Genomic DNA, 139,098 nt, shown 5'->3' on the forward strand with positions numbered 1-139,098 from the left:
TTCGTTGTATTGTTACTCTTTTTCTGATGTTGTAATGCCAATATACCATTTTTACAAGTGTCTATCTTTTTAAGATGAAAACAAGATTTAAGATAAATAACTTCACCAATGTTCATATAAATAGCAAAGATAATCAATAGCAATTGACCAATCAAATGATAAGAATCTTTGTATGAGGTATATAACTTAAGGAAACTTGTCCCGTTTCCTTAAGAAATAATTTCGGCAGGAAAGGTCACCCGCCAACAGCACGTGCTATTTTATTACTAGTCAGGTATATTTAACACTTATCTGTGGTGACAAAAACACTCCATTTCACAGACGGTGTATTGAATTCATCAATTAGTGTAGTGTGTAATGATTAACATCTAAAGTTACATCTCTTTACCATCTCAGTGACAGGGTTTCTGTGTCTTGTGGTGGTATTGTTTCGATTGAAGAATACATTGCATGCTGTGGTGATCCTTGTGACCTTAATTGTTTTGTATTCTTGGAAAACCTAGACTTAGACTTTTAAGTCTAAGTCTAGGTTTTATGTTTGTTTATTTTTAGCTTATTTACAGTATAAAGTTGGCTGGGGAGATGCTACGATACTAGTTAATATAAGGCATCTAGAAAAACCCACAATACATCCGAGAGAAAACGACATGACTTTTTTAGTTTCCTTTCCTTGTTATATATAAGTTAAACACGGCAGGCTTCTGGTCTCAGAAAGGTCTTTGATGTGATTGAACCTATGGGGCTGATTGCAAAGTTCTTCTGTGAATATTGGCATTGTTTCAGCAACCAGATGATACTGTATTGTCTCATATTGCAGATCACATAACCGTATTGAACTTGGCCCTGTTTTCACCGCGATGGAAACAATACTCTTAATTTGCATATACCCTATAAGCCGCGGAGAAGTTCATTTTGAATATCCGTATTATTTTATCTAAAAGATCACATAACAACATGGGTGTTTGTCGCCAACTGTGACTTCAGTTACCTATAGTAACCACAATAATAAGACATGTTTTCAATGTATCAAAGATGCAAGCTGCATACATTGAATATAAGCATTGTTTCTGCAATATCCCATTCATGTAATCAAAACCCCCGGGTCAAAATCGATCTCATTCTTGATTCTATTACTAATAACATATAGCCTATATAATACCAGTGATGTGTTCTATCACCACTACACGGATATGTTTGAGGGTTCTGCGCAATTTATTTTGTCTCTGATGAAATACAAACAGATTTTGCTGTATTACCAGGACTAATAATTTCTGCGCTGACCATCACATTTTTTGATTACCTGGGATACAACAGGTTGATCACGCCACGCTGGCCAGATAATATAGCATGTTTCGGTCATTATGAGAACTCTACTGTGGTTTTGCCAGAGAAGCTCGAGTTTGGACAAATGAATGTTGAATGTTTGCGTTGTTTCAAGATTTTATTCGTCTCGAGACTTGGATGTTAAAGCGGTAGGATAAATCACTTTAAAATATGACGATCTTAGACAAAAACTTAACATTTGTCTTGCATTGATCGCATGCTCATGTTGGCAGTTATTTTTCTATTTTCATCGTGCAGTTCAAAAAGTTACGATCAACATAAAAAAAACTAAAACAGTTTGCGCCAGCATTGTTCGCAATATTAAATCAAGTTCGCTCTTTTCTTCTCCAGTAACTCATTATACCAATATCATGTGCAGACAATATAATTATAATCTGAGCTACAGAATGCGTGAAGTTTGACCTGGTTGTATTGATTTACCTGTCCGTTGCAATTTCTCTAGACGAAATTAACTTGAAAGCTTTAGTGATTAAGATGATTGAACATTTCTCGCGCGAACCCGTCGCATCATGTATTGATGTTAAAATAGATCTGATTTAGTTTTGCACGTATCTACCAAGTATTTCATTTCTACCAAGTGACATGGCGATAGATATCAAATACATAACTGAAACAGTTACAGAACTTTACACGTTAATCTACACAGAACCAACGGACTACGTAGATAATATTACCGTTATTTTGAATGCATCTAACGGCGGACCGTTATTCCCGTGGCCGGATTTTAGTTTTGCTCCATGGCCGTTATATATTCAAATCATAGTTGCCTGTATTTGTTGTGTTATTATTGCAATCACAATAATCGGGAATGTACTGGTGATCTACTCTTATTTCACAACAAAGCGACTACAGATTTACGCTAACTATTACATATGTGGATTAGCATTTACCGATCTCCTCGACGCTTGCATCGTCATGCCCTTATTCTGTATTTTCTGGATAACAGGTTACTGGCCGTTTTCGGATAAACTCTGCGAAACTTACAAATATTTAAGTCACGTAATGCTTCATACACCTGCGATGTTCACATTAATCATTTGTATAGATCGTTACCGCGCTTTGGCGCACCCTTTGAGCCATCTTAGAGAACGCACTCTGCGTCACGCAATCTTCATGATGCTCATAGCGTGGGTTATACCAATCCTATCATGGACTGGACCTCTTATCATCTGGCCGATGGTAGCTGATCTTCCACCGCAAAGGTACACCTTCTTATGTTACCCAGACTATGGCAAAAGTAACGCGTTCAGTTTATTTGTATTTTTCTATGTGTCCTGGCTCCCTATTGTTATAATCGGTACTTTGTATTTAAGAGTCTACGTCATCATCAAACGATCGGGAGTGATGAGAGCAAAGCAAAGAGAAGGAACGGAAAGTGTGTTCGACAGCGAAAAGAATCTGGTGACTAAGAATATAAGCAGGATTTTTAGCATGAACGGGCGATCAAAAACGCTAGATCTCATCAACAGGAGATTCTCGCAAGATGATCAAACCGCAGGATCGGTTTATGTTAAGGATGGGAACGGTTTTGTTAACGAAGGTTACAAACGTGAACCTGATGAGCCTGAAAGCATCAATGAGAATTTGGCGACACAGGGTGAAGTTAACAAGGGTTACGAACATGAAAATGAAAGTAGAGGTGAGAGTTTGGTGACGCCAGGTGATGTCAATGCGTCAGCGTCGAAAGTCTTTAGCATATCAGGGTGCGTAGGAAATGATCTGGCAGAGGACTCTTGTCTTTCCATTGAAATGCAATGTATCCAAGGTAACGATACTGACCAAGGTATTGATACTGAGGGACAAAATATCATAACTCCATCGCGTTCTACTGTTGATGTTATTCCTGACAATGATAACAATGCTTACGAACATGAAACTGATAAAACGACTAATAAGAAAGTTTCTCAAACGGAGACACAACTTGTTCACCTTAGATTTGAGGAGCCTTCAGAACATCATCAGAAAACAGATTCTTCAAGGAAGAGTACTATAGCAGGAACTAATGTGAATACATTGAAACGTGGTGACACTATTATCACAAACTGTTCCTGCAGAGAAGGGAATACAATTGACATTGAAACGAATACAAAAAATGACAAGAATGCAGCCCTGGGACAGCAACAGCCAAAAAGCTATAGAGACACAATCTTGAACCATTTTTATTTTCCAAGTAATCGCAAGCGTAGTTCAACATCGGTAGAATACACTTGCTCTGAAAGTCTGGAGACATCACTAACATCAAGCAAAGGTCAAAGGTCGAGTAAATGTGAAAGCCTTGAAACGTCACTAAGGTCAAACGAAGGTCGTGACACGTCGACTGTCCAATCAGATGCCCCAAAGGGAATAACAAAAGTACCCAGAGACAGAGTAACGCATAGTGTATCCCGAATACAGAGACATAATGTTCGCGCCACACGAATTCTGACGCTTATTTTCGTGATGGTGTTGATCACAAGAATTCCTTGGTCAATCGTGGGGATGATTGTCCGTCTGTGTGGAGGCACGTGTCTGCCACCCAATTTTTATCAGGTATGTAGACAATGCAGATGATTACGTATTAACAATTACTACATACAGCCGAATAAGAAATTTTTCTATAATGTAAATTTTCTTGAATAGCTTGAATATTGTTTACTTAAATATCTTTTGAGCATGAATCATAGGCATCCTAATATATTTCATTGACAGCAAAATTAAAGGAATATTTCAACGTTATTGATAACATGATAAATTACTTCTTCTTACCATTAAGCGAATGTATCAGAAAAGCGAACTTTAAATTAACAAATATAATTTGCAAGATAGAAATTGTGGGGGTAAAGTAGATATTGCTCATGATGGTATCGCTCCGCGGTCAATTGAGCTAAAAATGGTGGCAATACCTATGTTTATGATATTGTCGGTTGCAAAATCACCATCCCATAAGCTGTAACAATGGTCCTTTTGCTGCCACTATTAATTTTAAATGACAGCCCGAGTGAGAGCCATTTCAAATACAATGTACCAGTTGTTTAATGTCCTACACATCTTTGAATTACATACAGAGGGGTGGTGATTTTGAAATCTCCAATATCATAAACATGGGTATTTCCACCATTTTTAGCCTTCTATGTTGCTCACAAGCCGAGATATAGAGCAAAATATTGTAAAAATGGCGGCCATTTTGAAGTCCAAGATGGCCGCCCTCTGCAGCATCTCCAAATTTGGCAACAAAGATTTTCCTGTTCCTAGACGTGTGTATAACATATCTAGATAGGTGGCATGTTCTAGTCATCAAAATACTACGGATTTTCACTTGCCCCCTCACTATTTAAGCTATAAGTCCGAGACGCGAGTTGTTTTGAACGAAGAAAAACAACAACTTTAAATTGGGCGCTTTGAACAAATCGCTATTTATTATTGAAAGCCAGAGTGATCGCACTATTTCTTGATACACTGGCCTAGTTAACTTGGACCTTAGTGCGGTTAGTGAATCAATACAGTTTAACAGAAATGCGTATAGAAATGTGTCGTTTGTGAGTGATTAATAAAATCATTCCTGTATACTTACATTAAATACACGTTTACAAGATGTGAAATATTTTAATGATTATCGTTTTTGAAAGAATCCTTAATACGATTGCACTATTGCAACTTTTTTATCATCACTAAGTTCTTTCGTCTGAGCAAATAAATTGTATTTGCCATTACTTGAATGCTGTAGTTATTAAGAATTTAATGATAATATTCCGGCAACTGGTTTTAATTAAATATTTATACACATTAATATTTGAAATGGAATACGGTAGATTGAGAACAATCGTAAATAGTTGTGACGAGTGCTAAGTGCCGACTCGGTTTTTATCACGATTTACGATTTAATGGGAGGTTCGCCATCCCACATCCCATTCTTTCTAACAGATGTCACTAAATGAATATGCACCAATATTATTGTTATAATATTTTGCGCCCAAATATACGTGGTATCAAATAGGATGTTGGCTATTCTGTCCTTTGAAACATTGCATCCCGTGTAAGTGTAAACAATGCTGGATATTCCTAAATACGGGAAGATACTCCATCATGTATCTAATCTAATACATTGCTAATATGTTGCGGTTTTTGCAGAATGTCGAATAATAGTTTACTATACACCGTCCCTATATATAACCCATAACTAAGTGCCGTACACTGCAAAAACTCCGGTGTTGAATATGCAACACCGAGCTGGTGTTGAAGCTTCTGGTGTTAATTTACGGTGTTAGATTGTTAGATTAACACCACGTTGGTGTTAATACAAAATCTTAAATGTGCACTGCATGGATTATTTTGCAGATCTAAGTGATCTATTATTTAGGTGGAAAACAACAGAAGCAACAGAAACAATTCACACTCATTGATTAAGATGTTAACAATGATTAAAGATGACAAATTCAACACCTGTACCAGTGTCAATTCTACACCAAAGAGTGTGGACCTCTCAGAACACCGCCGCAGTGTTAAATATGTTCCATCAACACCCAGTGGTGTTAAATTTAACCACAGTCATGACAGTGGTGTTGAATATAGGAAATTCAGGCAAAAGGATCAAATCAACACCCAGCGGTGTTGAATAGGAAATTAACACTTGAAAAAGGATCAAATTAACACCAGAATACAGTGTCAAAATAACACTTCGTAGTGTCAAAATAACACTTAGCAGTGTTTCATTAACACCGAAAAGTGTGGACCTCTCAGAACACCACCCCGGTGTTAAAATCAACACCCTTGGTGTTACTTTTAACACCGACGTTTTTGCAGTGTAATAGACATAACTTTTGTTACCAGTGTGTAGTTTTTTTTTGTAAAAAATGCAAAATTAGTCACAAAATTTATCAGGGGGTGTAGTACCGCCTTAAAGTTTCCGACGATACAGTTCTTTCACCCTGTATGACTTACATTTCGGTTTGGTTATTGTTACGTTATTATAAGATTTTTAAAAATCTCAGATGAACCACCTTTCATTAAATATTTTTTTCCTTTTCTTGATTTTGCAGATCACCGTGTTTTTATGTCATTTGACCAGTACTGCTGATCCATTTTGCTATGCTATTGCTAATCCCGCATTCAGAGCTGCATTTCGACGAATCTTGTGTTTTCATAGGTGTAGGCGAGTGCCTTCATACGCTTCAAGGGCGTCTACTACGCAGAGAAAATCAAGATATAGCTAAGCCTGGGACAAATGTAGTAAAAGGATATGAAACCTGACGATCCTCTGATTTCATGGCGTACAAGAGCATCTACGACGCAAAGATCAAATTATACCTATAGTGTTTAGCAAATCGGAAGCCTTGTTCCATTAGAAGATTTTCAACTTCTTATGCTAAGCGTGCCTTCTCAGTTGCCGCTCCAACACTATGGAATAAGTTACCAATTCACATTCGTCAAGCACATTCTCTGAACTCATTCAAATCGCAACTCAAAAGTCACTTATTTATTTCAAATGTCATTTAATTTGTATTTATCGTTTGTAGTGTAAGTTTGTATTTTAAGATAGTATTTATTATGTTTGTAAAGGGCATAGAGACATGTTTTGTTTATGCACTTAAAAGCGCCTCCATATTATTATAATATTGTTATTACCATGGCAACCAGAGCGTAAAAGTATACATTTCTCAAAACTAGGCATTAAGGAATATAATACCGTAGAATATGCTTTGTTCCTTTGATGCCGATTAGATTTTCCGACAGGCTATTCATAAAAGTGGTACCATTGTTTCGAACAAAGGGCTTCCGCCATTAAATTGGTCATTGATCCGGCATCATATTAACGCTCTACTCAACAGGCGAGTATCAATAAGTGACTACAATACAGTCATGTGTAAGGGCAGTCATGTGTATAGTGGTACCATTGTTCTCACACAGCCCAAGAGTGTGTTGACTTGTCCCAATTTTGGCGCAAGCACACAAACCTTCTATATGTTATTTCAAGGCGGCGACCAAAGTGGTCTGTGCGGTTAATTTGAATAAAATGAATAGCTATGAATGGACAAGCTTTGAATTGATGATTCGCTCCCGGGCAGCTCAGCAGTCATGGGGAGACATGCGTTTTGTGTGGTTCATACTGCAGTTACTGTCCATTTTCCTATACATAATACACAGTACTCTCACCATTGACGCGTGACCTCTACAAACAGTGCATGTTATAGCCTATGGGCATTGCCTAGATAACGTCACTGTGTGAAAAATAACCGGCCAATATTTAAAGTATTCTCTGAAATTCTAGAAAATATAGTTTTGTAACATATATCCTAAATTTTTAGCTAATTTAGGTGTTTGGAAATATTCGCACTTTGGTGTTTTAGTGTATGTTATAGGTAATAGGGCATTGCCTAGTTAACGTCACTGTGTGAAAAATAACCGGCCAATATTTAAATAGTATTCTCTGAAATTCTAGAAAATATAGTTTTGTAACATGTCGTAACTTTTTCGCTAATTTAGGTGTTTGGAAATATTCGCACTTTGGTGTTTTAGGAAGGATATGTAAATGACAGATAACACCAAAAATATGAAGAAATTATTTCCAAACCGTTTTAAATCTGCAACCATTATGTTTCTCATTTTCAGGAATGCTGGTTAACAATAAGCAGACTATTGTCTCCTTTCGTAAACAAAGGCCCACACAGTATTGTTACCTTTCTTTTGCTTTATAATCGTTCACCCAACTGAAACTATAATACCAGCTCATTGCTCATTGCACAGGTAAAACAGAAACATGTGTAGTGTGGATTTAACCAGAGAAGATCTGATTTAACATAGTTGAGCTGTCTTCAATGAGTGTTATCTTGGTTTAATACCTTTTACTGGGGTTTAAGTCCTGCAAAGGTCGTGGTGAATTCTACTGTAGACATGACTGCATCATGTATACTGTATAATGGTAATCACTATACGTATAATACAGGCTGTATCAAAATTATTGGTACCCGTCGGCTTCCAGTGATTCTGGACAAGACTACCACATCAAAATATAACATAGGGGCTACCTTTTCTTTTCATAGATGAATGTTATATACGTTCAATGATGCAGTCATGTCTACAGTAGAATTCACCTCGACCTTTGCAGGACTTAAACCCCATTAAAAGCTATTAAACCAAGATAACACTCATTGAAAACAGCTCAACTGATTAAATCAGATCTTCTCTGGTTAAATCCACACTACATTTGTTTCTGCTTTACACGTACAATGGAGCAATGCGCTGGGATTATAGTTTCAGTTGGGTGAACGATTATAAAGCGAGCGCTAGAGAACAATTCTGTGTGGTCTTTGTATACGAAATGAGACAATACGTGCTTATTGTTAACCAGCGTTCTTGAAAATGAGAAGCATGGTGGTTTGCAGACTTAACACGGTTTGGAAATAATTTCTTCATATTTTTGGTGTTATCTGTCGTTTACATATCCTTCCTAAAACACCAAAGAACGCATATTTCCAAACATCTAAATTAGCTAAAAATTTAGGACATGTTACAAAACTATATTTTCTAGAATTTTAGAAGAGTACTTTTAATATTGGCCGGTTATTTTACACACAGCGACGTTAACTAGGCAATGTACTATTACCTATAACATACACTAAAACACCAAAGTACGCATATTTCCAAACATCTAAATTAGCTAAAAATTTAGGACATGTTACAAAACTATATTTTCTAGAACTTTAGAAGAGCACTTTTAATATTGGCCGGTTATTTTTCACACAGCGACGTTAACTAGGCAAATCCCCATACTTTTAACGTAGGCTATTTGTAGAGGTCACGCGTCAATGGTAAGAGCACTGTGTATTGTGTATAGGAAAACGGACAGTAACTGCAGTATGCATAGTACTATAAATCCTATGCATTTCAAGAGGATGCAATGTTGCATATGGAAGAAACATGCTTTTCAATAAACACCAAACACCAATCATTTTGATACAGCTTGTACATGTAACATGTATAGACCACTTGGCGTACAAATAAAACGCCCAGTCAGATGTACTTCACACCTCGCTTTCACGCCTGTGCCTCATTGCCCAAATTTAGCGTTGCCCATCCGGCACCACGTGGAGGTCTGGGTTGAGTCCCGGGGGTTGAGTGACAATTACTATAAACCAGTTCTACAGACCCTGCCGGACTTGTATGTAATTCACGTGTTGAATCATAGGCTATACATTATGTGCTGTTAAAGTCCTGGTTATGGTATTTTTGTAGTCGCAGAATGGACTTATAAATAACATTGTCATTAAATTGACTTATAAATAACATTGTCATTAAATTATGTTTAATGAACCCAAATAAATCGAAATTACACTAGGAACAATCGAACCTCTGTTAATTAACAAATTTCAAAATATAGCAGGGGTAGCCATACTTATTTGCAAATCACAAGACAATACAAAATATTAATCCTTTTACAAGTCAAAATTACTATTTTTTTTAATCTATCTGTATAAAACCTCATAATTTATGTTCATTTCACCCATTGGCGGCAACATTTGTGATTAATTGTGAAAATTATTATTAAAAAGTTGCCATTTGGTCCCCATAACATGTTTTTTTACTAGTGATGTTACCCTAGAAATCGTCATAAGGCCAACAAAGTATTGTTGTGCTGCCCTTGTGTGAAAACTTTGCATAGGTTGGATTTGTGTACTTTTTTCCCTATTCGTATACCAACTCAACCATTTTGAACATACAATGGGAGGACAATATGCTTAAAGGGGAAGATTGGAATGTCATCTTTCTCAGGGAAACATCGGGCCAGACCATTGCCAGACGGTATTAAGGCAATGATAGTCTTGCATATACAGAATAGGCCATCCAATATGCCATGAATTATATAAGTAGGATAACAACTGGTATCTACTGGTCAGTTTATTACTTCCACATCTGTTATTTTTATGTGTGGTATCTAAGAGAGCAAAATACACGGCTAACTGTATTATTTTCAACAAGCGGGTGAATATTTTTCCAAAAGTAACTGCCAGGTTGCGTCGGGTCATGATGCAGTCATGTCTACAGTAGAATTCAACTCGACCTTTGCAGAACTTAAACTCCATTAAAAGCTATTAAACCAAGATAACACTCATTGAAAACAGCTCAACTGATTAAATCATATCTTCTCTGGTTAAATACACACAACATATGTGTCTGCTTTACACGTACAATGGAGCAATGAGCTGTGATTATACTTTCAGTTGGGTGAACGATTATAAAGCGAGCGCTAGAGAACAATTCTCTGTGGTGTTTGTTTACGAAATGAGACATTACGTGCTTATTGTTAACCAGCGTTCTTGAAAATGAGAAACATGGTGGTTTGCAGACTTAACACGGTTTAGGAGTGTTATCTGTCGTTTACATATCCTTCCTAAAACACCAAAGTACGCATATTTCCAAACATCTAAATTAGCTAAAAATTTAAGACATGTTACAAAACTATATTGTCTAGAATTTTAGAAGAGTACTTTTAATATTGGCCGGTTATTTTTCACACAGCGACGTTAACTATGGCAATGTACTATCACCTATAACATTAACTAAAACACCAAAGTACGCATATTTCCAAACATCTAAATTAGCTACAAATTTAGGACATGTTACAAAACTATATTTTCTAGAACTTTAGAAGAGTACTTTTAATATTGGCCAGTTATTTTTCACACAGCGACGTTAACTAGGCATATCCCCATACTTTTAACGTAGGCTATTTGTAGAGGTCACGCGTCAATGGGAAAGAGCACTGTGTATTGTGTATAGGAAAACGGACAGTAACTGCAGTATGCAAGGGCAACACAACAACTTTTTGGGCCTAATAGTACATGGCGCTGTGTGTTTGGGATATTATTTTGCTACATTGGTGGAAGCAATGTTTTTGGCATCCTTGCACCCAAAATATTACAACTTGAATTGGTTCCATTTTCTGTATGCTCCATATGCTTCCCACGAGAGGTCAAAGGTCATAATGGGGCCAAAACGTTTTATGGTCTTTTTACGTTGTGATACATCTCAAATTCACAAATTGTTCCTCTCATCGTTAAGAATTTTTTTAAAGTCAATTGTCAGATTGTACTGCGGTGCTTAGTTCATGAGTTATACCATCGAATAGGTCATAGGCCTAGATGTCAACAATTTCATACACAACGTTCAAATTTTAGAAATGGTCCGATTTTATCAAACCTGGTCTCAAATTACTACAGAGCGCCATGTACTATGATGATCTAAGCTACGTTTAAAATATACACTGGAAGGTGTTCATCATCACTTATGAAGAAAGATATGACTTCCTTGGTCCATTTTGTGCACTTGCCAGTATCCACTAAAGCTTGTAGATTTGCCTCAATAGTTTCCTGTTTAAAATCAGGATCGTTTTTCACAACTTCTTCGTGGCAATCGACGCCAAATATGACGGCTCCTCCTGTGGGAAATAATTAGTAACTTGATTATAAAAAAATGAATCATCCCTTGGTCCTTGCCAATGCACCGCAAAGCCAGAAGGCAAACTTAATTGCGGCTGGAGGCTGTGGACATCGTTCGCAGTGGCGTAGCTGGTCTTTTTGTCGAGGGGGACAAAGTTCGGCCCTATTTTACCGAGATATCTGCGCGCGTAGCGAGCAAAAATGTTCAGTGTCATGCAATTTTAAAATAAAGCTGATACACATTGGGTTCATCCATACGAAGCACGCGAAAGTGAGCAATTTTAAACTATTTTATATCCAAATCAATTTTATATCCAAATCAAATGTTCAGTGTCATGCAATTTTAAAATAAAGCTGATACACATTGGGTTCATCCATACGAAGCACGCGAAAGTGAGCAATTTTAAACTATTTTATATCCAAATCAATTTAGGTGTTCCCCGAATGTGTGCGTATCTAAGCAGTACTAAGACAAAGCAGTTTTTTCTTCTTGAGGGCAATCGCTCCACCCTCTGTCAGGCTTTCCATTATGTGTTCTATGTTTTATTTTGTTTGCTTGCTATGGTTGGTTCGTACACATGCTAACAGCTTGTAATCTCATCTGAGGTAAAACACACTGATGTACACCACGCACAAAAAGAAACTCGTTATAGTCATCCTTGCTCTTCAAAAATCTGATAATTTTGTATTATTCTGAAATATACATTTTGTTAAATGGACTTTGCTTTCTCATTTGACAGTGACACCCTGTTCGTGAAAATCAAACAAGAATTGAGCAAGATATGCGCCTCCAAATCCTCAAACCCCAAAATCCAAAGTTGCAATTTCAACGATTTTCAATGGGAACGCACCGTTGTATTGCACACAAGCACCACGAGAAAAATAAATAAATCAAGCACACTACTAACAGGCACAATTTCAATCAAGAATCGTTAAAATTGCAACTTATGATTTTGGGTTTGGAGGAGCATACCGTATGTTGGTTAATTCTTGCTTGATTGTTACTTTGACTTATCTGCACAGGCCGGTGTGGCCCTTTGCGCTCTGCCGAGTAAGCCTCCTCCATTTAGTTCTGCCTGTTGATTGTGTCTTTGCTTCATGTGGGGTCATTCCCAAGTCCCTCTGAATTTGGTCCTTCCATCTGGTTGGTGGACGACCTGGTGGTCTTTTCTTGCTGAAGTCATTAATGTAGGCTTGGTAGGGAAGCCGATGTAGAGGCATCCTGAAGATATGCCCAGCCCATTTCAAACGTCTCCGGTAGATAACATCATTGATGGAACTAGTGATGTTGAGACTCTGTCTGATGGAATTGTTGCGGATTTTGTCAAGTAGTGAAACTCCAAGCATTGCCCTAAGGCATCGCATTTCAAAAACATCCAGTCTGTGTCGATCGGATTCACGTAACGCCCAGGATTCTGACCCATAGGTGGCAATAGGGAGGATGAGCGACTGGTAGATCCTTACTTTCAGCGATCTGGTGATGTCATGGTTAGACCAGATGGTATTTTTCAATCTACCAAATGCCCAGGCTGCCAACTTTGTGCGACGTTTAATATCCTCTTCTACTGAGGGCACACTACTACCCAGAAAGACAAAGTTATTTACTTTGTCAATGGGCATTTGGTTCAGCATGATATCTCTTGGATCGTCGGACATGATCTTGCATTTTGTTGGGTTAGTTTTCATTCCCCAGCTGCTGCATGCTTTTTCCAATTCATTAGTGGAGATTTGCAGGTTCTCAAAGTCCATATCCATGAGTGTGGTGTCATCTGCATATCGGATGTTGTTAATGCACATGTCACCCATCTGCACACCTGAGCCTAGATTTTGGATGTCCTTCATGACAAACTCCATATATAGATTGAAGAGGCATGGTGAGAGAAGACATCCTTGTCTAACACCAACTAGGACTTCAAACCAATCGGTGACCTTTCCATTTACCACAACTGAGCATTTGGTTTGCTCATACATTTTTGCAATGAGGCTCACCAGTTTGGCGTCACGAACAGGATGTCAAATGAGAATGCAAAGTCCAATTGCCAAATTGTATATTTCAGAATAATCGAAATTATCAGGTTGCTGAACAGCAAGAATGACTACAGGGTGTATCAAAATGATTGGTACCGGCCTATGTGACATTTTCAAAAATATATCAAAAATATAAAATTGTTAATTAATATAGTTTTTGTACTATAAATAGAAAGGGGCATATGTTAACTTATTGATCTATTAATCTGAAGTTGATAGGTTGATGCATCTGGGAGCTATTGTCATTTAAACGAAGATCGACGTAATCATGGTTTGACTTACACAACACATCACTGCTTCAATATCTCACCTCAGTATACATAACATAAAATTGCTTTACATGTGCTTTTAGAAAGATAGTTCCTGAAGTCCCTGCCTTAAGATTCTGGCATTGTGAGGTGAAGCCCTATCTTGAAAGGACTTTACAACTGGGATGGGTCCATTCTGTAACTGCCCATATCAAATTTTGAAGCATTGCAAGTAATAGCATGTTTGCATGGGATACGCCTTGCTCTTAGAAACTGTCTGCTAAATCTTCTCTGTACATCTCCATAGCTTCGTGTCGACCAGTGATTCTTAACTATGAATGCACACTGAAGTGTGGAATACTGTGGAGCCATTCCAATAACTTTTACCAGGTCTAAACCAACCTACACTGTCTACAGTCTATAGCCATTCTGCCACACCGCACCATCTACTTAGTAATCTCAAAAAGACAATTTAAATTACCGCCCTGGATGGTGTTGATACACAAACTTCTTTCACCCCACCTAAATTATTCAAGTCAATAATATTACTCTCAAGCAATAAATATTGATTATTACATTAATATATATTATGAATGAAGAAATAGGCAAAGAAAATATTAAACATTTCCATGATTTTCAACATATCATCCTCACAAGGTATTTGCAGTAAAATAGAGCTTTGAAAATGGTGCGCTACTGATCCAGCGTTACGACGAAAAGTGTAAAAACACCTACTTTGCTATAGAATAATGTAACTTCTGAATAGAATGTGCTATCTTTATGATCTAAAATTCTTAGAGAAGATAAAACTACTATAATTACAAATATTTAAACAATTAACCCCAAACTGGTACAAAAAATAGTGAAAAAAATCGGCAAAAAATGAGAAGTCTTCGGTACCAATCATTTTGATACACCCTGTATAACTGACGAGTTTCTTTTTGTGCGTGGTGTACATCAGTGTGTTTTACCTCAGATGAGATTACAAGCTGTTAGTGTGTGTACGAACCAACCATAGTTAAATAAACAAACAAAATAAAACAAAGAACAAGGTTGGTGAACAGCAAGGATCACTCTAACTGATGAGTTTCTTTTTGTGCCTGATGTATATATTATTATAGGTTAAATACCACTAATTATGTATTACACGGGTTTCAATGGGAAAATGGCTAATTTCGGGAGGAATTTTCTCATATTCAGAACTCTCACAGTTAAATGCCACTAATTTCAGGTAAAACTATATGATTTAGATGCCAAATGATCAAAAACTCAACATAGGTTGACCTGAGACTGTTCTTGTTTTAGCGCACTGAACCGTAAACACCTTAAAATGGCAGTGCGCCCTCGAAACTGAAAGTTACACTATGGTAGGGCGAATATTTACTAAAAACCAAAGCCGTGCGTATGAATTTTTGGTAACAAAATGTCATATAATGAGAGAAAATATACCATTTTGAAGCATCAAACCCTAAAAAGTACTTTTTGGCTATATAACTTGATCAATGTCAGCGATTTTAATGTAGTCTTTTCTCTTTGCCATGCAAACAAATAGTTACTCGTCGTATTTCCATGTATCGCCCAGGCCTATTAGTGGTATGTAACCAAGAGGCTTTACTTTGCCTCCAACCAGCTCCCACATAAGATTCTGTGCACGCTTTTTCATGGAAGAAATTGTTACTGATGCGAACATGATAAATTGTCCTTACCGCTAGTTGCCATTCTTATTAATTCTGGAACGGCTTTTGGTGATATGTGTCCCAAAGTAACACCGGCACAAACACAAACCACATCGTAGGCATCTGTATGAACGGAAAAGAAATTGATTTGGTAATTTAAAGGATAGCCAGAGAAAGGCCGCCACTGCATGCTGTGAGAATGATATTACTGAAAACAAAATATATCCGCCTGAGAATGGCTGGGGCTTGAACCCGGGGCGGGAAATCAGTGATGGGAAATATGTGAGGACAGGACCGCTATGCTATCCGACTCCTCTTAATTATTAAGCGTATTACCAGCTGTATTACATAGACCTACAGTAATGAAGGAAAAAACGGGAGAAAGACCCATGCAGAGCTAATGCAGTAAGCTTATATTCGTGAGCTTATACTTACTATCTGGTACTTGTGTTTTCTGATCAGGCAACACCATACTGCAGATGTAGCTTTTGTAAATACCTCCAGATCGGGCACGATCCAGCATTCCTTGAGATGCATCAAGGGCATCAATAGCACTGTAGCCAAGTTCTTTGAGCTGAAAGCACAATTAAGACAGATAATTTAATTTTTTTACTGGTGAAAACTACAGTACTGGTGCAGCCTTAGCGACTGGTGCAGCCAGTCACTGTGTGAAAGGCTGCACGAGTACTGGAGTTTTCACCAGTACTGGACTTTTCTCACATTGACCGGCTGCACCGATATTAATGTGATATCCGACGGCGCATCCGTATACAAAATTCAGTTGTTATGGAATCTAATCGCGAAAGCCCATCTAGATAATATGTGACGTATCATGTCAAAAGGAGACACTTTTGGGCAGGTTATCAATTTTGAGGTTTTACTTATCTTAAATATAGAGATATTTTGCTGCACGACGCCGTTTTCCCCCAATGGAATCGGACATTCCTAAGCGAAGATGTGGAGTTCGAAAGTTATGGTATTATAAAATTGGAAATTGAGATATCGGCCTTTAAAAATATTATTGACAATGTTGAGAGTAGGAAATACCTTGACAAATGTCTCAAAAAATACAAGATGCCAGTTATATTCCGGTCTGAAACTATCAGACAATAGTTTAAACATTACTAACATCACAAATTTGCAACAAACCCAAATTATGGAAAAATCACACCCGGGCAGATTTTTGGCTGTTTCTCCATTTACGATCCTGCCCAAAAGTATCTCCTTTTGACATGACACGTCACATATTAAAAAAAAAAAAAAACTAGAGAGAAAATTGTAAAATGGTCACAAATTTTAATTTGATCAAACATGGTTGCTCAATTTTTATTTTTAAAGCAATAATGTGTGATTTGCATTTTAAAAAAATAGATTCCTATTTAAATGTTTGTTTTCACTGATCACATTATCCCCTTTTAATTTCGAGCCAAACAAATCGGGTATAACGAAGAAAATTGAAATTTGGGGGCAAAATGAATTTGGGGGTCAAAATCACGGAATTTCCGCAAAATTGCCACGATTGTTTTTCTTACGGCTACGGGGATCTCTGACGGGGGATTTTCCCACGACCCCCGCCCCCATCCCACCCCTCGCGGCGGCGCTACTGCTCTTTCAGTTTCATAATTTTTAGCAACTCACCTTTTTGCCAAATAATCCGGTACCAGCCGCTACATCAAGTATCCGAGCCTCCTTGTTTGGTTGAACACGTTCAACAATCCTGGCAAACGATTGAATACCACTGTAGCCTAAATTATCGCAAAACTTTAAAAGAAACAGTAAATAAATTAATGTCATGTGTGGACTTATCTCCAGTCTTCAAAAGTGGGTCATATAGTCACGTATATGACCCACTTTTAGTCCTTCAACAACCACTAGATCTTCAATAGCCACGCATAGCGACATTGTTCGAGATAGGCCGAACGACTAAGGCTAAGCACCATTCATCATATGAAATTACTTATCTTTCCCATCTGCGTATGCTCATTATCCTCTTTATTTTATCCTCTTTATCTATTTTTGTTTTCACAGCGCCGACATGATATTTCCATATTCTTTCAACACATAATTATATTCAACTGCAAGTCAAGCAATATGTTTTAATCTAGACCAACAATAACGGGATATATTCTTTGATTTGAGATTAAAATCACACATTGACATATCAAAGGAAAATGCACCACCATCACCATACGTGTAGTCTTTTTCATTAGGCCTATATAGCTAGGAATAAATACCAGAAATGGTTTAACGCTGCAACATGCTTTTCTTTTTCCAATATTATATCTTTGAATAAAATCTCAAGTGGCGGTCTTTTCAAATCATAAGCTCTTGCATGTATTGTATGAATATAACTATACTGCGCCAAAAAGGTATCCTTACACTTGGAAGAAAAATCTTATAAACTAAACCATAATTAGGCAAATTTATTTGTTTAATAGATATACTATCTAAGCCGGCACATATATGACACCCAATTTGACTTTAAAAAGCAAAGTTACAAGTATTTGATTAGGCCTAAAAAATTGTTTGATGCATGGTGTAACATAAAAAAATTAGAATAGGTCGGTCGGCACACACACATTTTAAGCTGTAAATCGGGAATGATAAATGCTTTGGAACTTCTTCTTTTTTTTATTTATTTAACTTTTGTTAATTTTTTATTTTTTATTTTTGGCCAAAAAAAAATAAGAAAAAAGTTTCCACATGATTCTCTACAGGATATATTTCTATCGGTTCGTTTTCGTTTTTACAAATCTAGTTATTGACCTGACGTTGACGATGTGTATTGTTGATTCACGGCATTTGTGTGTTTCGAAAAAGGACCTTAAACATGATTCTATACTTTCAGCCGAACAAAGGTTAAAACATCCATTTTAAATGTGCAAACAGTGGAAAGGAAGAATTCGTTTTATTTGGCTGGTCCTATTATAAACCATTCTACCTAGAATGTCACTGAACCTCAGCGAGGAAAAAACAAGAAAACTTCGCCGCCTTCGACGCGAAAAAAGCCTCAACTTCCAGCCCCCTAACACTATAAGAATTATTTAATTATTTAATTAATGGATAGGCCTTCAGGTTGATATAAGTATATATTCAAGCATCCCAAAATACCATCAAATAAACAAAATGCAGTTTGTACATGAAAGACAAATGAAAAATCAACAGAAAATAGAACTACTGCGGGCTTTATTATTAAACATGAGCAAAACAAACAATTAAATAAACAAATAAATAGGCCTAAATGGCCTGATACAGAATGTGTATTATGTAGCAAAGTTTCCCAAATAAAAAATACGTAAGCGACTGAAAAGAAAAGAAAAGAAAAGTAAAAAAGATTATCACTTTATTTAGAAACACCCGAAATTCTATTCGATAAACTGTCGATTACATGTTTTGTAGGAATCCACACTTCTCTTTACGAATCCACACTTAACTGTAGATTCGTGCAAAAAAAGTGTTGATTCGTAGAAAATAATCTACAGAATTGAATAGACTGACGTTACACAATGGTTTAAGTACATGTGTAGTGAACAATGACAGGAAAAACTAGAAACTACAGTTGTGTTTGAGCAAACACGAATATCTATGCCCGTGACCACACCTAACCCCCCTTCCGCTATTCACAAACGAAAACTTGGTGAGCACCATGTGAAAGCCCTTGTTGGAAGCTTTCATACATGTAATGCTCATAACACCAGACTGGCTCACACTCTCTCTAATACCCTACCAAGAGCATTTTTATGCTAATTAACTAATTAGCATATAACTCAAAACAGAAGCGTCCAATGAAAAAATAAAGCGCCTGTGTGTTGTTGCCAATGAAATTTGCCACATTTTGGTACCAATGACGAAACACTTCGGACAATATTTGAGCATTTTTATGCTAATTAGCTAATTTGCATATAACTCAAAACAAAAGCGTCCAATGAAAAAATAATTCGCCTACGGGTTGTTGCTCATGAAATTTGCCACATTTTGGTACCAATGACGATACACTTCGGACAATATTTGAGCATTTTTATGCTAATTAGTTAATTTGTATATAACTCAAAACAGAAGCGTCCAATGAAAAAATAAAGCGCCTATGTGTTGTTGCCAATGAAATTTGCCACATTTTGGTACCAATCACGATACACTTTGGACAAGATTTGAGTATTTGTATGCTAATTAGCTAAATTTTTCACATATTGCTCTTGACCTTTGACCTCAGGAGTCGATGCTACCACAGGAGTATCTAAGGGTCATCATTGTACCAAGTATGAATCCTGTGGGTGCTGTATTTCTTGAGCTAGAGCTGTTTGAAATTTTACACATATTGTCCCCTGTAGCCCATGACCTTTGACCTCTGGGGTCGAGGATACCCTAGGATATTTCTAGGGATCATGGGCCATCATTGTACCAAGTATGGGCCCCGAGGCTACTTAAGTTCTTGAGCTAGAGGAGAGCAAAGGACTGATCTTGAGAAGGAGAAGAAGGAGGAGCCGATGACTAAACACAACAAATACAATATCTATGCCCCGTTGCACGGGCATAGATAACAAAGAAAACATTCTGGCACAGACAGTAAGAAAGTCGAGGGAAACGCTTGTTGACACATCTGTGTTTTTCAGTCACATATTAAGTAAAAAAAATTGTTATTTAGTTCGACCAAATTTGTACATTTTAAAACTAAAAATTGTCGCTTTTAAAATACAATGAAAGTGCAGTTTTTTCACTCTTTCTCAAAATTAAACTAACAGAGAGCAGTATTGGACTTTATTCTATCCAAAAACCATGTGAAATGACATTTTTATGCAAGTATTCACAAGATTCGAAGATATTCCCAGACCCGTAATGTGTTTACATTGCGTAGTCGGTGCCGGTCTCGGGGTTGATAATCTATGGTGGAACTCAGAAAATGAACGCTGCGTGCGGACGGTGACCTGCCGGCTGACTGAGACTACAGATATTGCTGAGACGTGCAATTCTACATTATTTAAGGGGGTACTACTGTAACACCCCTGGCAAATTTGGTGCCAATTTTTGCATTTTTCTCAAAAATTAAAGCGCATTGGTGACAGGTAAGATATGTATATTATAGGGGCAAAGACTACAACTACTGCACTGAAAATTCAGCGACTCAAGGCAAGTAGTTATTGATTTATTGATCAAATATTGGTTTTCCCTCATTTTTGACTGTAACGCCACAACTGTTGTCTGTGCAGTAGTTGTAGTCCTTGCCCCTATAATATACATATCTTACTTGTCACCAATGCGCTATAATTTTTGAGAAATATGCAAAAATAGGTACAAAATTGGGCAGAGGTGTAGTACCCCCTTAACTCTATTGATTATTATTTATAGTGCCAGGTTGATATTATATTTACCATCAAATATTAAGACTGAGATATTAAAAGCGAGGATAAAAGCTGATAATGTACTTTCTCGACCATTCTTATCTTATTCTTACCTCTTCATAATTGTCCGCAGTCTTGCTGTAATATTCGGCCAACTTTTTAACATCTCCTCCGATACCGACTTCATAGACACCCTCTCGTGTGAAAAGACCCTCATTCATGTCATCATTCGCGTTACGCTCTTTACCAGCCTGCGCCATTGTAAGATATCAAACACCGTACTTATGTTGTATTCATTAATATTAATTATTTAAAGCTGTTGTTTTAAATACCACAGTCCTATAGTACGTTCAAGGCACTATGTTCTATGGTTTGATAAGAGCCCGGGATAAGAGGTAGGCCTAAATATTTAGTCACGTTTACACTATGTTGATTTTATGTATGCCAGCACAACTCAAATCTTGCCAGTTCCAGTTGACAATGTATCAGGTCACTGCATAACGCCGCGGGGTTGTTTGGTTTGTAATACTGTTTGACAGCTAAAATGGGTGAGTGCTGACGCTTCAAGTTCTCTTGTATGAGGCTAAATAAAAAAAAACCTTTAAAAAGGGATGTACCGGAACAGGAATGATTTCATGTGAAGATTAAATAATCCTTCTGAAAGATGCTTGTAATGTGTAATATTTGACAGGCGAGACATGGTTTTGAAATGACAATTGTGATTCAAGGCACAGGTTTTTCCCTGTAATACGCTCTATAGGATTAATCTTTTCGCTCTTTAAACATCGCCATCTATCGGTATAAACGATTTACGTCTAATTGCCTTCAATCTATAGTTAGTGGTCGTTCATGATTATAACCGCGTAGAACCTTTTGTTACTTAAGGAAAGTGCTCTATAGGCCTATGTGATTGATTGCAAATCGATAATTCGCGGCTTGGCGACTGATTGTAGATCACTATGAATTGGAGGAGCCTTTTGTAAGCTATTTGACCCCGATCTTATTGTTAGAATACAATAGCTACCTTCTGATTACGTTTCCATATCAGACCAAAAGGATGTATGCTTTGTGTCAGATGTATATACTGTACTTCTTTTGTCGTGGTATGAAATTAGAGACCAAAAGTCCCGAAGCTTTATTATAAAAAGTACAGATAAAACGCACTCTTCTTTTGGATTTTTGAGACAAGAACTATTTTGTGTGCAAGATAACACGGATAGATTTTCTTTTGAGACTTTAAATTCCTTGTAAATCGTCAGTTTTACGGGTAATTTTTCCGGGAATTTTTCGTTTCCATGAAAGTGGTCAAGAAAAAGTTCAAAAATATCACATTTTTGGCCGGCAAATTAAAATTTTATTCAGGCTATCTTGCAGCTTCGACTTTAAAGTAAAGATATATGTGGGACATTTCATATTTCTTTGAGGAGTTTTCATAATGTTTATGTCAAAAGATCATGGTTCAATACAAAACAATCACCAAAAATATTCACTTGCCAACTTGATATCATTTATTTTGAAGACGGTCCCTGCATGCATGCATACATGGGTGCAGGCAGCTAGTCTCTGTCCGAGACGATAAGTATGTATTAAAGTTGCTTTATTTATGTTCATACAAATGGGATACAAACAGGGCAAGAAAGTTGTTCTTCGGATTCCTTCTTACTATATATTTTATTTCAAGGTGTTTAGTAAACATATGTTATTCTTAGCGGGCTTATTTTCAAATAGTCAAGTTTTATGTGGCAGTTTTGCAAACATTTCACATTAAATCTTTTCAAAAACGAAGAGAGACTTGTTTCAGTCTATAATTTTATTTTTGTCAATGCATTAGGGACGCACCATTTGATATCAAGGTGGGGGGGGGGCTAGGTCGTGACAATTTTTTTAGAAGGCCTACCTCGGTGAAGCAATTTTAGCACCTCGATAAAACAAATATAGTTTTACATTTTGTAGCGCCTAAATTTCGCGTAGCACGAAAAAAAAACGTTCTTCTTATGTTAAAATGAGTTCATATCATATCAGGGGCGTAGTCAGCTTTCGTGGTCAGAGGTGAAAAATAAAGGTTTTTTGGGAAAAGACAAAAATAATCATCAATTTGAACCGGTATTATTGATGGGATATGTACATATACCGATATGTACATATACCGATTTTTTTTAGCGACCCCGATCTTATTGTTAGAATACAATAGCTACCTTCTGATTACGTTTCCATATCAGACCAAAAGGATGTATGCTTTGTGTCAGATGTATATACTGTACTTCTTTTGTCGTGGTATGAAATTAGAGACCAAAAGTCCCGAAGCTTTATTATAAAAAGTACAGATAAAACGCACTCTTCTTTTGGATTTTTGAGACAAGAACTATTTTGTGTGCAAGATAACACGGATAGATTTTCTTTTGAGACTTTAAATTCCTTGTAAATCGTCAGTTTACGGGTAATTTTTCCGGGAATTTTTCGTTTCCATGAAAGTGGTCAAGAAAAAGTTCAAAAATATCACATTTTTGGCCGGCAAATTAAAATTTTATTCAGGCTATCTTGCAGCTTCGACTTTAAAGTAAAGATATATGTGGGACATTTCATATTTCTTTGAGGAGTTTTCATAATGTTTATGTCAAAAAGATCATGGTTCAATACAAAACAATCACCAAAAATATTCACTTGCCAACTTGATATCATTTATTTTGAAGACGGTCCCTGCATGCATGCATACATGGGTGCAGGCAGCTAGTCTCTGTCCGAGACGATAAGTATGTATTAAAGTTGCTTTATTTATGTTCATACAAATGGGATACAAACAGGGCAAGAAAGTTGTTCTTCGGATTCCTTCTTACTATATATTTTATTTCAAGGTGTTTAGTAAACATATGTTATTCTTAGCGGGCTTATTTTCAAATAGTCAAGTTTTATGTGGCAGTTTTGCAAACATTTCACATTAAATCTTTTCAAAAACGAAGAGAGACTTGTTTCAGTCTATAATTTTATTTTTGTCAATGCATTAGGGACGCACCATTTGATATCAAGGTGGGGGGGCTAGGTCGTGACAATTTTTTAGAAGGCCTACCTCGGTGAAGCAATTTTTAGCACCTCGATAAAACAAATATAGTTTTACATTTTGTAGCGCCTAAATTTCGCGTAGCACGAAAAAAAACGTTCTTCTTATGTTAAAATGAGTTCATATCATATCAGGGGCGTAGTCAGCTTTCGTGGTCAGAGGTGAAAAATAAAGGTTTTTTGGGAAAAGACAAAAATAATCATCAATTTGAACCGGTATTATTGATGGGATATGTACATATACCGATTTTTTTAGCGAGACTGTAGGGCCTCCAAAAACCGGGCCAAAACGTTTTTATTGAGACAATGCGCGCGCAAAAATTTGGTATTTTACATTCCTTTGGTTGGTGCATGATCGGGGTAATTTTGGTGGGAAACAGACTCCTTGCCCCCTTTCTTTTCCTATGCGATATGCCTTCCCGATTTCTTTCATTTTTTGATATGCGGGCACTCTTTTCAGGGAGCACTCTGCCCCCGCTGGTTAGTACGCTTCTGGTTCAAATGGTGAGTTTTAGCATGTTTTTTTTCATGAATTTTTTCAAAGGATTATTTTCTTCAAAATAATAGATTCATGTGAGGATATCTCACCAAAACCATACTCGGATCCATCCCCACATATGGCTCCCATCATCACGTGGCATAGATTTCTTTTTGACTTTGGGGTGGGTGAATTTTCGCTCACAGAATAACTTTTCACAAACAAATGCGAACAAAATTAAAAATGGAGCACCCTTGCCACTAAATCTTTTTTCTGGTCCGAGGTGGAGCAATTTTTTTTGGGGGGGGGGGTCTGAGGTGAAGCAAGTTTTTTTTTATCAGATGGCGCGGCGTGACAATTTTTTTTTTTTCCAAAAACTATCCAGCCCCCCCACCTTGGTATCTAATGGTGCGTCCCTTATATAGGTTTATACAAGACATGTAGTGTTGTATTTTTTTTTATTCGACATCGAATTGATTACATAACTTGGGTCACGGCCGGGCGTTCGTTGCATCAGAGAAGATGAGAAAAGAGGAGATCGCTCGAACATATAATCCGATTACCCACAGTTAACCTCCATTCACTTTTCTTTGTTATGGGTACTTAAAATACCACTTGAAGCTTCCTTTGTGGTAATCTGTTCATCCGACACACGCTCGACTGATTCGGTAGTTCTCTTAGTGGAGAAAATATTCCACACACGGAAGTACATCGTTAAATTCCCAATTTCGCAGTCAAATCATGCTTTTTTTCTTTAAAAACAAATAATACTAACCAGGGTGACCATGATTTTTAAACAAGTGAAAAAGCATCATATATAACGCAACGTTAAGTTCTGGAAAGTCAAGCATAATTAATTTTCCAGTAAAATTAATATAAGGTCAAAGGAAAAGAAATTTAAATGATAAGCATTTGAATATTTGCGGCAGTTTACGGAAACTTAAAACTAGTGCAATCAGTAATTCAAACTCGTGTCAGTTTCTCCATATACTCCCGTTTTGTGTCCAAACGTGTCCAAAAATGCTATTTGGATCCAAAATGAGGGTCTTCTTCACAGGGATCTCGGGGCAACCTTAGCAGTCGGTCATGCCAAACAATACAGAAATTATATTTCGCGGTCAACTGACGTAACAAATTGATATCCGGGCATGCGCTGTTTAGAGCTAGACAGTCGTGACTCGCAAAGCCACTTATCGTATGAGTTGATCAATCGGATTAGATCATTGTTTCCATCAATAGGCGGATGCACACATTATTTATTTGATGTGGGCAGCGAGCGACCTCCTCTTTTATCATCTTCTCTGGTTGCATCAATCAAAGAAGTTTAGTCAGACTAATTCCGGGGGGGACCACTCCCACTTTGGAGGTGACGCGTACTAGTATATGTAGGGCTGTTAAGACCCCCCCCCCTTTTCAGCATCCCTGTCACCCAAAGACCCTATATTTTTTACGAGCACATGCTCTGTCACCCGAAGACACCCTATTGTTCCATTCGATCTGTCACCCAAAGACCAGTGCCGCACCGGGATGAGGTGCAGGGGAGGGGTGATGTGATGCAATACTTATCCCAGGGTGTTAAATTATAGGGCGAGCCTTTTTGGCGGGACAAGGGGGAACAAATATTGGCACAGGTATAGGTACTATTTGCACCGTTTCGATATTGCGACCTAAAATGTGATGTAGAAACATGTCAGGATAGGCCTAAATTCAAATGGTATAAGGGGGAATATTTTTGGCATGTCAAAATATTTTGATGCATAGGCCTAATAGTAGCCATGAATGATCTTTACCTATTAAAACCAAAAGGAACTGTTTTTGGGTCATTATGTGTGAAAAAATCATTTTGATTAACGATAGTTGTAGCTTCGGAAATACTAAAAAATGCCATGTTGCCGAATTTAATAATTGCGAACCGGGCTGGAACAAGTAAAATGGGGACTTTTGGAGTTGCGAACAGTCAAAATCAAGGGTCTTTCTTGGCTTTTTGGTTGAAAGTCCCAGAAATATGAGGAATGAGCAATTTTGAGGTCTTTTAGAGCTAACTTTATCAAAATCAAGGGTCTTTCGGAGTTCTATTTTGGTAAAATATGGAAGGTCTTTCGGAGCTGCGAAATCCTAAAAGGAGGGTCTTTCCGGGGGAGCATACCCGTATGGTCATTTGTGTTAAGTGCCCTTCCCCCCGTGATTACAATGCATTTGCCACTTCCGAAAGGAACTGCATAGTAAGAGGCAAGGTTCATTATTGATTGGAGATTCAGTAGGCCCTATAAAGAGACAAGTACGGTAATAGCATTACGGTGCATGCGCTTTTAAAATTCTGTAATCAATAAGAGCTAATAAGTATAATGAACAAAATCATTTCCGACAGAACGACGGATAGCACAGTAGTATATTAAGCGCTCGACTGTGAAACCGGAGGTTGAGGGTTCGAACCCCGGCAGAATTTTAATTCAGAAAATTTTCTTTTTCTTTCGTGAAGAATAATAATAATTGAATCCGTCTTATAAAATTTAACATAGTGTAGTAGAATCATGGATAGGCCTATGTGTTATCAGATAAGATCTTCTGTAGATTATCATATCAAAAGAATTTCGTAGTTTTATCAAGCAAGTTTCTAAGTGTGCCCCTAATCGTGGTTTGTATAGAATTGAGGCTATAGCTTTATTTGCTAGTAACCAATGACAGAGCCGCTACGATATTAATTGAAAACAGGTCACCGCTAGAGGCGCTGCATTTAAGACGCAGCCTAAAAAGTTTATTACGGGACAAAACAGATGTGAAGGATATACATCTAATTGATTAGCTTTGGTTGGAGCCTGGTTGGATGCTTGCAATTAAACATACAGGGTAATCTCTGATAATTATGTGATATTGTTGGCTGGCAAAATAGGAGATTCTGAATGGTGGGAAGTACTGGTTGATTGGTGGTAATCATGGTGAAAAGGATTATTCCTAGTTGACGCTAATAGGCCTACACATGGAATGAGGTTACAGACAAGCATTGCTTGGTTTGAAGTTTTTCCAGCCATGGCTTAATTCTGAATTGTCACCTAATTTGGGTGTACTTTGTCTTGGGTCCAATCTCTATCATGGAAAGTTTGCTATATCTTTCTAAATATAATGATTGTTTGTTCTAGATTTGTGTTTTAGCGTTTCATATTTGAAAGAACTAATGTTTAATTGCAACATTTCAAAACTACAAACCCAAACTGGGTGCTATGATGTACAAGATTGGGCTACGAGTATGCATTTTACCAAGTTAGCAATAGGTATTTCCTTCATGTTGCCAATGCATGACTTTCTTTATTATACTCAAAAACGGATTTTATTATACATGTACTAGAAAGTTGTTTACGTGCATATAGGCTCCTTCACAGTCGGTTTCTGTTGTGTATGTTTACAACTGACCCACATACAGACTGGGTTGCCGGGACTACCAGACAAAGAATCTGTTTTTTGACTATAATTTGGCCTCCTATCAGTTTTACTGATAAGATGGCTAATTGAAAATAAACACTTATTTTGTAAACAGATAATGCTCTGTGGTTATTTATGGATGGAAACTTAGAAAATTGCTATTAATGAAATAATTAATATATTAAACATACATTTTGCTTTGTTAACGGTATAAATCCGTTCACAAATAAGGTTTTTAGGAACTATTCGACAATAAACATTTTGAACAATTTTGCTCTATGAAAAAGGATACAATTGCACCCCTGCTGATCCGACTACTGATAAGCTGTCAACAAGCATTGACAAGTAAAGTGTGACGACTAATTAAACAATAATAATGAGCATTATCTGACCATTCCCTGATCTGACCAGAGCTGGGTATAAATAGTGCAGGTGCCTACTACCAACACTAATTGATGTTGGGAGTGACACTAGTCGTCGAGGGGGGGATACCAGTAATTGGGGTAGATAGTGGCTTTGGTTTTATACATTTTTGGTACATGTAGAGCAACCGGGAATCCCTGGGATTGAGTCCCCGGGGATTGAGTAATCAGTTTTTTGATTAGGCCAATGAAAGTCGATTTTGAGTTTCCCGTCACCGCCCTCACTTCATTTTCTGACCCTCACTGAATTCATTATTGTGACTATTTTTAATATACTTTTGAATCTCATTAGGGCTAAACATCCATCTTCAAGTGAGTGAGTGGCAAATAACAACACATTTTACATACGTGTTGGTCATATAATGAAAGGCAGAAAAATAATGAATAATGAAAAAGTTACCTCACTTGTTTTCAGAAATTATGTGACGGGAACTCAAAATTGACTGTTAGTGGCCTTATAATGTGATTGCAACTACCAGTAAACTATACATTGCGAATTAATATATCTGAAATTAATTACCATGCTTTTAATGGATTTTATACTAAATATTGGTAAATAGTAAACCACAGAAAAGGTAAAAGGACAGAAATTTGGAGTTTATATGATTAAAAGATTTGAGAGGAATTCGAAGGAGTTAGATTGTTATGGACATGGTGGGTTAGTAAGCGGAAAATGTTGAAGGTCAGGTCAAGGTCATCCGAGGTGAATTGAGTATAGATTGTCAGATTGTGGATAACAATTCTGCCCAAAATTGTTAAAGGTCATTTGAGGTCAACCAAGTATATATTGTTGTTGGATTGTCAGAATGTTCAAAGTGGTGTCGAGCGCATTTGATGTCAACAGAGCATCGATAGTCTGATTTTCATAAAACGTGGTGCATGTAATCACAATTAGTAAAAATTACTGATAATAGATAGTTGGATTGTCATGAAATTTGGTTGATATGAAATCCCTTAATTAAGCAGCAAACATTCTTAAGGTTATCTGAATATAGATTGTTGGATTGTTGTAAAACTCAGAGGATGTGATTTCAATTGAGCCGTTTGTTACAAGTATGAGTATGAATTAAATGTAGACCAATTTAGCACACATTTTCCAATTCAGCTTTCGACATGAAAATTTTGAGTATTTCCTAGTATGTCATTGGTGGTATTTACCAATAAATGCCAATATTTCGCACCCAGTTATAGTTAGTTGTGCCAAACATTCAAATTTACTAGCTTTCCAAGTACTTGCAATGCAAAATTATGAAACATGATCTTCATCCATGGCGTTGTCTTTTTAAAGACATTTCTTGTTATTGATAACATGATATTTATTAATATGACACATATAGATGGCACTTGGCACATATAAAGTGATGAAAGGTTTGTTTGTTTTAACATCTGATAATTGTCACTTCTTTTATAATGCGTGTAATTATTTCTATATGTTGATATTTGTTTACAAATATAATTATGCATACAATTCAATTACTTAATTTTACACCATAAATAACTGAACATGGTCATTTTTTTGGTAAAAATTCATTACGTAATGTCGATACCTTCGGGTGGGGTGAATGTATTGACCCCCCCCCCCAAAAAAAAAATCAGCCAATCAAGTAACTGTCGCTGTGGATGTTACGTAAGCGTAGCAAGGAAAGTATCTCAAGATGTCAGACATGGAAAATATTAGGGACGCATCATTAGACTTCAAAGGAGGGGTTAGGGAATTGGAGTCGGGGAAAAGTTTCAGCGGCAAGCTTTTTGTTAATTTCATGCATTTATACACAATTAAGGGGAGACGAAGTGTTGTTGGTCGAAGCAACCAAAAAAATCGATTTTCATTCTCTAGATCAATAAATTATTGACAAATAACACCTTGATGTTTTGCAAAAGTTCATTCTACAAATTATATAATTTAAAAACTTGCTTAATTTATTGTTGTTAATGAGTTATGTACATTTTACAAAAGTGTTGTTGTTTCAGCCCTCTTTACAACATAACTCAAGAACCACAGGACCTATAAAATTATTTCTGTGATATTTGAATTCTTCTACATGCTCGCAAGGAAATGAGCAATGCAACTTTTGCCAAAGCTCATTACCATTCGCAAGATGTTGTGAACTACCAAATCGCAACACTTTAAAATAGTGTATTACCTTAAGTGGTGAAATTTTGTTTACATGTAGGCCTAACAATTGTATTAACAAACATAAAAGATCATTCATACAATTTGGGTTAGGGAATTGGAGTCGGGGAAAAGTTTCAGCGGCAAGTTTTTTGTTAATTTCATGCATTTATACACAATTAAGTGGGGAAAGTTTTTGTTTTGTTTTTAGTGTTGGTGGGGAAATTTTTTTGCTCATGGAGTGGGGGAAGGTCTTTTTTTTTTTCCTAAACCCCCACCTTGAAGTCTAATGGTGCGTCCCTAATGACCAACAAATCAGCCAATGAAAGATAGATGTTGCTGTGCAAGATTCAGAAACACACCGCTATCTTGGTGTTCCATGTGGCATTGTTTCTAGATTTATTATTACCATCATCTTGCACTATGATACGCAATTCGAATTATACATGGCCGGTATAGGCCTACTACGCAAATCGAACTATTTTAATAGGTTATTAACAATTCTCACAAAATCTCCTCCCAAATGTCACTTCAACAATTCCCGCCAGACGATTCTGCTCAATCTGCTGAATCAATATGAGCTAATGATTCCCAGTATAAGTTCGGCATATAAACTATTTCTGCATGAGAAATTTGACGGATATTTCGCTTCAGTGGTGTGATATCTCATCGCTATCATGACAAAGTGGGGTCCGCGTCACAGTACCGTAGCGTAAAGGGATCCCAACTATAGTGACCTTTGACTTTATGACAGTCTCTTACCTAGGTAAGCCTACATGCAGCTGAACTACACATGAAACAGCACTTAAGGTCAACGCTGTAACCGAAAAAGCGACTGACTTGTAATAATTCCATCACCTTCCATCAACGTTTAATTTGATTCCTAAAAAAGTGACAAAAACCTGTACTTTATCCTTCATGGTATCAACACAAAAATTCCGTTCAACCACAAGTTATATGTTTACACATTACAAGCATAAATCATCATTAAAACAACTTGATTCAGGTACGTGCTTTCTTTATGAATTTCTGTTTCATACATAGCCTAGAAACGACATTTTTTTATATCCAACTAATAAGTACCGCCCCGGTACAAAAAGTTAACTTGCCCTTATCGACCGACCCAAAAATCTGAAAAAAAACCACGGTCATTTGCCCGGGGGGGTTCTTCGAAAAATTTTGTACGGGGGTGTGCCACGCAGACTTTCGGATGCTGACTTTCTCTATACCTACTTTTTGCTGTTTTTGCTACCCATCAGTATACCAATTTTCAAGAAAAAGCACCCAAAAAGCACCCAAATTTGCCATAATTGGGCGTTTTAAAGGCAGGGCGCATTGGTCTCCACTGAAAACCCACCCATCGATATACCAAAATCGCTGAAAAGGTACCCCAAAACCGTGGCACATCCCCGTATACCTTCAACCAGGAAGAACCCCCCCCCCCCCCCCGGGGTCATTTGACTATAAGGAAATGTCATATTTTGGTTATAATATTCAAAATATGTGTTTTATTTATGTTAAATTACAGTATAAACCCATAAAAGCATCAATTTCTTGCAAATTCTGACTAAATTACTGCATTTGTTTCGTTAATTTTAGCAGCGTAAACAAATGTGGGATGGAAATTGTGTTCAGTCGCGTTTCCTACATTGATTTGAATCACATTTTCCGTAGTATTTTTGATAAATTCTCTTTGCAAAGTTTTAGGCGTCACGTCGTATTTTGCAGAAAAATGAAAAAAAATCGACCGACCGACCCAGGTGTTGGTACCTAAAATGCAAGTCAGCATTTGTTTAGCCTGATGTAAATATTTCCTTGAATATTTATTTTCATAACCGTTCTGTACAACCCATATAGTAGAGAAGCCACTTTTGATATAAAAATCGATTGAGCCCATATTTATTGGTCGAGCTATGAGTTCAATATTTTAAAATTCGTAGCGAGAGTAGAGACCAATTGGGCGTAAAGCATCCAATTTTATCATTATTCATTATTATGTTTTGGATCCAATATTTTTACACACTTGGATTCAACAAAACATAATAATAGGTTACATAGGTTCCCGTGCAACATAATTGGAAAAAGGTGCCAGCCGGGTTAGTATTAATCTTCAGAGTCTATTTGTTTAACCCTACCTATCTGTTTAACCCGGCTGCCAATTCTGAAAAGTGACGTGGACTGGGATATTTTGGTTATAAATGTGTTGTTTTTTTGTAACTTTTTCCTCATTTTTACCCAAAAATGTCAAATCTAAAAGTAGCCATAACTTCAAAAGAAAATTGATTGTGATCTGTGATAAAAAATATTCTATCATACCATATTGAGGCGAAAATCGAGTTAAAACATGCTTTTGTCATGATTTTTATCATTTTTTACCAAAAATGCCAATTTTTAGGCTTTTTTTGGAGTGAAAATTTATTTATTGACAAGAAATGTATGTCAATGCATTGAGCTGGATCTTGGAATTTAAAAAGTTCACAGTGACTTATTGTTGTGATCCACAGTTTTTGATTTATGCCTTAGGTCATTTTAGCATGAAATACATATTATTTGGATTTGTCCACTTTTATACATGTAAATGTATTGTATAGGCATATAACAAGTCCTATGATTTAAGATTTAGAGAGGCCACATACTGATTTTGAAGTTGTCGTCCAATATTTGTGGACAAAGTTTCTTATGGTGCTAAAATGTATCTACACACTCTGATCTTTTCATTTTACCTGGCTGGCATTTCTGAAAAGTGACGTCACGTGGGATAAGATATTAGGGTTTAAAATTGCAGTTTTTGTGACTTTTTTTTAAACCAAAAATCCCAGCTATTAAAACCGCTTTAACTTTGAAAGTAAATAAAGTGTGAACTTCATTATACAGGGGAAAGAAGAACTACGCATCGCACACTAGCACAATTAAGCATGAATTAAAAAAATGGAAACATAACATGCATAGGCAGATATACCAGAGTAAAAACTCCGGACATACCTGCCTGTGTGGGGACTTGAACCCCAGACCTCTCACTATGATAGGTCTTCCAAATTCTACTAGGTGGACAATTCCAAACCCGGGCAAACTCTGTATATGGCCATTTTTTCAAAATGACTGCCAAAATGAACCAGGTAAAATGACAATAACTCTGAAACTATTTAATAATAATAATAATTTTAATCTTATATAGCGCATTACATCAAAGACCACAAGGCGCTTTACAATTCAAACATGAGTACATAAAAATGCCCATTGAATTATAAATATAAATTTACATCATTAAGAAATAAGAAAAAAATGAAATAGGCACATGATGAACATTGCACAAAAAGGATTGCACGGAAAAAATACATGCAAAATGAGCAAAGAAACAACTAAGTGAAATGTTGAAAGTGACGGCATAAGCAATAAAGCAAAATAAACAACAATTTTGTATAAACAATGTCAATATACTGCAAACAAATATCAAATATGAAATTAGGATCATAAAACACATTTTTTAAGCCAAGCTGTACACTACATAGATAACACGTGAGTAGAAAACAATAAATGAAAAGTCATGATTCCAAAGTGGTATAATATCTCTATGACCTAAATTGACGTAGGTTAGGGGCTATCATTTTCTTCGGAGGTGGGGTGGGTGTCATGAATATACGAATGGGGAGGGGGTCAAAGAATTTTTAGACCAAAATAGGGGGGTAATAAGTTTTGATATTGCATTGAATTGATCATGTGTTTCATGCTTCGCTGTATATACAACGTATACTTCATTTTTAACACCCAAACTAGGAGGAGGGTTATAGAATTATTAAGGGCTGGTGACTCAAAATTCTTTACGCTTACAATCAAAATTTTAACGCGGTCCGCACACTTTCTTTGCTCTAATGTTTTGGCGCACTCCGCGCCTAAGTTCCGGCAATGAATAGTATGTCTCGAGTCTCTGTAGGCGGAAGGGGGGTCATAAACATGTTCGACCCAAGATAGAGGGGTCTTAAAAATATTAAGCCGCGATAGGGGGTCTTAAAAATATTAAGCCGCGATTGGGGGTCATAAAAAAATTGACTCCGGTCATTGATATATTCATGACCCCCCTTCAAAGAAAATGACAGCCCCCCTAGTTCTTCCAGGCATGTTTCAAGAAGTAGGTGCCATTTTGCTTTCTACATGATATTATTCACGTGTTGTAATACACGATAGTAGAGAGCTTGCGATTTTCAAACGTACGTATATACGCCCGTGCATTTATTCAAAATCATTCTTATGTGACGGGACGTTTCATAGAGTATGAAACGTACGTTTGGAAATCGCAAGCTCTATAATATAGGCGCTGGGCGCTGAAATGAAATAGCATTTTCATTATTTCACCTCATTTGTTCGGCACGCAATAAAAAAAGAGGACATAGCCTATATGATAGTGAAACTAATATTCTATTTTTGATGCCAATTGCACATTATTCCTTTAATGTGAGGAGGTACACTGGTGCTATTTCCCCGTTGCTTGAGAGCATAGTAACGTCCTGCTTGCTCCATTTTGTACAACTTCCATTATCGACGAATGAGTGGAGTACCGTCTCAAGTGAATCTTTGTGAAATTCTGGGTCCGTTTCCATAACATTTTGGAAAACACTGAAAGCAATTACACCACCTGCATAATTAACAAACAATGATATCACAAATAAGTTACACCATTATAAATGACACTATCAGACCTGCATAAAATTGCATTATATACTAGACGAAAACCCAATATAAATAAGCTATGGCTATTTTAGCTGTGAAAAAATATAGACCATCGAAATATTTGCATTCGAAATTACAAAAGGGGCGACTCAGGTGATATAATCAAAATTACCATTTTCTATGATTTATTTATTTTTTCAAGCACGTATAATAGAGCTGCTTGTGTTGCTTGACATTATTTTATCTCTCTGTTGTTTTCATTATTTGCTTCGTGGCTTTTACTTAGCGTAGCGTCGGTTGGGATGTTCAGTCCAATCCTGACAAGGGGAAAAGAAGATTTTACAATATTAGCGATTACATTAGCAAAACATGACGAAAATTCGAGCGAAAAATACGGTACTGTCGAATATAATTCCGTGTTTTAGACCGAGGTTTAGACTTTTACCGGGCTTAGTTATTCTCATTAATTCAGGTAATGACTTTGTTGTTACGTGACCAGTACCAACAACTCCAAGCAAACACAAAGCATCGTAAGTATCTGTAAGCAAAACAATTAAAACCGTAAAATAAGGAGGAATATGATTAGGGATTGTTTAAGGGGGTACTACACCCCTGTCCAATTTTGTGCCTATTTTTGCATTTTTCTCAAAAATTATAGCGCATTGGTGACAAGTAAGATATGTATATTATAGGGGCAAGGACTACAACTACTGCACTGGAAATTTTTATTTCGGCACAGACAGCAGTTGTGGAGTTGCAGTCAAAAATGAGGGAAAACCAGTATTTGATCAATAAATCAATAACTACTTGCCTTGAGTTGCTGAATTTTCAGAGCAATAGTTGTAGTCCTTGCCCCTACAAAATTGGCCAGGGGTGTAGTACCCCCTTAAGGGTGCAAAATTACATCTCATTACATTGATCACGGTTCAATCATCTTTAAATTCCATCCTAAATTCTTTCAAACTCCCCATGGAAAAAGTTAAGAAGGATGTATCCCCACCACACCCGCCTCGCCCCTACTTCCGCCGCTTATGGTTGCGTGGATGGTTATGTGTGATAACATACTTACTGTCAGCTACGTTAACTTTCTTCCCAGGTGTTATAGCTTCATGTATGTACTCTTTGTAAACACCCTTTGACTGCGCAAACTGCAACATTTCCTCGACTGCATCTAATGCATCAACATTTGTGTATCCTACTTCCTTAAGCTGATTGAAAAACGAAAGAGAGAATAATATCCCAATTATAGCCGGTATAATTAAATACAGTATTATCAATGCATCGTTTACAGATAAGAAATGGTAGCTGTCAAAAATAAAGTATTAATCATGTACCTAATCAAAATAAAGCTAAAATGCCTTGTAATTTAAATTGCTTTCTGTGTACCTCCCTTTTTCCTGGACGTGTCGTCTTCCTTTTCTGGTCCTCTGCTTCTTCCGCCTTTGCTTTTTGAGTTTTTGGATGAAAGAGACTCAAGGCAGACACCCACCACTTAAACATTTTTTGGAGCTTGCGAAACTATATCATAGTGCTGATAAAAGCGACTGTCGTTTTTTGTAGAGAGCGTCTGCCTTTCATCTCTTTCGTCAAAATACCCCACTTAGTTAGAGTTAGAAACATATGCTTGTAGACTGAATTTTATAGTCCAATATTAGGGACTGATCGTTATTTACGGCAGGGGGGGGAATGGGTGTTTTGGCAAAAATATCGACAAAAAATTTCGCGTTCCCCCCTCGCGTCTGCTCAAATTTTTCGCGTTCCCCCTTGTTTTCCCAATTTTCTCCATTCAAAATTTAACAATCCCCCCTCCTGCTTCAACTAAAAATTTCAGGTTCCCCCCTCAAGACCACAAAAAAATTCGTGTTCCCCCCTAAATTTACCCATTCCCCCCTGCCATAAATAACGATCGCTCCCTTATATGTGAGTTTGTGGTTGCCATGGTTGCGGCAGCGTTCAGTGGTGGCGCCGTTGGGGAGGGGGCAGAAGAGAAAACACAGATTTGTTCTAATTTGTGTACAATAATTGATACATTTTTCACATCCTAAAGGGGGACAAGAGGAAGAAAGACTTTTCACAGGGTGGAGCTGCTCTCCATTCTCCCGTTGGCTACGGCACTGCAGAAGGAAACGTACCGAAAAGAAGTTGGAATACAGGTTGTATCAACATTATTGATACCCACCAACTTTGATGTTTATTGAAAAGCCCGCCTCTTCAAAATACAACATTAGATACTCTCACAAATTCCAGAATGTATATAGTTTATAACTTGTCATACAATTATTGTTCTTATGTTGACTTTTGATGTGTCAGAATCGTACATTATCAATGGAAACTGAACGGTACCAATCATTTTGTCTCAGCTTGAATATGTTAGTTAGTGGGGTAGCCATGCTTTCTGAAGGCAGAGGGGGCAAGGCATGGGCTTGGATGAAAATGGGCAAAAAAAGCCTAAATATTTAAAATATCACGACCTCCAGCATCACAGAGGGTAGATGGCCAGATCTCTCAGAGGTTACACCACTGATATTAGTAGTTACCTTTTCTCCCATGATCCCGGTCCCAGCGCCTACGTCTAAGATGCGAGAATCCTTACTTGGATGTATACTCTCTAATATCTTCGCCACCGCCAGCGCTCCGGCAGGCTTGCCCATATTAATTGAATACTTGAAACAAGGAAAAAGTAAAAGTGAAATGATTAAAAAGGTAATTTTTCTACATTAATTAGGAAAATTGGCTAACGATATAGGTTTGGAAAACGTCACTATCTTATGTAGACCATCAGTGGCCTGATACTTTGTTTGGTATGAACACTAAAATTTCCTACACCGCAAATCAATGGAAAATACTGTATTGCCGAATAGACTGCGGAACTCAGCGTGTTTATAGTGGAAGCAGATGTACGGTACATTGGCGTATAAATTCTACCCGGTCAGAAATTATCCGGAAACTTGCCCACTATAAACACTATGAGCCGTAATGGGTATGTACCGCATATGGTACCCCTCTCCATCGAAGGATATGCAGCCTCTTCATGGTGCGTTGGATGCGCGCAGGACATTCAAAACTCTTCTCGCCCCAACAGTCAGAATTAATAGGTAAATTTTCACGGGAAAATTTTCTGGACACGTGACACCCATGGGCGCAGACATATTAGCATTATGGAATGTGACCCCGAGCACAGCGGGTGTTCTTCCAATGTATTTGAATAGGAAGAATTCTTCCTTTGAGGCAAAATAAGTTACTTGTCGCAAGTTAATGATGTAATAGTAAGAGTTTCCGTAGATAGATATTTTTTCCGTAGATAGATATTTTTGAAATTACGTTTTGATGATATTGTGAAAAAATTAAGATAACATAATATTCAATAAATTTGCAATGCACAAATTTCTATCAAAATTGCGGTCAAAAATACTATTCCAATTCAAAATTACTAAGACTTGAATAGCGAGGTCACCGCCGGGGGTCAGAGATCAGGCTCGAGGTTACACTTACATTGATACGCATTGGTCACGTGTCCAGAAAATTTTCCCGTGAAAATTTACCTATTAATGTTGACTGCCCAAGAAGAGTTTCAAATCTCTCGCCGTATCAAATCTCATAAAAAGGCCAAGACTGGCGAGTATGTTTTTATGTTTCCCGCACGAAAGCTTGCGTCTATCTCTATACTCTACTTCTTTTGGAAACGTTGACCTTTGACCATTCTTTGTATAATGCCCTGCTATGACCTTGATAATGTACACTTGATTGGGTACTGTTATAGCATTCACTTTAGCACCTAGTCAGTAGATAATCCTACAGGGATACAGTATAGTTTAACTATTGAGTGAACATGTTGAAAGACCCATTATTGATTAGGCGCGGATATTAAAAGCACAGGTCTTTTGCGTGTATAATAGAAAATATGACTAATAGAATGTGTACCTAAAATACTAACTGCATTCTGCATTACACAGTGTCATCGCCCCGATATCTTCATGGCAGAAATCGCCATGGTAGGTTGAATCCACAGCCACGCATGGCCATTTTGTTCCGACCTGTTTAATAGTTTTGAGACGCATAATGGGCCGAGGGACATCCGACTTAGGCTATTGACAATAGCCAGGTAACTGACCTCTGTGTGTGTGAATGAACATGGTATACGCCATGAGGTCATCTGCTTTTAGACTGCCTCCACGAGTGGCCTACGCTGCGCTATAGTTAATCAGCACATATAAAATCAGAATTTTTGTCAGTTTGTGAGCTCAATACGCACGGTTCTTTCTCAATACGCAAGCTAACGACTTTCATATCCTTTCAACCCATATATTCAAGTGCAAGGGAAAAATATAGCTTCTTTAGAATAAAAAAATTACGGGAGATATTCATCATTTTCTACCCCAGTATCCAAAGATTTATCGTCTGAATATCAAATCGTGCATAGCACATTCACGTGTATTGATCCCGGGTATTGATTTTAGTGTCTATGCTGTACAAAGTAATTATTAACCAGGCGATGTCGGTGTGCATTATGGATTTATTTATTTAGGCTTATGCCTATTTATTTATTTGTTATTTACTGACTTAGATTAGTAAGTAATTAATAATATTCCCTGATTCATCGGTTTATTATTGATTGTTGATAACTTGAAAACTTGATTGATTGATCGATTGATAGCCATATTATTCCCCTAGTTTATAGGCCCCTATGGAACGTCTATTAATTTTGAATTGCATCGTACATGATGCACTGACGAAATACGCTGTTTTCATTGATGATCAGACCGCCCATTTGCTGCCAATCTTGCGGTCGGAGAAGGTTGTTGTTTTTCCAATACGAAACAGCTGTGCCGCACTTACGTGCATTGTGTGTGCGCGAGTTTCAAACAATAAATGACAAACAAGATCTCGGTACATGATTGGATGGCTAAAGTCATGAATATTCAGCGGCATCTCATTATTTTCTATATTTGGTAGTCTACATAAAATCCGGAATCTTGGAGATTTAATACAGATTGATCAAGACCGTATATTTGAGCACCCCGGGTGGATACGGGCTTGAATCAAGACTACAGAAAATAGACAAAATATTAATCAATGATTTCTGGACTCACCAACGATTTGTTTTCAATAACGTTGCGACCCATTCGTCGGGTCTTCAGACTGTGCAGAGAATTGACTGATGGTTTGGTCACGTGATGGTATCGGCAAGGAAGTTCAAACAACTGCTGAATACGTCACTGCCACTGAATCAGCCATTAAACAAGCTAACCTTGACATTTTAAAAGCTGAGGAACTTAGACAACCATCCGTAACTCTAAGCAGGGGGATGACACTCTATTCACGTGGTTTCTTTTCCAACGCTAAAAGATTACGAATTTTGGTGGTTTGTAAATGAAAAGTGTCCGCACTAACGATTGATTACGTAACTGTTATGAATAATTTATTAGTTTTTCAATGCAATCGCCTCGACCCATTAATACATAATCTGTATTTATCAAAGTACTTGGAATAGCAATCTGGTGAGTTCACTGAACTACGCCCAAATACTGATGGAGTTTTAATGGCGCTAATCCTCTCCATACACAGATGAACAAATACAATAGGAGAAGGTCAACACATATGACCTCCTATATGACATGTTATATGAGATGTACAACAACCTGAATATCATAAAGATCAGTGTTCGTTTGTGCATATGAACTGCATATTTACAATACTAAATATTACTCGTTATATATTATGTCAAATATTGGTATTATGACAACACGGTATATACATTGTATATAAAACGACTAATAGATCCTACTATCATGGCGTCAGGTCATTGGTTCATCATATCCCGTATGTTTCTTAAAATTCATTCATATTTGAGACAAATTTCTGTGCCCATTTTATAGGCGTACAGGTGGATCCGGTTTTTTTTGTCATTTTCATTTCTTTTGATGAAAGAATTAAGGTTTTCCACTGCACGGAGGCCACTATGTGATACTAATTTAATGCTATTTGTAAATGAATGCGGATTCCCGGTTGTTGTTTTTCCACAGTGTGACAACTGTCCACCCATCCAGACAACATCATCACATAATAAAACGTCTGTATTTTTACGATGAGTAAATATTAAACTGAACTTTGCCTTGGAACATTGTGTAAGACGGTGTAAGATTTTGTGGGCGCCCTCAACATTATTATCCTCTTTGTATCCGTAAATTGGTTGTCCGGTTGCCCGGGACAACTAAAAAAGTCGCCGGACAACCAAAAATACTGATTCGGTTGTCCGCCGGACAACCATAAATCTAGCCAAAAGTCACATTTGTAGGCCTACAGACAACCAAAAACTTAGACGGACAACCAGAAATTGTAATCTGGTTGTCCGTGGGACAACCATTTATTTTTCCTAAATTCGAACACTGCATGGCATAGACTGTGTGAATTCTATGAAGACTAGGGGCCTACTTATACATGGGGTCATATCCATGGACACAAGTAACGATAATTGACAACACGATACGCGACTGTATTTAGGAGGCTAACCACTAATAATTAATAATGCCGGGTAGGGCCTACTCCTGGGCGACTCGTGTGGGCAAGGACGCTTAGGACGGTGACCAAATGAGTCTCAAATTTCACCGGGAGGGGCACTCAAGTATGATAATGTAGGCCTATACGCATGTGTGGCCAACTTTTTAAACACCCCCTAAAACGAGTTTTACCCTACCAGCAAATTTAGGATCAATAGGCCTAAGCTAACTTAATACACTAAAGGAAGTTTTGGATGAGAAACGGCCAAAATGGTGAGAATTTAAATTTTCTCATTCTTTTGGATGAGAAACTTCCTGGTGTGTGTGTCAATCATTATTGTCTTATTAAAATCCGGGACTTTGGTTGACCTGTGCTAGACTCCAGCACATGTTAATGACGCAAAGACAGTTGTGGTAACACCATCATGACCATGGTCGCAGACCTGCAAAAAAGCTCAAAAACAGATAGTAATGAAACCAGTTTTTATTTTCCTTGCTCTAGCGAGTTCACAGAGAAGGTGTTTCTAGTACAATGCAGCGTCGGACTCTAGCTGAGAGCGTAGCCTGAGTCCAAACGGACTCCAAGAAGGGCTCTCCATACACAAATGAACAAACACAAAGGAAAGTAGTCTCCTCCGTGACCAGCTTAATTTCGATGGAGCGAAACCAATTTGGCTGCAGAGGAGACGGGTAATTTTGCCATGCAAATGAGGTGAGTGCCCTCTCAAGAATAACTACTCTCTGCTCTAAGCCTCCTCTATCAAACATACTGAAAGAGGAGAATAAAGCGCTTATCGACCTCGGTAAGAACAAGACCATTACTATAGTTCCCAGCGACAAGGGCCGTTGTGCAGTGGTCCTTAACACCGCGGATTACGATTCCAAGTGCCAAGATTTATTGAACGATCAGCAAACCTACAACAATTGTAATCCCAAAGTGGATATAAAAAGAAGGTCACTGAGCTTCCTGACAAACTATGGACTACGGGAGCGATCACTAATGTTGAAAAACATAATTTGAATCCCCCAGCAGAGCCAACTGTACCCGCTTTTTATGGCTTACCAAAGATCCACAAGCCCGATCAGATCCCAGTACGACCGATAGTCAGCAGTATCGGTTCTGTTACCTGAAATTTGGCCAAATATGCGGCTAAGATACTTGCTCCATTAGTTGGAAAAACCCCCACCACATTAACAAAAGTCAAACGTTCGTGGACATAGTCAAGGACATTCGGTTAGAGCAAAACGAAATCATAACATCTTACGATGTTAGTGCATTGTTTACATCGATTCCCTCAGATGATGTTCTAAAAGCCACTATCAAGTCCCTTGAAAATGATTCTATCCTCAGCGAGCGCACAAATCTGAATGTTGAACAATTGTCCGAGTTGGTATCTATTTGTCTGAACACTGCGTATTTTTCGTACAAAGGCCAATACTATAAGCAGGTCCATATGGTTGTGTTATGGGATCCCCCTTTCACCAATTGGTATTGACTTACGTGTGGAATAATTTGAGCAATTATATCCTGAAGAATTTTCCAGGCAAACCTCACAGACTCTGGCTCAGATACATGGACGACACATTCGTTGTTATAGATCAAAACGAACAAGACAACTTTTTCAAGTACTAGTATATCAATCAGAATGATTCCAACATTAGGTTAGTTCGAGTTAACCCTGACAACACCCTAAGTAACTACTATTTTTGGGAAACCGACCCATACTGACCAATACCTTCGTACCGTGCAGATACTATCACTTCTGAAGAAAGTTAAATTCAGAAGGAGAACGATCACATCCGCAGTCCCCTTCAACAGTGCGGCTACCCAGACTGGGCCTTTGAAAAAGTCATCAAAACCAGAGATACCACACAACAGAACAATACGGGAAGTGCCACAGCTAACAAAACCGGAGTCACAATACCTTATTCAACAGGCCTTTCAGAAAGAATAAAAAACGCTTCAAGTCGTTCGGCATTGCTACCTCCTTAGTACTAAGCCCTCCAACAATTTACGGAGCAAACTAGTTCACGTGATGGACAAAACCCCAAAAGACAAACAATCTAACGTTGTGTATGGTCTAACTTGCTCTGAAACCAGCTGCGCCCAGTCTTACGTATGAGACAAAACAGTCTAATAAAGCTCGCTTTAACCAGCACCAGAGAGGAAGCTCCAACGAAAACCAGGACTCTGCAGTCTTCACCCACTCAAAACTCTCTGGCCACCAATTTAAACCCAACGACATCATCATCTTCGATAACCATCTCGTGACCAAATCATCAGCCAATTCTCTGCACAGTCTGACGAAGACCCGACGGAAAAAATCGCTGGTGCATGTGTCTAATTATATTAGGCTTTATATAATGTATCATTCCTATAATTGACACTTTCCTACCATTGATGGGGTGAACATGGATGTAATGGCCTTTTTGCCCGGGCTTCCGTTATTTATAATCACGTGGTACCCTTCTTGTCCTACCTTATAATAGTCAGTAATATCAATATCCACGCCATCAACGGCAGGAAAATGTCGTAGGAATGTTCCGTACATTGCTCCCAACCACTTACTTGTTCATATCCTTTAGCATTCTTATAGTATTCTAACAATTTTTCAGTGTTTCCTTCAATGGCCAGTTGTTCCATCTCTTTTCTTACACACGGTGGTTCTTCTATTGCATCTGTAGTGGTAGCCATCTTTCTTTATTAACCTTTATTAAAGAAATATTAGTCAGTGGGTTAAATTACAAAAACCAAGTTAACTATTTTTGAACCAGCTCACTCGTCCACCAATAAGTGTTTTGGCCAAAATAGGTCTTTTTCTTGTGTAACCGTGGTCAAGTACCCCCCCCCCCCTTTACTTTTGGTTTCATTTCAAATTATGTTTTATCCATCATTTATGGCAATTTATTATTTCCATCTTAAAACTATGTAAAATTATGGTTTTATATGCATTTGTTTTATTTTTATATTTCCCCCTCCAATGTGTTTTTATTCTGTTCAGTCAAAATTGCTTTGTTTACATCATCATGATAGTATAAACACACACCACATTTCGCCAAAATACATTCTAGAAACGCTTGCTGTTAGAATAAGAAAAATTTTAATGCTAATTTATTGCACATTCTAGGGAAGCGTGGTTACCTTTTTAAAATAACCGAGTGAGAGGGTTTTCAAGAAAATATTTTTCCTGTCAAAACTGAAGCATCCTCTGCATAAAAGAAAATATGAATATTAACTGCACATCATATATAACGATTCGTGATACCCAATTGTGGCACATTTGATGTCGTTTAAGAAGCAGAGAATTTTATTTCAATTTTATATACGCCAAAATATTTTTTTAATTGAGCAAAAATAAGGATAGAAAAAACGTTGAAAATCCTATGTGAATATTACATTAGACCCGGCAAAAGATTACTGTTTCGTTTTTATGGTAATCTAATCTTTTATTTCCTGAAAAAACATTTGGGGTCTAAAATGGAATTTTTATGTAATTGATAAAAACATCGAACGTGATACAAGAAAATGGTAGGTTTTCCTCTATAGTATTTTACTGACCATGGAAATGTACTGAGACACAAGCACGTGTCAAAATCGATATAATGTATTGTCCATACAGACGCCCAGTTATCACTGTTTATTATTGGATTTTTTTGTATAAAACACGCAGTTAACTTAATTGAGCGCTAATAATACACATAAATGTTTTTAGGCAAATAAAATTCCAAAATATGGTACGTTTTCTGCCTTTGCCTGTCACGTGGTAGGCCTATGTTGAAGTTGCGATTATACCTTCAAATAAGTTTCAAATGAATTCCAAGAAGACAAATGGCCGAGTGGTCTAAGGCGCTGGGTTCATAGTGTATCCAAAGCAGTCCGCCGCCGCCGTGAGTTCGAACCCCGCCTCCGCCAAACTTTAATGAAGTAAAATTAAAATTGAAATTTTACTTTTAAAAAATTTCATATTGGGGAAATGTGACTGGCAGAATTTATGTATGGCGTGGAGTGGTGTGGTATAAACATGTACGTGCTAGGCCATGTGACTTCTTCCCCCAGTAACAGGAATGTTTGCCCTCATTTGCATATTATGCTCCTCCCACTCTCCCCATCTCTTAAACAAGGTCAACATCACACAGGGCCTATATTAACATGTATGTTTTGGCAATATTGAAATTTGTGGCAGAGGTCATTATTTTTAGCCCATGTGCTCTCTGCCTGTCCCCCAGCTCACTCGTCCACCAGCTTCCATCAGCTAAACACCTATCTTGTTCAACCTGTTAAATTGCATTACTGTATTACACATGAGTTCCATCAAAATATATTAAAGCTATCCAACTCAACTATAATTTTTGTGTCTTCGTGTCGTGTTTTCCGTCTTATATTATTTTCCCCCACGATTGATTGTCGATTCCCCGAAATAAATCCCGTTACAAGTGTATAAATGTCATTGCAAGATTATAATAGGCCCTACGCTAGTGAAAATGAGGGTATGGGGATCAATAATGAACCCTAACCCTAAGACCCTAACCCTAACTCTAATACCCTAACCCTAACCTTAAGACCGTAACTCTAACCCTAAACCTAACCCCAACCCTAAACCTAACCCTAACCATACAAGGTTGCTTAAATGGGCTTTTTCAAATGTTAACTACGGTAAAATAGTCCCCCCACCCCCGACCCCGTATGAGCCGCCTGGACCCATGGAGGAATATCTGGAAAGGGCTTTAAAAATTAGCATGAGGCGCATTGATATGTAAATAGCGTATTGGTATTAAAATTGAAATTACAGCGGGCGGTATTCAAGATTATGCAGAAGGAGCTTGCAGGCCCTGCAGTTATTGTTAACTACATGTATGCACACAACACAGGGGCACTCACAATAAACTCACAATAGGCAATAGAACCCTACTGGTAGCGCTGTGTTGTAGCTATAGGGGATGAACTAGTTAGCATCATATATCAAAAAGCATAAAAGCTATGATTTTAGTACTTGCTCATGTTTCAATTACTTATTCTTTTCCAAATATTTGAATTTTTAACCCGGTACAAGCTTTAATAACGGGGAACATACATTTTATTAAAATAAACCTCCTACCATCTATCCAAACTCGCCGTGTTATTCCAATGCACATTTTGCTTCACCGGGCAGCCCTGGCCTGGTCGTATTTGGAAGATTGGTGTCATAAAACCGTCATAGGTACAAATTTAGTACTTTCTGTCAATCAAGTATGGCTTATTCTCTACATGTCAATCTTTAAATAATTGGCATAGTCCTTATAATAACGGTGGTCCGCCTTGATGAGTAAATGACAGCAAATAGCTGCAAACCAGTGAAAAATACCCCAAAACTCGGTCAGTGGATCTCCGCTCGTACATGTCAATAGCGTCATTATCGATTGGATTAGACGTCCGTAGCGGACAATTCGGTCGCTCATTGGATTAATATTATCAGGTGGTAATAAATTTGCATTGGACAATAGATTACTATATAATGGTTTAGTACTGCATATATCGGTTTAATCTTCAATAAGCGGGTTTATGACTGGAAAGTAACTGCACTATGGCATGCCAAATTGCTGAATGAACGCGTATAATCACCTTTCTGTATAGGTATATAGCTGTATATTAAGCTGGTATAATTCGTCCAATGTTTTCTTGAATTCAAATTTCGTCATTACCAATGCAAAGAGTCAGTCGCATATTAAATGTGTAGAATTTCTTTTGAAAAACATATCACTGGCGCCTGTCGGCCTTTTTTTTCATAAACCGGATCGTTTTCACCCTGATGTATTGGGGGCGCGCCCATTGAACAGGCAAAGTTCACAAAACTAACGGCGTCGGTATTTGCCAACCTTAAGGGTAGACGAGGTATTGTTGGTCAAAGCAACCTAAAATCGATTTTCATTATCTAGATCAATATATTATTGAAAAATAACACTTTGATGTTTTGCAAAAGTTCATTCTACAAATCGTATACTTTGCAAACTTGCTTAATTTATTGTTGTTAATGAGTTATGTACATTTTACAAAAGTGTTGTTGTTTCAGCCCTCTTTACAACGTAACTCAAGAACCGCAGCACCTATAAAAGTATATCTGTGATATTTTAATTCTTCTACACGCTCGCTATGAATTGAGCAAGGCAGTTTTTGCCAAAGCTCGCTACTATTCGTAAGATGCTGTGAACTACCAAATCACAACAGTTTAAAATAATTAATAACCTTAATTAACATGATCAAGGGGTCGAATATGAATTATTCATAACGGATCGATATTGGCCTCATTTTTTAGCTACCAAACATTGCCAAACCAGCGGGATTTGTCATGGGTTTGCGTTGCTAATGCCCGGTGCTAATGTAAATAGAACAACCGTGAATTTAGTGTCACCCCCTTGCTGGACCCCCGGGACTGGACCCCAGCTCAGGCCTGGACCTTGGATGCCGTCTGGAACGAACACATGCATATCATGCGCATGCACAACAGCTCACAACTTACTTTTCCCCTGATTTTTCTTTGTAGCCTACTACTGCTTGCTTCAAACTCAGTTCTGAATCGACTGTATTCAGCATCGAAGTGGTTACGTAATTCTCTTGGTTACCGGATCACGCTACTTTGGTATGCCTTCGAGTGCCATATACTTTATGTGGTGATCATTTCGATCGTGGTTCATTACTCTAGCGCGTGATCCCGTTGACATAGTAACATTACGTAACTTCGATACTGAATAGCATTGTGTATTCCAGCTAGCTATTCAGTATCGAAGTTACGTATAAAAGATCACGCGCTAGAGTAATGAACCACTCAACTCCATTATGCATCTTATTAAACAATGTTTACAGTGTATGCTATATATATAATACATCATCTATTCAGCATCGAAGTGGTTACGTAATTCTCTTGGTTACCGGATCACGCTACTTTGGTATGCCTTCGAGTGCCATATACTTTATGTGGTGATCATTTCGATCGTGGTTCATTACTCTAGCGCGTGATCCCGTTGACATAGTAACATTACGTAACTTCGATACTGAATTACCGACATGTTAGACATTGACTGCGTGCGTCACGGTAGGCCCTACGTAATATACATCATTATGCTACCAGCATTAATGTTAGACATTGACCCCGTGGGTCATGTTAACGGTACGTGACTGCTTTTACTCCATGATTATAAACAGGAACTGTCTTTAAAAAAGAAAAACGGTTTTTTGATGTGATCATTTAACCTATTTAATTCTATAAATTGTATATTTCTGTACAATTCTTTGAAGGCGCTATTTACATATATTTCTAATTTAGAAATTAAAAAGTTATTTCTTTCATTTTATGATAAAAAGTAGTTTGAAAATTTATATATTATATCTACATGTTACTCATTTTTATGATGCCATTATACAAGTGTATACCCCCTTATAAAGATGGAAAAAAGATTTAAGATAAATAGCGCCATCAGTGTTCATTTTTGTTTAAAAAATCTACATGCCATCACACAACCGTGATAGCTATATCGAAGAAGATCATGCTTCATAATTTTGCATTGATATGTGCCTGGAATTATGGTAATTTGTTTTGTGTGTGGAATAATTACTGGGTGGGATATACGGCTGTTCATTAATACGGACATACTGGGAACTACTGAAATAATGTTCATGTCGAAAGCCGATTTACTTTTAAGCTGTGCGGTAAATTCATTTAATTCACAATTGTATGAAAAAGCTTAACCAACAAACAATATAGTCAGCCTACTACGCTAATTGCCTAAGTCATTTTTGGTAATTTTGAGAACAAAATACAAAATGTGCTTCAAACTGGCATCAGTTACGTAATCACCGTAATTATTTCGGATTATTCACTTTTATTCACATATGACCTTGAAATGACCTTCAACATTTTCGCTGCTCAATGGTGATCACATCCGCTAAGTGTCATGACAACTCAACAATATTATAGGGGCCTACTCCGTTGACCTCATCAGATGACCTTGTTTAGTGACAAAATTCTTTACTGGTGTATTGATTTAGGGTTTCAAAAAATAGGGTACACGTATAGACGAATCCAACGAGCCAAGTGATGGTCAGAATTTAGTCGGCCAGTACTGGGTCCCGTCTGCACCAAACTGGAATTGTTACTGCCCAATTGGGTGGATTAAATCCGCTTAAAAATCGATGTTGAATTGTATTGTGTTGTAACCTTTCATCGTTCTTTGTCTGCGTATGGAATGCAGTTTAATATCCCCGCCAAGGCCACATCATTTCACATTTTAAGTGGGATATACCTAAGGGGGGACCCAGCTATGGCTGCCATTGAGGTGTAGGAATGCGTGAAATTGGATTCGTCTATAGATGAGTTGACTTCTGACGTCAATGCCCGGCAGTATGCGTACGCATCATCAGAATTTCTATTATTTGCCTGGCAGTATGAGCTAGTATGCGAGCGCATCATATTTTGTTCAGGGCTCGTGTTTTTTAAAATCCCGCCACATCACAATAAGACTATTGAATAGTGTAGTGGTTGCATGGGGTTTACTCAAGCATAAAAATATGCCGGTCCCTTGACTTTCATTAGTTGATAAACATCGATGTAAACTCATCTATAGGGACAGGATTCTGGATTAAGGTTAGCAACTATTTTAAACTGTTGCGATTTGGTAGCTCACAGCATCTTGCGAACGGTAGTGAGCTTTGGCAAAAATTGCATTGATAATTTCTTAGCGAGTGTGCTGAAGAATTCAAATATCACAGATATAGTTTTGTAGGGCCTGTGGTTCTTGAGTTATGTTGTAAAGAGGGCTGAAACAACAACACTTTTGTGAAACATGCATAACTCATTAACAACAATAAATCAAGCTTTCAATAAATCAAGTTTTCAAAGTATATGATTTGTAGAATGAACTATTGCAAAATATCAAAGTGTTATTTTTCAATTATATATTGATTAAGATAATGAAAATCGATTTTTATTTTTTGGTTGCTTCGACCAACAATACATAGTGTACCCTTAAGGCTAGAAATGTGTTTTGGGATTAATATTTAGAAAATAAATGTATTGTTTTTAGCCGCTGGAGTGCATCTATCGTCTCATATAACACGGGCGACATCATTATTTTAAGTAAAACATCGAGGCGAAGCCGAGTTGTTTTACGCCAAAAATAATGATGTCGCCCGTGTTATATGAGACGATAGATGCACGACAGCGGCTAAAAAAATACCTTTATTCTCATTCTTAACACTTCAATTCAAATAAAAATATCATAAGTATTACAAATCTTAATCAAATTAAATCCTACATTTTGTAAGGAATTATACCTAGAACTTAAAATCGATTATTTAATGTAAAGGTGATGCATTGTCTTTCAGGCCTTTGGCTTTGTAATGCATCTACCTCATCACATCATTATTTTCAACATTGTTTATATCTGTTATGCTGATTATGTATGTATTGATGATGATGAAAAAATAAAATGAATGAATGAATGAATGAATCAGTCCCGTTGTTGCTATATGCGCCTCCGATTGGTTCAAATAGCAAGTACGCGTATCGCGTTGATGCACACGCGCTGACCCGTGTGATATCGTGTCATACCCCACGGGTAAGAACCACTAAGATTGCAGGAATGTTCTCTAGTGTTTAAGAATTGAAATTACGGTTAAGATTCCAAAAGAGGGATAGTATCTTTACAGCAACTGGGAGAGGGCTTCATCATGCTTCAATAATAATACTGAACCGATACAGGCGAGGCTTTTCTGTTCCACCATGCATATAGGCCAAATACAGTTTTTAAATGAAATGCCATGGTATACTGCTGGGTGATCACCAAGTGATACAATCCACTGAAAATAATTTAAACTTGACGTATATTCGCAAATCATCCGATATTTGAAAACTTAGTGAATTTGGTCGATATGATTGACGTATATATAAACTATGCGTGTATACTCTAGGTCTTTATCTTACACGTCAATCTCATTGTTACGTCCATGCATAAAGCTATGAGATTGCAACAGATGCACTGGTATACGATACATTGCCATAGGCGCTGGAATGAAATAGCAATTTTCATTGTTTCACCTCATTTGTTCAGTCCGCAATAAAAAAAAAAAGAGGACATGGCGCTATCTGATAGTTAAAATTAACAATTTGTGGGGAAAATCAAATTCTATTTGTAACAAATCACACACTATTGCTTTAATGTGAGGAGGTACACTGGTGTTATTTCCCCATTGCTTGAGAACACAGTAATGTCCTGCTTGCTCCATTTTGTACAACTTCCATTATCGACGAATGATTGGAGTTCTGCCTCGATTGAATCCTTGTGAAATTCTGGGTCCGTTTTCATCCAATATTGGAAAACATTGAAAACAATTACACCACCTGCATTATTTAATAACAAACGATAATAATATTATCACACAGACCTGCATAAAATTCATAGACTATAGACGAAAACCCAAGCTAATAGGGCATTGATATTGAGGCATTTGTGAGTATAAATTAAGTTGGTAGACTCCCTATTTTACCCAATTTTAGGTCAAATTACTCATGTTCCGATTGCCTGTCCGGTAATTAACATCATAAAAATAAAATATTCCTTTACTACTTATGGTTGAGAAATTAGGCACCACATCGAATTTGGTCCTATAGCGCTATCGGTGGCACTTTCAGTCATACCCTGGTCATGTAATGAATATGTATATCAAGAATAAGAATTAACTTTTGCATACTGTTATTGGTTTCCATTTTTTTGAAAAACTAAAGCAATGTTCAAATCCGTGAAAAAGAACGAGGCATTGGTACATGATATTGGGGCACCGATAGCACTATAGGACCAACTTCAAATAAGGGCCAAGATCAATTTTCAAAATCTACGTGAGTAGTAATAAAAAATTTGATGCAAACTATTTGCCTAGCTTCAGTGATTCCTGAAAAGAACAGTTTGCACTATGGTTGATGTGTTACATAGCAAACAGATCAAAACTAATAAAGGTCTATAGGAATGAATGATCATTGCCCTTACGTAAGTTGTGACCACCGTTTGAGAGTGAAGAAGAATATTACAAAACAAAATGAATATTAAAAAAATGTGCGAACTTAGAGAGACACTGGGGAGTTTGCGAAATGCTGTTCCAAAATTACTTCAACTTCTTCCATGTCTTTGTAGTGTATAGTGAACCCAATGTTTCTCCTACTATATATTTCATAATATTAGCGATTACATTTATTAGTAAAACGTGACGAAAAATGCGTTAAGGTTCGTTCATACTACGCCGCCACTGCTTTGCGGTGCGGTGCGTTGCCGCATTTCCAAGTTAATTTAATTTTATTGCTATACCACAATGAAGTATTTTGCAGTACGATGCATTGCGGCAACACACCGCATCCCAAAGCAATTACGGCGTAGTATGAACGGACCTTTACTCCCGGCCTTTACTCTGGCGCGTATTCTGTCTGTACGAATTCCGTGTTATTTAGAACGAGATTAAGACTAACCGGGCTTAGTTATTCTCATTAATTCAGGCAATGACGTTGTTGTTATGTGACCAGTGAGGAAAGCTCCAAGTAAACACAAAGCATCGTAAGTATCTGTCAGCAAAAAATAAAAACCGTATAATAATGAGAAATTTGATTAGAGTTTGTTACAAGCAATATTGTAACAAAGCTTAACATTTCAATAAAAATAGATTTGTATTTATTTCTGTTCCACAAAATGTTAGTTTTCGCTGTTAAATAAGTCCCGTTTCAATTTTGAGCAGAACAAATGAGGCAAAACAAGGAAAAGACGGCGATGTCGTCAATCGTTAATGCGTGTCACTCGGTCGTTTGTGAGGTCGGTCGCCTTGATGTGTTATGAACATCCAGTCCATTATGTACTACAATACAATCTTGTAAAAATTAGAATTTTGAAAAACATTGACGGCGTCCTCCACTGCAAATGTTACATTATTACTTTAAGTAGTGGTGGGTTAAAGAATGGTGATACTTCAAATTTCTTAGGGAACCAGCTTATTTGCTGCAGTATGATCTCCTGAGCATTTTGACACCTTTTTCATCCAAATCAGCCAAACAGTCAGTAGGTGCCGGCCAAAACAAGTATTTGGACAACGTTTCTGCCGGAATCACTGGACTTGTAAAACACAATACCATTTACCATGTAGATATGTAAAACCTGGGTGTAAACAGACTCTCATCATCATCTCTATAGCAGGACCCTATAGAAGTCACCATGTTTAGTGGTTTACAGACTGCAGGATCATATGTCAGGGAGGGAAAAGGACGATGCAGCTGGCAGTTGTGAAGTGGCCGTAGGAAGGTTGCTTGCAGTGACGACGGAAGCACTACAATTCAGGGGGGTTGAAGTGCCGGATTTACTATGACATTTGTGCGCAAAGTACAGGGAAAAGTTTAAATTTCAGATTATTTTAACGCCAAATGAAGGTGAATTTTGGTATTTGATGGGCTAGTGCGCGCACAAGTATGCCCTATTTTGGCCCAAAACATGTTTTTGAGCTAAAATAGAAACTGCACAGGGCAACAATTGCTTGAATTTTATTATATTAGAATTTTAGAGGGACGTCTTCCATCATGATATTGAAAAATTAGCCCCCCCGTGGGATTATCCATACTTACTGTCAGCTATATTAACTTTCTTGCCAGGTATGATGGCTTCATGTATGTATTTTTTGTAAACACCCTTCGACTGCGCAAACTGCAACATTTCCTCGACTGCATCCAATGCATCAATATTTGTGTATCCTACTTCTTTAAGCTGATTGAAAAACAAAAGAGAGAATAATAGCGAATGATAGTCGGTAATTAAATACAGTACCATCAATGTATTGTTTACAGATAAGAAATGGTAAATAAAACTGAAATGCCTACATTGTCGCCGCCTTTCTATTTTCCTAGTCCCCTGTAAATTATATTGCTTTCTAAGCACATCATTCCACTTTATCCTTGCTCCTCTAGTCCTCTGCTTCTTAAGCTTCTTCCTTGTCCTTCGCCTCTTCTTCCTTCCGCTTTCTCTTCCTTCTCCTCTTCCTTTTCATTATCCGGGTTTTTTTTATTCGACCTTCTCGGGCCTGCGTTTCGCGTTTCCTTCTGCATCTTTTCTTCAATTTCTTCTCAATGTTTTTTCTTCCTCTTCAAGTTCTTACGCTCCGCTTCCGCTTCTTCCCTTCTCCATCTACTCCGCCTCCTTCCCCGGGCCTCCTTCTCCTATTTGACTTCTATTCTCTCTCCTTCTTTTTCTCTTTTTTCTCTTTTACTGTGGATTTTTACCTCCACAAAAAATCCCTCGCTCCCAAGAAATATCGGGCGATGCCAATCTCATCCACAGCGGTAACAAATTAATGTGCTACTGTGAACATAACTATTCCTGTATGGAATAAAAATCGTTTGAGCGGCGTTTTTTCACAACGGAAAACGTAAGAAGTCGGAATATCAATGCATGTCATTCAGTACTGTAGCCAGGAAATTTGAAGGAGAGAAAGACCAGAATTGGACTAAAAATGGGCACGGCGGCCAGCATCGCAGGGGGGAATAGGGGGACGAGGGCTCAGGACGCAGCCCCACTGGCTATGCTATGTTAGTAGTTACCTTTTCTCCCATGATTCCGGTCCCAGCGCCTACATCCAAGATGCGTGAATCCTTACTTAGATGTATACTTTCTAATATCTTCGCCATCGCCAGAGCTCCGGCAGCCTTGCCAAGACTTATGGTATACTTGATCAACGTGAAACAAAGAAAAGGTGAAAATTAAATGATTAAAGGTGATATTAGGGACGCACCATTAGACTTCAAGGGGGGTTAGGTTTTCCCGGTGGCATTTAAAAAAAAAAAATTTATTTCATGCATTTATACACATAAGGTGGGCAAAGTTTGTTTTTTTAGTGTTGGTGGGGAAAATGTTTCTTTTTGCTCATGTAGTGGGGGACGTTTTTGTTTTTTCAAAACTTCCTAAACCCCCTTGAAGTTTAATGGTGCGTCCCTTAGTAATCTCCGCGAAAACCTACTACATAAAATGTACCCATATGATTCTACCCCGGGTGTCAATCCATAGAGGGAACGTCCTCCTAGAAATCTTAATACTAGAAGAAATAAAGCAATAATTACCCTGTAAATCTACATTTTTAACGAAAAACTCGGACCATAGGGTGACATTGCACAGTTTTCAGTAGCTCAACCATGTCAACAAAACCCACTTTCATTTTGCGTGGGCTAAAATGGCCTTCAATTGAAAAAATCCTAGTAAAACCGAATCATAGTCCTATTTTAAAAACCAAAATTTTCATGCTTCAGTCTTACCCTGGGTAACCTTACCACGGGTAGACAAGTTAAAAACGGGCTTATTTCAAAAGCAAATTAGGGTCTACCGGCAAAACGTCCTAGGTGGGGGTCTTAGGACATGAAAGAGGGGGGGAAGGAAATGCTCAAGAAATGAAATTTCAAGGTTTTGAATCCATCATGTAGGAAATTTGCAATTGCCTATCTGAGACACATTTAATTTAACAAACTATGGGTTACGGGCACACGGATGTCAAATGCGTATACAATCAGGCCTGTATAATATCATTCCTTATTAATTATTATTTTCCTGTCGTTGATAGGGTGAATATTAATGCCCTTCTTGCCCTCGCTTTCGTTATTTTATAATCACGTGGTACTCATCTTGTCCTCGCTTTCGTTACTTTAAAATAGTACGATATATCGATGTACACTATTTAAACGAAAATACACGACTTACTTGTTCATATCCTTTAGCATTCTTATAGTATTCAAACATTTTTTCGGGGTTTCGTTCAATAATGAGTCGATCTATCTCGTTTCTTACAAATGGTCGTTCTTCCATTGCATCTGTATTGGTAGCCATTTTTCTATCAGTATTAAGCTATAAAGAAATGTTATAATCAGTGGGTTAATTTTAAAAAAACCAAGATAATCATTTTAAAAGCAAGAAAATAACATTTGAACATTATGGACGCGTCCAATTTCAGTTCGATGTTTATTGTAAGGGCCTGTTAACTTAAAACTAATTTAAAACTAATTTAAATATATGAGAGTGATCCAATTATTAATGTGTTTAAATAAAAACTAAGCCTACTTAAACAATCGGATATTGGCGTTTTACTCGACTTGATTGTGATTTTGTCCCGCATTTTGTTTTTGGTGTTTATAATCACTATTATTCATTATTATCGTTAAATTTTCCCACCCACCACTCCCAAAGCATAAATTTTTCTTGTTGAAATTTTCCTTTTTGTCGGGAGTAGATTCAAAAATTTGAATCCAAATTTCGCCTTGACTATGGCTAAATCAGTATAAATAATGCCAAATTTCGCACATTTGTCCATAATTTATTCATCCGTATGTTCTCTAATAAACTTATTTGAAGTTATCCTAGAGTAGGCCTATTCAAAAGTCTACAAAAATTTGAAAAATCTAAAAAAAAACAATCTGACAAATCCCAGAAATTGAGGTGGGAGAGGACGAGGACCAAAACATTAATTTTATCCGCTTACCGATTGTAGTGAGGGATCAACATAAACCACAAATTGCCTCAGGCAAAACTCACTTCCTGGGAACTGAATACCACACACGGGCCATTTTTATGTAACTCATTGACCCATTTGTTATATACTGCCTCTAGTTTTAAACTCATTGACTGATACAAGTACTAACCTCATGAGAGAATTTTTGATCAATTCTCTGCAGGTAGTGAAACGTAACCCCCCCCGCCGTTACGACTTGCCAAAAACTGTACGCATGCACATTACAACAGAAATTAACACAATAGAAATTAGCATACCAATCTATAGAAATAAGAAAACCCACTTTCAGACGGGATATGTACTCGTGTCTGTCTGAAACTGTACGCATGCACATTACAATTGCGGGTACAATTGAAACAACTTACCTTTTATTTATCAGTTTTACCCCCGGGTTTTACCATTACTAATGGGAATGAACTGTGCTTGTGCTTGTGCTTGCTTCAATTCAAACTCCGTCCTGAATCCTGATCGACTGTATCGTTCGCACCAAGGGGGTGACACTAAATTCACGGTTATTCTATTAGCAACGCAAAACCTATGAAAAATTCAGCTGGTTTACTAGCTAGAAAGTGAGGCCAGTTATCGACCCGTTATGAATAATTCATGTTCGACCCCTTGGATCATGTTAATTGGTATTGGCAAATAACAACGTTGTTAGTTTTGCGAACTGTGCCTGTTCAATGAGAGTATAGCGCGCCCCCAATACATCTGGGCACAAACCAGGCGAGAACGATCCAGTTTAATGAAATGGCGGACGGGTATTCCCATCAGGCACCAGTGATTATGTTTTTTCAAAGAAAGTCTACTAATTTGATATGAAATGACATTTTGCAATAGCAAAGTCAAAATTAGGACTTGCTGTCAATAATATGAAGGAAATATGTGACAGAGGCAAGGTGTGAAATACAAGTAGTATTTGAAGTTATAATAACCTTTGATACCCGACCTGACCTTCAATCATGGCGCCTTATTCGTCTTATGTATTTCTATTATGCTCTCAAGTAAAATAAAATACCAATCTGCAGTAAGCAGACAGCATGTTACTTGGCTCAGTTGCAAATTAATGGAGCATATCTTGCATAGTACCATCATATCACACCTTGAAGATCACCATATCTTGTCAGATGCCCAGTATGGCTTCAGGAAAAAACGGTCGTGTGAGGCTCAACTGATACGCACTGTTCATGATTTGGCAAAAGGATTGAATGAGAGACAACAAATTGACGCAATATTATTAGACTTCTCCAAAGCCTTCGATGTTGTGCCACATAAGCGCCTCCTTCATAAGTTATCTCATTACGGGATAGGTGGTAACACCTTGGCATGGATTGAGGACTTCTTATCCAATCGCTCCCAGCGTGTTCTACTTGAGGGCAAGTCTCATCTGTAACATCTGTAACATCTGGAGTCCCGCAGAAGTCCGTCCTGGGCCCCTTGCTTTTCTGGTTTTTATTAACGACTTGCCAGAGTGTGTCACATCAACCACGCGCCTATTTGCAGATGACTCTCTGCTCTACCGAGTCATCAAAAGTCCCGACGATGCCAGATTGTTACAAGAAGATCTAAACTGTCTCCAGACATGGGAAAAGCAGTGGGGGATGTCATTCAATCCTGATAAATGCGAAGTCCTGCGTATTACCAACAAGCGATCTCCCATTCACACCACTTATTCGCTACATGGCCAACATCTAGCCTTAACAACCAATTCCAAGTACCTGGGAGTAACCATCAGCTCTGACTTATCCTGGAATGCTCACATCAACACCATAACCAAAAAGGCAAACCAGACACTTGGTTTCCTGCGGCGAAATGTCAGCAAATGTCCTCCTGACATTAAGACCAAGTGCTACGAGAGTTTTGTCCGCCCAATTTTCGAGTATTCATCATCTGCCTGGGCACCCCACACGCAACGTAATATCCAGAGTCTAGAAGCTGTACAGAGACGGGCAGCACGATTTGTCACTAGTGATTATCGCCGTACCAGTAGCGTCACTGACATGCTTCAGTCACTGCAGTGGGATACACTACACCAACGGAGGATGAGATCGCAGGTGGTGATGTGTTACAAAATTGTAGCATCCTTTGTGGATATTCCAGCTGCTGACTACCTTACCATCAGAAGTGGCAGGAACATTGACTCACTGAGAGGCCACAGTCATAAGTTCATCCAACCGCGTGCAAGAGTTTTAGCTTTCCAGTACTCGTTCTTTCCATATACCATCAAGGTATGGAATGATCTTCCTCCATCCCTCGTTGCAGCACCGTCCGTAGAAGCATTTCGGCACGGACTTGCTAGCATCCAGCTTCCATAATTGCTGATGCTATTTTTACTCGCACGAAGCACTGTATATAATAAACTCTCTTCACGTTCACAGCACTTTTGTTCGCCTCGCCATGTTATTATTCAAGGTGCAGCAATACTCATTTCTGAGGGATGCACTGTATCAGATGAAGATGAAGATGAAGATGAAGGCTCCCAGCATGAAATATTATTGATTTTATACGGAGGTAAAGAAATACACAGTGTATGTGCAAGCCGTGCAACAATACTCCAAATATTTACGGTAAATCTGAATAGTGGTCACATGTTGACATATCATGTGTTCGGGAAATCACGTGGCAACATTTTAAGATTTCAGGCTTGTTTTACTAGTTAATTGCCATTTGTACTCTTTATTATTTATCTTTGTTAATTAACATATATCTTAAATGCTGATAAATCGTGCTTGGCTGCCCATGGTATCTGTTAAATTCAATGTTTTATGAATATAATTCTACCACGCAGAGGGGGTCACGCAGAAGAATTTCACATCACCCGACTTAGCTAGATTTCGAAGCTCTGCTCTTCAAATTCATGTAAATTTCAAAGTTTATACACTTATATTTAATATGATACTAATTTTTTGTTATAACCAACTGGTACACGAAATATACTAGCTTATTACCTATACAGATAGGTGAATATCAGCCTTCACTCAGCAATTTGACATGCCCGGCATATGCAGCCATTCTCCGTCTGGATAATATGACTGTCGCCCTCAATACGTCTGGGCACAAATTTAAATAACAATACGCTATTTACATATCAATGCGGCCTCATGCTAATTAAAGCTGCCCCATCCAGGAGTTCATCTATGGTTCGCACTAGGCCCTATCGCTCATACATGTATATAGCGTGATGTATAGTCTACATTACAGTATAAACAAACCGACATGTTTGACCTCGACCGCGTACACGTCGCGATCGCTTTCACTCCAGGTCACTCCATAATTATAAACAAGAACTGTCTTTAAAAAAGAGAACGCCATAGAGGAAACTCAATTCATTGATCTGCATGTTGAATTACGAGCTATAAAGTGCAATACATGTACTTGTAATTTGTTTTGTGTGTGGAACTTTATAAATCTAATGGTAGGGCCTATGCACTGAAAATTCTCGTCTCCCTTTCGTATTGCAGATACCCAGGACCTATTTTTAGTTTTTTATGGGGAAAATGTATATCGTCAATACGAAAGGTCAATGCTCATATGATGGACGGCTTTTCCTCCCAGCTACATACACTTTAAGCACATATTATTTAATTTATAAAGTGTATTTCGAGGACTGTTAAATTTTTTTTTAAATTAATAACTTAATAAATAAAAAAAATAATGTGATATCATCTAGACATTCCTCGTATTCAGAATTCAATATGATGAGTCTGATGTGCTCTCGGGCCCACAAAAATAATGTGCAAAGGTGGGTGACTGACCCCTTAATACCATCAAGGACAGCTATGGGAGCTATGGGAGCTATGTTGAAAGCTGAAAATGTATGTTAAGGGTTGGGAAAGGGCAAACTTAAAGTACTGGTAACTAGAGAGAGAAAGCGACGAGGAATCCCAAATCACAGCGTCAGGTAATGACCGGGTCACCAAGTGCAAATGTGCATTTATTTTTGAAGGTTCATGGTTTTTTTTAATTTTGGGGCGTTTTTTTCCCCGAAATTTGATATTTTGGTGATATTTCAAGAAGGTGGCATGCCAAATACAACATCTTTTTGCACATACTTTGTTATTGCTAATACAACTCTTTTCTGCATACCTACGTTACAATTCGTTTTGGTGATTTAGTTATTATAAATTTTGTGACTGCATTTTGGCGTTTTCGATGCGATTTTAGGCTTACCGGGAATTAACGTTGATTTCCGGTCCTCCTCCTTTTATAATTTTACTTTGATCGTCAGCTTTTTCAAATAACAGAATGAAGATTGGCTCTGAATAAGTATCGTAGTCCTCTCGGTGGGTTTTTTCATGATATAATTATTTTGAATTCCATGTGACAATTAAGATGATTTTACTCAATCTGGCTGACAACAAGTTGACAATTTTACCAAAAGGGTTGTTCAAAGGGCTGATTAACCTTGAACAGTTGGCCTTGCTAAAAATTAAATTATCTCATTAGATGGAGATTTGTTTAATGAGACAAGTAAGTTGATTTTACTCGTTATTATAGGTGAAAACAAGTTGAAAATTGTACCATATGGACATTTCTTCAGTGTTACCAGTAGGCTTATTATACTCAATATGGCTGACAACAAGTTGACAATTTTATCAAAAGGGTTGTTCAAAGGGTTAGTTAACCTTGAACAGTTGGAGATTTGTTTAATGAGACAAGTAAGTTGATTTTACTCGATCTGGATGAAAACAGGTTGACAACTTTACCAAAAAAGTTGAATGGGTTGTTTAACCTTGAAGTGGTGGGACTCGGTGGGATTCAAATTATTTCATTAGACGGACATTTATTCAATGAGACAATTAAGATGATTAGCCTCAATCTGACTGAAAACAAGTTGACAATTTTACCAAAAGGTTAGTCGAATGGGTTGTCTAGGCTTGACGAGTTGAAACTCGGTGAAAATCAAATTATTTCATTGGATGGACATTATCTTCAATGAGACAAGTAGGCTGAGTTTACTCAATCTGGTTGACAACAAGTTGACAATTGTACCAAAAGGGTTGTTCAAAGGGTTTATTAACCTTGAACAGTTGTCCCTTACTGGAAATCAAATTATCTCATCAGATGGAGATTTGTTTAACAGTGGACTTCGGGTATATATATAAATGCGCTTTTATAAATGCGCACGTGACATCTACAAGTCGCCATACCGTGTTCAACGATGTAAGGTACCCGGATGTGCACAATTTCCACACGCAAAAGTATAGGCGATAAATGACAGGTTACAAGGAAAATTGGTTTTGCAAAATAGTGGCATTGATTGCAAAGGGCAAAATAATTTGATCCGAAACATAAACTCTTTATTTGGATTTTCCACCACGGAAAAAAAATATGACGGAAAAGCTAGATATAGCTGATTTAAAAAGTTATATTTCATTATTTCCGTGCTAAATGGGCGTGGCAATTGGCCATATTGATGACGAAATGTGAACTGGGTAGCTGCCGATGATGTTATTTGATAATGTTTGCACGTAGGGAACTTAGGGGCTGTCATTTTCTTCGGAAGGAGGGGGTCATGGATTTATTTATTTGGGAGTCAAGATAAGTATCCCCCCATAGTGCCGCCAATGAACATAACTCTGACTCTAATTTTAACTCTAATTATAACGTAAATTGAGGAAACTATAACTTTAGCCCTTTTCGGTATAACGACCCTCTCAAACTAAATAGGCTAGATGTCCCCGCCCGACCTCCTCAACTCTAAATTACTCATTCGCTCGCAAATGGACAAAAAAACTAATTCAAAATGTGTTTTAAGCACCTTTTGTGTCCCCATGCTAAATCGGTAATCTGTACACCTTTGTCACCCTTTGACGTACAATTTGGAGTATAAACACGTAGATGACTGTATATGATCTAATCATCCCGGCTGGAAGATGTTGAGGAAGACTCGTACACTATACATCACGCTCATACGTTATATGACAATTTGACGTACAATCACGTATGTTATGCATGATTTGAGGTTTATTCAGCTAGTAAGTTAGATCTCGTCATACACATTATTGTCATGGTATTATATTGTAATTGTATACGTCAGTTTTGTTCAGTTTGATTCAACCGGCTTATAAAGTTTTACTTTACACGGAAAGGGGAAAGTTAGCAAAAAACAATTAATTTATGAGTGTAAAAGGGGGAGGAGGGGTGGTTTTGGGGGAAGGGGGGGGGGCAAATAATATTTATAAAATTATAAGTAAAGCAAGAAAGAGAGAAACCCTGTTCTACGGGCGAACGGACCTTTATTTTTAAATAACCCAAAAAATCACAAAAATTTGTAAATAAATTTCAATATGAGAAAATACAAAAAACAAATTGTCCTGAAATTTCCGAAATTTGGGGTCGGCATTTATTTGTACAGGAAAAATTTGTTTCCCAATTTGTTCAAAATAGAACAGGGTTTTCGTTTTTCGTCGCATAAATAAATGCATAAATAAATAAATAAATAAATAAATAAATAAATAAATAAATAAATAAATAAATAAATAAATAAATAAATAAATGAATAAGTGAGGGTATTCCGTGAAACTTTAAGTAACGGTTGCCTTGCCAGAGGTCTATACTTTGAATTTGTTTCTATAGCTCACCTGTAATGGGTTTGAGCACTCTAAATTCCAAAGTTAGTCACTTGTAAAGTATACTTGTTATAATACGCCCCCACTATTTTTAGTGGTTGAGCACTCTCGACTACTTTTGGAGTAGAGACTGTTTTGTTTGACTTGGCTTCGCCCACCTACGACACCACAGAATGTATATACTTGTATAAACATTCCTGTAAATTTGAAATCATGACAAATTATCCGTCTGATGATCGGTTTACCCAATGATCGTAAGTGAGGGTATTCCGTGAAACTTTAAGTAACGGTTGCCTTGCCAGAGGTCTATACTTTGAATTTGTAAATGAATAAGTAAATAGATAAATAAATGAAAATAAATAAATAAACATTAGTTATGTTTGTACATGGGGGGTGCTGTGCAATAATCATGATCCTTTGATATCCATGATTTATCCTTGCAAATTTATAGCATCGAACCTCCAGCCAATGTTCCTTGCCAGTGCTAGCCACGAAACAAGGTCACAACTGTGGCCACTCCCTCAATGGTCGTCATTTCAGTGATTGACAGTGATGTAATGCAAATATGGCGCTGGCCATCTGGTCACGTGCGCATTTATAAATGCGCATTTATATATACAACCGAAGTCTACTGTTTAATGAGACAAGTAAGCTGATTTTACTCCTTGTGGCTGAAAACAAGTTGACAATTTTACCAAAAGGTTTGGTTAAAGGGTTAATTAACCTTGAACACTTGTCCCTTTCTGGAAGAGAGCTCCGAAGTTTGGGCTCCATAGAATACAGAACTATATTTGAGGAATTTGCGCCAAGCACACGAAATAAAAAAATCTCTTCAACATGTTTAAAAGGAAATGCCGGACTACAAGGTAGAGCCTGTTACAAAGTTAGGGGTCATAACATGGTGCGTATTCCACGGCGTATTCATAGAGGATTTTATGAAAATGATTCCGAAATTAACTTGACTGACTTTTTAAGACCCAGGGCTGAAGTCTGGTCATTACGAGTTGACCTTACATTATCTTAGACTTCTTTACTTTTAATAACCTTGACGGATCAAGGTCTGTAATGCACGGGGGCACTCAACTTTGGAAGTGACGGTATGTGCCTGTCAATAGGCCCTCTACATGCTATTTTGACGGATTGCCGACAGCAAACGCTTTTTCATTGCGATCCAGACTGAGAGAGCCAAACATGTGGTTTGGGGGATCCAATCGTGAATAAAAAGGGTGTTTAGCCATAAGTTCTGACACATTTAACTTAAAATCCGAACAAAACATCTTTCAGCCTTAAAATTTCACTGAAGGTTACTGAGACAAAACTTAATGTGGACCTTTCACTGATATTGAAATCTCCATTTTAATGGAGTAAAATTGCGGATGAGCTTGTTGATCGGACCATATGCCTTATAATTGAAGGCCGAATTAAAAAGACAAGTGTGCGTCTGACGTCAGAGCAAAGGCGCAGCGTGATTGGTTGGAGACTTGCGCATTACGACATTTTTGGTCTAGTTGACAGGACATCATACGGAAACTAGTCTGTTTAATTCGGTCTTCAATTATAAGGACCAAGCAGTGGCGTAGCCAGGATTTTTGCCGACGGAAGTTGTGATTTGTTGACCCCAAATTTTTGTGCATGGTTTGTATAATTCAATTTAATTCACAATTTTCATCATTTTTTTTTACAATTTCTCCCCTTTTTTCTGTCACCGTGAGTAAAATAATTCTAGTCTAACCATGGGCGGGTGATTGGACAATATCATATAGGGTGTCTGAATATGATTTGGCTGTTTTTATAAATAGAACATGGATTTTTCAATTCTTATGTTTTCTATTATAGTGCTGTGTTTTCGTGTTGTGTTTGGAAATACGTCATAGTTTTTTTACTTCTTATGTTTTCGATTATAGTGCTGTGTTTTCGTGTTGTGCTTGGAAGTACAGCCAACATAATCAAATCAAATCTTAAACACTGAAATAAAATCTTTCAAAATTACTTTTATCGATAAAATTTCTCTATGATGCGTTGAGGTAGACAATTGTCCGCCCAAAGGTAGACAATTATCCACCTTTAAAGATTTGGTCTGCACAAACTTCCATTTGATTTCAGAATGACATTTTCAGAAAAAATCATTTTGAAAGATTTTTTTTTGTCTTTTAGATATTTCTCACAACGTACGCCTAATACCTAATAATGTCTATGCAAATGCTTTTTTTTCCCACAAGGAACACCAATACAACTAGAGTAGTATAATTAGGAGTTGTGCAAGTTGGTTTTGCAGATTATTTTGAGAATTCACTACCCCGAGGGTACACATAACCCAGCAAACACAAAACGTTTTCGCCATCATTCGCAAAATGTTATAAAGGTTCTCAGAAAATGTTTAAATGACGGGTTATATAAAGGGTATATTAAGGGTATAAAACATGTTCATAACATTTTTAGATTATTTACCGCCCAACAAACCACAAAATGGTTTACATAAAACGTTTAAATTAAACAGAATGTTATTTTGGGGTTGAAGAAATATTTTGCGAAAAATATTTGCCCAAAATATTTGCAACAACGTTTTAAAAACGTTTTCATGACCTTTATATAACCCGACATTTAAATGTTATTAAAACATTTCGAATAAAACATTTTAAGAACATTTCTGTGTTTGCTGAGTGCAAATATTTTAACATAATGTTATTTAAGTGTTGACAAAATATTTGGCAAAAAACGTTTGCGAAAAAAGTTTACAAATAACATTTTTAAAAACATTTAAAACATATTGTTGTAGTGTGTTTTCATATAAAATGTTTTAAAACGTTTTCATGACCTTTATATAACCCGACATTTTAATGTTATTAAAACGTTTTTACCTAAACCAAAAGCCAAAATATAACTTATTTATAACGTTTTTAAAACGTTTTTGTGTTTGCTGGGAAGTATTGCACAGCCCCTTACAACAATCACATAACAAAACTTGTGTATGGTCGCTAATGCTCCACAAAATCACATTGTAAATACATACTCTTTATGTATGCTGTGAGAACACTTTTATACAAGTTCTTTTTATGCAATAATTTTGTGTACCTTGGTTGGTTAATTATAGGGAGGGCAAATATTCTTTAGCATTAGGGGAGAATTTTGGCACAAAATTTCTATTTCTTACTAGATACGACTAATTACTAATAATGACTCTGCAATTGCATCTTTTTCCACAGGAACACCAATACATCTAGAGTAGTTTATTTTACAACAATCCAATAACAAAACTTGTTAATTGTAGCTACTGCTTCACAAAATTACATTTATGACAAAACCCAAAATCATGTATTGTCAACAAAATTTAATACAAAATAGGGATTTTCGCCATTCATGAACTTTTAATTAATATTTTCTAGTTTTACATTAAATAACATTTACACCAACACAATCGTTTTGCTTATATACATTAATTTTAAACTTGCTATGAGGATTTTTTTTTCAACAATGAGTTTATACTTTCGTCTTTCACAAGTGCATCTATTTTGTAGACAATTGTTAGCTTCATTGTGAAAATGGCATCAATTCACAAGCAACATTTTTCTTTATAATATACATCATTTTCTTTTTCACTTTACATCCATTATTTTGTTCAGGGTTACTGTTTCTGAAATATCACACTTTTATAAAAAAAATTTATAACACACACATATAGTTTCATTCTGCGATTAGGAACAATTACCAATGACACGAGCCCAATTTTTGATATTTTGGATTTAAGTTTTTCTCTGGTTACCTGGTGTTGCTTGAGTTTCTAAAAACCCGCCACTTGACCAAATACTCTACACGCATATTTCTGTAAAATCCTTTGATGACGTTTTCTTGATTTTTTTCTGAGGATTTTCTTGATCTCTATTGCGCAACTCATTGAAAATGTGACGGGCAGTATCAATTATCTCATATTTTGGATGAGCATTTGCAACAATGATCAAAGAACATCCCCAGAAGATAAACCAACTGACAACTCTAAAATGGCTGGAAATCCCTCGGTTGTCAGTAGTCTCTCCTCATCACGTCGATTGCCAGTAGCTGCAGTCACTCCTTATCAAGTGTTGACAAAGCAACTATGTTTACGAAAACCTACACAAATAAGTATATTATCTGGATCAAATACAACAGATATCATTTACTGAATTTATGAAAACTATATAATAGTTATTATTATGCAAATTATAATACCTAATATCTTTATGGACTTGAATAGTTTTTATACTGGGATATTATATTATATGTGATATTAATTTACTAAAGCAATATTTAACACCAACAATGATACGTACACTATGTTAAACAATGACTATGATGATAAAGTTTTACATTTAGTTAAAGCCAAGAATTCTCCGCGTTGCGGAAATTCCGCGAAAATCGCGGAATTCGGAGGTAAAGCGGAAAACGCATTTCTGAGAAAAAAAATTAAAAAAATGACCTAGAAAAGAAAAAATAATAAAATTGAAAATAAATAAATAAAATACTAAATGAAATGGGTCTTCAAAATTCATCAAAATAAAGTAAAATCCGTCATAGATTTACCGTACAACGCCTGTCCTACCTCCCATTGCAGCCATGATCCCCAATCACCCATCCCAACTTTGCAAAATGTAATTACAAAGCGGAGAAAAGCGGAATTTAGCATTTGTAAAGCAGATAATTCTTGGCTTTACATTTAGTATAATCAAATTTGAACCAATTCTGCCTGTTTTACTTTTAAGTAAAACAGGCAGAATTTAAGTAAAACAGGCAAACTTAAAAGTTTTTCCCAAAGCCTTAGTATAGGGCACTATGGGTTTGGGATTTTCTTTTGCTACATTAATGGAACCAGTGGTTTTTGGCATCCTTAAACCTGAAAGGATAAACAATTGATTGGTTCCATTTTGTTCTATGCCCCTATGGTTCCCATGAGGGGTTGAAGGTCACAGTGGGGCCAAAACTTAAAAACAGTCCCATCATGTTGTTATGTATCTCAAATTGTTCCTCTCATTGCAGGGAACATGATGCAGTCATGTCTACAGTAGAATTCATCTCGACCTTTGCAGGACTTAAACCGCATTAAAAGCTATTAAACCAAGATAACACTCATTGAAGCAGCTCAACTGATTAAATCAGATCTTCTCTGGTTGTGCACAAGTGTCTGTTTTCAATGTGCGACATCGCAATAAAGCTGGTATTATAGCTTCAGTTGGGTAACCGATTATAAAGGAAACGAAAGGAAACAATGGTATGTGTACCTTTGTTCACGAAATGAGACAAAGACCTGCTTTTTGTTAACCAGCATTCTTCAAAATGAGCAACATAATGATTGTTGACTTATTATTATTATTATTATTATTATTAAAAGACATTTATTAGGCGCCTTTTCAAAAAAGGCCAAAGCGCCTTACAATATTAAAAAACATCATTATACAATTGAAAACTTGATAAACAAGTATACATTAAACATGTTAAAAGCGAGAAAATAGAATGCATAAAATATATCATAATCATAACAACAGAGCTTTAGAAATATAAATAAACATCAATATTTCTGAAAAGGCATTATAAACATACTATTATAAAACAGACCAAATTAGTTTCAAGAAAGAATACTACTCCTTTGGAAACAAATGCGTTTTAAGCATTTTCTTGAAAGACTGGACATTGGGGGCATTACGAATAAAAATGGGAGAGCGTTCCAAAGTTTGGGACCTAAGCAAGAAAACGAACTATCACCAATGACACGACGATTGAATGGAACGCTGAGGCGAGTCTTGTCTTGGGAAGATCTTAGACCCGTACGATTACAATTATAATGTAATAAAATATCGGAAAGGTATGTAGGCCCCAAAGTATTTACGCCGTTGTACACATGCAACAAGATCTTAAACTCGATTCTCTGCTGGACCGGCAACCAATGCAGCTCACGTAAGAGTGGCGAAGAGCTAGTGCGTCTACCAACACAGAAAATGAGGCGCGCAGCACGGTTTTGAAGCCTTTGAAGACGCTCAACATTGAAACGAGAAATACCACCCAACAGAGAGTTGCCGTAATCCAGCCGAGAAAGGACTAAAGATCTCACTGCATGTGCACATGTGTCCTGGTCAATAAAACGTCGGATGCGGGAAATATTGCGCAGATGGTAATTGACAGTGCGACATAAAGCATTAACCTGCAAATCCATATTGAGATGGTGGTCAAAGGTTATACCTAAATTCCTAATAGACTGAGAGGGATCAATCACCGATTCACCGATCTTCAGATTTACACTGAGTGCCGAATTGATTTGTCTTGGCGAAGAGATGATAAAAGCTCTGTTTTCGTATCATTGAGCTTCAATTTGTTTTCAACATCCAGCGTTTGACTTCAGCAATGCAATTTGCTAGATTAAGCTGCGCTGCCTCAAAATCACCCGGTACTTTTGGATCATAACTAACGTACAGCTGGGTGTCATCGGCATAGATGTGATACGCAACATTAAAGCGTTTCAAAATATCCGTGATAGGCTTGGAATACAATGTGAAGATCGGTGGACCAGCGACTGATCCCTGAGAAACACCATAGTTTAGGGGGTGGACACTTGAATAATTATTTAAAACACAAACTCTACTTTTACGGTCTCTAAAATAAGAATTAAACCACTTTAAAACGCAACCTCCGATACCATACTCAATGTTAAGCCTATTTACAAGAATATCATGGTCGATGGTATCGAAGGCTGCTGACATATCTAAAAGTACAAGCATAATACATTTACCACGACCAAGCTCATTTACAATATCACTTTTAACCCGAAGAAGGGCAGTTTCAGTACTGTGGGCAGCCTTATAGGCTGATTGGAAATCATCAGTGAGGTTATTAGACTGTAAATGATCGTTAAGTCTGGAAACAGCAGGGTACTCGAGGATCTTACCGAGGGTGGGAAGATTGGAAACTGGCCTGTAGTTTTTCAACTCGTCTTGATTAAGAGTGGGCTTTTTGATCAGGGGTGTGATAACTGCCTCACGCAGGAGAGGTGGAAAGCATCCTACACGGAATGAGTTATTAATAAGAGACATTATGAAGGGAACTAGGACGTCAACACATTCCTTAAAAAGCCAAGTAGGCATGGGGTCGAGACAGCTAGTTTTGTTGGGGATTTTTGAGATGATTTTTCTTACCTCAGTTTCATACACGGATGAAAATATATTCAACATATTGCACTCACTATTGTTACTACATTTGACACACTGTACATATGAGTTGTTAGAATTAGACATACACTTGTCATGAGATATTGGTAGTGACATTCAAATCACGGTGTTCATCGTCAAGTTCAGATCTTATCTTGGATACCTTCTCGCTGAAATAATCAGCAAAGTTATTACTAAGAACTTCATATGAAGAACATGAAGGTAAAACTCTATTTGAACTATTAAGCAATGTATTTAGTGTACGATACATGATCTTTGAATCTGCATTTGCAAGTGTTACTTTATAATACTCTGTTTTCGACCTAACAATCATACTATTAACTAGTTTGTTTTGCTCAACATAGCTATCGCGATCAGTCTCAAGGAGAGTCTTGCGCCACTTCCTTTCCCTCTTACGGCGTTCTCTTCTGGCGTCTCTAACCTCGTCGTCAAACCATGGTGGATTACAAATGACTTTCCGCGAGCGGGTTTGTTCTGGACAATGTTTGTCGAGGATATTGCGCACTTTGATATTGTATTCTTCAGTTTGTTTTTCAACTTTTTTTGAAGAGACACATCGCGAAGTTCATTGGACAGATCAATTTTGAATGCTTCCAAATCAAGGTCTTTAAAGTTTCTTCTGGTGATGGTCTTCCTTTCTTGCGCCGGCTTCAGTTTGTTAACCGTGCATTCAACCATGTGGTGGTCAGATCCATATCTATTTGGCGACACCGTACAATTAATCAACAGGTCATCATCTAGGCGACAAACCACGTGATCAAGTATATGACCCTTCTTATGGGTAGGCCTAGTCACAAATTGACAGAGATCATGCTGGGAAAGCAAAGCAAGATAGCAAGAAACTTCACTTTTGGAAGGCTCATCCACATGAAGATTTAGGTCCCCCACTAGGAGAGGCTTACCATGTATGTCTGCGATGTCACACAGAAAACTGTCGAATTCTCGTAGAAAATTGACGGTAGTGAAGCCATTTTCCTTTGACGGAGGAGGGCGATATATAGCGATAAGATGAAGTGATTTTGAAATGTCAGTCACACAGGCATGTTCAAAAGTGGTGTAAGATTCATTTAATACCGATGAGATACTGAGCTGCAAGTTAGATTTGAAAATAATAGCGATTCCACCATGCTTATCATTGACTCGAGGAAAGTTAAATAAGGAATAGCCTGATGGTGTACTATCCCCTATTACAACAGGATCTTCTTCACCGAGCCAAGACTCAGTGATGACAAGAATATCTACGTCAGAGTCGAGAATGTAGTCATAGATCGTAGTAGTTTTATTACCCATTGATCGCGCATTCCAAACATTGATGTCAAGATTCTTTTTAGGTCCCCGCTGAACTTGAATGAGATTGCCATGGTTAGCAGTATTATGATTTATTACAGTTTCACGAGTGGAGTTAATTATTGGGCGGATTCTTTGCTTTTGCCCTCCTCGTTTTCCTCGTTTGCGCCACCTTAAGCGTGTTGGGCCAGCTTTTTCTGTGTTAAAATTTGAAGGACGAGAATGAAGATCGTGACCATGGCAAGAATTTGACAGAATGTTCAATGATTTTAATTTGTTCCACAGTTCGGAGGAAATATTGCAATTCGACCCCGGCACACATCCATTTCTATGAAGCAAAACATAATCGCGGGCAAATCTTACGTAACACAGGTCGTTAGCCTTCCGTGGAGTCACTGGAGTGCATACATGTAGTGTAAAATGGCTATGTAGTATACACGATAGTAGAATCAGCAATGGTAAAATACAAAGTTTATACAGTTTAAAATACGTTCTAACCTTTTCTGTCATCATCTCTGATGTTGTAAGAGTGTCCAGAAATCAAAAATTAGAATCCATCATAATTCATAATGTGAGATTTTGAACCTAAAAAAAAAAACAGAGCGAAGAGCTGGCCGATGTGGCGCTGCGCAGTGTTTCTTAACACGGTTTGGAAATAATTTCTTCATATTTTTGGTGTTATCTGTCGTTTACATATCCTTCCTAAAACATAAAAGTGCGACCCTCTCCAAACATCTAAATTAGCTAAAAATTTAGGACATATTACAAAACTATATTTTATAGAACCTATTTAGAATAGTTTAAATGTAGCTTGTACCGTTTTTTGTTGCATCCTTCAGAACGGAGCGGTCCGTTACCAATATAGCTCAATATTTTCGGTCAAATCTCCATTCAATTAACACGGGGAGTTGGCTAGCTATAAGCTAGCTATGCTTTGCCCTCACTCATATTTTACAAAAGTGCGACCATTTCTGAACATCTAACCTAGCTGTAAATTTAATATTGGCTGGTTATTTTTCACACAGTGATGTTAACTAGGCAAGTGTCCATTCTTCCAACATACATCATTTGTAGAGGTCACGCGTCAATGGTGAGAGCACTGTGTATTGTGTATAGGAAAACGGACAGTAACTGCAGTATGATAAAAAAGTCGATTGTCATATTTTTCTACAGTGCTTAGTTCAGGAGTTAAAAGGCCAAAAGGCCATAAGGCCAAATGTCAAAACTTTCATACACAGGGGTCAAAATTTAAAAATGGCCAGATTTCATCGAAACTGTTGTCAAATTACTCCCCTTAACATAAGAAGTCTCAAAAATATAATTTGTATTGTCATGTTCCCCTTCAGAGTTAATGCAGCCAAGGTCCAATAGAAATATGTACATGCATAACCTTTGACCCTTGATTTCAACCGATTCTGAGGTTAAACATTTCTCAAACAAACCATTGTCCTATTTAGTTTGTCAAGAGGAGTAATTTGAGGTAAACCGTTATTGAATCGGTGCATTTTGAAATTTGGCCTCTATGCATGAGATATTTGACATTGGACCTAATATACTCTATAACTAACTCCTAGTGTAATATGACAATTCACTTTAATATTCCTAGCAATGAGATGAACAACTTGAGATATATTACAATATGAGAGAACAAATTTTACATTTTGGCGCCATTATGACCTTTGACCCCCCCCCCCCCCTCGAGGTTTAAGGATGCCAAAAATTATGGGTTCCACTAGTGTAGCAAGACAAAATGCCAACTCAAATATCACCCCATAGCGCCATATACTACCTATTATAAACAGTTATGTCATACTGCTATTTTATATAATTGCCTCGACTTCTTTACATTCATTAGCCAACACATCCTCTCCTTCAGAATGGCGAAGATGTTCTGGTTTTAGTTCATCACTAGATGTAGTTTGTAGCTCTATGTCTTCAGGACTATTCGGCGGGCTCTGGTTTGTGGACACAGGCTGTATCTTTTGCAGGTTCTCATCCGGAGGTGTTTCTCTTAAAGGCTTCTGCTCCCATGGTCGAGGTAATTAATTCTTGTTTTCAACTTGGAGAGTTTTACGCTGTTTGAGATACTTGGTGATAAGTGCCGCAATGGTGTACAAGTACGGGTTGATGGCAGAATTTATGGGTAAAATAACTGAAACAGACCATGCAAAAACCGAAGAGCGTAAAGTCACTGCCCCACTTTGTACCAATATCCCAAGCACAATAATCGGAGCCCAACAGAAGAAATCTGTAAGAATGATGGCAGAGACTTTGGCAGTCATTCTTATCTGTTGTTTCAACTCTAACTCACGTCCTGCTTGTTTTGATGACTTCTTGACAGATCGCACAATCTCTACATAACACACCAGTATAACAATAATACAGATGCCATTAAGACCGAGAAATATGTGACCGTTCACGGCGAATGAGCCGTAAATTCCTCCCCCGGTCAATTTTGTTTTATTTCATGTTTAACAAATATACATCATAAGCTTTAAAATGGTATATCATTTGACTTCAAACGATACCCAGAAGCGAGGTTATAGTTTGTTAAACTTTGCTCCTTCAACGACATTGAATACGACAATCGTACACATTTTACGCTGTAACTCAGAATACAATTTAGGGAATTTACGGCTCATTCGTGCTGTACGGTCACATATTGCAGACGCATAATACAAACCGGGAATATAACCAAGAGATTCGGATTTATCAAAGATATTTAAAACGATTGAGACATGATCCCCCAATGGAACTAACACCAGTGATGCATTTTTGATTTCGAATCTTTCCAACTGCGCCAGAGGAAGTCCAATGCACACGTGAGAGTTCTCATAAAATTTAAAGTTTGTACCTGCGAAAATGGAGGGAACCACTCCTAATGCGAAAGAAATCAGCCAAAGAAATGCAACTGTTAAAGCTGCTGACTTTTGTCGTAATTTGCGACTAGAGTACGGAAATCGAATGTTCATGAATCTGTCAATACTTACCAATGTCACAAAGAAAACAGAAGCTTCACTGGATAGTATTGCCATTGCGCCAGCAATTCTGCACGTGACGCCAGTTCTCCAGGACTCAGCACGCATAGGAAAATATTCACCAAAGTAGATATCAGCGGATGCAATGATAAGCATATAGATTCCCATAAGTAAATCAGACAGCGCCAGATTGCTTAGCAGAAATGTTTGAATTTTACCTTTTTCCTCTTTTGTGTATTTCTTGCACAAAACAAACAAATTTCCAGCCACAGCATTCAAACCGATAAAGCACATCACACCCAACAACACTCTACTAGACAATAATCTGACGCAAGTCAAATATGGTGATCTCACCTCTACAGCTTTACAATTATCACTTGGTAGGCTGGTTGGCTTACCGCATTTATAATCTGCGTTGGAAAGCCAAAAAATGTATTGTTATCTATCATTGTCAATCTGTTTTCTCACAAGTCAAGGTAGGTAAGATTGTTTAAATGGGTAATATTTGGAATGTTTGTTAACCTGTTATGATTCAATATCAGATAAGTAAGGTTCGTTGTGTCTTGAAATATACGGGAATCTAAGACATGCAGCCGCTTGAAAGACAAATCCAAAACGTGTACATTTCTCAATCACTCAAATGTTCTGTAATGTAAATTAATCAAGGGGCTGTTTTTCAGGAAAAGGATTTCCAAATTAACAAGCTTCCAAAACGATCTATATCCTAGCTCCAGGAGTTTTGGAACTTGTAAAACCAACGTCTTTAAGTTAGGTATATCCTGAAAATATGTATTATTTAATGATGTTATTTCATTCATTTGAATGGCTAGTATTTTCAAGTTATCAAGTCTGTAGAACAACCCTTTTGGTAAATTGCCCAGGTTGTTACTAGTAAGATACAGTGAAATCAAATTTTTTGTGTAATTGAACAATCCTTTTGGTAAAATTGTCAACTTGTTTTCAGATAACATGAGGTGACTCAGCTTATTTGTCTCATTGAACAAATCTCCGTCTAATAAAATAATTTGATTTCCTCATCTAAGAAAACCAACCCTTTCAACAACCCTTTTGGTAAAATTGTCAACTTGTTTTCAGTCAGTTCGAGCCTATTCAGCCTACTTGTCTCATTAAACAAATCTCGATCTAATGAAATAATTTGATTTCCCTTAAGGTACAACTCTTCAAGGAAAACCAACCCTTTCAACAACCCTTTTGGTAAAATTGTTTTCAGTCAGATCGAGTATATTCAGCCTACTCGACTCATTGAACAAATCTCCATCTAATGAAATAATTTGATTTCCACCGAGGTCCAACGCTTCAAGGTTTAACAAACCTCTTAACAGCCCTTTTGGTAAAATTGTCAACTTGTTGTCAGCCACACTGAGTCTAGTCAGCCTATTTGTCTCATTGAACAAATCTCCATCCAATGAAATAATTTGATTATTAGATAGAATCAACTCTATAAGGTTCATTAACCCTTTGAACAAACCTTTTGGTAAAATTGCAAACTTGTTTTCAGTCAGACGTAGAGTACGCAGCCTACTTGTCTCAAGGAACAATTGTGCATATAATAAAATAATTTGATTTCCACCGAGGTCCAACGCTTCAAGGTTTAACAAACCTCTGAATAATTCTTTTGGTAAAATTGTCAACTTGTTTGCAGACAAACGGAGTACACGCAGTCTACTTGTCTCATTGAACAAATCTCCATCTAATGAAATAATTTGATTTCCATCCAGAGCCAAGTCTTTAAGATTAATCAACCCTCTGAACAAACCTTTTGGTAAAACTGTCAACTTGCTGTCATTCAGATTGAGTAAACTCAATCTGCTTGTCTCATTGAACAAATGTGGTTCTAAAGAAATAATTTGATTTCCAGCGACGAACAAAAACTTAAGGTCAAACAACCCTTTGAACAACCCATTTGGTAATAGTGTTAAGTTGGTTTCTTCCAGAGAGAGGTTAACTAGTGTACTTGTCCCATTAAACATGTTTGCGGCTAATATCAGATTGTTGCCAGTCAGTTCCAACTCTTCAATGTTAGTTAATCCTTTAAATAACCCTTTTGGTAATATTGTCAACTTGTTTGCAGACAGATGGAGTCTAATCAGCCTACTTGTCTCATTGAACAAATTTTCATCTAATGAAATGATTTGATTATTAGATAGAATCAACTGCATAAGGTTATTTAACCCTTTGAACAAACCTTTTGGTAAAATTGTCAATTTGTTGTCATTCAGATTGAGTAAACTCAGCCTACTTGTCTCATTGAATAAATGTCTATCCAATGAGATAATATGATTTTCATCAAGGGACAACTGTTCAAGGTTAATTAACCCCTTGAACAACCCTTTTGGTACAGTTACCAACTTGTTGTCAGCCAGATTGAGTGTAATCATCTTAATTGTCTCATTGAACAAATCTCCATCTAATGAAACAATTTGATTTCCATTAAGGGGCAACTCTACAAAGTTAATTAACCCTTTAAACAATCCTTTTGGTACAATTTTCAACTTGTTTTCAATCAGATTGAGTAGAATCAGCCTACTGGTCTCATTGAAGATATATCTATGTAATGAAATAATTTGTTTTCTTCTGAGGTCTAGCATTTCAAGATTAATCAAACCTTTGAACAAACCTTTCGGTAAAGTTTTCAACTTGTTTTCAGTCAGGGTGAGTACGCGCAGTCTACTTGACTCATTGAACAAATGTCCATCTAATGAAATAATTTCATTTCCACCGAGGATCAACTCTTCCAGATTAAACAACCCTGTGAACAAACCTTTTGGTAAAACTGTCAACTTGTTTGCAGACAGACTGAGTAAACGCAGCCTATTTGTCTCATTGAACAAACGCCCATCTAAAGAAATAATTTGATTTCCACCGATGTCCAACTCTTCAAGGTTAAACAACCCTTTGAACAAACCTTTTGGTAAAATTGTCAACTTGTTGACAGCCAGATTAAGTAAAATCAGCTTACTTGTCTCATTGAAAAAATCTGCATCTAATGAGATAATCTGATTTCCAGCAAGGGTTAACCCTTCAAGGGTAATAAACCCTTTGAACGAACCTTTTGGTAAAATTGTCAACTTGTTGTCAGCCAGATTGAGTAAAATCAGCTTACTTTTCTCATTGAACAAATCTGCATCTAATGAGATAATCTGATTTCCAGCAAGGGTTAACCCTTCAAGGGTAATAAACCCTTTGAACGAACCTTTTGGTAAAATTGTCAACTTGTTGTCAGCCAGATTGAGTAAAATCAGCTTACTTGTCTCATTGAACAAATCTGCATCTAATGAGATAATCTGATTTCCAGCAAGGGTTAACCCTTCAATGGTAATAAATCCTTTGAACAAGCCTTTTGCCAAAATTGGCAACTTGTTGTCAACCAGAAGGAGTGAAATCAGCCTACTTGTCTTATTGAACAAATCTCCATCTAATGAAATAATTTGATTTCCACCGAGATCCAACACTTCAAGGTTAAACAACCCTTTCAAGAAATCTTTTGGTAAAATTGTCAACTTGTTGTCAGCCAGATTGAATATAATCAGCTTTATTGTCTCATTGAACAAATTTCCATCTATTGAAATAATTTGATTTCCAGCAAGGGACAACTCCCTAAGGTTAATTAACCCTTTAAGCAAACCTTTTGGTACAATTGTCAACTTATTGTCAGCCAGAATGAGCAAAATCAGCTTACTTGTCTTATTAAACAAATCTCCATTTAATGAGATAATTTGATTTCCATGAAGGTCCAACTCTCTAAGGTTAATTAACCCTTTAAGCAAACCTTTTGGTAAAATTGTCAACATGTTTTCAGCCAGACTAAGTCTACTCAACCTACTTGTCGCATTGAACAAATCTCCTTCCAAAGAAATAATTTGATTTCCAGCAATGGACAACTGTTCAAGGTTAATTACCCCTTTAAACAAACCTTTTGGTAAAATTGTCAACTTGTTTTCAGCCAGAATGAGTAAAATTAGCTTACTTGTCTCATTAAACAAATCTCCATCTAATGAGATAATTTGATTTCCATGAAGGTCCAACTCTTTAAGGTTAATTAACCCTTTAAGCAAACCTTTTGGTAAAATTGTCAACATGTTTTCAGCCAGACTAAGTCTACTCAACCTACTTGTCGCATTGAACAAATCTCCTTCTAAAGAAATAATTTGATTTCCAGCAAGGAACAACTGTTCAAGGTTAATAAACCCTTTGAATAACCCTTTTGGTACAATTGTTAACTTGTTGTCAACTAGACTGAGTAAATTCAGCTTACTTGTCTCATTGAAGATATGTCCATCCAATGAAATAATTTGATTCCCATCGAGTTTCAACCCGTCAAGGTTAAACAACCTACTCAACAACCCTATTGGTAATATAGTTAACCTGTTTTCGGCCAGATCGAGTAAATATAGCTCACTTGTCTCATTGAACAACTCTCTATCTAATGATATAATTTGATTTCCAGCAAGGGACAACTGTTCAAGGTTAATTAACCCTTTGAACACCCCTTTAGGTAAAATTGTCAACTTGTTGTCAGCCAGATTGAGTATAATCAGCCTACTGGTAACACTGAAGAAATGTCCATTTGGCACAATTTTCAACTTGTTTTCACCCATAACGAGTAAAATCCGCTTACTTGTCTCATTAAACATATCTCCATCTAATGAGATAATTTGATTTTTAGCAAGGGCCAACTGTTCAAGGTTAATCAGCCCTTTAAACAACCCTTTTGGTAAAATTGTCAACTTGTTGTCAGCCAGATTGAGTATAATCATCTTAATTGTCTCATTGAACAAATCGCCATCTAATGAAATAATTTGATTTGCTTGAAGGTCCAACACTCTAAGGTTAATTAACCCTTTGAACAAACCCTTTGGTAAAATTGTCAAGTTGTTTTCATACAGACTGAGTGTACTTAGCCTACTTGTCTCATTGAACAAATCCCCATGTAATGAAATAATTTGATTTTTATATGTAATGAAATAATTTGATTTTTATATAGGTACAACTCTTCAATGTTAATCAAACCTTTGAACAACCCTTTTGGTAGCATTATCAACTTATTTTCATTTAGTGTGAAAACAGTGAGCCTTTTAGTTTCGCTGAACAGATCCCCATATAATGAGATGATTCGATTTCTATGAAGGTTTAATACTGCAAGGTTTACCAGCCCTTTTAGAGCAATAAAAGCATAACTAGTCACTTCCACTATATTCTGTTCTGACAGGTCTAATGTAATGATATCATTTGGATAAGTAATCAGAGCTCTGTGGCTTGCCTGGGAGTTGTGACACGTGAATTCTACGTATCTATTCCCAAGAGAAGCATTACAGTTAGGTGGAAACTCAAACGAACAAATAAAATTAAAGGAGAAGCAGGAAATTGTACGATTGGATTCATTTGCGAGACATTTGTTTGTATCTATTACACCGGAAAGAGCCTGGTGTTGTTCACCATCTCTTTCTGAGCACAAAGCCAGAGACTGGTTTATTGGTATATTACTAATCAGGACATTACCAGTACCTTGCAGATATAGTTGGAGATTTGCCTGTGATAATACAATGGAACAGGATTCGTTTGTTGAAATAACAACATATCTATTCTGACAATTCAAAAGATCTCCTTGCTTGTCCACGTACATAAAGGTATCAGCGGGCATTCCTTCAGGTATACGTAACAAAGCACCTGTTCCTTCTGATGCTGTTATTTTCAAGCTGCAAGAGTTGAATGGATCTCCACTGAAAGTGAACGTGACTTCATCGATTATTTGTTTTTTATCCTTAGTGAGGGAGCAGATGAAGCTGTTTTTGTCAGCAGTATTCCATAGAGGAACTACTTGCAACCTCGCAATAACTAGACACACCAGATTTAAGAAGATGAGGGGAAACAGGATGGGAGTAGTTTTGGATTGATTCGGAATATGCTACCACTTGACATTTTGAAGGTTGAAATTTGGGATATTCGTGTGCCAACTCTAATAACCTAGTTTACGAATACCAGTCGACAAGCCTGTCAAAGAACTTGGTTCACATAAAATAGGCTGTACCAATGGAACTACATAGCAATTTTTCTCAACTAGTATAGTATTTGAATACTATGAGTCTATAGGAATAACGACCAAACAAAGAAATTCTTGTTTAAGCCGTAATATTGTAGTCTTTCAACCCTTTCACAACTTCAGCTGTGTAACTTACAAAAATTCCCGCTAAAAAGTGGTTCTTTTAATTTTAGAAAATACATTAATAATCGCATTGGACTTTTCGTACTGATCGTACTATAGTGACCACCAGCCTATAATGTTCTAATCACACTATAGACTGGGATTACATGTGACGTCATTGCCAGGCAATTGGTCTCTATTGTTCCTTGTCCGGAAATATGCCCACGCAGTCAGGGACCGTGCTTTTAAAACTCCCGCCAGATCACAATAAGGCCATTGAACTGCGTAGTAGCCATACGTACTCATTGAAGTATAACGGTAGCACGTTCCTTACCGACTCATTATTAATGTGTGGAAAGGGGTCAGGGACGGCATTCTGATCATTCTAATCCTTTCTTTTGAGGTCAATAGATAAAAGAAAGGCCTTGAACACAGGTGCCGAGTTGTAGATAATATTTAATCATCAAAGCTGATGGCATAAGAAATTTCGAGGAGGCAGCGCTTATTATTTCTTGTAAACACAATCTAATGTGGTACTCACTACATGTAGAAGGCCAGGCGGGTCTGCAAATTAGTGCATGAAGCTAGTAAAGATATAGCTTTATGTTCAGTTTAATCAATTAAAATACTATGGCTGGATATCAAAAAAATCGCGAGGCATTAAGTATTAATTTTTATATTATTATGACAAAATCCAGTCCCTTCTCAATTGAATAGGCTCCGAGATTAGACTTTCCTTTCCAAAAATAAATTATATGGCCTAGAGGACATGATATAGGCCTAATCTAAACCCATATTCGGTATCCAGAAACCTTCACAGTCTGAGCGGCGCTTGCACTCGCATCGCATTAAACTAGACAAAGTTCGCTAAACTGAGGCCTGCTTCAATAGACCTTTTCCTCTTTCCCATCATGCACTATTCCAGGGGGTATGAGTGTCGCAAACTACATCATCTCCCCGGGGGAGTACAGAGTTAAGTTCATTACATTCTGGAATACGGACATTTCGGCTGGTGCCTTCATCACAAAAAAGGAATCCCCAATAATCACGATAATGGCGCCGCGATCACTAATACCTTTCGAAGAGAAAAAAACAACATATTTATGCCTTACGGACATGGTGTCCTCAGCCAAAAAAGTTTCCTGCTATTGAAACCTAACTTTGTATACATTTTATAGACTTAATGGTGAAAAACTAATGACGGGACACGCAGTGATATTTTGTCGGCGTCTGTGAAATGTAGTCTCGGTACTAGCCGGTTTGTGCTCCTCCGTCACCGTTAGTGACGGAGGAGCACAAACCGGCTGGTACCAAGACTAGGTGAAATGGAATTGAACAACGCAAAGCAGCCAAATTTGTCATAAGTTTGAATAGCCATTAGAACAACCGTGAATATAGTGTCAGAAAGTCTTACACATCTTAGTATAACCTTGTCGTTTAGTGTGATACTGAATGCAGCGCCGCGCCATATTAGGAATATATTCGTACACGGTGTGGGCAAATAGTTGCTCAAATGTAGGCTAAGTAGGCCTAAATCATGAAAATCGCTTAATCGGAATAATACTAACCAGTAACGGACACTGAGACAGCACTACGTTTGAAGTTTGAGGTAGTAAAGCTTTTCCTTGTTATAAAAACAAGGAAAAGGCAGTCATTTTTATCACAACGCGATATTTAAAAAAAGTACATTTTGAGAGGGCCTACGCTGGTTCTTTTGATTCTAGTGTAAAATCTGTTCATCACATGTAGTCCGATTTGGTATCTATGGTCTCATCAAAGTCTTGAGAACTCTTTTTGATGTTATGTTGGTTAACAAAAACGATACTGTTAAAAATAGCGGTATTTATGCAAGCGACGTATCTATTGTGTAAAATGCATTGAAAATTGTCGGCTAAAGAGGGTATAAATTAAAATCGCGAAGAGTAATAGCAACAATAACTATCTACATTCCAAGCGGAAACGCTTTTCAAAAACATACCACATTTTTCGGGCAATCGCTGAAACCGAAATATGAAATTCCAGGCCATCTGTAAAAAAGTGTGTGAGCAGAAATGACCATGAACTTGGGTCACCGAAACAAGTGTTTATATTGGTGTCAGGCCTATCATAGTGATACAACAATTAGCCCCCAATAATGGCTTTCATTTGAACCGTTATTTGTTAAACTGCGATTTTTACTTTTTGAGAAATCAATGAATGTATCAAAAAACTTTTCGAAAGTCGATTTAAAATGGCATAACCCGTTAACTCATATAGTATTACTAGATTTTCGTTCTTTTTATGGTGTTTTTAGAATGAGTTCATTGTCTTTATTGTTTATTCACTGAAGATAAACAACTGCACAATTTATATTTGCATCGGTAAATTATTCTTTGTGGTAGGGTAACAGTGTAGATGTACTTAATCTATTTCTGATTGCTTCAGATGTAGATTTTTCAGGTTATAACTATAGCTGAAAGTTTATTAACCTCTTCTCTAGTCCTTGTCACAGCTACCAAAAGCGTATTTGCAAACATCTACCTCTTCCGCGAATGACTGCTTTAATTTGGTTTGGAGAAAGTCAAAGCAAAAGCTTAGAGTTGGACGATTTAATAGATATAAGTGCTATACTTGCTTTTATAAGTCGACTTCCAGTGATGAGAGACTTTGCTTCACAATTCACTAGATCTTCAGTCTGTTTAAGGATTCCGTCATAATCTTGTACACATAATCTGTTTTAACAAAACAAAGATGAAAAAGAATATCGTCGTCACTTTCATATAACTGTGTATCTCACAAAACACGTATTTCGAGAAAATCGCATTTTTAATTTGGCCGAAATCTATCAACTTAAGGCGAGATGGAGGGGTCATAAACGTTTAATCTGATTTATCCTTTAGTGTATATTAAAGGCAATCTTTATGGTTATTTCCTGTCAAATGTTGACACGTTTTCTTAACAAGCTTAAAAACCACCAAACAAAACATTAAATATGTTATATGAGACGATAGATGCACGACAGCGGCTAAAAACAATACATTTATTCTCATTCTTAAACACTTCAATTCAAATAAAAATATCTTTAAGTTTTACAAATTTTAATCAAATTAAATTCTATATTTTTACAAGGAAATTACCTAGGTCTTAAAAATCGATCAGTCCAGTTGTTATGCGCCTCCGATTGGTTCAAATAGCGGGTACGATGCACACGTGCTGACCTATGTTATATCGTTTCACATTACACGGGTGTTTAAGACAAGTGTTTAAGAATGTGGTATCTATAAGCCAATAACAAGAAATTGTTTGATTACCTTCGTCCGCCCGACCGTCGAAAGCCTTCCGACCGTGTTTTTATTATAATTTTTTATTTCGATTTTTTTTCATATTTTCGTAATAATTTATTCCTGTAAATTCTGCCTATTGCAATAATTACAGTTTAACAGTTACTTTAAGGTTGTACTATATACCCCCTGATAAATTGTGTGACTAATTTTGCATTTTGCTCAAAAAATAACTACACAATGGTAACAAAAGTCATGTATATTACAGGGGCATGGAATCCAATTTCTTCACTGAAATTTCAGTGATTCAAGACAAGTGGTTCATTATATATGTTAAGATATGCCTACAATCTAGCGGTACCTCTTTTCTTATCATAAATAATGTACCACTTGTCTTGAATCACTGAAATTCCCGTGTAGTAACTGGATTCCTTGCCCCTATAATATATATATAACAGTTGTTTATACCAGTGTCGTATTATTTTTGAGAAAAATGCAAAAATAGTCACATATTTATCAGGGGGTGAAGTACCACCTTAACGGCGTTGGAACTGTGTATTGGGAATGACGGCGTTTTAATATTTAATATTATCCATTTGATGCAAAGAATAGTCAAACCGGGTAGTAATATAATATAATTATTTTATGTTATTTTTTAGGTTATTTATACGATGGGTTCACTTTTCTCGACATTTATACTACTTGTTATGATGTTGAAATGGTCAAGATTGAACTCGCAGAACGCGCAGGATATCCATGGCGAGTTGTTAATGTTTTTGTGATAGATTAACAGAAGATGATCAGAATTCTGTGAACATGAAATATTAAAGTAGGTTTTACCTTGAATTTTTCTTTGGTGTGCAGTGAATGTATGTTGCCAGTGAGTGTTTTACATACAAACAATACACAACATCTAAAAGTAATCTAAATGGACAATCAAACAATTTTTAAATATTGGCTTTAAAGAGTTACAAAATCATGATTATTCGATTTTAGTTTAAACATCAATTGTTTTAAAACAACGAGGTTTCATTCAACCAAACCGTCGGCAAGAATATCCACTTTCACGAACACCCCAAAACAAATAAAGTCTGTGATATGGAACTGTGTTTTTGGAATTTACCAAAACTTGTGATGTGCATCTTCCTTTGGACCTATTTTAGGCAACAATTATTTTTATTGCTCCATTTCAGATTTTTGCAATTTGGCAATTTTGGCCTCTCCTTCCTACGCCATAAATTTGCCCAGCCCCATTTCCCTAGTATGAAATTTAAAAAGAAAAGAACATTGAGTTTGGCAGAGGTAGGCCTCGAACCCACGCCGTCTGCCGCTAGCATGGCTAAATGTCAGTGTATGGTTCCGATGCACTATCGGGTATAGAATCATAGATATAAAGACAAAAAACGAAGATTTTCGGAATTGACCTTAAGGGATCCAAAATGAGCGTTTATTGCGTTTCGACAGTATTTTTGTGGGACATGAGAGCACCTCAGACCTATCGAATTGCATTCTGAATACGAAGCATGTCTTTCTGATATCAAATAATTTTCATTTTTTAAAATCACAATATAATACAAATTTAATGACAAATTATAAAAATTTGATATTTTTCAAATTTTGATATATAACAGTCCTCGAAGTAAATTATATAAATCTAATGATATATTCTTAAAGTGTATGTAGCAGGGAGGAAAAGCCGACGGTCAATTGAAAATTTTGACCTTTCATATTGACGATATGGATTTTTTCCCAAAAGACCTAATTTTTTTTTTTTTGGTGTTTTGGGAAAAAATTCCATATCTTCAATACGGAAGGTCAAAATTTTCAATTGATCGTCGTCTTTTCATCCCACCTACATACACTTTAAGTATAAATCATCAGATTTATAAAGTTTACTTCAAGTACTGTTAAATATCAAAAATATCAATTTTAATGATTTGCCATAAAATCTGTATTAAATTGCGAATTTCAAAAAATCAAAATTATTTGATATCAGAATGACATTCTTCATATTCAGAATGCAATTCGATATGTCTGATGTGCTCTAATGTCCCAAAATAAATACTGTCCAAACGTTCATACCCCAGCCCTTAACAAACATAATTATTATAATAGCGCTACCACTATTTATATCATTGTTGTACTCTCAAGCGCATACAGACAATACGAGAGGCTTATGATACATACCACACCACTCCACGCCATACATAAATTCTGCCAGTCACATTTCCCCAATATGAAATGTTTTTAAGTCAAATTTTAATTTTAATTTTACTTCATTGAAGTTTGGCGGAGGCGGGGTTCGAACTCACGGCGCGCTGCTTTGTACACACTATGAACCCAGCGCCTTAGACCACTCGGCCACTTGTTGGAATTAATTTTGAAACTTATTTGAAGATATAATCGCAACCTCAACATAGGCCTACCACGTGACAAGCAAAGGCAGAAAACGTACCATATTTTGGAATTTTATTTACCTAAAAACATTAATGTGTATTATTAGCGCTGAATTGTTGTTAACTGATGCGTGTTCTATAGGCCTATACAAAAAATCCAACAATAAACATGATAAATGGGCGTCTATATGGACAATACATTATATCGATTTTGACACGTGCTCGTGTCTCAGTACATTTCCATGGTCAGTAAAATACTATAGAGGAACCTACCATTTTTCTTGTATAAACGTTCGATGTTTTGATCAAGTATGTGAATAATCGACATTAGACCCTTAATGTTTTTTCAGGAAATAAAAGATTAGATTACCATAAAAACGAAACAGTAATCTTTGGTTGGGTCTAATGTAATATTCACATAGAATTTTCAACGTTTTTTCTATCCTTATTCTTGCTCAATTGAAAAAATATTTTGGCGTATATAAAATTGAAATAAAATTCTCTGCCTCTTAAACGACATCAAATGTGCCACAATTGGGTATCACGAAGCGTTATATATGATGTGCAGTTAATATTCATATTTTCTTTTATACAGAGGATGCTTCAGTTTTGACAGGAAAAATATTTTCTTGAAAACCCTCTCACTCGGTTATTTTAAAAAGGTAACCACGCTTCCCTAGAATGTGCAATAATTAGCATTAAAATTTTTCTTATTCTAACAGCAAGCGTTTCTAGAATGCAGTATGGCCAAATGTGGTGTAGATACATACGGTACACAATACATAATCGATTTCGACTTCGTGCACGTGCTCATATGCATCGCATCGGCAAGGTAAGGAGCCTAGTCAGCCCGAAAGGTTTGACTACAAAAACGATTCTCATATAAATGCATCTACGCACAGTTTCCAACATAGTACATGATGCAGTCATGTCTACAGTAGAATTCACCACGACCTTTGCAGGACTTAAACCCCATTAAAAGCTATTAAACCAAGATAACACTCATTGAAAACAGCTCAACTGATTAAATCAGATCTTCTCTGGTTAAATCCACACTACACATGTTTCTGTTTTACCTGTGCAATGAGCAATGAGCTGGTATTATAGTTTCAGTTGGGTGAACGATTATAAAGCGAACGCAAGGTAACAATACGTGTGGGCTTTTGTTTACGAAATGAGACAATAGTGTGCTTATTGTTGACCAGCGTTTTCGAAAATGAGAAGCATAATGGTTTGCAGACTTAACACGGTTTGGAAATAATTTCTTCATATTTTTGGTGTTATCTGTCGTTTACATATCCTTCCTAAAACACAAAAGTGCGAATATTTCCAAACACCTAAATTAGCTAAAAAACTATATTTTCTAGAATTTCAGAGAATACTTTAAATATTGGCCGGTTATTTTTCACACAGTGACGTTAACTAGGCAATGTCCTATTACCTATACACTAAAACACCAAAGTGCGAATATTTCCAAACACCGAAATTAGCTAAAAATTTAGGACATGTTACAAAACTATATTTTCTAGAATTTCAGAGAATACTTTAAATAATGGCCGGTTATTTTTCACACAGGGACGTTAACTAGGCAATTGCCTATACTTCTAACATACACTACTTGTAGAGGTCACGCGTCAATTGTGAGAGCTCTGTGTATTGTGTATAGGAAAACGGACAGTAACTGTAGTATGAACAGCAACAAAATAGAGGCAGACGACCTTATGGACTATCTTTTTCCCTACATTTTGGTAAATCTCAAACCAACAAACGGCGTACCAAATATAAGTACTTTTCATTTCATTTTCAAAGTATAATTTTCAAAGTGGAATAACGATTACACAAGAAACTTCAATAAACCATCTTTATGATATTTAAAGCACAACGATGCATTTTTGTTTCCTTCGTGAAATTTCACAATTTTGCTATTCGTTTTCTCTATCTGCTTTATGGATTTCTACTTTTTCTCAACGTAATTCAGTTTACTCTTGTTGCAAAGAATTTACTTATTGCACGGTGTAGAAAACGCAAAGAATGTTAACCCCATGAGTACTAGTTGCTGATTGGTTACAAGAAGACTATTATGCTTCATTGAGCCAATCAGCAGCATGGTAAGAATGGTGATAGGACTGAAGAAGATTGAGTTTAAATATCTAGAATCAGACTCAGGTGGCTATATCCATAGGCGTAGATCCCGGGGATGGGGGATTTATCCCCCCCCAATATTTTGCCAGGGGGATGCTCCATACAATCATCCCCCCCCAATGTTGACGCCTGAATATAGGTTTCTGACCAAATTTATCTCATATTTGCCCATTTTAGCCCCAAAAGTGCAAATTTTCGCGCGCTTCGTGTGCATTTATTCCACTTTTGCGCCATATTTCATCAGTTTAGCTTCAAAATAGCAAAATTTTTCGCGCGCTTCGCACGCATTTATAACATCAACTTATTCTGTCGCCAAAAGGTGCTGGATTCACTATTCTTCAAGAATTTTTTTCAACACCATCCCCCCAATGTCAAAAAGAAATCTACGCCACTGGCTATATCGTGTAATTAACCAATCAGAAACGCTGTATGAAAACCAGTAGTTCTCAGTAGGTTAATGCTCTGCGTGCTGGCCTTAGGCAAAGAGCTTTTAATAAACATAGAGTGGCAATAGATTACGTAACGCATTGTTCCTTTGTGCCGATTTGATTTACCGACAAGCTATTCATCGTAAAGTACCTTTTGTTCGGGACAAAGGGCTTCCGCCATTAAATCGGTAACTGACCTGACAGCGTATTAACGCTATACCTAGCAGGCTACAGCTTACTGTCGATAAGTGATCAAACGAAAGTCGCGTGAAAGCGCCTACCAGAGCGAAAAGTACCTTTTGTTCCTATACAACCCAAGGATGTGATTGAGTACCCGAAAGCACAAAAGGCACACATTAGCCGTCGATGTAAAGTTAGTCACCCACTGACTTTAGGTGCTTTATTTAAATAAATTGAATGCTCTTGCTGATCGATTAGCCTACACATCAGAATGTATTAAGGCTGCCAGGTCCACATGTGTATAGTAGTGTATAATGGTAATAGTTACGTAGTAGTCTATAGTCGACACCCGCGTGGACTTGTGGAAAGAAATCACACGCGCTTGTATTTCATAAAGCAGTATTGTAGGATGATTTAATACCATAACAGAAGAATAAAAATTTAGCTTCCACATCGATATATTCTGTTTAAATATTTATTCCTTAAATATTCCTCATCAGCTTGTCATTGTGGAATCGATATCTTCCCCAGGGTTACCGCTTCTATCGTACACTATAATACGTTTTGTTTGGTTATATTGGCGATTATGGTTATAAAACACACGGAAATTAGGAAAAGGTATTTACCGTGCAATGGCAATTGATCAACTGATTGTGCTAAACATTTCACCAACAACTTAAGGGCTGGGGTATGAACGTTTGGACAGTATTTATTTTGGGACATCAGAGCACATCAGACATATCGAATTGCATTCTGAAGACGAAGAATGTCATTCTGATATCAAATAATTTTGATTTTTTGAAATTCACAATTTAATACACATTTTATGGCAAATCATTAAAATTGATATTTTGATATTTAACAGTACTTGAAGTAAACTTTATAAATCTGATGATTTATACTTAAAGTGTATGTAGGTGGGATGAAAAGCCGACGATCAATTGAAAATTTTGACCTTTCGTATTGAAGATATGGATTTTTTTTCCCAAACACCAAAAAAAATAGGTCTTTTTGGGAAAAAATTCCATATCTTCAATATGAAAAGTCAAAATTTTCAATTGACTGTCGGCTTTTCCTCCCTGCTACATACACTTTAAGAATATATCATTAGATTTATATAATTTACTTCGAGGACTGTTATATATATATCAAAAATTGGAAAAATATCAAATTTTTATAATTTGTCATAAAATTTGTATTATATTGTGATTTTCAAAAATGAAAATTATTTGATATCAGAAAGACATGCTTCGTATTCAAAATGCAATTCGATAGGTCTGAGGTGCTCTCATGTCCCACAAAAAATACTGTCGAAACGCAATAAACGCTCATTTTAGATCCCTTAATTTCGTACACAAAATAGACCAACACCGAGTAAATGCACAAGTCGTTTTTTTAAATGTCAATAGCCCAATTCTTCGAATATATCCAATGCCCCCACCCCCTTTTATTTACCATGGAATATAACTTCAGCTTTGGTTTTTAGTTATAGGTGAGTAGAAATTTCATTTCCATCAAGAATATTGGAAAAAATATAGTTGACAAAGTATTTTGAGCTCAGAACGGTAGATTTGATTGAAGAGCGAATTAATACGGAAATTGGGTTTTCCTATCAGCTCTGTCTCTCTGCGTAATGATCAATAATTAGAATCCATCAAGAATATTGGGAAAAAATTGAAAAAGTATTTTGAGCTCAGAACGGTAGATTTGATTGAAGAGCGAATTAATACGTAAATAAGGTATCAGCTCTGTCTCTCTCACTGGCTCGCACAAGGATAGTTGCCGATTGAAACCACTGACTATGGCTTTTTGCCCTCATCAATATGGTAGAAGGCCAGTGAGTACAATACTAATCACCTGTTCATGGTATTAATTATTTTGTACTCCATGCATTTGCATGTCTTCTGGAGGACGATTTGAACTAAAGGTGGGCGTACACGAGGCAATTTCCATTGCAAGGCCCATTACTTAGTGGGTGAGATTATGTGCTCACTGACCATGAAGCTGTGCAATTGATCAAAATAGACGAAGCAATGTTCGGCCTTGCAAATCCTTGAGCGTGGCCATAGGTTTGGGATATACTCAAAACATAAGTAGGCTAGTGGTTAATGATTTTCGTAATAATATCAAAATGGCTCATGTGTTGTCCTGAAAGCAAAAGATTGCCATCCTCTCCTGTATATCTATACAATTTTCCATAAAGAAAAGGCTAGGGAAAACTATTATAAGATCAAAAGGGCTAAACACCACCACCAACAACAACATAGGCCTACAAGTGTATTATAATGTAGCATGTGCACACATTTCTCATGTTGTGGATGGTGAATCAAGTTGGTCCCTACATTTCCCAAATGAATGCAGCGACCAGCTCGTGTTCACTCAGCTGATTGGCTGAAGGAGGTTAGATTGCATGCAACAACCTTGAAAGTAGAGCATGTCTCTACCTTTTTGCCTGATGCTCGGGAGATTAATTTGCCTGATGCTTGGGGGATTAATTCCTTGCAAATCCAAAATACACGGAGCAATCTTTTTGCAAGGTATGTGCAACAGGCAATTGCTTGGAAAATTGCCTCGTGTAAGTCGGCCTTTAAAAATAACGCCGCCTTCGGAAGCGATTTTTTTTTCAATTTTAATTCCAATTCCAATTTTAATGTTTACCTTTGTACAGAGTAAGAGTTGGGTTGGAGATTTGTTTTAGTCATCAGTGACGTGGATTGTTCTTTACCCTCTAGTGCTGCAGAATGGGGAAACCATTGTTAAAGTTTTGTGAAAAGTGTGAAATTTGGCTCAGCTGTAGTATTCAGTCTGGTAAACAATTCTAGGGGTGGGTCAAAAATATTTTGTCCAACATGCCAACGTGCTCCCGTGGTCACAAGGATCCAGATAAAGTACAGTTTTATACCTATCTGTGATGTATGGTTTTCAAGTTATAAGCAAAAAGGTCAAGGTTTTACCTCTACAATTTGAAAACTTGCTCCGATTGTTGTCAAAATGGTCTCAAATTCTTCCTCTCGTCATAATAATTCATAATAAGGTTTCACATATGTAGGAAATTTGCTACCCAAGGTTACACCCAAAAATTAGTCACGTCAATAGGCCTATGTAACATTTGATATGGAGCTTTATGGTCTTGACCTATTTGCCTGTGCAACTTTGGGAAGCAAACTTCCTACATATTATGTAAAACCTATCCTACTATCGAATAGTATTTGAGACCATTTTGATAACAATTCTGAGCAAGGTTTCAAATTTGAGCCCTGTAGAGGTAAAACCTTGACCTTTGACCTTTTTGCTTATAACTTGAGAACCGTACATCACAGATAGATAAAACTATACTTTTTCTGGATCCTTGTGACCAGGGGAGCACGTTGGCATGTTGGACAAAATATTTTTGACCCACCCCTCAATCTATACTTTTTGTGGATCCTTGTGACCAGGGGAACATGTTGGCATGGTTTATAACTCAATTTGACAAACTTTGATTTTTTTTCCTGTATAAAGTTCGATGACCTCTATGGCGGCCATAATATTTTTGGCCCTCCCCCTAGAATTGTTCACCAGACTGAATACTACATCGGAGCCAAATTTCACACTTTTCACAAAAAATTTGCTTTTTTTTTTTACTATGGTTCACCATTATGCAGCACATATACTCACCAATATGGCGGACAAGAGGTTTCACTTTTTCGGTCGCCGCCCGTTATCCATTTAAAGAGCCTAAGAGGTGGTCTCTCAGTGTATATTAAATGATTGATGTATTGAATTAGAGTCAAAAGCTGTCTTTAAAAAAAAGACAACGCCATATACATGTACGAAGATCGTATTTCATATTTACCAGGTCCGATATGGTACGTTGTTTAATATCAAGCATTATGCACATATTATAGGCCCTAAAACTGTATTTGTCGTCGGATTTTTTTCCCATTGAAAGACAATATTAATGTTTTATTACATCAGTTATTTCATTAAATCCAAAATATATTTATTTATTTATTCATTTAATAGTATTTTCAAAAATTGTTATCCCCATAACAATACAGGATAGACTTCCCAATGGTTCATATGAAGGTTTTAATTCTATACACAGATCTTCAACGTTGGATCGGTTTATTCACTCAAAATCAAAGATCGGCCCTGCTGTAACCGCTCTCCAATCTGGTCTGTTCATCTGTTCATGTGGATCTTTTAAGGGTACTTGCCCATCAGTTTCATTCAGGGGCGTGTTTGAAAAACGGCACAGCGCATTAGTTAAACACATTCACTCCGCTATCTGAGACAGATATTGAGAAGATCATAAAAAGGTTTCCTAGTAAAACATGTAACTTAGATACTCTGCCGACGTGGCTTGTAAAGGATAATCTTCCGATCTTGTTGCCGATTTTCACAAAAATTGTCAACAGTTCGTTAATATCTGGTATTTTTCCAAATGCACTCAAAGAGTCTATTATCACTCCAGTGATCAAGAAATCAAATCTTGACAACAATATCCTAAAGAACTATAGGCCAGTGGCCAACATGAAATTCATGTGTAAGGTTATTGAAAAGGCTGCGTCATGTCAGGTAGTCACACATGTTGACAACTACAACCTGGGTGAAGTGAACCAATCCTCCTATAAGAGATCTCACAGTACTGAAACCGCCCTGTTAAAGGTAAAAAACGACATCCTCCAGTACGTGGACCATGGTAAAGTTGTCTTCCTGGTGCTGCTTGACATGTCAGCAGCCTTTGATACGGTGGATCACCATATCCTGTTGAATAGACTCAAATCAGATTTCAATATCGATGGCACAGTCCATTCCTGGTATAGGTCATATTTTAATCAACGTAACGTCAGAGTGGTAATTAACAACGACATGTCTAGTGAACATACGCTCACCTACTCATTACCCCAGGGTTCCATCATTGGCCCTCAGTGTTTCATCATGTATACCTTTCCCGTTGGTGAAATAATTCGTCGTTACAACATATGCTTTCATTGTTATGCTGACGATATACAGCTTTATGCTGCCTTTGAACCCAAAGTCAGTGGTGACCGTGAGCGTGTGCTGAATAACATGTCTGCTTGTATTTCTGATATTAACTCTTGGATGGTTAATAACAAGCTGCAGCTCAATCAGGACAAAACGGAATTTTTCATCATTGCCACCAATAGAGCTCTCAATAAGCATCCCGTCATTGAGCTGAGCTTGGGTAACCACTCAATCAAACCATCTGCCAATGTTAAGAACTTAGGTGTTGTTTTTGATGGAGCTCTTAATATGTCTTCCCATATTAGCAATCTTTGTAAAACTCTCAACTTTCACATCCGTAACTTATGGCGGATACGACGTTTTCTCAGTCAGGATGCGTGTCATCATGCCGTCAGAGCACTTGTCTTGTCTCGCATAGACTATGCCAACTCCCTCATGTATGGTGCCCGTGAAATGGACCTAAAACGGCTGCAGCGTCTCCAAAATAAGGCAGCCAGGCTGATCTTCGCATGTGGACGAGACAGGTGCTCTGCCGATTTGTTGAATACCCTCCATTGGCTCCCGGTGAAAGAAAGAATTAATTTCAAAATCATGTTGCACATATACAACTGCATATCAGGTACTGCTCCGGCATATCTACAAGATCTTGTCACGTTTTATAATCATCCAGATTCATCTAGAAGCAGTCGCAGGCTTCGCTCATCATCTGACAAAACAAGGCTCTATACAGTTCGCTCCAGTAAAAGAGCCGGGGATTGCTGTTTCACCGTTTTCGGGCCGCAGCACTGGAACAAGCTCCCTGTTTATGTCAGAGAAGCGGAATCTGTGGCTGCTTTTAAACGTCTTCTGAAGACGTATCTTTTTCCAAATCAGTAATTTCTTGTTGTTGTTTTTATTTAGTTTTTTCTTGTGTATTTTGTGTTGGAGCAAAAGCGCTGTGTTATCTGTAGAGCGCTATAGAAATGTCCTGTAATAATAATAATAATAATAGTAAAATGCTCGACACATCTTGTCACTTGCGGGAAGATATACTATAGGCCTACCCTAATAGCTTACAATAGATCCCCCCCCGTAAATAGCTCTCTTCATTACCTCGCTGTGCTAGTTTATACGCGTAGTGTACGCACTTTTGAACCATATTTTGTTCAAAAATGATAGGAAGGGACTGTTTTCAGCTAAAATGTTGCTTATCAGCAGATGCTTAATGATACCGGGAAGTGTTGCAGAAAGGTAAGCGTACTCTTTATTTATTCAAAATCACATATCAATGAATTTAAATTTGAAATCCAAAAAGGAAATGTCAGGTCAAAATTCTCACCTTAGAATTATTGTGAAATAAAATCAAACCAAATTTAGGCTCCGCAAACAACGTCCAATTATTCCCATTGGTGTTTGCTACACGTGCATATAATATTAATTATGATTTGGGGCCTCGAGTTAATGCCTCGAGTTTCAAAATACACCGAGTGATGTTTTTTGATCAAAAACATCGACAATTCAAGACTCTGTAAAAACAAATAAAGAATTTTCAGTATAATGAAAGATATGATCTAAGCTACCAGATGCATCATTAATTTCCTGACTATGATATTTAGTTGTGGGGAAAGATTACTTTATTGTTTTGGCGGGATTATTTCCCGCCAAAAATTTCAACCAAAAAGAGCATGTAGCCTTAAACACATGAAAAGAACTGTCTTTCAAAAAGATATTGTGGTACTTTGCGATGAAATATCACAATTTTGTTATAACAATGACGTTGATATTACACTGAAATACACCTTACTCATGAGGATAAACATACACCAAATTTCGTTTACAAACTTGGAGAAATATATCGCCTTTGAAACGTTCTAATAGATTTCTTATGCCTTATTAAATTAAACAAAAAGAGAGCAATACAGGAGCATTATTGGCATTATTATCTTGTTGGCAAGGCTATGATAGTAGATGGTCTATCCTACGGTGTCTGATCTCCGCCAAATCCCCCCTTTTCTTATTCATTCCCCCTTTTCCTTTCCCCTTTTTAAAATAGTTCCCCTTTTTTGACTTCCCCCTTTTCAAAGAGTTTCCCCCTTTTTTTACTTTCCCCTTTTTACAAATAGGTCCCCTTTTTAAGTTCCCCCTTTTTCAAATAAATCCCCCTTTTTGACATTCCCCTTTTCAAATAGTTTCCCCCTTTTTCAAATAGATCCCCCTTTTGCAAATAGTTCCCTTTTTACTTTCCCCTTTTCAAATAGTTTCCCTTTTGCAAATAGTTCCCCGTTTTTTACTTTCCCCCTTTCTGCAACTAGTTTCACCTTTTTTGGCAAATAGTTCCTCCCGTTTTAAAAATAGTTTGCCCCTTTTTCAATCTCCCTCTTTTTACACTCAAGAATGGTTTCTCCCATTTTTACTTTCTCCCTTTTCAAATTAAATTCCCCGATTTTTAGTTTTCTTAGTGCGTGTGGATTCATTTACATGCTGTGCTTAGGCAATTAGAATTACGCCTGTACCCATGTGGAGTGTAGGCCTCGTATCCATAGGCTGTTCCTGGGCTGTTCCCTTGTGGCATGTGCCCTTGTTCCGTGTTTACTTTTTTCCCATGTGACCTGCCACACAGACAACGAACCTTTGTTTTGCTTAGTGGCCGTATCCATAGGTTGTCTGTGTGGCAGGTCACATGGGAAAAAGTAAACACGGAACAAGGGCACATGCCACAAGGGAACAGCCTATGGATACGAGGCCTTAGTGTCGGATATGCAGTTTACCGTTCTGCTACATAATTCATTGAACTCGCGATGTCATCTTTTCATTTAATATTTAGGCCTACATATATATTAAAAAAGATTGCAGATGTCATCATTTAGTAAAAATCTACCACAAATGTGCGTGTTGGACTGAGCCTGGTCTGAACTGATATCCGCAATTCCGCATACAAAATAAAACAAAGAGAATGCTTGAAAACATACTTTGTGCATTATAGTAGTGTTTAGATAATTACCACTGATCCCCCCCAACTCAACACAAAAGTTGACAACCACGAGAGTTACCAAATCTTTCAAAAGCCCCCTTTTGCAATGCTTTTTCATCAAATTTACCCCCTTTTTCATGCAAAATCGAGGACAAAATCATGGCCAAAAACAACCCCTATTTTGCGGTTTTCAATTACTAGAATTTCAAACACCCGCTTTCAATGATTAGAATTTCAAACACCCCTTATCAATGACACTAAATATTGACATAAAATTTCTGGATTTTCTCAATTACCCCTTTTATCAAAATTTCGCAGACAGTGCAAATTAAATACCCCTATTATGCTAATTTCACTGTCAAATTTTACGGACAGTGCAAATTAAATACCCCCTATTTTGCCAATTTCAAGGTCCTTGCTACTGGTAAAAAAATAACCCCTTTTCCGCGCAATTTGGTAACTCTCATGGTTGTCAATTACTTTTGTGTTGAGTTGGGGCCGGGCCACTGATCAAGTCACATCATGACATGTGTGTGTTTGTTTGTTTGTTCATTTGTTTGGTTGTTTCATCGTTCACAGACTTTCAAACATTTGCTATGAATTTGCCCAGCATAACTGTAGTAACTGAAGTGAGACATTTACAAAACATGTCATGTTTCATCCAGTGGCGTAGCTGCCGGGGGGCAAGGGGCATTGCCTATTTGGGCCCCCGCCCCCTAGTGCAAGAAAAAAAGAGGAGGGAGAGAGAGGAAAAAAGAGGGAGAGAGAGAGAGAGGGAGAGGAGGGGCAGAGAGATGGGGAATCCATACGATATGCGTCTATAACCCCGCCCCCTGGGACATTTGGTGGATTTGGGCTCCGCCCCATACAGTCTTGCCCCTCCTGGAAAAAATCCCAGCTACGCCGCTGGTTTCACCCTTTAAACATTCTGAACATGGTTTCATCTGCCCTATCAAAATCGGAGTAAAACCCCTCTATACATATGCATAAAGGTTGACGGATCCCTAACCCATTGAATGTAGAGGTCGCTTGCACTACAGGCTATAAATCTGCCTACATTGGTATCCAAATTTATGTCGAACGCGTTTCCAATAAATGGATATAGTGGAATGAGCTCTAGTGAGTGCACGGTACTATCCAGGGTCCATGCTTACTAGTAAAGCCTACGCACTGAAAACGGGGAGTACCCTAACAAAAGGGAGTATTATTAAACAAAAAGGGAGTATTATTTAATAAGGGAGTAACTATTAAAAATGGGTATCTATTTGTGAAAAGCGGGAGGAAAGTAAAAAGGGTTAAAATTAAATAGCGGGAACTATTTGCAAAAAGGGGAAACTATTTGCAAAAAGGGGAATATTAAAAAGGGGGAACTATTTGTTAGAAAGGGGAACTATTTACAAAAAGGGGGAAATTAAAAAGGGGGCCTATTTGTAAAAAGGGGAACTATTTTCAAAAAGGTGGAAATTAAAAAGGGGAATTAGGCTTATTTGTAAAAAGGGGAACTATTTACAAAAGGGGGGACTATTTGTAAAACGGAGGAAAGTAAAAAAGGGGAACAACTATTTACAAAAAGGGGGAAAGTAAAAAGGGAAACTATTTGTAAAAGAGGAATTTTTGCAAAAGGGGAAATTAAAAAGGTGAATCTATTTGTAAAAAGGATAACTATTTACAAAAAGGGGGAAGTATTTTGCAAAAGGGGGTGGGGTAATTAAAAATCGGGGAATAAATAATAAAAGGGGGAATTTGGCGGAGATCAGACACCGTACTATCCAACTGTTCTTGCTCAGAATTTTAACTCACTAGAATCCCATGGCCTTGAGTGCATGCATGTAGTTGAATATAGACGAATCCAAGTAGCCAAGTCATGGTCAGGATTTGGTAGGACATCTTTGGGTAGCCGCTAGCACCAACCTGGTGTTTTGAGCGTCCAATTGTGCAAATAAAAGCCGCCTAACACCTAGAGAAGATGTAAGGACGAGGAGGGTTAATAGAATAGAGGTTATCCGTGTTCTATAAGCTGCATATCCTACCAGCGACTCCTATACCTTGTTTAGGACTTTCAAAAGAAGTACCTGCATGTGCAACCATGACTATTTCAAAATAGCCCGCCAAAGTCATGCAGGTAACTCCGAGGTCGTGCATTGAATTAGTTTGAATGAGGAATACTACGGGAAACCAGCGCCTTTTGTTAGAAGTCGCGCATGAGTAAAGTGGATAACCTCTATAATAGCTAATAATGTATATAATGGAGATAATTCCGCAGGTAATCCCGTCGCATCTACATAGTCCTTTTGTTCGCAAGTACATCAATGCATAGATACCGCGTATAGTTAATCCGATTATTATGTCACTTCAACAGCGAATAGACCATGCTGTGTGTTTTGTCGAAGGGAACTGTATAATTGTGTTATTCTTTTTGTCTACCTGTGTTTTCGCGGAAGGTGTAAAACGGGTGATGGAATGCAGTTTAAAATTTCCGCCAAGGCCGAATCATTTCACATTTTGAGTGCATTGTAGCCGACGGCTACCCAACTAAAGGCTGCTAGTCAGGTGTAGGAATGCGTGAATTTAGATTCGTCTATATTTCAGGACGACGGCTTAGACCACAGCTTAGGATCATGCAGGTCAAGAAAATCATGTATAGACGAATCCAACGAGCCAAGTCATGGTCATGATTTGGTCGGCCATCTTTGGTTTCCCGCTAGCACCAACCTGGGGTTTTGAGCGCCCGATTGTACAAATAAAAGCCACCTAACACCTGGAGAAGATGCAAAGACGAGGAGGGTTAATAGAATAATATATACAATAGAGGTAATCCTGTCCCATCTATTGATACATAGTCCTTTTGTTCATTCATCTTTTGTATATCTATGAATAGATGCGACGGGATTACCTGCGGAATTATCTCTATTGTATTATTCTATTAACCCTCCTCGACCTTATCTAGGTGTAAGGCGGCTTTTATTTGCACAACTGTGCGAACTTGTGTTGTAAACTTAAATCAATCTTTTGTCTACCTGTGCTTTCGCGGAAGGTGTAAAACGGGTGATGGAATGCAGTTTAAAATTTCCGCCAAGGCCGAATCATTTCACATTTTGGATGCATTGTAGCCGATCGACGGGGACCCAACTAAAGGCTGCTAGTCAGGTGTAGGGATACGTGTATTTGGATTCGTCTATTGCATCCAAAATGTGAAATGATTCGGCCTTGGCGGAAATTTTAAACTGCATTCCATCACCCGTTTTACACCTTCCGCGAAAACACAGTTGATAAGTTTACATCACAATACCGTTCCAACAGTTGTGCACATACTGAAAGCCGCCTTACACCTAGAGAAGGTCGAGGAGGGTTAATAGAATAATACAATAGAGATAATTCCGCAGGTAATCCGGTCGCATCTATTCATAGATGTACAAATGGATGAACAAAAGGACTATGTATGATTAGATGCGACAGGATTACCTCTATTGTATATATTGAAACGGTATTGGTAAATCAAGTCAACACATAATATTATTTTTAGGTAATTCCCATCTCATTTTCCTATCCCCAAATCGCGTGTATCCCTTTAAATTGGATTTCTTGTAATTTTCAGTCAATCAATTATCTCTGTCAGCCAATTAGCGCGTACGTATCCAATCAATTAACCGTTCAGCCAATTAGTGCGCCGTACGTATCCAATCAATTATCTCCGTCAGCCAATTAGCGCGTCCGACATGCTAGCCGGCTGGGCGACCTCATGTCATTCTCGTCCTTGCTGTTTAGGTAATTATACACAGTTTTCTTTGTCGTATTTTTCATTTCATTATTTTTTGAGTATTAAAATTGTTTCGGAAGTAAATTGTTCCAAATTAAGTTAGGGGATCGGTATAGAACGCGGAGAGGTGGTTTTGGGATCGTGAAATCAATTTTAAGACGTGTTTTGGATGATTTTCGTCATGCGAGAGTTTGGTGATTTTCATGTTGTCTCGCACGTGTATACGGCATGCATAGCGCCTGTATCCAAATTTCTTGTCGTTTATGGTTTCAAATGCACCTCTTAAATCATGATTTCTCATTATAGTATTTTATCATCATAGGTCCTAAACCAGACAGCATACCTTTGCCCTTACTATGGTGTGCAATTCAGCTTTCTAGGTAAAGTGGAAAGTGAGAAAGAGCTGAATTAGTTTGGTGTTGTGAATTATTTTATATTTGTTATTAAATATGGGTTCCATAATTGTGTGGGTGCTTACGTGCGAAGGTGATGGCTGGCCTTATCTTCGAGGTCAAAGGTGCGTGTACAGTACAGGTGCATTATATTACTGGAGTGCATATACAATGTACATGTGCTAATTGCATCAATACGGGGGGTTCCCCGTTTTATATTTTCGGATTCTTAGATTTAATTAATCATTTTAGACGTGGCATGTTGTGCATAATTAATAGGGAGCATTATATTTTCGCGTTGTATTATTTTCGTTTGGAAAATAATACTCACACTCTCTCTCTCACTTTTCACAAATTATTATGTGTTTGCAATGCTGCCTGACCTTTGGCATTATTCATGCTTATTATCTAATATACAAACTTAGGCCTCAACCAAAAGTAGTCTTGTAACGAAATTATAATTTGTTTCAAATCATAGAGGCTTTAACGTTTAGATCATATGTGCAGTCACACCCAAATGCTACTTCAAGATAATTAGGTTTTTATTATGAGATTGTCATGTACAGGGCCTATGATTTTATTTAGGACTTTGTGTTAAGAGGTATATTTAAATATTCACATATATATTTATGTTAATATTAAGCGTTCACGGAAAGAGGTGGTGAGTTGATTTGGTATATTGATTATTATTTATTTTATTATTGATTCCAACAGAAATGTGTTATGGCTCCCTGCACGTGATGTTTGCTTTTCAGTGCATCAAGAGATTGCGGAGTAACTTAAAAGGCGTAACATCACCCTGAGGGGGGGGTGTTATACCAAGATTGCGGAGTAACATCATCCTGAGGGGGGGGGGTATTCTACCAAGATTGCGGGAGTAACTTAAAAGGCGTAACATCATCCCGAGGGGGGGTGTTATACCAAGATTGCGGAGTAACTTAAAAGGCGTAACATCATCCTGAGGGGGGGTGTTATACCAAGATTGCGGAGTAACTTAAAAGGCGTAACATCATCCTGAGGGGGGGTGTTATACCAAGATTGCGGAGTAACTTAAAGGCGTAACATCATCCTGAGGGGGGGGGGTGTTATACCAAGATTGCGGAGTAACTTAAAAGGCGTAACATCATCCTGAGGGGGGTGTTATACCAAGATTGCGGAGTAACTTAAAGGGCGTAACACCATCCTGAGGGGGGGTGTTATACCAAGATTGCGGAGTAACTTAAAAGGCGTAACATCATCCTGAGGGGGGGTTGTTATACCAAGATTGCGGAGTAACTTAAAAGGCGTAACATCACCCTGAGGGGGGGTGTTATACCAAGATTGCGGAGTAACTTAAAAGGCGTAACATCATCCTGAGGGGGGGGGGTGTTATACCAAGATTGCGGAGTAACTTAAAAGGCGTAACATCACCCTGAGGGGGGTGTTATACCAAGATTGCGGAGTAACTTAAAAGGCGTAACATCATCCTGAGGGGGGGTGTTATACCAAGATTGCGGAGTAACTTAAAAGGCGTAACATCACCCTGAGGGGGGGTGTTATACCAAGATTGCGGAGTAACTTAAAAGGCGTAACATCACCCTGAGGGGGGGTGTTATACCAAGATTGCGGAGTAACTTAAAAGGCGTAACATCATCCTGAGGGGGGGTGTTATACCAAGATTGCGGAGTAACTTAAAAGGCGTAACATCACCCTGAGGGGGGGGTTATACCAAGATTGCGGAGTAACTTAAAAGGCGTAACATCATCCTGAGGGGGGTGTTATACCAAGATTGCGGAGTAACTTAAAGGCGTAACATCATCCTGAGGGGGGGTGTTATACCAAGATTGCGGAGTAACTTAAAAGGCGTAACATCATCCTGAGGGGGGGTGTTATACCAAAAAGAGACACATCAGAGGATTGAGGAGGTCTGGGGGCCTACCCACTGAGTAGAGTACCTTTTGGTGAGTTTATATTTTTATTATGTATGTGATTAGTGCACATTCTGTTGGAATCATATTGTTTGATTATGTGTATATGAGATTATGATGATACTTTACCAATACATGCTTGCATGTGTTCGTAAGTGTCATTACTATTAGCATGCGCTGAGCGGGGCTACTATGCCCAATTTTTCATTTAGTACCAAAATAACTTGGACTTTTGTAGGCCTTTCATGTTAAATTGTATTAACACATTTTTCCTATTGATTCTCATCCTTGCTGTCAGGTGAGGGAGGGTGCTAGCGGTATAGTACTGCAGAGGTGGTTGTAGGAGTAGGAAGCTAAAGTGTAGAATAGGGGTGTGGCTGAGTATTGTATGTTATATTCTGGAGTAAATAAAATATTGTGAGGATAACTAAGAGAACTACTACGTGAAGAATTATTAGATGCGCTTCTGTCTTGTAAAAGATACTCTGACAGTGGGGTTCTGCCCCCCACGACTTGCCCACGTCTCATACAAAAATTGTCGTGTTCCCATTTTTGGGAACTGGTGTCAAACCGGCCACCTGACTTTCACATTCAAAGTAACCGACCAATCAGGTTTGACAATTAAAAACACATTGAGACATTTCACGTGCTTCTCGTTCCTGGCAATCGGCCGTCCCGCCACAAATTGGTGTCAGAAGTGGGATTTGAGTATTATAAGCAGACCTATAAGTGCAGTCAATATGTCAGGGAGAGTAGAGGAGGAAGGTAGAGGAGGTCGTCGTAAGAGGAGATTGGGGAGGAGAAGTAGGAGGAGGCATCAGAGGACTTTGAGTACCCTTCAGGAGTGCAAACGTGAGAGGATAGGTAGAGATGGGGAAAGTGAGGAGAGGCCACCAGGAGTAGAGGAGGACTTTGGGCGCTATTTGGAGCGCAGTGATGGGGAGGATAGTGGCATATATCTTTCAGAAGGCATGGAAGTGGACATTGTGGAGTGGAGTAGAGTAGGGGAGACAGAGGAGGTAGAAGACATACCCGTTGTGGATACGGAGAATAGTGCTGAAATTTGATTGTATATGACGCCATTGAATGATGATGAAGCCCCAGATCCTGATAGTGGTGACATGGGTGGTGAGGTGGACTACCCGTTAGCACTTGATGGTGTTGTGAGAGTGGCACAGGAGAAGATCAATGTTCAATTAGAGGTGTTGCATGCGATGAAGAGAGAGCATAAAATGGATGTGGTATTGTGGGACAAGAGGAACGTAGAGGAGAGAAGGGATGTTTATGAACAGATGGTGTATAATCAGCAACGGAGGAGAGAGTTAGAAGAAAGAGAGAGGGCATGGGAAGGAGAAAGGAAATGTGAAGTTGGTGAATTGGAGGAGCGACGAGCTGTCTTTGACTCGCAGGTGGAGGCCTGGGAAATAAGCCTGTCTGACAGGAAGGCCAGGATGGAAGAAAGAGAGAGGAGTGGGAAGTTGAGAGGGCACGTGAAGTGGCTGAATTGAAGAAGTTACGTGCTACCGTTGATATAGAAGCGAAGACGTGGGAAGAAAATAAAAGCAGTGAGAGTGATAGTGCCCTGTCTGACAAGAAGGCCAAGTTCGAAGAAATGGAGAGTGCCCTGTCAGTCCGGAAGGCTGAGTTCGAAGAAAGCGTGAGGGCATGGGAAAGTGAAAGAGAGCGTGATGTTAATGAATTGGAAGAACGACGAGCGGCCTTTGAGAAAGATATGTACATTCTCAACATACAAAATGATAGACGGGAGTGGGAGCTAGGTAGGAGACTTAGTGCTTTGTCCGATAGGGAAGCTGAGATAGTAGAAAGAGAGAGGATATGGGAGATTGAGAGGAAGCTAGGAATAGCTAAGCTGGAGGAGCAACAAGCTACTTTTGGTGCAGAAGTTGAAACGTGGGAGAAGTCTAAAAGCAGTGAAAGACAGAAGATATATGTTAAAAAGGAAAGGAATAAGGAGAAATTGAGAGAGAGGATATCAGAGATACATGATAGGGAGGTGAGGTGTGAGCATGAGAGGGAGGAGGGGAAAGAGGAGTGAAGGCGTGGGAGGAGACGAAGAGTGAAGAGATAGAGGAACTTGATGCCCAGAAGGCAGAGTGTGTTGCACGAAGTAGAGCGTTAGAAGGCAGCGCTGCTGATTTAGATAGAGAAGCAGCTAAGGTCGAGAAGCGACGGGAGAAGTTTAAAGCAGAGAAGGGGGTTTGTGAACAGGTTTTCAGAGAGAGGCAGACAGATTTAACGAAATGGGAGGCAGAGTTGAAGGAAAGGGAGCGGGGACTAATGGAATTGGAAGTCCAAATAGAGGAGAGAGCAAAGCTGGTAGAGGGCCAATGTTCTCCTGCTGTTCATGATGATTCGTCTAACGATCATTTAGTTGAGGCGAGAAATGAGAAGTGTCCGTTGGAATTTGGTGGGGGGACCCCATGGAAGGAATTTATCATACACTTTGAGGCATGTAAGGGATACAACCAGTGGACAGAAGAGGCTGCCAAGTACCATCTAGTTGCGCCCTCCAGTGGCTGCACCACGCTTTATACTTCGCTCCACAATTTCCGTGATATTTTAACTGTTTTCGCCTTGATTTACATTGTTTAACTCTTTTTGATGTTATGTAAGTACTTTTCTGATCAAGAAGGACCTTCGTTTACCATGATTTTTTGCTGAGAAGGTGACTTTTATCATATTTTATCGTCTTTGCATCGTGAATTGAACTGCTACTAAACTGGTCCCAAAAAGTAACTTACCAGGTAAGAAATTCGTCTGTCAAGTTCAAACGACAAATCGTATTATACTGAATAGCATATGAGTGGAAGCGGTGTACATTTACGCGGAGTTTGACACCTCATTTGTCGCAAACAGATCAAAACTTTTGAAGTTATGCTCATTTGAACAAGCCTACTATCAAATTTGAAAGTTGCAGGATGATAATCAAACAAAATCTACACTCACCTGTCATGGTTCTCTTGGCTTCAACCTTGTTTAGGATTGATGCATCCTGGTTGGCTGACGTAACTCGTGGTCTGCCACTTCTTTCAAGATCTTTCAGACTACCACCAGGCTGTTGACGTCTGTCCCGCCACTTTCGAACAACACTCCTAGCCACGTTCAGCGTTCGTGCAGTTTCTGACACGCTCTGACCGGCCTCTAACATTCCATTTAAAAGCCATCTCTGATTTTCACTTAATTTAGGCATATTGCTTGGTCTTGTCAGGTCTTGAACCAACGACCACATGAACGCAATACTCTGGACACACCCAAGGTCCCCTAAATCCCTGGTCATCATATTGATTCTTTCATTCGACTTAATTTCTTCAGATGATTGAATAAGGACAATTGTCATTGAACTTTGATCATTCTTCATCCTCACAAGAAGCAATAAGTTAGTCATGCAAAGAAGAAGAGGAGAGCACTGATTACACCTGTATACTGCCAACCATCTCAAGTGGTATGAGTGCAACTTTCATTCCAGTGGATAGGTTCGGTTAAATAAGCATAACTTCAAAATACTCATCCGTTTGCAACAAATGAGGTGTAAAAATTCGCGTCAATTAACACTGCTTCCACTCATATCCCATTTAGTGTAACACAATTTGTCGTTTGAATTTGACAGACAAATTTCTTACCTGGTAAGTTTCTTTTTTGGAGCAGTTTATATAAACTGTACTGTGTACTACTGTGTGTATAATTATTGACTTTTTCGGACTTAGTATATTTTCTGCGTTCAATTATGTGTCGTATTACTTACACCAGAGATTTGCTCATCGATGTCGGAAAAGGTGTGATAAACACCCATTGTAATAAAGAGACTTGGTCAAGACTAGTGGATCTGAACATTGCTAAACGAACGAAGCGTGGTTGCAGAGCTGGTATAAATAAGATTCGCTCAATAAAACCGATAATAACTCAAAGAAATCAGTCAACCAAAACTTTAACCAGTTCAAACCCCTCTAACTTGGTTAAATGTCAAAATAACCGGAGTTACACTACTCAACTAAACTGCCGTTTTGCCGTCTGGAATGCAAGATCAATAAAGAAAGATAACTGCACTACATCCGTAATTGACTTCATCATTTCCAATAAACTGGATATATTTGCCATCACTGAGTCGTGGTTGACTGGAAGTAACCGTGATAATTGTGCGCTGGCAGATCTAGAGAATGCTTTGCGTGATTTTGACATTCACCATATTCCACGCAAGGAGAGAACTGGTGGTGGTGTCTTCATTATATTGCGCAAGGGGTTCGAGATCACAAAGAACGAGGAATGTACTTATGCATCCTTCGAGCACATGGACTTAACTGTCTCATCTGGTAGCAAAGCAGTGAGATTATTTGTCATCTATAGACCTCGTCCTACTAAGATAAATAAACTGAAAACATCTGATTTCTTCAATGACTTTTCAAACCTGATGGAACGTTTCCCTAATATCTCGACGAGCATTTTGGTAACTGGCGATTTCAACTTTCATCTTGATGTTGCTGATGATTACGACGCCCGAAAGTTCCTGAATATGCTTAACTCAGCAGATCTGCAACAATTTGTAGACAGGCCTACGCACATACATGGCCATATTCTGGATCTTGTGATCACTCGTGGTGTGGATGACATTGTGTCTGATGTTGATGTTGATCAAAGTATGCCATCAGATCACTTCGCAGTTTTGTGTAAACTGAAGCTGTCCAAACCTAGTACTACAAGGGTGCAGGTTGTGTCTCGGAAGCTGCGCAGTATCAACATTGAGGCCTTTAAGCAAGATATACGATCTTCATCATTGCTTACTGAGGCTTGTAGCGATCTTGATGGCTACATGAACCAGTACAACGAAGTCTTGGGTGATATTCTGGACAAGCATGCACCGGAGGTTTCGCGAACTGTGATACTTAGACCCCACACCCCTTGGTACTCAGAAGATCTTCAGCAAGCTAAGCGTGCAAAGCGTCGCAGTGAGCGGCGATGGAGGAAGTCAAACCTCGAAGTTCATCGTCAGATATTCACTGAGGATTGCAAAGCATACAGGAAATTGCTTGGTAATGCTAAAACGAACTACTACAGAGCTGAAATTGCTGAATGCGATTCACGCCAACTTTTTCGCAAGGTAGCCAATGTGTCGCATGGTTCATCCCGCCCTGTCCGTCCTTCTGGTGAAGACAACGATGTAGCGGACAATTTTGCTAACTTCTTCACTGGCAAGATTAAAAACATCAGGGAGGAGTTGGACTTAACATCTTCGGTTAGCCTGTCTGTTGACATCTGCAATTCGTGTGATAGCAAACTTGACTCTTTTGCTCCACTTTCCGAAGATGCTGTGCGGAAAGTTATTATGGATGCCCCTACAAAATACTGCATGCTTGACCCTATTCCTACTGCTCTTCTGAAGGACTGTATTGATGTGCTATTACCGGTTATTACCAGCATTATAAACCGCTCCCTCTCTGCTGGCATTGTACCTCGTGCACTTAAATCAGCAAGGATACGTCCAATTCTCAAGAAAAACAATGCCGATCCAGAGGACCTCAAGAACTACAGGCCAGTCTCAAACTTGTCTTTCATATCCAAGATTCTTGAGCGCGTGGTATCTGCCCAATTGCAGGAATATCTCGATAATAACAATCTTCACAACAATCTTCAGTCTGCATACAGACAACATCATTCTACAGAGACGGCCCTGGTACGGGTGCAAAACGATCTTCTACGCGCGGTGGATAACAACAAGGAGGCTATTCTTATACTCTTGGACTTATCCGCCGCGTTCGACACCATTGATCACACCATGCTACTAACTCGGCTGAGGGAAAGGTATGGTATCACTGAAGTTGCCCTTGAATGGTTCGGATCTTACCTTTCTGAACGCGACCAATCAGTTGTCATTGGCAAGACTGTTTCTGAGAATCATCCTCTAATCTACGGTGTTCCGCAGGGGTCTGTGGTCGGCCCAATACAGTTTATTTTGTACTCGGGTCCAATTCAAGATATTCTGAATGCTCATGGAATTAGCGGAATGGTGTATGCTGACGATACACAAGTGTATATCATGTTTGATCCGTCCGCTAGCACACAAGCCATTGCTTCAATAGAAGCCTGTGTTTCAGACATTCGGGCTTGGGCAACATCCAACAAGCTCAAGATAAATGACGCAAAGACAGAAATTGTGCATATATCGTCTCGATTTCGATCCAAAACAACTGCGCCTTCTGTCCAGGTCGGTACTGCTGACATTAAACCTGTGGAAGGCGTACGAGACCTAGGCGTGTTCATCGATGACCAGCTTACCATGTCAAATCATGTCAGTAATGTGTGTCGGACAGCCCTTTACGCACTGCGGTCAATTAGCCAGCTGAGGAAATACCTCGATAAGACTACTACAGAGCGTCTCGTCCACGCTTTTATATCGTCGAGACTTGACAGTTGTAACTGTCTTCTTTATGGACTTCCAGACGCTGATATCGCAAAACTACAGCGTGTGCAGAACTCGGCAGCTCGTCTGGTTGTTGGAGCTAGAAGACGCGACCACATACAACCAATCCTTCGCGATTTGCATTGGTTGCCAATCAGAAAGCGGATTCTTTTTAAGATGCTTTTGTTAGTTTACAAATCCCTCGCAAACCTGGCTCCTCTCTACATAAGTGAACTCCTAACTCCATATGTACCTTCGCGAACTTTAAGATCGAGCTCCAAGGGACTTCTTCAGATTCCGCGCGCGTCTCGATCCGCTAAATTTGGGTACGGAAAAGAGCTTTTCCATCGCGGCGCCGTATGAATGGAACAGTCTGCCTGAGTCTGTCAGACGTGCTAAATCTGTGCAATGCTTCAAGAACTCATTGAAGACATATCTTTTCAATCTTTGAGTACATTCACTGTTTTCTTTAAAATTTGTTGATGAACACTGTTGTAGATTATGGTGTATTTCAAACATGTTTTATTATGAAGTGTCATTAATTTTTGTTATTATATTTGCTGGACATGATGTTTTTTATCATTTATTTTCTTAAAACTGTATTATAATATGTAATGATTTTAATATGTAATTTATGAGTGTGTTCTTATATGCTTTTTATGTAGTTTAATATTTTAGCTATGTTCTTCTGTTTCTTATTTTTTTTCATATGTAAGCGCCTTGGGGTTGTGTTTTCAATGTAAGGCGCGGTTTTTATAAATCCCACTTATTATTATTATTATTACCAACTGGTTACGTGCTGTAAGGGTGATGCCCTAGCGGTTTTGAGTGTCAATGATGTAGATGCGAGGGATATATCTTATAAAGATTTGGTGGCTTTATTGCAGAAAGAATTTGGGCCCCGGGAGTGCCCGGAGAGTTACTTTCAAAGGTTATCCCAGAGAGAGCAGCTCCCAGGGGAGACCATTGCTGCCTTGGCCCGTGAGATTTTAAAGCTGGTGGGGTTAGTTTACCCCGAAATGAGCCGGGAGAAGAGAGAGGAGATAGCCAAGCTGCATTTTGGGCGAGCGCTGGGGACTGTGGAGCTGAGAGAGGAGGTCTTTCGGGTGAGGTCCAAAACTTTGGGGAGGCAATAAGTAGTGCAGAGGCCATGGAGTCATTTCTCCACAGTGAGGAGGAACGGGTGAGGAATGGTGTTCATGGCGAGAAAGTAGGGCCAGGAGGTTCGGTGTCAGTAGGAGTGTATGCAAGGCCAAATAGTGCTGGGTCCCAGCAGCGGGTGGCTATAGCCGAGGGACAAGATTTGCGAGCCGGTAATTTAGAGTATGGCGAGCAGTGTATGTCCCGGCTGGAGGCGAAGACAGATAGTAAGGTGGCAGAGATGGAGGCGAGAATGGACTCGATAGACACCTCACTGAAAGCCGTTGAGGTGATGATGCGGAATACTGCCCCAAAGAAAGTAGAGTTCAAAAGTGCACGGGCCCCTCAGACAGCTGAAAGACCACCGAGGGGGTCAGTGTCAGCTGGAGTATATGTGAGACAAAAGTGTGTGTCTCGGGCGTTGACCGTAGAGGGGGATAGTAATGTCAGTAGTGACACGACTGAGGTAGTCGGAGAGAGTCAGGGCAGCATGGGAGGTGATAGGAGGCTAAGGAAGAAGGAGGTAGTAGGAAGGTCGGAAGGAAGTGTGTGGAGGAGAGATCAGGACTGGGAGGGGGGCAGTAGTAGAGAAGGAGGTGTACACGGTGATAGGAGGCTAAGGAAGAAGGAGGTAGTAGGAAGGTCGGAAGGAAGTGTGTGGAGAGGAGATCAGGACTGGGAGGGGGGCAGTAGTGGAGGAGGTGTGAGAGGAGTTACTTTGGAGAGCATAAGGGACATGCAATTACGAGATAGGGTGATTGGCCCTATGTTGAGGGGGGGAAGATAGAGGGCAGAAAACCAGTGTGGGGAGTAGTGCCGCAATGTTACATGAGACAGTGGGAGGTATTGAGTGTGAAGGAGGGGGTTTTGGTCCGGAGATGGGAAAGTCAGGATGGTAAGATGGCGAGGTGGTTGATTGTGTTACCACGGGGACTACAGGAGCAGGTGTTGGAGGAGTTGTGTGTAACGGGGCTGGTGGAGGATTAAGAACTAGGAATGTATTGGCTGTAGTGAGGCAGAGTTACTATTGGGTGGGGATGGGTGATGACGTGAGGGATTACTTACAGTACCGGGGGTTTGACTTGGACGGTGTGAGGAGAGCTGCAGTGTCATATGATCGCAGCGTAGTAAATAATGGTCTGAGACCAAGAGGACCAGGTGTTCATGTCAAGCCTGGGGACTTTGTGTGGGTGTGTGGTAACCAGGTACCAGGGAGAGTTGGTGGAGATTCCGGAGGGCCTTACATGGTGTTGGCTAACTTGCCAGGAGGAGCGGTGCGTGTGCAGAGGAGTAGGGGTAGTAAGCCAATGGTTGTTAGTGTGAATAGGGTAGCCACGTGTGAGGGACTGGACTTGAAGCCTTGGAAGTGTGGGATCCCTGTGATGGAGCGTGAGCTGGGGCCAATGGTGCATGGTAGAGCAGTGAGTATCGGGGAACAGCGGAGCAGAGGAGTGGAGTGTAGAGCTAACTAGAGGTCATCAAACATGCAGAGTAGTCAGGGGAGGAGGAGTGTAAATAAGTTGTTGCAGTTTTTTTTGTTGTGTTTAAAGTTGCATTGAGGTTGTTGTATATTTAAGTAAAATCAAACGTGTGGTTGAAGTAGTTGGGAGATGTCTTCATCAGTGATCTTTGTGGCTGTGTGTGAGGGATGAGTTATATGGGTGCTGGTTCTTCAAATAATTTGTTTTCTACGGACGAGACAGGGAGACTGTACTTTGGTACTTGTCACACTTATTTCCTTATAGGAGTATGGAAATGTTGTCAGGACAACGGGGAGTCAGTGATAGTTTCAGGAGTTATATGCTATGTGTTGTGCCAAATATAGATGGTGGTGATGTCTGTACGTCACCGGACTCCTTGGTAGCGCCTTGAGGACGATAGCTTGGGAGAGTCAAGGACACTGGTTCGGAGTGAAGGTCCAAACCGTCCTATTACCAATGCAATCAAGTAGAGATGAGCTTACCAACCAAACTTCCATGACCATGACTTACGAAGAGAATAGAGGGGGGAATAGAGATGCAACCAGTCGGCGAAGAGACGGAGGAAAGGAAGACGGGGAAGCAGAGTAACAGAGGTATCGGGGGGAACTTATGAAATTCTGGTGGTACTCGCATGTTGGGGTGATAGGCTGGTCCTTTACCAGAGAGGGGACAAGCTCCCTCCACCGCCTTAGCCGTCTTTGTACTGCACCTTCTGCAGTACCCTTTATTATTTTGTTGTCTCTCCGAGTGACGATTGGTATTCGCAGTAGTTTCTTGATCGTATGAATCACAAGGAGAAGGAGTATTCAGGGCACTAAATTATAGCTGCGGTGTTTGAGGATACTACCGTGGTGGGACCACTACTCTCATTCCAGCAGTATGGCGATAACTTGGTAGAGTAAAGGCTACTACCAAACCGTCTCTTCGTCCAATACCTTGCTAGCCATAGATGGGCTGACCAACCATTTCCCCACAACCATGACGTACATACTTACAAGGATGGTAGCAGTTAGACATTCGAGTGGTTAATGATGACGGACAACCAGCATCGCAGATGTCAGAACTGACAGACTGATACAGACGATAACTATGAAGACCGCAGTGCAAGATTGAAGACTTAGGCCATTTCCATGTAGCTAGGAGTAGAGTAGTGTAGTACTAAGATAAGGCAGCATTTACCAATGCCGTTTTTTTGTTGTTTTTGCGTCCATGTGCCAGGGACGGCACATTGTGGGAGGGGGGCTGTGAAACGGTATTGGTAAATCAAGTCAACACATAATATTATTTTTAGGTAATTCCCATCTCATTTTCCTATCCCCAAATCGCGTGTATCGCTTTAAATTGGATTTCTTCTAATTTTCAGTCAATCAATTATCTCTGTCAGCCAATTAGCGCGTACGTATCCAATCAATTAACCGTTCAGCCAATTAGTGCGCCGTACGTATCCAATCAATTATCTCCGTCAGCCAATTAGCGCGTCCGACATGCTAGCCGGCTGGGCGACCTCATGTCATTCTCGTCCTTGCTGTTTAGGTAATTATACACAGTTTTCTTTGTCGTATTTTTCATTTCATTATTTTTAGAGTATTAAAATTGTTTCGGAAGTAAATTGTTCCAAATTAAGTTAGGGGATCGGTATAGAACGCGGAGAGGTGGTTTTGGGATCGTGAAATCAATTTTAAGACGTGTTTTGGATGATTTTCATCATGCGAGAGTTTAGTGATTTTCATGTTGTCTCGCACGTGTATACGGCATGCATAGCGCCTGTATCCAAATTTCTTGTCGTTTATGGTTTCAAATGCACCTCTTAAATCATGATTTCTCATTATAGTATTTTATCATCATAGGTCCTAAACCAGACAGCATACCTTTGCCCTTACTATGGTGTGCAATTCAGCTTTCTAGGTAAAGTGGAAAGTGAGAAAGAGCTGAATTAGTTTGGTGTTGTGAATTATTTTATATTTGTAATTAAATATGGGTTCCATAATTGTGTGGGTGCTTACGTGCGAAGGTGATGGCTGGCCTTATCTTCGAGGTCAAAGGTGCGTGTACAGTACAGGTGCATTACTGGAGTGCATATACAATGTACATGTGCTAATTGCATCAATACGGGGGTTCCCCGTTTTATATTTTCGGATTCTTAGATTTAATTAATCATTTTAGACGTGGCATGTTGTGCATAATTAATAGGGGCATTATATTTTCGCGTTGTATTATTTTCGTTTGGAAAATAATACTCACTCTCTCTCTCACTTTTCACAAATTATTATGTGTTTGCAATGCTGCCTGACCTTTGGCATTATTCATGCTTATTATCTAATATACAAACTTAGGCCTCAACCAAAAGTAGTCTTGTAACGAAATTATAATTTGTTTCAAATCATAGAGGCTTTAACGTTTAGATCATATGTACAGTCACACCCAAATGCTACTTCAAGATAATTAGGTTTTTATTATGAGATTGTCATGTACAGGGCCTATGATTTTATTTAGGACTTTGTGTGAAAAGGTATATTTAAATATTCACATATATATTTATGTTAATATTAAGCGTTCACGGAAAGAGGTGGTGAGTTGATTTGGTATATTGATTATTATTTATTTTATTATTGATTCCAACAGAAATGTGTTATGGCTCCGTGCACGTGATGTTTGCTTTTCAGTGCATCAAGAGATTGCGGAGTAACTTAAAAGGCGTAACATCACCCTGAGGGGGGGGGTGTTATACCAAGATTGCGGAGTAACTTAAAAGGCGTAACATCATCCTGAGGGGGGGGGGTGTTATACCAAGATTGCGGAGTAACTTAAAAGGCGTAACATCATCCTGAGGGGGGGGGGTGTTATACCAAGATTGCGGAGTAACTTAAAAGGCGTAACATCACCCTGAGGGGGTGTTATACCAAGATTGCGGAGTAACTTAAAAGGCGTAACATCATCCTGAGGGGGGGGTGTTATACCAAGATTGCGGAGTAACTTAAAAGGCGTAACATCATCCTGTGTTATACCAAGATTGCGGAGTAATTTAAAGGCGTAACATCATCCTGAGGGGGGGTGTTATACCAAGATTGCGGAGTAACTTAAAAGGCGTAACATCACCCTGAGGGGGGTGTTATACCAAGATTGCGGAGTAACTTAAAAGGCGTAACATCATCCTGAGGGGGGGTGTTATACCAAGATTGCGGAGTAACTTAAAAGGCGTAACATCACCATGAGGGGGGGTGTTATACCAAGATTGCGGAGTAACTTAAAAGGCGTAACATCATCCTGAGGGGGGGGGTGTTATACCAAGATTGCGGAGTAACTTAAAAGGCGTAACATCACCCTGAGGGGGGGTGTTATACCAAGATTGCGGAGTAACTTAAAAGGCGTAACATCATCCTGAGGGGGTGTTATACCAAGATTGCGGAGTAACTTAAAAGGCGTAACATCACCCTGAGGGGTGTTATACCAAGATTGCGGAGTAACTTAAAAGGCGTAACATCATCCTGAGGGGGTGTTATACCAAGATTGCGGAGTAACTTAAAAGGCGTAACATCACCCTGAGGGGGGGTTATACCAAGATGGCGGAGTAACTTAAAAGGCGTAACATCATCCTGAGGGGGGGTGTTATACCAAGATTGCGGAGTAACTTAAAAGGCGTAACATCACCCTGAGGGGGGGGGGGTGTTATACCAAGATTGCGGAGTAACTTAAAAGGCGTAACATCATCCTGAGGGGGTGTTATACCAAGATTGCGGAGTAACTTAAAGGCGTAACATCATCCTGAGGGGGGGGGTGTTATACCAAGATTGCGGAGTAACTTAAAAGGCGTAACATCATCCTGAGGGGGGGGGTGTTATACCAAGATTGCAGGAGTAACTTAAAAGGGTAACATCACCCTGAGGGCGGTGTTATACCAAAAGAGAGACACATCAGAGGATTGAGGAGGTCTGGGGGCCTACCCACTGAGTAGAGTACCTTTTGGTGAGTTTATATTTTTATAAACAGGAGAGGATTTTTATTTGGTGAGTCATGTATATTTTTATTATGTATGTGATTAGTGCACATTCTGTTGGAATCATATTGTTTTATTATGTGTATATGAGATTATGATGATACTTTACCAATACATGCTTGCATGTGTTCGTAAGTGTCATTACTATTAGCATGCGCTGAGCGGGGCTACTATGCCCAATTTTTCATTTAGTACTAAAATAACTTAGACTTTTGTAGGCCTTTCATGTTAAATTGTATTAACACATTTTTCCTATTGATTCTCATCCTTGCTGTCAGGTGAGGGAGGGTGCTAGCGGTATAGTACTGCAGAGGTGGTTGTAGGAGTAGGAAGCTAAAGTGTAGAATAGGGGTGTGGCTGAGTATTGTATGTTATAGTCTGGAGTAAATAAAATATTGTGAGGATAACTAAGAGAACTACTACGTGAAGAATTATTAGATGCGCTTCTGTCTTGTAAAAGATACTCTGACAGTGGGGTTCTGCCCCCCACGACTTGCCCACGTCTCATACAAAAATTGTCGTGTTCCCATTTTTGGGAACTGGTGTCAAACCGGCCACCTGACTTTCATATTCAAAGTAACCGACCAATCAGGTTTGACAATTAAAAACACATTGAGACATTTCACGTGCTTCACGTTCCTGGCAATCGGCCGTCCCGCCACAATATTATTATATTAACCCTCCTCGTCTTTGCATCTTCTTCAGGTGTTATGCGGCTGTTATTTGCACAATCCGGCGCTCAAAGCACCAGGTTGGTGCTAGCGTGAAACCAAAGATGGCCGACCAAATCCTGACTATGACTTGGCTCGTTGGCACACCACCACATTGGGTTCGTTACTTTTAATGCACTCGGTGTTTCTACCGTCCCGGCTCAAACCAGGCTCAAACGATTCTAGAAGTTTTCTCACAAGCCCGCCTACTTTTCCTTCCTTCACGGCGACCCGGAAGTAACGTTTTCCATTGGTTTGTGTGGTGCAAAATGAAGAAATTACCAATATTTGGCAACGAATTACAGGAATTCCAGTCGTAGATCTCGACTGAAATGGATATTTTAGGTAAATAACACTTTCATTTATGTAATATCAAAAAATTGTAGGAGATCTACTACCAGTTTGGTAGAAAATCGAGTTGAAATGTGGGCATGTTTTTGGTATAATGGTCAATTGAATTGACAGGTTCGTATTAAACTCAATGGGAATCTCAAGCTTTCGGCTAGGCTAAACTTTATTGTACAACAATATTTTGTAAATTTTTCTCGTAAATCGACTCGTCCATGTGTGGTATACACTCTCTTTTCCATTTAAATAGTTAAGAATGGAAATTTTTGCCTTACGAGTGTAACAATTACGAGGTATTTGTCCGCGGTTTCGGATTCTGTTCCCTTCGCCAGTAGTGCAAGACTGTGGAATTCGGCAATGTCGAGATAGTATTTTCACGAGTTCATACCCTAAAATGCACTTTATCACTGAGTGTCTCCCAACGAGTGTTTTTTTTTATTTATATCAAATGTCTTCATTACAAAAGAAAACGTCCAAACCTGTTAGGGGTGGTGCAATAATTATGTGTACCCTGGGGAATTATAGGGGGGGGCAAAGATTTTTTGGCAGGCCAAAAGGGGGGGCAAGCATTTTTTGGCAGGTCAAAAGGGGGGTCAAGTGATTTTTGGCAGGTCGAAAGGGGGGGCAAGCAATTTTGACACAGATATTTGGGCACCGTTTTCTATATTACGCCCTAAAAGGCATAGGAAAACGTTAGGAATACGTTCAAATATGCAAAATTTCCTGCTCGCTGCGCTCGCACTATATGATAAGGCAATTTAAGGTTTTAAATTCAGGTTCCCCAAAATCTTGCATGTGTAAGGGGGGGGGGATTTTTTGGCACGTCAAAAGGGGGGCAAAGGTTTTTTGGCACGTCGAAAGGGGGGGCCAGGGGGGGGGCAAGCGATTTTTGCAAGACCATTTTGAGAATTCACCCCCCGGGGTACACATAATTATTGCACCACCCTTTAATTTAGATTTTAGTTAAGAGAATTCCCACACATAAGGGGCCTAGGGCTGGCATTTTCTTCGGAAATGGGGGGGTCCCAAATATGTCGGTGACCGGAGAAATTTATGACCCCCCCTATCGCGGGCAAAATTTTATGACCCCCCCTTCCATCTACACAGACTCAAGACAAATTATTTATTGCCGGAACTAAGGCGCGGCGCGCACCAAAACTTTATAGTGAAGAAAGTGCATTGAGCGTGTTAAAATTTTTATTGTAAGTGTAAACAAGTCAAGGCGCGCGTTGCACGGAAACATTTTGCATAGATTGTACGCACATTTCGATTGTGAAGTCAAAAGAATGCGCGCGTAGCGCTAAAATTTTGAGTCACCAGCCCTTAATAATTCTATCACCCCCTATTTTGGGTGTTAACAAAATTATAACCCCCCTATTTTTAGTCTGAAAATTCTATGACCCCCCTGTATTTTTGGGACCCCCCTTCCAAAGAAAATGCCAGCCCCCTAACCACCATCAAAATACAAAACACTTGATTTGTTTACCTCTTTGATGAAGTATGTACATGTAATTTTTGCTTGTTAAATATTTCAGTTAAAACTGCATTTAGGGGTTGTGCAATAATTATGAGCTCCCTGCAGAAGGGGGGTTCAAACAGCTTGCCAAAAATTGCTTGCCCCCCCCACGGCATGCCAAAATCACTTGCCCCACCTCTTGGCCCGCCAAAAAATATTTACCCCCCCTCCTTTTGCACATGCCAAACTTTTGGGATCCCAATTTACAAACCTTAAAATGGTCTATATGCCTACATGTTGCGAATGCAGCGAGCAGGAAAATTGGCATATTTAAGCGTTTCCGTACGGTTTTCCTAAGCCTTTTTAGAGCGTTTTATTTAAAAGGCGCCCCAAGAATGTGTGCCTCAGCTTCGGGGGTCAGAAATATTTTCAGGGCCCCACTTTCAGACCTAATATTAATTTCAGGGCCCCCTTTTTGGCCATGATTAATGAATGTCAACCCTATAGAAAATAGTGTAATAATGTTCTACAAGAAAAATTAAGGTGAAAATTTTAAAGCCCCCCCCGGCAATTTTTCTTTGGGCATTAGGCCCCCCCCTGTTACAAGTGTTTGTGAACGTTCCCAAATATGACACCTAAATGAACCCTGTGGTGTGCGACCAACTCATTGAACTGGGGGGTTAATAATTTGCCCCATAAATGAAATCACTCAGTGCTCAATGACACCGCACCACAGGGGGGGGGGGGGTTCAGGGGTAACATTCTCCAGTGACAAAACTAGACTTCCGCAATCAAGAGAACAGTTACATGTAGCTGGGGGTAAATCTGCCACCACCACCAAAGGGGCTGGGGAAATGCTGATTTTTATTGAAGAATGTGTTCATTTGGGGAAGTGTGAGTGGGGGCAAGGATTTCAAACGAAGCTGCTGTAACATGCTGGAGGTATTGTGCCACTGTCCCAGCTCTACCCTAACAAATTTTCTAAAATCCTATTTTCCTTTACAGACCCGCGGTTTAGCCCTGCCAAAAGATGAGAGCTACTGTACAAGTAACAACCAACTGCCAGTCACCATTGACCAATGCCCCTGTGAGCCATTCCATGTCGCTTTTTTTGCAGCAGAGGCAGACAAAACAAAGGACTGAAATAACGGAGTTCAGAAACGCACTTCACTATGTTTCTAATTGAAGAACAATACTAGTATTAAAAGTCGGGACTCATAAATTAGGTGTAATGGAATGTGTAAAAATTATTCATCAGATCTAGTATTAGAAATATTCAATCTAGACAGATTAGAATATAATTTAATTCAATTTTAATTTAAGGGATTAAAATTGCTTAGATTGATTTTTAACCCTTAAATTAAAATCAAATTAGATTGAATCGAATTGGATTTTAAAAATCAAAGCGATTTTAAAAATCGAATTAGATTGAATTCTAGATTGAATGTTTCTAATTAGAGAATAAAGGTATTGTTTTTAACGCTGGAGTGCATCTATCGTCTTATATAACACGGGCGACATCATTTTTTAAGTAAAACAAAAATAATGATGTCGCCCAACTCGCTGTGTTATATGAGATGATAGATGCCTGACAGCAGCTAAAAACAATATCTTTATTCTCATTCTTAAACACTTCAATTCAAATAAAAATATCAAAAGAATTACATTTTTTTATTTATTCATTTCAATCTTTATTATATACAATTACATCAAAACAGATCGAAAAGTAGACATACAAATCCAGACAAGAGTATGGCATCAGAAAGAATTCAGTTGCCATATCTCTGCAGGAGTAAAATGGATGAAAGACAGTAAACAAAATATATTAAAAACAATAAACATTTCAAGATATGTACAGATTACAAAAGCACCTAGGAGATTGACCAGTCCTGGTTTTGGAGTAAAAGATTGCATATGAAGCCAGTATTGCACGTTTACTGAGGTTGGCTTGAAATTTCTTGCACAGTATTTTGCTGCCAATTTCAATACAAAATAACTTGGCGTCATAACGAAATAAAAATATCAAAAGAATTACAAATTTTAATCAAATTAAATCCTACATTTTGCAAGGAATTATACCTAGGGCTTAAAATCGATCAGTCCCATTGTTGCTATGCGCCTCCAATTGGTTCAAATAGCGAGTACGCCTATCGCGTCGATGCATTACGCGCTGACCCGTGTGATATCATGTCGTATCACACGGGTAAGAACCAATAAGATTGCAGGAACATTCTCAAGTGTTTAAGAATAGATTAGAATTCAGTTAAATTTCATTTAAATGTTTGAATCCAATTTTGGACTTGTCTCTGATTACAATCACTAGTAGACTGATTGAGGAATTTGTAGGGAACGTATACTGGATATCTTCTTCCATCACACAATAGTAGAGGCTAGTAAAAAAATTCCCATCATTTATTCTCTATTTAGTAGGTGTGATGAACTATTTTGGTTTGATTGTTTATTGATGCCAAACACAAGCAAACACAGAACTTCATACTTTTTTAATTAAAAAAATAGTGCTTTTAATTTTTTTAAATTTCTTACAAATCTCAAAATAAACAGTGATCAAAACTACATACCGACCGTATTCACCATGCTTTCTTGTTGTGTTTTTTTCATGAACTTTAGTAATGAATTGCAAGTAAAAAAAGATCATTTGTTTGTCTATTGGCAGTCACTAGTCTTTTGGGAAGGCTTGTGTGCAGGCCTCGAATTTCAATGTTTTTTTTGGGGGGCTTGAAAATGGGTGCCCCCCCAAAAAAAGCACATTGAAATTCGAGGCCTGCACACAAGCCTTCCCAATTTCCCAAAAGACTAGCAAGGTGGCCTCACTGCAATTCAAGCCCTACTTACCCGGTAATATGGTACTTTCACAAAAGACTAGTATTGACTGACACCTGCCAATGCTAGTCTTCATGAAAGAAATAGTTTGTCTGCCAATAATAAAGCATTTACAAGTCGAAGATTTAGGACCAGAAGGCCCTATCTGCAATAGCTGCCAGGTGTCATATTTTAGATATGTACACTACATAATGCAAAAAGTACTGAGATGTCTACATGGCAGCTATTGCAATTGGGGCCTTCTGGACTTAAACCCTTGAAGTGGATACTCATCATATTTGCAGTATCCAGATTTTTAATTACTAGTATTGGAATGAAGGTACACCTTACCCATCACTGCCACCCCCCACACACACACCCACCGGAACCCTAGTTTGCCTCAAGTTCGGTAGTGACATTGGTGCAAAATTTTTTGGGCTGGGGTGGAGTATTGAATCGCACTCGTAAAGTTAATTGCGTAGAGCGCACATGTACAATGTTGGTTTTAGGGCTCTCAACTAACAGGTAATTATGTACTTGGGTACCGGTACCTGATTTAATTTGCGAAAAAAAAAAAAACTTTTGCTTCTATTGAACAGGCAGGGACACATTGAATTAGTATGCATTGCTAGCTGTTCAATAGAAGCAAAAGTAATTAAAATGTTCAACTTCATCCAATTTTTAATTTTTTTTTATATAGCAGTATTTCTCTGGTTTCCAACCTCGAATAACACCTGAGTAATTTAAGGCCAGGTTAACTGCCAGGTTATTTTTTCAAATTTTGTAAAAAAAAATTGCCATTTTCAGGTACTTTGACCGGTAGGCCAAGAACAGGCGGGAACTCAGAATTGGTGAGAGCCTTAGTTGGTTTGTAATGGCACAATCGCGAAAAGACATTGATGTCATTAGGCCTACCGAACTTGAGGCGAACCAAATAAAAATGCCTGCACATTGAACATTTCCAATCATTATGTGCTATAATTTACAGTCTACAAGGAACTCTGCATTGTACTTGTAGTCTTGTAGGCATCACTTGTCAGTGTCACTTTTTGAGGTCCTTATTGTTTTTATAATTGGAGTTCATATTTACTAAATTACTACTGCATCGTGCATGTAGTTAGTTTATGCACAACATGTATTGCTATGCAAGTATTTAATTTCTTTTAAAATGTTAAACCTCCAGATAAGATTTTTCTTCAAAAAATTAAATTGTTGACTTTATCGGTCCAGCAGCATGTTGGGAGAGTTTTAAATGCATGCAACAGATAGTTTACAGAATACAGATGCCAGCTGTTCACTTCCAAATCATTATCTTTTCGGTCTTTCAAGAATTGCGCCATTATTCTCAGTTGTTCTACATGTACTGCACCTGGAAATGAGAATAAAATAAAATGTAAAATAATATTAGCCAATGATAAATTACAAATTATTATCCATGTATCAGGATTATAGACTGCCTTTTACCATGGACAGCATCCAGCGATGCTTTTAGTTTCATTCTTTTAACTCGGATGCACTCGCTTTTAAAATTGAAAATCACATTGCCACGATTTATTAAAAATTCCTGTAGTAGGTTGCAGAATAAATTTTTGTACAGTAACTGAGTAAGGGGCTGTGCAATAATTATGAGCCCTGGGGAGGGTAAAATTGGGGGGGCAAGAAATGTTTGGCGAGCAGAGAGGGTGGCGGGCAAGCAATTTTCGGCAAGCCAAGAGGGAGGGGCAAACGATTTTTGGCACACGTTCATGGGCGCTTTTTAAATAAAAGGCTTATGGAAAACAGGACGGAAACGCTTAAATACGTAAATGTTCCTTCATCGCTGCGCTTCGCAACATATATCTAGACCATTTGAGGTTTGTAAATTGGGATCCCAAAAATTTGGCATACGCAAGGGGGGCAAAAGAATTTTTGGCAGGCCGAGAGGGGGGAAGCAAATTTTAAGGGGCAAGAAGGGGGGGCAAGTGATTTTTGGCGAGCCGTTTGGAAATCCCCGTTCATAATTATTGCGCAGCATGTCAATGATGGCTGCAGAAATATGCAGATAATTTGAAAACAGTCATTTGCCCATAAAACTTAGCTAATTTTTGATATACAGACATGGTGGCAAGACCCCTCATTTTTTTTAGTTAAATCATCACCTTTTTAAACAAAATAATTAAATGTAAACTAAAGGACCGTTCACAGACACTTGTAAGGGGGGACTTTACAGACCTCGAAAATTTCAGGGACCTCCCTTTTTGACATGAAAATTATGGGTCAACCCCATAGAAAAGCATATAAACTCAATTTTTCCAAGAAAATTTGTGGTCATCACCTGGTCATTTTTTTCAGGTCCCCCAGCCCCCCTTTAGAGAGGGTCAAAAAAATTCAGGGCCACCCTTTTTGCATCATGCCCCCTAACAAGTGTTTGTGAACGGTAGACTTAGACTATAATATTTACAGTATTTTCTTGGCCAAACTGGAACATGTGCGTTGCGTCCTTGTAGCGTACTAAGCGTGTACGCAATGTAAGGCGCGTGTATGCTTTCTTCTGTACCACGCTATATTCGTGTGTGTTTATCGCGGAGCCACTAGCGTTTATAGTGTTCCAGTTTGGCCAAGAAATTACTGTAAATATTATAGTATTGGTTATATAAAAGAAACCCACCTTGCAGAGTCGTGTACACAACAAGCAACACAATCCAACATACAGCATGCTCAGCTAGATGTACACACAGACAAAGGTATGATCAATTGATGCATATGAAAACATACGGGCAGGGCAGTGCAGTACATGGTAGTCAATGGAACAAATCTCGATATCTCGTCATGTTTTCGCCGTCTATTCGATGCGGGATGCGATGTCCGTGGCAATATTTGTCCTTAGTCCATCTTATTATTTGCTTCTCTGACAAGATGAATTGAAAACCTATTGCAAACTTGTCAAAGCACGTCGGTAAACGAGGCAAATAATGCGATGTGAATGTCCCACTGGGCGCAGCCATGTTTGTGATCGAGGTCAATGTTTGTGATCGAGGTCAGAGGTGAAATCTGTCAATCAAACTACTTTGCGATATTTTAGGGAAATATTTTGCCGAAGGCATTGAGGTGGTGTGGCTCGTTGGATTCGTCTATATGCAAAATGAATCAATTCATATTGCCAACTGATCAAATGTATACAAGTGGCCCAATCTCGTACATCATAGCACCCAGTTTTTGGTTTGTCGTTTCGAAATATTGCATTTAAACATTGGTTCTTTTACACAAAAACTCAAACAGTCATTATCTTTATAAAGATATAGCAAACTTTCCATGGCAGATATTGGACCCAAGACAAATTACATAAGTGTAAATTCAGGATTAATCCGCTATGGCGAAAAAAAAGAGACTTCCACACGTCACTTCAAATGTTGAATGGCCTTCGGGCTAGAAACTTTCCCAAATGTCATTCACTTATATTATAGTCTCCTATCATCACAAATATCTACTGAATCACCCGATTCTACCATTAGTATACATTAGCTAATGTATAGCTGACTGAATTGTTGTTGAATATTTAGGCCTACTGGCCCGACCCTGTATTTTTGTTGGATGATTTAATACCACAACAGAAAGTATAAAGCTTTCATATCGATTAGATCTTTCCTGTTTGTTTTTTGTTTGTTTTGCTTTTTAATATTTATGCCTTTAATATTCCTCATCAGCTTGTCATTGTGGAATCGATATCTTTCCCATGGTTACCGCTTCTATCTTACACTCATATGATTATACGTTTCGTTTTGATTTTATAAATTGACGATTATGGTTGAAAACACAACAAAAAGCAGGAAAAAGTTATTTAACGTGCAATGGCAATTGATCAACTAATTGTGCTTAAGGAGGTACTTCACCCCTTGATAAATTTGTGACTCAAAAAATAACAACACAGTGGAAACAAGTTATGTATTTTATATGGGCAAGGAATCTAATTACTTCACTGAAATTGCAGTGATTCATGACAAGTGGTTCATCATATATGTTGAGAAATGAGGTACATTCTAGCGGTACCTCTTTTCTTATCATAAATAACGTACCGCTTGTCTTGAGCCACTGAAATTCCAGTGTAGTAACTGGATTCATTGCCCCTATAATATACATAACTTTTGTTACCACTGTGTTATTATTTTATGAGAAAAATGCAAAAATATTCACAAATTTATCAAGGGGTGTAGTACCACCTTAAAATTTCACCAAGAACTTAATTTCGTACCCAAAATAGACAAACATCGGGTAAAGTCTTTTAGCGATTTAGTGAAGATAAGGGTAGCCAGGTTGGTATTTTGTGTGAAACATAATAATTGCAAAGTGTCCTATAATTCATATATTCTTTACAAACTTAGGAAATTAACATGTTCTTTTTTCCACTCGCATGATGTCAGTTTCAGGACAAACAACCAAACACTGAGCTTATGTCCATAAGTAAAATAAATTCCAATTTGTGGTGTCGTAAATATCAGCGAAAACCGGTATCTGCTTTACCCACATCTGCGAGCATATCCCTCGTGTTTTGTAGCTGTAGTGATATATCGGATATCCGGATAATGGTTTTCCCGATATATCGATATATATGTCGACATGGTGATGTCATTTACTTCCATGAATAAGATACCTGCAAGTACATCGACATCACAGTTTTACCAATGTTTACTATTGAAACCCTCAAACCGGAACATTTAATGGCAAGGAGCTAAATGTTTGGTGGGCTGTGAACTTCTGCGAATTTCAGCATTCAAGGATTAGCTACACTTTCGCGAATTAAGGTCTAAAAAGCGCAGTGATTTATAGTGCGTAACGCATACGCACAGCGTCTAGACGTTGATCCACAAGCCTCAGCACACTTTACAGGTTACGGCCCCATGGAATGACCATTTAATAACTCAGGAAGTTTGCCGCTTCAAGAGCGCATACCCTAGACATTCCACCGTAAATAATATGCATCATCAGAAGTACCGTAAGTAAGGATCTGCCAACATTGTGATGATTCCCAAGAACCATGATAGTCAATAGTGAGTAAAATATTTGGTTTTGCTCAAAAGAAATTTGTTTTACTACACTGGCAATGTTTGAAGGCAATATATATATAGAGGTCGAAGTTCTGCGTGACGCTGGTTATTTATATGGTCGACAGTTGGGTATACAAAGTTTGGCACAGCGCCTGATAATAATGTAAAATACATAAAATTACACAACGTTTCGTGGTATAACCCTTTTTTTTCTGTGAGCAAATGCAATGATACCTTACATGGCAAGCAAAAATGTTTGAGGCCATGAACAAAGGAAGGTAAAAATTGCATTTGACCAAACACTCAAAAAGGTTTGGTCATTACCAATTGTGTAATTTTATGTATTTTACATTATTATCAGGCGCTGTGCCAAACTTTGTATACCCAACTGTCGACCATATATATATATATATATATACGAGGGGCAGTCAGTATGTTTTAAGAGTTGAGTCGTGACGTCATATGTGGATTGTTTTCATGGCATTTCTCAATGATTACATAAACACTGTACCTTTGTCTTTCAAACAACACATGTAAAAATTATATCATACACATGATTACGTAACAGCATTAGCATAAAATCTATATATTAGGGACACTGCCAAATCGCGCAAAAAGGCGGGCCTTTTAAATTACAGAAAAAACACGTGTTTACAATATCCGAAAACAGCAAAAGTACAAGGTGCATATGGCTAGTTTTGGGCAGGAATAAACACTAGGTCCTCCGTTTACATTTGGTAAAATATGAGATTTGCCATTAAACTTTGGTGGAAATGGGACGTCTGGAAACTTCAACAACTTTAGGGCTTAAATGGAAGTAAAATTATTCTGCAAAAATGGCGAAAATGAAAAAGCAGTTATTACAAATGACATTAATTATCTCCAAAATGAAACAGACTAAAATATAATGACTGGTCACATGTGAGAGCTGGTACTCAGTGCGATGATACCTGGTGCAAATGAAACAACAATCTGCGCATGCGCAGGGGGGATGACCGATACAACATGGTGGAAATGCACGAAAATTGCTAAATTCCATGTAAATAGGGCCTAAAATATTAAAAAATGCTATGAAAATTGTAATTTAAATATTCATATGAATTTTTATGGCTGATCTCAACCTGAAATGAACAGAAAAGTTTTAAAAATAAAGTTCTCATTCAAACGACGGCCTCTCTCTTTGTACCACTACTTTTTGTATAAATGTAACAATCCCTCATTTCAAATAATATAGTTTTGGTTTCTCTTTTGTTCAGAAACCAAAAATCAAGGGATTAAAAAGTAGAGCTGATCTGATCTGCAATCATAACACTATTATGCTGGGAGGACACAGTATAGGGTATATAACCAGAAGTATACAATAGCCTATTGTGCTAACATAATTATTATCATGATTGATATCGGAAATCTATCCCGCGGACGACAGTTGATGCTCTCTGTCGAAGGTAGGTGGCATATTACACTCACGAGTTCTAGGCCTAGAAATCATATACATGCGCGTATACTGAAGGATGGGGTGGGGTGGGGAATTTGTTTGTTTGTATGAAACATAAACGATGCATGGAGATGATTTGATTATGAATTAGTTTATTATCCCCGGAAGCACAACCCATACCTCTTTAAGAGGGGCTCCCTCCCTATATAACCACCTCTTTCCTAAATTACCCCTTTCCCCCTCCTCCTCCCCTACATTCGATATCTTCATCTCGAGCTCTCCTCCCCTTCTCTTTCACTTCCAATGCTCTCTCTCATATGTTTCTCTCTCTCCCGGCCCATATCCCCCTTGCCCTCCAACCCCAACCCCCCCCCACACACACACACACACACACACACACACACACATACACACACCCCAATCTCTTCTCCCTCTATCTTCTACTTTTGCAGTAAAAATTGCTTCAGTAAAAGTCATTAGGTTATTAGAGGTCATATAATGGCCTTCCATCGATTCTGGTACATGGGATTAAGGACATGAATCGATTTTGTTTATAGACCTATACAATTACAGTAGTGGCCCTTTTGTAATGTCGAATGCAAATATTTCGATGGTCTATATATTTTCACAGTGAAATCAGCTTAGGCTATTTCGTAGTCTCAAGCCAATGCTTTCAAACTAAATGAATGCTTTCAAATGTAGACTGTTTTGTTCGACTTCTCTGCTCGTGAATATTGCACTGCGAAATTTAAACATTTCTTTTGTATACTTAGATCAGGTAACTCGAAAATCCTGTAATTTTATTTGTCACACCACTTATAAGAAACTGAAACCAAAACCGAAACTACCTGTCACAAATGTTTAGTTTTAAACAAAAGGTAGAAACAAAGAGTTCGATATCTTGTGATTCAAGTGGTTAGGCAGGACAATAGGAAACCACGTGACCAAAACCAAAACCAAAACTAAAACTATATATTTGAAATGAGGCAGTGGTACAATAACAGTTATATTTTAATCACGGATTCAAATATTTTCTAGGGAGACTCCCGTTTAAATGTTTGGAGATTAGTCAATAGAACTGGCAAAAATTTTTAAATTTCCACGTTTGCTATTTTTGGCAATATCAAGATTTTTAAAGAAAGAAAAGCCTTGTTTTTGTCAAAAATAAGACATATTTGACCATGCATTTTAAATAAACTAAAACCTTTACAGCCCAACAAACATGGTTTTATAAACTGGTAGTTTGTGTTCTATTACTGTTCCAAAAGGCAGCATTCCCCATTCTTTAATTCCCGAGAAAATATAGAAAATACAACAATACCTCATTTCAGCCTCTTATTTCCCTTAACAAAAACGCCTCAATTTCACCAGGTGACTCTAGACCATTGATTTTATGCTAATGCTGTTACGTAATCATGTGTGTGATAGAATTTTTACATGTGTTATTTGAAAGACAAAGGTACAGTGTTTATGTAATCATTGAGAAATGCCATGAAAACGACCCACAAATGACGTCACGAGACAACTCTTAAAACATACTGACTGCCCCTCGTATATATTAAGAATATTGAGTAACTCGGCAAGTTGAAATCCCGGGGTTGAAATTAAATTCGAATCATGCGCTAGCGACGAGCTATTGATTTTTGACCAATGAAATGGATTGTTCTTTCCAAACAAAACAATAAACGATCACGCTTTTTGGTGAGATATTACTTGCTCATCGCTAGCGACTACATCACGGTTTTAGCGGTAAATAGTATAACGAAGAAGGAATAAAAAAAAGGAGATAAAAATAATTTTTTATTTTCTGAAATCAGCGATATAATACCAATTTTATGGCAAATAAAAATTTGATATTTTTTTAGAAAAAAAACTGTATATCTACAATACGAAAGGTCAAATGTGTCATATGATAGACGGCTTTTCATCCCAGCTACATAAAGTTTAAGTACATATCATTACATTTATAAAGTTTACTTAGAAGACTGTTAAGTGTCAAAAATATAATTTTGTAGTAATTTGTCATAAAATTTGTATTATATTGCGAATTTCAAAAAATATATAAAAGGATATTCCTGGTATTCTGAATGCAGTTTGGTGTGTCTGATGTGTTCTCAGGTCCCATGCACACGTCGCTATCCGAGCCCTTAACCAATATACACCGGTATTCTCCATCCGGTAATTATTCCATACACAAAAGAAACTAGACTTAGCCATGCTATACAGACAATAGTACGCATTGACCAATAGGTACTACATACAAATAGTAACCATTGGCCAATGTGCAAAATTATATGTTCCATATACTGCCGTGTATGCAGTATCCATTTCCCAATGTTACTAACATTTTAAATGTTGAACGTATTTTCATTGTAGTGAATGATTATTTGAGATAATGTGCGACACTGTGGAATATAAAGAGGAGGATATGGGTATGTTAAAAATCAAAATGAGGTATGGGGCTGGCTGGGGGTGGCTACGGGGCGTTATCTCAAGGACAATATTGTTCAAGGTTCAATAGCAATCAAGCTTAAACTTTAAATTATCACCCGATAGAGGGCAGGGCCTGAAGAATGAGGGAAATTATGGGGTAAATATAGCCCTATAAAAACAAACTCACTTACGGCGGTTCGTTGAAGATGGAGCTGCCGGCCTCAGGTCCTTCGGACCTGCGGCCTTAATGGGGAGCAGTCTCCGGCCTTCGGCCTTGTTTCAAAAGTCGCCCAATTGGGCTACCAAATCGCGGGTTTAGCAACTCTGCTTGTTTTGATCTTATTTTAAGTTATCAAATTACTAGTTTTTATATTCTATGGTGTCAAATATTTATTCACAACGTTGTAAATACGTATTAAATACGATTAATAACAACAGAGGGCACTATCACTTTTTCTCATAAACTGCCGCATATGTTAGTAAAATTGGGAAATGGGTACTGTATACACGGCAGTATATGGAACATATAATTTTGCACATTGGCCAATGGTTACTATTTGTATATAGTACCTATTGGTCAATGTGTACTGTTGTCTGTATCGGGTGACTTAGCTGTGGTCTAAGACCACGAACACAGCCGTGTTGTGACCTTTTAATGACCTTTGACCCCAAAATCTACGAAAACCCCACAGGCATTGCCTTATGTCAATGCATGTGTGCACATAGTATCACTCTGCCATGTTATTTGTGACAGAAGGGACATTTTGAATGTTTTTTGTCTTGGACCGGAAGTGATCCCTTAATGACCTTTGACCCCAAATAAAAATATATCACATATACATTAGGTAAATAAACGCATCCCAAAAAGAAAGTATCCAGTTTGATTTTGGTTCATAAGTCAAGGATGTGGTCTTAAATCAAGACCTACCAAAAGTATGTTACAGATAAATTTATTCCGCAGAGTTTGATACCTCATTTGTCCAAATCGATGCAGAATTGATGACACAATGACCTTTTGAATGCAATCACCTCAATTTCAAAAGTTGCAGTAAATTCCTATTGATTTGGTACTGCTACTCAATATGGGCAGCGATAGATCAAGCGAGGGCGCATCAGAAGTCTTGCTGAGAGCATGGGCCGCAGATGTCTGGCAATCATTGATGCAGCATGCAGCAGGAGGACATACCAGATATGGACTGTGAAGAGTGAACGGGAAAACATTAAATAAAAGAGTATCTGTATTGAATAAAACACATGCAGTAGAGTCAAACAGCTTCCATCGTCTCTGTTGTGTATCTTTATTAATCTTGAGAAGCAGGAAAACAACATCAATAGGAATTACTGCAACTTTAAAAAGTGAAGTGTCTGCATTTAAAATATCACTGTGTCATTAATTCTGCATCGATTTGGACAAATGAGGTATCAAACTGTGCGGAATAAATTCATCTGTAACATACTTTTGATAGGTTTAGATTTAAGACCCTCTTCTTTGATTTATGGACAAAAATCAAACTGGATACTTTCTTTTTGGGATGCGTTTATAATTCATGTGTGCACATACCGTCACTCTCCTTTGTTTTTTTAGCTAATAATTTTTTTTGAAGGAATTTGGTTTTATACCGGAAGTGACCCCTTAATGACCTTTGACCTCAAACAAAAAAAAATACCACATATACATTAGGTAAACATAATTCATGTGTGCACATACCGTCACTCTCCTGTGTTTTTCTTAGCTAATAAAAATGTTTGAAGGAATTTGGTTTTATACCGGAAGTGACCCCTTAATGACCTTTGACCTCAAATTTGTGTATGATTCATAGACACTGGGTAATAGCAATGCATGTGCAAGTTGCGTCACCGTCCTATGTAATTTGTGGGAGAAGTAGCATTTTGAAGGTATTTTGTTTTATACCGGAAGTGACCCCTTAATGACCTTTGGACCCCAAATAAAAATACCACATATAAACTGGGTACTTAGTAATCTCAATTCATGTGTGAACATACCGTTACTTTCCTTTTTTTCTTAGCTAATAACAAAATTTTATTTCGATTTATACCAGCAGTGTGGGGGCAGGGATTGCAATTGACAGCCTGGGTGAAGTATGGGGGGCAGGGATTGCAGTTGACAGCCGCATTTTAATATCAGTTACTGGGCTAATAAAATAATTATTTGTAAGGGTGGGAAGGATAATTTTCAAAAAGTGAATCCAGACCCCTCTATAAATATTTCATGAGCAGTGCATGCATATTTACCCTCCAATCTGTTTAATTATTCACCCGCGAGGTCATGTATAATTATTGCACCAGCCCTTAAGGGGGTACTACAGCCCTGCCCAATTTTGTGCCTATTTTTGCATTTTTCTTAAAAATTATAGCACATTGATGACAAGTGAGCTATGTATATTATAGGGGCAAGGACTACACCTACTGCACTGGAAATAATTTTATTTCAACACAGACAACAGTTGTGGAGTTACAGTAAAAAATGAGGGAAAACCAGTATTTGATCAATAAATCAATAACTACTTGCCTTGAGTTGCTGAATTTTCAGTGCAGTAGTTGTAATCCTTGCCCCGATAATATACAATATCTCACTTGTCACCAATGTGCTATAATTTTTGAGAAAAATGCAAAAATAGGCACAAAATTGGTCAGGGGTGTAGTACCCCCTTAACCTTGTTGGACAACAAATATTAGTTACTCAATACTACAACACACCAGTTGCATAGCCAGGGTGCAAGGGGGAAAGCTGCCCACTAATTTTAGGCTCTTTCTGTTTCTGATTTCTGATCATTACCTCCCCATAAAAGTTGCCTCCCCCCTCTTTGAAAAAGTTCAGGCTACACTACTAACTGCAACACACTGAAAGACACATTGATTCCACACTTAATATTTAATTGCAGTTATATTATTTTTAATGTTCAATGTACATGAGTGTATTTTTTATGCAACACATATTTAATACTGGGGGCCCAAATGTTTTGGCCTGAGGCAGAACGTGAAATGCTGAAGGGTGGGTGCATCCTCAAGATTTTGAAATGCATACATTTTACATGAATTCTACCTTACATTTTCACTTATACCTAAAATTATGAATATTATCTTAAAATTATGAATTTTATCCTAAATTTTTGAATTTTACCCTAAAATTATTAATGTTACCTTAGATTATTGGGAAGGGGGCCTAGGGTACTTGGGCGCCCTCACCAAAATGAGCAAATTGGTACCATATTTACAAGATAACAGTTTCATCCTGAAAAAAAAATTGCAAAATATAGGCTCAATATTGTAGGGATGCACTATTTGACTATTTTTTTTTTTTTTTTTCCACTACACAAGCACAAAATTTAAACTTTCCGCACTATCACTATAAATCCTGGCCAATACCTAGTGCAAAAAAAAAAAAAATCTAACTGACCGAACTTAAGTTCCAGCCCCTCATGGAAGTCAAATGGTACATCCCTATTCAGTATTCTTTTGCACTGGAATGTTTAAAAATTTGGGTCGGTACCGGTCGTGGCGGGCAACAAAATAATATTTTTAAACCACAATGTTCCACCTTTTTCACAGAATTCATAGAAAATTACACGTACATGTAGGGGGACCTACCACAACTACTGCATCTATTTGTCCATTGCACGGTTCCACAATATGCAACTAGAAGGCTATATATTTGTACACAAATACGGCTATACCCGCATGTTATCGGTTTACACAAACTTACAGTCCTTATTTGCTGAGGACTTAGGTTGCTGTTGTCAGTCTCTCTAATTCACAGTGAAGCTATGCAATTTGATAGATTGAAATTCACAATGTGCAATTTGATTAGGGAAAGCTATTCCAGAGGGAGTATGTAAATTAAATGGAACAGCCATTTCAGAGGGAGTATGTAAATTAAATAGAACAGCCAATGGGTATGTAATTTAACTGGAACAGCCTTAACGTTTCTGTCATCTATATTATTATAATTACGCAATTGTCTGTGAATGGGATGGGGTGGGTGTTATTAACAATATAATTCGCAGGTGCAATCTGTGTACAAACTCCGAGCCCTGAAGTTGCTTTATTTGATGATAAACGGACAGCCCTTTTTAACATTTGGGGCCCTGGCCCATAATATTTGACTTATGAGGCTCATGTACACATGTTGAAGTATAATTCTCAAGTGCTATCAGTAGACTTAAGCTGGGCACTGTAGCTGCTTTATTTACTGAGTAACGGCTGGCCCTATGTTTTAGCGTTTGGGGCCCTGGGCCCATATTATGTGACATATGGGGCTCATATGTACATATAACAATATAATTCTCAGGTGCAGTCTGTGTACAAACTTTGAGCTTTGGTGAAAAATGGCCGGCCCTTTGATTTAACATTTGGGGCCTGGGGCCCATAATATTTGACTTATGGGGCTCTGTGCATATGTTGAAATATACTTCTCAAGTGCTATCAGCAGACTCAAGCTGGACATTGTAGCTGCTTTATTTACTGAGTAACGACCGGCCCTATGTTTTAGCGTTTGGGGCCCTGGGGCCCATATTATGTGACACATAGGGTTCATATATACATAAAACAATATAATGCTGAAGACCTATTAGTGTACCAAATCTAAACCCTGTCGCTACTTTATTTGTTGAGAAACGACCGGCCCTTTGTTTTAACATTTGGGCCTCTGGGGCCCCTAGCCTTAAACATCTGGGGCCAAAATGGGCAGAAGACACATTACAACTTAGGGCCCATACATGTGCCACATATGAGCCCTAGTGCCCTTGTAGTTTTATAGCTAGCCTTGTTAACCTGTTGCCCCTTATTTTAACATTTGGGGCCCTGGGGCCCATAATATATGACATATGGGACTCATGTATACTTGTATATATAGAGTACCCTGGCTCTATCAGTGTACCAACTCAGGGCCCGAGGCTGCTTCATTTAATGAGAAACCGCATGCTTTGTATTTTTACATTTGGGCCCCTGGGGCCCGTGACCTTGACCTCTGGGGCCCAGATGTGCAAAGGATAAATCTCGGGTAGGGCCCATAAGTGTACTACATATGGGCCCTGGGGCCCTTGTAGTTTTAGCGCTAGCTTTGTCAATCTGTTACCCCTTGTTTTAACATTTGGGGCCCTGGGGCCCATAATATATGACATATGGGGTTCATGTATACTTGTATATATAGAGTACCCCTGGGGCTATCAGTGTACCAACTCAGGCCCCTGAGGCTGCTTCATTTGATGAGAAACGGCATGCTTTGTATTTTTACATTTGGGCCCCTGGGGCCTGTGACCTTGACCTCTGGGGCCAAGATGGGCAAAGGATAAATCTCTGAGGTAGGGCCCATAAGTGTACCACATATGGGCCCTGTGGCCCTTGTAGTTTTAGCGCTAGCCTTGACAGAATGTTGTGTTTGATGGAGGAAAAGGAGAAGGAGAAGGAGAAGAAACCATAGAATGGCAATATACCCGTTCATGCTTCGCATACGGGTATAATATGCAAGGGGAGCCATGGCAATTAGACATGAAAGGGAGAATTACTGGTATGTAATTTTACACAATGATATACGATTGGTTCATTTCCCATTCATGTATGCAGACCTGATTGATTTGTGTGAAATTAAAAGTTCATGCTGTAGCTTTTTTGCGTAGGTGGTGGAAGCAACTCCAAAATGTTTTCATGAGGGGTATGGTGCACTCTCGAAATCAACTTCTAATCGGCGTAAAAAATGTGTAGAAAATGTTACAGTAAGGGCGTAAGCTATGTTAAAAAATTCAAAAAAAATGTCCCTAGGGATCAAATTTCATACAACAGGGGTCAAATGTCCAACTTCCTCAGATTTCAAAAAACACGCCACATCATTCCTCTGGTCATAACGATTTAGAAAAAGTATAGTTTGACCTACCTGTGACATACCGTTCCTGAGTTCAAAAAGGTCAGAATTGGGACCAGACTCACCAGCGGAATACTTTTCAGTTTTTGACAAAATCCGAGTAATTTTGAAATTTGGACCCTGTTGTTGGAAATTTGACCCTGTTCACCCATAAGGACATTTTAAATATTTTAACATAGAATCATGTATGGTAGCTATTTTTCTGATCTGCAGACATCGATTAAAGGGTGATTTTCGAAAGTGCACGATACCCTCTTTTTCCAATTTAACTACATCTGGAACATCACCCTGTGGTTGCTGAAGTCAGAGAAGAGCCCAATCTACTTTGCTACATTTGTATTGTGATGATATGCAGCTCAAGAGTCTTCCATGGAGGGAGTTCCAGATGTTGTGTGTAGTCTTCGGGAAGAACTTTTGCTGGAAGCAATCCATTATGATATGATAGTACAAAAATAATGTACCGTTTTTTGATAGTACTTTTGAGAGAGAGTGGATTGGGATTTCTGGTATTATCATTGGTGCTACGTTGATGAAGTCGAGGTATTTCATAAGCTGAAGGCATAAAACTGGATATACATTCTCCGGTCACCATTTTCCATGTGACGACGGTCTGAAACCACCCTACGACGTTGCATGGTTAGTTAAACATCTGTGTAGAAAGAAAAAAGGAAACAAAGAACAATTTAGTATTAAATCATTAAATTTTTAAATAGAATTAGAAAGTAATTTTAACTGTTTCCTTGCAGATGCTAGTGAATTACAATGATATTGTGTACACTGCAAGTCAGAATGAGTGGCCTCGCATCATAAGGGCACTGGGGCATGTGCCCCCCCCCCCCCCCACCACCACCACCAATCGATTGCAAAAATTAGGAAATCCCATAGGAAAATTGCTGAAAATCTGTGAATCTACAATAGCTTTGTGGGGAAGGAAAATTGCAGCACATATTGTCTGATCACCAGTGGCAGCTCCATTATTTTTTTTCCAGGGGGAACTTACTCGAGAACTCTAGCTAGAATATGAATTCAGTGAGCAAATTCTTGGCTAAACTTCTCAGGCAAGGGGACACTGAGGGTAAAAATGAATTTCGGGTGGTAAACGATCATGAAATTTACACAAAATTGCCATGGGGGGGCAACTTGAGGGGGTAATCTGACTCGGAGAATCCCCGACATCACACTGCCGTGCTGCTGACCACACAAGTTTACCCCTTCCTACATGTACATCATGCAGTACATTAAACCAAAGATCGCAAACAAATTTTAGGATTTTACATGATATGTGCATACGTGACTGACATACAGCTGATTTATCATGACATTTAGTTGCTATGAAAGGCAAACCTCAGTTAACACATTTGCTAGTCCGCCAAATTGGCTCAAACTGGGTCCCACACAATTTTACATAAGTTACATAAAATTAAAAGAACAGATTTTTCAAAGAAACCTACATAAACATGTTGTCTATACTTTACTTGACCCAAATATATCAATTTCTTTTTGTGATGAGATAATTCCACATGGAATTTTAGGCTTTCTTTATTCAAGGGCTTTAACTTGATATACATAAAATGATGTGGTTTTGGCAAATCTGAATTCACCTTTTATACCTACATTCAGCATGTTCAGTGAATATATGATCAGTCGACATGACATTTTTAATTCATGATTATCATTTTGTAGGGATCCGGAAGTCATCTCATCTCATCTCATAATGGTACATGATATTGCGATCGACACGGCTGACAGCTACATGTACTGACGACATGGCATGCATCATGCATGCATGTGAAATAATAATTATCCACATCTTCACGACCCGGGCTCAGACCAAGAAAGAATCGAATATTTATATGTACACAAAGAATCATACTTACCAATATAGCCCAAAACATGCAATCAAACTTGATTTTGACCATTCTGACGAGGGGAAATGGGTCTGGTTTACACACGCTGTGTGCAATTCCCACTCGCGATGACTTGCCGGCATATTTACTGTACAGAAACAGGACGTGTATGACAAACATGACGTGCGATCGCTGCCATAAATGGACAAATTGACATATGTCAATTTCTTTAAGTGAAATCGACATAATTATGTTGATTTCATCCAATAACAGAACTTGGAATCGACATAAGTAAGCTAATTTTCGTAAAATGTACATAATG

General features: G+C 38.1%; 4 protein-coding genes across 4 annotated transcripts; 1 reads left to right on the forward strand and 3 right to left on the reverse strand.

The window, feature by feature from the left end:
• Positions 1-10,968: 10,968 nt before the first annotated feature.
• Positions 10,969-21,527, reverse strand: LOC140163993 (methyltransferase-like protein 27). The gene is made up of 5 exons (XM_072187277.1): positions 21,158-21,527; positions 17,347-17,469; positions 16,144-16,282; positions 15,739-15,831; positions 10,969-11,755 (listed from the first exon to the last, which is right to left on the reverse strand). Exons 1-5 carry the CDS (start codon positions 21,302-21,304, stop codon positions 11,559-11,561), a joined length of 699 nt encoding a protein of 232 aa, XP_072043378.1. The 5' UTR covers positions 21,305-21,527; the 3' UTR covers positions 10,969-11,558.
• Positions 21,528-34,581: 13,054 nt separating this feature from the next.
• LOC140164799 (methyltransferase-like protein 27) lies at positions 34,582-48,251 on the reverse strand. The gene is made up of 6 exons (XM_072188164.1): positions 48,185-48,251; positions 44,260-44,399; positions 37,731-37,856; positions 36,263-36,401; positions 35,639-35,731; positions 34,582-35,158 (listed from the first exon to the last, which is right to left on the reverse strand). The coding sequence occupies exons 2-6, from the start codon at positions 44,383-44,385 to the stop codon at positions 34,965-34,967; spliced, it is 678 nt and encodes a 225-aa protein (XP_072044265.1). The 5' UTR covers positions 44,386-44,399; positions 48,185-48,251; the 3' UTR covers positions 34,582-34,964.
• Positions 48,252-51,170: 2,919 nt separating this feature from the next.
• LOC140164797 (methyltransferase-like protein 27) lies at positions 51,171-57,735 on the reverse strand. The gene is made up of 6 exons (XM_072188163.1): positions 57,600-57,735; positions 56,430-56,573; positions 55,283-55,408; positions 54,314-54,452; positions 53,177-53,269; positions 51,171-52,060 (listed from the first exon to the last, which is right to left on the reverse strand). The coding sequence occupies exons 2-6, from the start codon at positions 56,553-56,555 to the stop codon at positions 51,867-51,869; spliced, it is 678 nt and encodes a 225-aa protein (XP_072044264.1). The 5' UTR covers positions 56,556-56,573; positions 57,600-57,735; the 3' UTR covers positions 51,171-51,866.
• A 562-nt stretch (positions 57,736-58,297) lies between these two features.
• LOC140163659 (uncharacterized) lies at positions 58,298-58,624 on the forward strand. Its single transcript, XM_072186974.1, has one exon. It carries the CDS (start codon positions 58,298-58,300, stop codon positions 58,622-58,624), a length of 327 nt encoding a protein of 108 aa, XP_072043075.1.
• The last annotated feature ends 80,474 nt before the right edge of the window (positions 58,625-139,098 follow it).

The sequence above is a fragment of the Amphiura filiformis genome, chromosome 11, assembly GCF_039555335.1.
Source record: "Amphiura filiformis chromosome 11, Afil_fr2py, whole genome shotgun sequence".
Classification (NCBI taxonomy): domain Eukaryota; kingdom Metazoa; phylum Echinodermata; class Ophiuroidea; order Amphilepidida; family Amphiuridae; genus Amphiura; species Amphiura filiformis.

What these genes read in the sequence shown, in the direction of transcription:
- LOC140163993 (XM_072187277.1), bottom strand. Translation starts at nt 21,304, where the DNA reads ATGGCGCAGGCTGGTAAAGAGCGTAACGCGAATGATGACATGAATGAG. An exon ending in CCGGATTATTTGGCAAAAAG is followed by an intron (nt 16,283 to 17,346) that starts GTGAGTTGCTAA and finishes TTGTGCTTTCAG; the next exon opens with CTCAAAGAACTTGGCTACAG. An exon ending in AATAAGAATGGCAACTAGCG is followed by an intron (nt 11,756 to 15,738) that starts GTAAGGACAATT and finishes TATTTCCCACAG; the next exon opens with GAGGAGCCGTCATATTTGGC.
- LOC140164799 (XM_072188164.1), bottom strand. Translation starts at nt 44,385, where the DNA reads ATGGCTACCACTACAGATGCAATAGAAGAACCACCGTGTGTAAGAAAA. An exon ending in CCGGGATCATGGGAGAAAAG is followed by an intron (nt 36,402 to 37,730) that starts GTAACTACTAAT and finishes TTTTTCAATCAG; the next exon opens with CTTAAGGAAGTAGGATACAC. An exon ending in AATGAGAATAACTAAGCCCG is followed by an intron (nt 35,159 to 35,638) that starts GTAAAAGTCTAA and finishes TTAATTATGCAG; the next exon opens with GTGGTGTAATTGCTTTCAGT.
- LOC140164797 (XM_072188163.1), bottom strand. Translation starts at nt 56,555, where the DNA reads ATGGCTACCAATACAGATGCAATGGAAGAACGACCATTTGTAAGAAAC. An exon ending in ATGCTAAAGGATATGAACAA is followed by an intron (nt 55,409 to 56,429) that starts GTAAGTCGTGTA and finishes ACGTTGATCAAG; the next exon opens with TATACCATAAGTCTTGGCAA. An exon ending in GAAAGTTAATATAGCTGACA is followed by an intron (nt 53,270 to 54,313) that starts GTAAGTATGGAT and finishes TTTTGCTGACAG; the next exon opens with ATACTTACGATGCTTTGTGT.
- LOC140163659 (XM_072186974.1), top strand. Translation starts at nt 58,298, where the DNA reads ATGGAGCATATCTTGCATAGTACCATCATATCACACCTTGAAGATCAC.